The sequence below is a fragment of the Ursus americanus genome, chromosome X (genome assembly GCF_024610735.1).
Source record: "Ursus americanus isolate L20-20 chromosome X, mUrsAme1.1.p, whole genome shotgun sequence".
Lineage (NCBI taxonomy): Eukaryota > Metazoa > Chordata > Mammalia > Carnivora > Ursidae > Ursus > Ursus americanus.
The window spans coordinates 78,871,790-79,015,968 of NC_142164.1; the positions used below are offsets into that span (position 1 = coordinate 78,871,790).

Genomic DNA, 144,179 nt, shown 5'->3' on the forward strand with positions numbered 1-144,179 from the left:
CGAGCGTATCTGGGGGGTCCCATCTGACACAGCATACTGTCCCAAGTTCCTGACTGGGAGCCAGGATCCAGTGATGTCTAGAGATGTTCAGCATGCCAGGTTCCAGACCAGAGACAGACGCAGAGCCACCAGGAGGCAAGAAAACACGGGGAGAGAATGGGGGTAAAATGGAATGCTCAAAGAGAAAATCTGAATGGACCTATCACAAGTAAAGAAATTGAACTTGGGAATTAAGAACCTTCCCACAGAGGAAAGCCCTGGGCCAGCTAATGGACAAATAGCGGGCCTCATTCGTGAATCCTGTTAAACTGTAGGAAGAGATAATAGCCATCCTTCATAGACTCTTCCACAACAGACAGGAGGAGGGAACACTTCCTAACTCAGCCCGTGAGGACAATATTACCCTGCTACCGAAGCCACACAGGACAACACAAGAAATCTATAGACCAGTATCTATCACGACTATCCATACATAAATCCTCAACAAAACGGTGCACCAGATCCAGCAGCATTTACGAGGGAGTATGCAACTAACCAGGTGAGACTTATCCCCGGGTTGCAACATTGCTTTAGCATTCAAAATACAACTCAGGTAAGCACCGTCGTAATATAACGAGGACAGAAACCACGTAGTCGATCATCTTGATAGACAAAGAACAGACATTTGACAAAATCTAAGACCCATTCGTGATAAAAACCCTCAGCCGCCTAGGGCTCGAAGGGCACATCCTCATTCTGATAAAGGGCATCCGGAAGAAAAATGAGTCTCATGTCACCTCGTGTTGAGTAGTGAAAGAATGAATGCTTTCCTCTTGAGATCCGGACCAAGGCGAGGACGCCGGTCCCACCGTTCCCTTCCAACATTGACTGAAGGTTCCGGCCGGCGCAATCATGCAAGACAAAGACTGAGGACATGGAGAAACTGGAAACGAAACCTATGCCCAGGCAAAGACTTGTACTCAGACATTCACGGCAAAAAAGTGGAAACAGTCTAAAAGTCTGTCACCGGTAAGAGGATAATCCACCTGTGGCATACCCTTGCAGTAGAAGGCCACTGGTCTATGAAGATGGGTGACCTTCTGATGTCTGCAGCAACATGGATGAGCCTCCATTGTGTTATGCTGAGTGAAAAACACGGACTCACAAGTCAGCTTGAAGCATGAGTCAGTTTACAGGAAATGCCCAGAAAGGGCACACCTACAAGAGATAGAAATTACCTTAGATGTTGCCTCGGCCTGGAGGTAGGAGTGGACTTGAGTGCTGACGGGTACACAGGGTCCTTCCGGAGTGATGGAAATGTTGTACAACTGAATCGTGCTGATGGCTGCACAACTCCGGAAATGTACTACAAGTCACTGCATTGGACCCTTCAACTGGGTGAACTTTGTGGTATGTAAATTATAGCCTTTATATTTTTTTTAAGATTATATTATTTTGAGAGAGAGAGACAGACAGAAAATGGGCGGTGGGAGGGGCAGAGGGAGAAGCAGAACCCTCACTGAGCAGGGAGCCCGATGCGGGGCTCGATCCCAGGACCCGATCCCAGGACCCTGGGATCAAGACCTGAGCCGAAGGCAGATGCTTAACCGACTAACCACCCCGGCGCCCCAAATTATAGCCTTTGGAAAATGTAATGCAGATGTCTAAGTCCTGGAGGAAGAGGTATGCCATTGACTTTATAACACTAAGAACCTGCCCCATCTCTCTTTCCGTGTTCTCTGGGTCCTGCCTGCATGACCCATCATCACCTGCCTCCTCCACGTGAGCTAGCTGCTGCCGCCAGCCTGAGTCCCTATGCACAACAGAACGGAGTGCTGGTGCGTGCACACGTCTGTGCCTGTGTCTGTGTGTCTGCGTGTACTCGCGCGCGCGGGCAGCCACTGGGTGAACAGAGTGATTGGCTCAGAAATCCGTGGCTGGGGGCAGGCTCCCGTGGTCCATCCTGCGTCTGAAACCCACTTAGGACTTTTCCATTCTTGAGGAATCCCATGGAACCGGCTGCAGTTTCCTTGGTAAGCAGCCTCACCCTTAGCTTCACTCTGGCCACAGGAAGACATGTGTAGACTGGAGAGGGATGTTGTCCCCTCTCCAACACACAGGGCCCCCTGCCCCACTCAGCAAGCCAGTGGGGATATGCAGCAGAGGGGTAACCAGGACAATGGAAATCCCGCAGCCTTTTCATCCTTGAGGCCCTTCCCCCTCCCCTCCACCTGCCTGAGTGTCCCCTAGAGAAGGAGACATTGGTACATAAACACACTCCTGACTCCTTGAAGTTGTTCTAAATATGGCTGTAAAATAAATAGGTCCCAGAGAGCTACTGACTTATGAATACAGAACGCAAACTGATGGCTGCCAGATGGAACGGGTGGGTAGATGGGAAAGTTGAGTGAAAGGGAGGGGGAGATACAGGCTTCTGGTGAAGGAATGGAAGAGTCACCGGACCAAAGGCAGAGCATAGGGAATATCGTCAATGATATCGTAATAGCATTGTATGGTGACGGATGGTAGCTACGCTTGTGGGGAGCAGAGCATGACACTAGAGATGTTGAATCACTGTGACATACGCCTGCAACCAATGGAACACTGTGTGTCTACTCAAATTTAAAAAAAAAGGGGGGGGGCGCCTGGGTGGCTCAGTCGTTAAGCGTCTGCCTTCGGCTCAGGGCGTGATCCCGGCGTTGTGGGATCGAGCCCCACATCAGGCTCCTCTGCTGGGAGCCTGCTTCTTCCTCTCCCACTCCCCCTGCTTGTGTTCCCTCTCTCGCTGGCTGTCTCTCTCTCTGTCAAATAAATAAATAAAATCTTAAAAAAAAAAAAAAAAGCTCCTGCAAGAGAAGACACATAAGAATTTTTTTTTTTTTAAATTTCAGTATTAGTACACATGGCTCTAAAGTCCAAGATTCTCTTTAAACCAGGACAGGTGAAGCTCAGCGATGCTTCCCAACCTCAGCTTCACATTGAAACTTTCCTGGAGCAGCTTAAAAAGGACTCAACGCCTGAAGAAATCATCCAATTAATTTAAGAAATGGGCAGAAGACAGGAACAGACATTTCTCCAAAGAAGACATCCAGACAGTCAACAGACACATGAAAAGATGCTCGACATCACTCATCATGTGTGATGTTGGTAAATGCAAATCAGAGCCACAGTGAGATATCGCCTCCCACCTGTCAGAACGGCTAAAGTCAAAAACACTAGAAACAACAGGTGTTGGCGACGATGTAGAGAAAAAGGAACGCCCGTGCACCGTTGGTGGGAATGCAAAGTGGTGCAGCCACTGTCGGAAAAGAGTATGGGGTTTCCTTAAAAAGTTAAAAATGGAGCTGCCCTACAGTCCAGCAATCATACTACTGGGTATTTTATCAAAAATTCAAAAACACTGATTGGAGGGGTACCGGCCCCGCTATGTTTATAGCAGCATTGTTTACAATAAGCAAAGCATGGGAGCAGCCCAAGCGCCCGTGGATAGACGAAGGGATAAAGAAGATGTGGTATATATACACAATGGAGTATTATTCAGCCGTAACAAAGAATGAAATCTTCCCATTTGCAATAGCACAGGTAGAGCTAGAGAGGATTATTGCTAAGCCAAAGAAGTCAGAAGAAAGACAAGTACCATATGATTTCACTCGTGGAATTTAACAACCACAAACGAGCAAAGGAAAAAAAGAGACAGAGAAAAACCAAGAAACACACTCTTAGCTAAAGAGAACAAATTGATGGTAACTGGAGGGGAGGTGGGTGAGGGGGTCAGTGAGCTAGGTGATGGGGATGAATTAGTGCACTTGTCCTAGTGAGAACCGGGTGATGTATGGAATTGTTGAATCACTGCACTGTACACCTGAAACTAATGTAACACTGTGTTAACTATACTGGAAGTAAAATTTAAAAATTACTAGTAAAAAAAAGAGGGACAGATGCTGGTGCTCCCTCCCCAGGGAATCTGATGAAGTGAGTCTGGAATGTGGCCCCAGCGAGAGCATTATTTGGAAACCTCTGTGAAAACCTAGTTTGCCGCTGTGGAAAGAGAACCATCCTTAAGGTGAACACCTCAAGTCAGAAATTTGAGACTCCCTTACAAGGCAAGCAGGTCTTCATCATTACCTGCTGTGGCCGGCAGATGGTGTAGGCTGTGAGGAACGGACAAACACGTCAAAGTGAACGCGGGCTTTAAAACTGACATTGTACTTGCTGCTCTCAGTGTTCCCGAAAACCAGTTTGAAGTTAAAACCCCTGATTTGCTCATGAAACGTACGACTTTTTATTTCTTGTCAAGATCCCTTGCGCTTCGCTACTTTAAAATCGGAGAAGACGTTGTATAGATAACTTCATCAGACAGATCCCAAAAATTCTTTGAAAATGCGTTGACTGAGACTTGGATCCGTTGATGGAGATGCTCAGCTCTCAGGCTTATCGGCCACGTTTAGTGGGTTGTGTTTTTTAACTGTCTTCTATACTTTTGTTCTCAAACTCATTCCCGGGCTCAGATAAGAGCCCAAACAGGTCGAGGTATTTATGATGAAAAGTAAAATTGAGCAATCCCGTGTTTCATGCTCACCCAAAGACACGTGCCTTCCAGACTTTCTCTCTGAGAGATTACATCCGGGTATTCACTCTATATTCCAAATCCCGGGCTTACTGCTCCGCCCCATTCATGGAGCTTGCGCAGGGAGTTCTTACAGAAGGTGAGGATTTCAGTCTCCCCGGTTATGTCACAGGGCGTGGGTCTTCTCCTCGGGAATTGCTGTGGGGAACCCACCCCAGCCAGGAGCATTCTGAGGACGTGCTCAGAGTGTACCTGCGGAGACGGAGCCCTCACAGGCGACTTTACGAACACCTGTGGCAACGTGAGGATCATGGTTTAGCTTTTTCCTGAGCAGGTCCCAGAGAGTCTTGGGGTGATGGAGAGCACACCTAGCAACCTCCCCAGGACTCCGTCTTAAGGAACTGGGTGGATGGCAGTGTCCACCCGTGAGATGGGGAATGCAGGTCTGGGGTGATCTGCAGATTGGCGGGGCTTATGGGACCTCTGAGTGGAGACGCCCTATAGGTTCAGCCCGTGGGGATTTGGGGCCCAGCAGACATTTCTTTGGTAGACTTGTTGATGGCAAAACCACAGGCACACAAGGGGATACAGACGAAAACAAGTCAGCTGGGTAGAGCTCTGGGTGGCGACATAGTCACCCACGGATCGTGTATCGAATGAGAAGAGCACAGGGCAGAGGTTGGAACCCCGGGAGAAAAAAACAAAACAAGACTTGGGAGGGGATCAAATGAAATGGGCCAAGAAGGAGACTTAGAAGTAACGATCTGAGAGGCAGGAGGAAAGCCAGGGTGGGCTGCCGTCCCAGAAGCTGACGAACGAGAGCATTTTGAAAACAAGGAATGTTACTGTGGCCAACACAGCATTGGATACTTTGGTTTGGCAACATGGAGCTCTTTGGAGAATTTAGCAATGGGATGATCCACGGGTGGGGGACATCGAGGAGGAATCCGGAGGTAGCCAAGTAAGTCCACCCTTTGGTCGACACGATCAAGAAACCTGGCTTGACAGGAATCAAAGACACAAGGCTCTAGAAGCACTTTGGCTGTGTGATTTCAGAGGGTGTTATTTTCTGTCCCCAAAAGCAAGTCAGAAAAACAACTGGGTGCCGGTCCCTGAAACGCCTGTGGATGGCGGGGACTGTTGACTAGATGACAGGGTTGAGATCTGGGATGAGCCTCACAGGTGTTTCTTCAAGCGTGGGATCAGCGCAGCAGTGGGGTTGGAGAAAGTCTTCCATCACCTCTCCCGCCGCATTCTTGCCTCTGTGACCCCTGGAGATGCCGCTTCAGAGATTCATCATCTTCCAGGTAAAGGCCTCAGTGAGTGGTGTCCGGGGAGAGCCCCACACTGAATTGCCAAACTGGAGTGAAACACAGGGGGAGGGATTGGGAAGTTGTGGCAGAGGTGGCATCAGAGGACAGGAGTCCTGCTGCAGACGCTCAGAGCAGTGCTGCCGTTGAGGGCACTGGAGGTGAGGGGCTTGGGATTGGGGCGATGGCAGGCCTGGGGATGGGGGCATTTGGCCACGACATTCAGACCGAGTGTCTGCGACAAAGATGTTTCTCGGTTCTGGGCAACCTGGTCTGCCGCCGGGGCCTGGACAGACTTGAATGCTCGGTAAAACTAAGGCCTGATCATGAGATTGGCCTCAACATGTCCTCTCTGGCGGACAGGAGGCTGGGCTTTCGGGTCCTTCCAGTGAGGAGCAGAGAGGCTGGGCCATAGAGCCGCAGAACAGAATCGCCACGTGGTTCTGCCCCTGCAAAGCTGGGACCAGAGTGCAGTCCTCAGATCACCATGAAGGGGATGCGGGGTGCAGGTTGCAGCGGGTTGTTGGAAGTACACGGAGTGGCCCAGGTCTGGAGCGTGCTAACATCTTATACGAGGGCCACTGGTCAGGCCACCGTGCACTGACTCAGGCCAACGCTCTTAGGCGAAGGACGAAGGTCCCATCTGAAAGCCACGTAGGCCATTGCTTTGTGGCCATAGTGTTCGAGTTTTTGTGAAGGAAACCCCATCTTTCCAAAGCTCCTTATCCGTGCTGGATGAGGGAGTGAGGGATAGGTCCTTATGTGAGAGGAGGCCAGATGAGGGAGGAGGCCCGGTGAACCACAACTCTGAGACCAAACCCTTGCTCCAGGTTGACCCCTTCCTTCCCCAGAGTGACACGAGAGCATGGTGGCTTCTTCAGGACTAGACCCTGGTTTCCATTTGAGAGACTCTAGGGCCTCTGGGCATCACTGTCTCATTAAGATGAAGGGGGGGTAGAAAGCACGACTTCCTGAGCTCCAAGAATCAAGTGGGGCAATGGGTGTAAGCCAGGACGTTCTAAGGCCTCTAGCTTCCTGTAAAGGAAGCCTGCCAAACGCTGTTCCTGCTGCATGTCTGCGTTGTGGCCAGTGCCTAATGGGCTCTCACACGGAGAACACACTCAAGGGGCCGATGACAGCAACTGGAGACGTGAGACGTGTCCTTTACTGGGAGCTTGAGGGCTGGTCTCTGCAGACAAAAGCCCGGGTCCCTACTTGAGGCCCTGCTAGGTCTAGGCGACCCGGGGAGGATCTCACTCGAAGAGTGGATATTCTGAGCACCCAGCAGAGAGGGAAAAAGACCTTGGGGATCGTGCTGGCTCTGCCAGCAACTCCTGAGATCCTCACCTAGTCCTCCCCGCTCTCTGGAGGAAATTCACATGATTTACCTTCACAAGAATTAAGAAGGTTCCGAAATCCTCTCCTTCTTCTAACAAAAACCACTGGCTTCAGGCAGGCTCCTGCGGGTATCCTACTCTGGCTCTGGAAACATTTTCTGAAGGCCAGCTCCAGAACTCAGGCCCCGAAGTGAGTGTCTGTGTTGTTCAAGGAGATGTTGCCTGTGGAGGGCAGGGTGGCCATGAGGAGGCGCGGCTCACCTCGCTGACAACCCTTGTCAAGGACTCCACTCTGTGTGTCTGTGTGGGCCTCTCTTCTCTCCGTCCCCTGTTCAGGGCAGGGGGTGGGGGGGGGGCTCATTTGTGAACGGTAAAAGCTTCCTGAGTTAAAGGAGAGGACAAGACAAGGACCCCCGATCTCCTCAAACATGACTGCGTGGACAGACTGGGCAGAGGAAAAACCGGCGGGGATGCTGAGCTCAGATCACAGACTGACTCCTGTTCCTGTTCCTGTTCCACTCGGGCGCTTTGGTTCCTTAAGTCTCCTGAGTGAGGGCCCCCCATCTGGGCTGGAAGGCAAGGGGGGAAGGAAGCCATTCATTTGCACGAGTGTGGTAAGGGAGAATGGTCCAATGCAGTCGCTGAATGGTCCACACCTACAAATGCTCCGTCTCACATTTCCACCACCCCTCACCCGTTGCTCCTCCCCAGTATGAGGAAGGGGGTATGTGTGGCTTACAAGTCTGCGTGAGGATGTGGAAAGGGGGTTCTTTGACACACCTATGTGGCTCAGTGTCCTCGGTGGTCTCCGAGGGAAGGATGACTCTTGTCCCGCAGCTCCAGCTGCTGATGCCATGCCTGGAGGCGGGTGTCACTGGCACTTCTGTCTCCCTCCTCTTGGTCGGGCCGTGGTGTTTCCTGGCTGACTCAGGCTTACCTCACTTGGCTGCCATCGGCAAACACCTCTGCATCTGGGTCTCATCCTCCATCCCACCCCTGGGCAGGCCTGTCCCCTCCACAGGCACGGCTGCAGAGTCCTCTAAGCCTCTACCAGGCTAAAGCTTCCTTCATGAACCTCTGCTTATGAACCCAGCCACATTCTACGTCCCCCATAGGGGAATCCAGCTCCCTTCCCCCGCCCCTCCACCTAGAACACAGCAGGAGCTAAGATCAGCTCTGGAAAGCTATATATCTAAACCCCAGCTATCCCTCTACTCGAAGACAGCGCTTGGGTCACTGCGCAGAGTGTATCCGGTGAGTCCCAAGTGTGAATGAGGTGAAATCCTCCTGTACGTGGAGCTTCTCCCCACTTCTTGAACACCCGTCCCTTGTCTGAGCTGTTTTAGATCTGCCACCACATCCTCTGGGGGCCTTTGCCCCCTCTGTGACTGAAACAGATACTCTTTCTTTGGCTTGTCTTTCATATTGACCCGAATTCTCATATATGCAGGTCAAAGGGGGCATAATGTGAAATTGGTACGTTGTCAAAAACAATAGAAATTGAGCCCAAACTCAAATCTTCATAGAGAAATAGATGGAGAAATGAATGGTCAGAGCCCCAAAGGCGCCCCAGAGGTTCCCTAAGATGTGCACAGAGTGTGAGTGGTGTCAGGCAATATGGATATTAATAGAAGCCTTGACAAGAACAGTCACAGTGGAGGAGAGGGACAAAAGCTCTATCGAAGGGGGTGCAGGAGGTAATGGCCTCAGGAGAAGTTGAAGCAGTTTTGCTTTGAAAGGTCCAGATTAGGTGCCAGTGGCTGCAGGATGACTATGGGGGAAGGCAGTGGGGCTTTTCCCCTCCTTTATTGTGGAATGCTCCAACGTAGAGAGAGCAGGAGAGAGGAGACATCATTGCAGGAGCAAAGTCTCTGAGAAGGTGGGAGGCACGGGATCCTGAGCAGAGGTGAGGGGCTGGTCGCAGCATAGATAGAGCATGTATGCAGAGGGGCAGCGGAGAATGCCAGGTCAGGGTTTGGGAAGCTATGGGCAGTCCCACCTGATTGCTACTGTCCTCACCATGAATTAGTAGGCAGTTGCAACAGACTGGAAGAGAGCTGCTAGGGAGTAGTGTAGTGGTGTGGGAAGGATGAGTGGAAATGAAAGGCAATTCTCTCCTGGCCATGGAATTAACAAAAGAATTCAGTAAGGTGTTAAAATTTCGTCATCAGTGCTCTGGTGCTCCCCTACAAACAGGGAGTGTTTGTTATTGAGGGTGGACCTTGAGGCGGCCCTGGACTGGAGGCCCCCAAGAGGCTGTATGTATATTGTGGGTGTAGGGGCATTGGAGGGAGGGAGCTGGAGAACCAGGGCACGCGGTTCAGAGTGACGAGTGAGAGGAAAGCTGCACAGGACACCAGGGAGGGGAGCGGCGTTTCCTGATGCCCAGGGCACGTCCGTGGGCAGGGCGATACTCCGCTTGGGAGAAGGAGAACATTCCTGGGGCGGAGAGACCCCCGGGGCGGCCCGGTCATCTTCGTGAGCCTTGAGGTGGCCCTGGAGGCATCAGAGGAGTGAGAGCTGAGAGGGGGGAAAGCGACTGTATTCACAGGCTGGGGTAGGGAGGAGGGCAATAAACAGGGGACCCCTACAGGTGCCGCCCGTGGGGGTGTGGGAGCGCCAGGGAACCCGGTGACAGTACCCGGATATCACGGTCGGGGGAACTGGATAGGTCCGCAGAGCCCAAAGGACCCCGGGCCCAGAGCCTGGCACGACGTCGTTCAACTTCGGCGCGCATGCCCAGAACGCACCAATCGGATGGCGGAGCTGACGAGTCTCCCTCCCTGGTGCCGGGACTTCCGGGCGCGGGCTTCCGGCCGCTGTGGCGAAACTTCCGGGACGGGACGACGGAACGGTTTTTGTGCGGAGGAAGATTCCGCCGAGCGTCTCGGGCCGCTTTTTTGCTTTCTCTGCCCCTCGGCAGCATTCTACGTAGCTCCCACAGCCACGATCTGCAGGTCGCCTCTCAGGGGAGTGGTAGAAAAGATGATTTTCTTTCTCAATTTGTAGCGCTCAGTTTCTCTGGCCGCTAGGTGGCAGTGGTGCGCCGTGCAACCTTTCTCTCTTCTCCTCCCCCGCCCTTCGTGTTTGAAAAAAGGAGCAGCGGCTTCCCTGCCCCCCCCCCCCCCACTTGAATTGTCTTTCTGTGCTTGCGCGGGTGGGCCGCCTGGAGCTGGATCTGTCCGGTTCCCTGCGCCAGGGCTCCTGTGAAAATGCCCCTCCCACGGACAAAACCCCGCTGCTTGGCCCCTTGGCCTCTCGTCACTTGCTGCCTGGGTGCCTGAGCGACTCGTCTCTTCGCGCCTCTGAGTCGCCTGCTCAGTGGCTTTCTCTAACCCCCAGTCGTTACCAGGCACGGCGGGAACCTGTACTAGGGAGTGTGTAATTAAAGGGTAGAAAGATAGAGCTCGGGGTCAGGAAAGATTCTGGAGTTGGGGGGACGCTGGTGACGGTGGCACAAGGGCGCGAACTTACTGATACGGCTGTCTGTTCACTTAAATATGCTTAAAACACGGTAAATTTTATGTTCTAGATATTTTCCCACCACAAGAGTGAGAGAGAACCTCTTTCTGGTGAAGGTGAGATAGCGTAGCGTTTGTTCGAAATCAGTAGTTGCACAAATGGGTCGAAAAGAAACGCAGGTGTCGGATAAGCCTTGAAAGAACAGGTCAAAAGGTGTGTGTGGTCCCTCTGGCCTTCTTGATCTGGTTTCTGCCTGCAGCCCGTCCTCAGGCTCTCGGCCTCTGGGGCCCCCTGGGGTCCCTGACGCCGCAGGCACCGTGCTGCTCTGCGCTGGACGGAGCGCGTTGAGTGCACACGTGTGCACCTGCGTGTGCGTGCCCAGGACCCTTGGCACAAGCACGTCTATTGACAGTCACGTTCCCTGTCTGTGGGTGGCCTCCCACACAATACATCCTGTGTCTTAGTTTCCACTCGTTTGTCTTTGCGGGATTTTTCCTCTTGTGTCAGATGGATGAAGCTTTGGTTGCCTAGCAACCCGTTTTTGTGAGGGTTTTGTTTGTTTGTTTGTTTGTTTGTTTTGTTTTATTTCAACATCTGTCTCAGAAAGAGGGCGAGCTGGAGACGAGTGCTTTCTCATCAGTCCTGGACCTTCAGCTGGGCTGATGCGGAGCTGAGTGACCCAGTGAGGAGGAACAGAAGAACGTTGCCATGACAACAGACTCCCACACTCCCTTCCAGCACAGAGGCAGGCCCTTCTCCCTCCCTCTCCCCGCCTGCTGGAATCTCCCCTGAGACTGGGAATGTGCTTTGGCTAGCAGGGAAGGGATCCGTGTATGGTCCAGGATGCAGGGGGAGAGGGGTAATCTTGGGATGTCTCCAGAAGGGACCACGGTCCCAAAGAAAGCATTCTGTTACAACACTGAGGCCCCAGGAGACGATGAAGACTATGAAAGCATAGTGGCTCTAAATGTGGTTCTGGGATTTTCTCCAGCAGTCCACGGTGCTACACCATTTTCTGAAGCCGAGCTCCATGGCTCAGACCCTGGAAAACGGGGCCTGTGTTGTTAAAGGAGAATGGAGCCTGGCTTCGCTTGTGGAGGCGATGACAGACTGGAGACGACCTGCTCCCCTCAGTGACAGCTCTCCTGAGTGACCACGCCACTCTGTGTGTGTGTCTGTCTGTCTGGTCTGCTCTGCCTTCTGCGCTCCGTTGGTGGGGTCCACTTACTTACGGGACGTGAAACATGGCCCTAGTTCAAGGAGAGGACAAGGCAGAGATGCCCCAAGCTCCTCTAACGTGGACTGATTGCAGGGTGCACAGAGGAGGAGCTGCCGGGGGTGGTGAGGTGAGATCGCACATTCACTAGGGCTCCTCAGACCACAGGGCCACGTTGGTTAATTTCTTCTCTCTGGCTGATGTGATCTTTGTGGTTGTTCACTGTCTGGACCGCACAGAAAAGGAGCAAAACACCCAGCGAAATCACTTCTGATCTGGTCAGGGTGAGGGTGGTGGGATGCAATCACGTGAATGGTCTAGTTCAATATGTGCTCAGTGTCTCAGATTTCCACCCCACCTCCCTACTTCTTCTCAAGCTGGGGAGGGAGTATGTGTGGTTTATAGGTCTCCTGGGTGATGCTGCAAGGGGAGGGGGGGGGCTTCTAGGAAATTCTTAAGGTGCTCGCCACCGAATGCTCCCCGGTCTGTGACGGGAGGAAGACTCTCTCGTCCCCCAGGTGCAGCTGCTGAGGCTGACCCGCACCACCCATGCATGTGGCTGGTGGAACTTGCATTTTCCTCTCTCTCCTCTTGGTCGGGACCTGGTGCTGCCTGGCTGACCCAGCCTCGGCTCACCTTCGCTGCCATCTGTAGACCCCTCTGAATCTTGGTCTCAGCCTCCATCCCCACTCTGGGCAGGGCTGTCGCTCCACAGCCTCAGCTGCAGGGTCACCTAGTGCCTCGCCTGCTTAGGCTTCCTTCCTGAACCCCTGGCTGTGGACTCAGTCATTTTCCACATTCCCCCCTCAGGGAATGCAGCCTCTGGGGTCTGGCCTATGGCACAGCAGGAGCCAAGATCAGCTTAGGAAAGCTAAGTTCCTAAACCTCAGCCGTCCCTCCGCCCAAGGAGGCTGCGGGGTCATCCTGCAAAGTGAACTCCTCTGAGTCCCAAACACGAATGGGGGCAAAATCCTGTCCTCCACTTCTCTGGAGTAGCTCGCTTGTCCCCTCCCACAAAGGGGAGACTGAGCCCTGAGAGCCTTCCCTCCATCTGCCACCTCCTGTGTGTAGACACAGCCTCCTCTGAGGCTGGGGCAGAACATTCTTCTTTTGCTTGACCTTCATGCTGACAAGGCTCCACAGTTTGTCCAGACCCCAAAGGGAAAGCGTTAGGATTTGCTTTTGCTTTTCTTTTTTTCTTTTTTTTTTTTAAGGAATAAAGAGATTTGCTAACTGGTAAAATAGAAGGGAGTGCCCCACATGAATGCCTGTACCCTCATCAGCTGGGAAGACGTATAAAAGTCAACGCGGTGTTCAAAGACAGACACCATGTTTTAAAAGGGTCCTAGGAGATGCTGTGTCACCCATTTTAATGTCAGTGCCCAGAGAGCTTCACTCCTCAGTGCTCTGGTCCCACCAGTGCCTGGTAACCATCGAGGAGAGTTGGGCAGCAGAGATGAACTTACCCAGAGCTTGTGATGTCTTCCAGGAGTTACGGGGCAAGCCGGGGAGCATGTTCCTGTCTGACTAGTCCAGGAATGTCCTGGAGGGTCAGCAAACTTTTTTTCCAGTCTCCTGTTTACCGCATAATAAATTAAAAGAGCAGCACTTGAGGTAGGCTCAAGAGTTTCACCTTTAAAAAGAAATACTTTTCTGATTACGGGGTGGAGCCCAGTCGACATTACTGGAGAACACAGTGAAACCACAACTGTCTAATTCTAAAAATCCCTGGAATGACAATGTGTGCTTGACAGCTTCGCATTCTGGGAAAAAGGTCTTCAGTGGCCTTCCTCCTGAAGTTTGAATAAGGGTTCCTGGTTCAGTCCTAAACAAGGCATGTTTTGCCTAGGTATTTATCGGTGTGAGTCCCATCAAGACCCAGACAAGCGGGGGCGCTCTGGCCCTCAGCAGCTTTTCTCAGGCTCCTGAGTTCTCAGGCTGGCAGCTGCTCACAGGAGGAGCAAGATCTATCAAACCCTGGGTGGCTCAGTCGGTTAAGTGTCTGTCTTTGGCTCGGTCATGATCCCAGGGTCCTGGGATCCAGCCCCCATTGGGCTCCCTGCTAGGTGGGGAGTCTGCTCCTCCCTCTCCCTCTGCCCCTCCTCCCCCTGCTCCTGCTCTCCCCTGCTCTCAAATGAATATAGAATCTCTCTCACTGTGGGTATGTCATCTTAAGTAGCAGTGAACTAATGTAATCCCCTAGAAGGAAATCAAGGCAGGGCGAGGTATTATTCCTTGTGCCTTTAACACAGACCCCTCAAAACCTGCAGGAGCTAGGGGGGGGGGGGCGCACCTGTGTTCCTGTGGATGTAAAGGGAGATTCTCCACTAACCCTCCCCCACCCCGTACCACCCTTTCCATAACCTGCACAAAAAAAATAACAGGTCTCAGGTGGCCTTTTACTCAGCATCCAGCAACAAGAATGAGAGCCTCTCTTATTAGGTGTTTGCTACTCTTGTACAAGTTGGTCGTTTAGCACTTATCTGGGGAGCGAGAGAAGACCAACCAACTAATGAATAAGGAAGTCAGTGTGCTAAGCGTTAGGAAGAAAATGACCCAGGTCCTAGGCCAGGAACAATCTACTTACACAGAGCGGTCGGGCAGAGCCTGTCTGAGAAGGCAAAGATGGCGCAGAAACCCTGTGCTTGAGAAGGAACCAACCGTGTAAAGATCCGGGGCTGGACCCTCCCAGGGAAAGAGCCCCGTGATTACCAATGTCCTGACGAGGGAATAAGCTTGGCATGTTTGAGGAACAGAAGTTGGCCAGAGTTACTGTCGCGAAGGCAAGAGCTGATGGGATTGCGTGGCTATTAAAACAGTACAGTAGGTAAGCACAGAAGGGGATGGATACAGGATACAGCCAGAAGATCGGATCTGGATCGGATGGTGGAGACCAACAAGATGCAACACACGAAGAGGCGTGCTTGGGGCACGTGCAGTGTATGCTTCCTCCACGTCATCCGGCAAAGACACAGACAAATCTGGATCCCAGGGCGCAGGCTGATGCGTGAGGTAGGAATGTGGGAGGTCACATTGTGTACATGCTCTCTTTTCTCCTGGCAACAAGGACTAAACAACCCACAGAGACAGTGTAGCATGAGAAGGGCCCTGTTAAAACTAAAAGCCACTGGGAAGGGAGGAGTAAGCACTAAATATGGACAAGGAACAGAGTGGCCATTGGGGTTGGAGGAACAACGCCCGGGGAGAAAATTGTCAAATACGCAAAAATAAAAATTCAAAGGAAGGGTGGGGGAGGGACAGTGTAAAAAAACGAGGAAACTGGGAAATGTGCCAAAGGCATCTGAGAGGCCCAGTGAGTCAAGGAGAGGACACCACCACAGGGGTTGGCCATACGTGAAGGCCGTTGGTGCCCTTGAGAAAAATCAGTGTTTTTTTTCGGGGGGCAGGCTGATAGAAGCACGATTGAAGTGGGTAGCAAGAAAAAGGGTTACAGAACAAGGGGAGACTTGCTGTCGGGAGCATCAGGGAAATGTGGCAGTATCTCAGAAACATAGGGCATAAGGGATGACTTTAGGTTTTACTTCATCTCGTGTCGGGGCGAGAAATAGGAGCATGTTCGGAGTGAACAGAATGACGGAGAAATAAACGGACAGGTGACAACTCAGGAGCACTGCAAACACCTACTCCCCTGCCCCAAGAGATGGGCATGGGATCCAGGTGAAGGGCTGGGCCTCAAGTGGGTTCAGGTCCCTTCTTCCACAGAGGCAGCAGAGAATACAGGTGCAGAGCCAGTGCTGCTGGGAAGTGGTGAGAGGGTCTGTCTGATAGCTTCTCTGCTTTTTTCTTTGTTTTTTTTCCCTCTCTTAATGTATTGCCATTGAACATCTCGAGAAGCGTGGGTGCCGGAGCCCTGGAAGGCTACAGCAGGTAGAGCAGAGAGAGAAGACTACAGGTGTGGAGGGTGCAGTTCCGCCTTTATTGGGGTGTACCAGGAGAGTAGGGAGGAGGGTACAAGGAGCAAAAGACCTGTGTTTGAGGGAGAGTTCACAGCCTTCGATAAGGTCGGGGAAGGAGCGGCCTGCGTGGACCCTGAAGTGGCCGTGGGGTCCGTGGACTGCGGACTGCAGCCAAGAGGCTGCGGCCTATGGATGTAGAGGCATTAGAGGGAGGGAGCTGGAGAACCAGGGCATCGTGTACGTGTTTGGAGTGCAATGCTAGACAGGAGACCGGTGAGGGGCGCGGGGTTTCCTGATGCCCAGGGCAAGTCCATGGGCAGGGCGACGCTCAGCTTGGGGAGAAGGAGGTCATCCCTGACGACCCTGAGGCCCCGGGGCGGCCGGTCATCTTCCTGAGTCTTGAGGTGCCCGCGGAGGCATCAGAGGAGTGAGAGCTGAGAAGGGGAGAGGGAGTGTGCCGGGGGCCTGGCTTCTTCACAGCTTGTCGTGGACAAGAGGACAAGGACCGGGGATCGGTACAGTTGCCTGGCATAAGGTTGTGGGAATTGGGGATCTTGGGCGGACGGCACATGGAAATCAACAGTGTTGGCCCTTGGACCGGACCGGAAACCAACAGCGGGCTTGCGCCATGAGATTGGCCCCGACCTCACTCAACCCCGTGCGCAGGGGCGGGACTTCCTGCAGTGGCGGCTCTGTTTTCGGGCGCCGGGATTGGGAACGCTTCCGGGTTCGAGTGGTTTCGGTAGGGCCACTGTGATAGCTTTTCCTTCTTTCCCTGCTTCTCAGCATCGTTCCTGTTGGTTTCCTGAAGTACTGTAGTTATGGAGTTTTGCGAACAAATGACTGAAAGGTGCGATTTTTCTTTCGGGTTTGTTTTCTTCTGTTTCTCTGGCCTCTAGGTGGCAGTGTTCCTCCGTCCGCCTCTTTACGGTCCTCTTCCCCTCCTTTTTTGTTTGAAAAAAAATGTTGGTTTTTTTTTTTTTTTTTTTTTGGTCCAAAATAACTTTTACTGCGACTGTGCGGTGTAGGCTGCTAGAGCTAGATCTTCTCAGTTCAGTTTGGGCTTTTTTGAAAACACCCCGCCCGCGGAGAATATCGTTTTGGTAGTGCAGTTGGCTGCTTTCTCAGGGCAGGATGGTTGCTTCGCAGCTGTTCTGTGTCTCTGGTCTGGTGTTTTTCTTTCTGTCTCCAATTTGTTTGTGTTTTATGGGCATTTATTAATATATTCTTCAGTTATGCTAGTCACTCCGTTCCATTGAGAACGTTGGAGCACTTATAAAAAATAATCTATAGTGTGTTTCTATCACGCCGCGCTGACGATTAATATTTTAGAGAAATTCCTGAGGGTTTTTCATTAAAAAGGTGCATGTTAAATATATTAAGCTTCACTTTTGCATCATAATTTCAATCTCTTTTTCAAATTCATTTGCACATTTTTGATAATCGAAACTCCCACTTAGTGTGTGCTCAATAGTGTTAAACTGTAGAAATTGTATTTTTCTTGTCATTTTTCTTTATGTACATAAAATCAGTATTTTCCTAGCCTTGGATTATAGCAACAGTGGTCTACATGATTTTTTTCATTTGGCCTTCTGCTCTCATCTTTAGTATATGTAATCAACATTTCGATCAATTTTTTTTGTTTCTTTTCTTTTCTAATCACAATAAGAGCTGTTGCTTTGGAGCAAAGGAAAGCTTCTAAGCATGTAATGAAGAGACCAAAAATGGTATGTACATATTTTACTGTTGTACAAGAAGTTGTATGAACTTCATCTGCAAATCCTTAAAGGTCTCTTGAAGCTGTGGTTCCTATCCACGTCCCACTTTTATAGGGTTCTCAGGGTTATGAAGTGTTGCAGGTGGAACATACCCCAGAGAGGTCTTCTGGTGTCCAATTAAAACTTTCTCACCAGTACTTCCTTAGCAGGGGAGATACCATGATCTTGAAGGTTTTCCCCGGGGTGGGGGTGGGGGGGAGGGCTTAGTACCCATTGTAGTCTGGATGTGCTGACTCTTGTGATACCCACCCCTCCCCTCCATAAAATTCCCACCAATATTCTCTGAGAATGGTTTTCAAGGTTGTGTACTGTGATGAACCACCACCTGCAAGTTTTTCTTCCAACTCCATTTCAGAGACGGAGAGACTTGACAGCAGTCTTGCTGTCTCCATAGTCCATCAGATTGAAGGGGCACCCAGATTTCTTCCAATTACTTTTTTTTTAATTGTGGTCAAATATACATGACAAAATATTAGCATTTTAACCATTTTAAAGTATAGAGTTCATTGGTATTAAGTACATTCACATTATTGTACAACCATTACCACCATCCATCTCCAGATCTGTTTTGTTTTGTTTTGTTTTGTTTGGTAAGATTTTAAGTAATCTCGGGATGCCTGGGTGGCTCAGTCAGTTAAGTGGCTGCCTTCCGCTTAGGTCATGATCCCAGGGTTCTGGGTTTGAGTTCCGAGTTGGGCTCCTTGGTCAGAGGGGAGTCTGCTCTCTTTGCCTGCTGCTCCCCCTACTTGTTCTCTCTCTGACAAATAAATTAAAATAATAAAAAAAAAGATTTTAAGTAATCTCTACACCCAACATGGGGCTTGAACTCATAACCTGGAGATCAAGAGAGGCATGCTCCACCAACTGAGCCAGCCAGTGCCCCCCAGAACTCTTTTTATCTTGAAAAGCTGAAACTCTACCAGATAAACAGTAATTCCCCACTCCCCCCTCCCCCCCCCCCCCGGGGCCCTGACACCCACCATACTACTTTCTGTCTCTATTAACTGGAATACTCTAGGTATCTCATGTAAGTAGGACCACAGTGTATTTGTCCATTTGTGACTGGGTTTTTTCACTTAGCATGAGGTGTTTTGTTTTTTTAAGATTTTATTTATTTGTCAGAGAGAGAGAGCGCAAGCAGGGGGAGTAGTAGGCAGAGGGAGAAGCGGGCTCCCCACTGAGCAAGGAGCCCGAAGTGGGGCTACATCCCAGGACTCTGGGATCATGACCTGAGCCCAAGGCAGACGCTTAAGTGACTGAGCCATCCAGGTGTCCCAGCATGATAGTTTTAACATTAATCCATGTTGTAGCGTGTGCCAGAATTTCCTTTCTTTTTATGGCTAATATTTCATTGTCCATATATACCACAATTTGCTTATCCATTCATCCATCCATGGACACTTGGTTTGTTACAGTCTTCATCTAGCTATTGTCAATCATGCTGCCATGAATATAGGGGCACAGTATCTGTTCAAGTCCATGCTTTCAATTCTTCTGGATATGTACCCAGAAGTGGAATTGCTGGACCATATGGTAATTTGATATTTAATAATTTTTTGAGGAACCACCATACTCCCAATATCTTTTGTACAGAATCTCATGTTTGTGAGTGTGGTTGTCTGAAGTTTTCATAGAAATGATCTGGAGTAACCAGGCCATCTTTAATTTGATGAACCTGGATGACAGCAAACTTTCACATACTGGTCAGCCAAGTAATTTCCTTCTGTCTCATGGGCTTATTCCCTAGTATATGGGCTTCAACTATGATTATAGCCAATTCCTGGGGGAGGAGCAAGCTTCTACCAAACCTTGACCTTGCTCACCATGCTTAATGAGAGTACCAACAGCACAGAGGGAACTCCACTGTTTCCATAGCATATGCTAAAATCATAAAGCACACCAAAGGTACATGGATTGTCTATCTGTGCTGTATTTGTGGAGGGCCTTTTGTTTCCCGCCAGTGGTTTAAGTTGTGGTTTCTTAAGTGTGTGTCTGTAGTTTTCTTTTAAATCAGACTACCCACAAAATGCTGGGCTAATTGTCATAACTCATGGATGGCAAGGTCGCCAGCGTATTTTCTGCTTCTGAACAGCAGCTGATATTTCAGGCTTAAGGCCATTAACAAAAAAAGGGGGAGATCTCTGTGACGGTGTTAGCATTAATGCCCAACCTCCAGCATTCCTGAACGTGGTCTCTCATCAATCTCTAGAGTTGGAGATGGATTCATCCCACCCCTGTCAACAGTCTTGGATTGTTCCACAGGAAATGCGGGGGGGGGGGGGGAGCTTCAAGGATACCATTTAGAAGAAATGCTCATTTTTCTAGAGCTATAACATGTGCAGAGGGGGTGTTATTTCTGTCAGGGTTAGCTCAGTTCTCCTTTATGGTTACCCATATGGCCTTGTCAAAGTAGGCTCTGGCCCCTCCTGGTTCCACTAAACTCGTGCTGAGTCGGATCACAGAGTCATTTCAGTCAGCCTTTTAGTAAGTGGGAAATCTCAGATTGTGCCAAGTAGTTGGGAGTAAATCCTAACTCTCTGTAGTTACTGTCAGGTTTCATTTAATTTGCATATTCAAAGCGTATTAATGGGGAGTTTACTAGTCAGGGGACTGGAAGCACAAAGAGAGGCACGGATAAAAATAAGTAACAGGGCAGGTGAATCAGGAAGGACTTTTTCAGCTTTGTACCAATGGGTAAAGCGATGCGCGAAAGATCGTTGGAAATATCTACATAAAAATAAAATTAGCCATGCATCTGCAAACCACAAATAATTAAAATGAAAAATCCAAGAACAGTGTTTGTAATGTACGTGTCAAAATGTGGGCCAAGATCTTCACATGTAACTGTTAAAATCAACAAGGTAATTATTTTTAAAACACAAATAAATAAATACCAGTGAGAGGATGAAAAACCACGAATTCCCACAGAATGTTGGTGCGATACCGATGGGTATTGTATTTCTTGCAGTGTACACCGAGATTGTTAAAAATGTTCATGTCTTTTCATTTCAGTACATCTACTCTTGGAAAACTATTTTAAAAATCAGAGATGGTGAAAATATGCACATACAAAAATATTCTTCTCATTTTATGATGGTATAATCTTTGAGGAATGTATTGATGTGTTCATCCTATGCATTTACTTGACTGAATTTCCCCAGAAATTACTAGTGTGAGTTTTCCACTAGAAAGCAGAAATGGGTAGTTGAAGAATAGATATGTGCTGTAAGTAAATTTAAAGTACATTTTATCACACTCAGTCTTGTGGCTTGAAGATCTGTACCTACCACAGAAGTCAATTTTCAAGGGTCTCAGGGCTCCTCAAAGAGGGCCCCAACACTCAGGTCTGAGGTCTGCACACTGGTTTGCAGGATGTTTTCCTGCCCCTAATACAAAAATGAAATAGAAGACTCACTGGGGAAGAGGGTAAAACAGCCAGCAATACTTTTAAAAGGTGTAATAACATAGTTATTGCCCACAATAAAGTGCTAAATGGAAGAGAGGAAAAAAGCAATACAGGCAACTGTTCATATAGTACCGTCTCAGTATTACGAAAAAATAAATTATATTTACAAAAAAAGCATCAGAAAGACATACTTGTTCAATGATTCAACAAATATATATTGAGAATACACTGCTAAGCATCGTTTTGTAGATGTGCTGAAAATACAGTGGTTAGCAAAACAAAGCAAACTGAACATAACCCCTACCTTAGGAAGGTTCCATTATGATAATGGCCTTTGAGATGGGGGTCACAAGTTATTTCTGCATTCCATCTCAGATATTATTTTTTTCACTCTTTTAAATTGTGTATTGTTTTAGGAAGACAAATGAATAAGAAATTTAAATGTCTTTTTCAAATGACTTTTACGATGGGGGAAACAGGCCAAAAATCTGCTTAAAGTGAGATGTTCAAGTCATGATACAATACAAACATGTTTAAATGCACTTTTTTGAATGAAAACCCTCTAGGTAAACTTACCACAAAATACTATTAACGGTCATCGCGTGGGTGATGGGACTGTGGATACTATTAGCTTTATTACACTTTATCTGTCGTCCAAATTATCTCTACTGACGCTGGGCTACTTCTGATGAGGGAACAGAAGGCAAGCTGAGGACAAAGCAGAAACTGACACCCCGCACCCCCCCCCATGGGATGTATGTGACATTCCTTAGGCACTCCTGGCTGCCCTAAAGGAAATAGTTCACCTATAGAGACCACAATCCTGCAAGACTTGAGTCTCCCTCAGTTTACAAATGTTTTAGGGATCTACAAGAACAAAGCATTTCTATCAGTAACCTAGCTTCCAGAAGGGATGTAAATACAATTCAGTACCCTTACAATCTGCAGCCTCCAGGAAGTTCCCATCTTCATGTTAATGCCTTATAGAGGGAAAAACAAGCTTAACTTGACAATGGCAAGGCCTCCAGTATCCTGTGAGTCATCTTTGACAGATGAAAATCCTTTTGAAACCTCCCTGTTTCTTACCTACCCCAAACCCATAGTATATAATCAGCCTCCCCTCACAACCTGGGGCGGCAGCTCCTTCATGCCCATGGGCCCTGTCCCCTGCTTTAATAAACCACCATTTTGCACCAACAACATCTCAAGAATTCCTTCTTGGTCATTGGCTCTGGACCTCACCCCACTGAACCTCACCTATATTCCACAACCTCATCGCTTCTACGAGAGAATGTATTTTATCATGTGTAGAACCCAGGTCCACAAAATCCAGGATACGGTGAGGAAACACCACGAAAAGAAACTTCAAAAACCAAAATGCAAGCTGCTGGGAACCCTAGCAGCTCCTTAAAAAATCCAACTTTAAAGAAGAAAAGGTTGCTTCCTCAGTTTTTATTGCACAAAAGATTCCAGTGAAGAAGCGGATCCGGTTCCAACCAGCCTTTCCCGCCCTTGGAAAGTAAAAGGAAGCCACCTTACTCGCAAAACACTGGGACAGTTTTTTCAAGCTCGAAGGGCGGGGAGAAGGCGCTTAGAATGGCTTCACAGCTCCCCACTGCCACCTACAGGTCAGAGAAACTGGGCGCCACATATTGCGAAGGAAAATCCATCTTTCCGCTATTTCTCTACGAAGAGAACTAGAAATCGTGACTGAAAGACCTACGAGAAATGCCTGGGAGGGGCAAAAGACATAAGATAACCGCCGAAGTATCCCTGCGGAACAGTCCTCAGACTAAAAGCCTTCTGCTGTTCCCGCCCCAAAACTATGCCACAGTGGCAGGAAACGACCAAAGGGAAATCCTGTGAAACAGGCAGGATAAGTGTACGAGCCGCGCTCCTATTGGCGGGTTCTGAGCCTGCGCACGGGATTGAGTGAGGTCGGGGCCAATCTCATGGCGCAAGCCCGCTGTTGGTTTCCGGTCCGGTCCAAGGGCCAACACTGTTGATTTCCATGTGCCGTCCGCCCAAGATCCCCAATTCCCACAACCTTATGCCAGGCAACTGTACCGATCCCCGGTCCTTGTCCTCTTGTCCACGACAAGCTGTGAAGAAGCCAGGCCCCCGGCACACTCCCTCTCCCCTTCTCAGCTCTCACTCCTCTGATGCCTCCGCGGGCACCTCAAGACTCAGGAAGATGACCGGCCGCCCCGGGGCCTCAGGGTCGTCAGGGATGACCTCCTTCTCCCCAAGCTGAGCGTCGCCCTGCCCATGGACTTGCCCTGGGCATCAGGAAACCCCGCGCCCCTCACCGGTCTCCTGTCTAGCATTGCACTCCAAACACGTACACGATGCCCTGGTTCTCCAGCTCCCTCCCTCTAATGCCTCTACATCCATAGGCCGCAGCCTCTTGGCTGCAGTCCGCAGTCCACGGACCCCACGGCCACTTCAGGGTCCACGCAGGCCGCTCCTTCCCCGACCTTATCGAAGGCTGTGAACTCTCCCTCAAACACAGGTCTTTTGCTCCTTGTACCCTCCTCCCTACTCTCCTGGTACACCCCAATAAAGGCGGAACTGCACCCTCCACACCTGTAGTCTTCTCTCTCTGCTCTACCTGCTGTAGCCTTCCAGGGCTCCGGCACCCACGCTTCTCGAGATGTTCAATGGCAATACATTAAGAGAGGGAAAAAAAACAAAGAAAAAAGCAGAGAAGCTATCAGACAGACCCTCTCACCACTTCCCAGCAGCACTGGCTCTGCACCTGTATTCTCTGCTGCCTCTGTGGAAGAAGGGACCTGAACCCACTTGAGGCCCAGCCCTTCACCTGGATCCCATGCCCATCTCTTGGGGCAGGGGAGTAGGTGTTTGCAGTGCTCCTGAGTTGTCACCTGTCCGTTTATTTCTCCGTCATTCTGTTCACTCCGAACATGCTCCTATTTCTCGCCCCGACACGAGATGAAGTAAAACCTAAAGTCATCCCTTATGCCCTATGTTTCTGAGATACTGCCACATTTCCCTGATGCTCCCGACAGCAAGTCTCCCCTTGTTCTGTAACCCTTTTTCTTGCTACCCACTTCAATCGTGCTTCTATCAGCCTGCCCCCCGAAAAAAAACACTGATTTTTCTCAAGGGCACCAACGGCCTTCACGTATGGCCAACCCCTGTGGTGGTGTCCTCTCCTTGACTCACTGGGCCTCTCAGATGCCTTTGGCACATTTCCCAGTTTCCTCGTTTTTTACACTGTCCCTCCCCCACCCTTCCTTTGAATTTTTATTTTTGCGTATTTGACAATTTTCTCTCCGGGCGTTGTTCCTCCAACCCCAATGGCCACTCTGTTCCTTGTCCATATTTAGTGCTTACTCCTCCCTTCCCAGTGGCTTTTAGTTTTAACAGGGCCCTTCTCATGCTACACTGTCTCTGTGGGTTGTTTAGTCCTTGTTGCCAGGAGAAAAGAGAGCATGTACACAATGTGACCTCCCACATTCCTACCTCACGCATCAGCCTGCGCCCTGGGATCCAGATTTGTCTGTGTCTTTGCCGGATGACGTGGAGGAAGCATACACTGCACGTGCCCCAAGCACGCCTCTTCGTGTGTTGCATCTTGTTGGTCTCCACCATCCGATCCAGATCCGATCTTCTGGCTGTATCCTGTATCCATCCCCTTCTGTGCTTACCTACTGTACTGTTTTAATAGCCACGCAATCCCATCAGCTCTTGCCTTCGCGACAGTAACTCTGGCCAACTTCTGTTCCTCAAACATGCCAAGCTTATTCCCTCGTCAGGACATTGGTAATCACGGGGCTCTTTCCCTGGGAGGGTCCAGCCCCGGATCTTTACACGGTTGGTTCCTTCTCAAGCACAGGGTTTCTGCGCCATCTTTGCCTTCTCAGACAGGCTCTGCCCGACCGCTCTGTGTAAGTAGATTGTTCCTGGCCTAGGACCTGGGTCATTTTCTTCCTAACGCTTAGCACACTGACTTCCTTATTCATTAGTTGGTTGGTCTTCTCTCGCTCCCCAGATAAGTGCTAAACGACCAACTTGTACAAGAGTAGCAAACACCTAATAAGAGAGGCTCTCATTCTTGTTGCTGGATGCTGAGTAAAAGGCCACCTGAGACCTGTTATTTTTTTTGTGCAGGTTATGGAAAGGGTGGTACGGGGTGGGGGAGGGTTAGTGGAGAATCTCCCTTTACATCCACAGGAACACAGGTGCGCCCCCCCCCCCTAGCTCCTGCAGGTTTTGAGGGGTCTGTGTTAAAGGCACAAGGAATAATACCTCGCCCTGCCTTGATTTCCTTCTAGGGGATTACATTAGTTCACTGCTACTTAAGATGACATACCCACAGTGAGAGAGATTCTATATTCATTTGAGAGCAGGGGAGAGCAGGAGCAGGGGGAGGAGGGGCAGAGGGAGAGGGAGGAGCAGACTCCCCACCTAGCAGGGAGCCCAATGGGGGCTGGATCCCAGGACCCTGGGATCATGACCGAGCCAAAGACAGACACTTAACCGACTGAGCCACCCAGGGTTTGATAGATCTTGCTCCTCCTGTGAGCAGCTGCCAGCCTGAGAACTCAGGAGCCTGAGAAAAGCTGCTGAGGGCCAGAGCGCCCCCGCTTGTCTGGGTCTTGATGGGACTCACACCGATAAATACCTAGGCAAAACATGCCTTGTTTAGGACTGAACCAGGAACCCTTATTCAAACTTCAGGAGGAAGGCCACTGAAGACCTTTTTCCCAGAATGCGAAGCTGTCAAGCACACATTGTCATTCCAGGGATTTTTAGAATTAGACAGTTGTGGTTTCACTGTGTTCTCCAGTAATGTCGACTGGGCTCCACCCCGTAATCAGAAAAGTATTTCTTTTTAAAGGTGAAACTCTTGAGCCTACCTCAAGTGCTGCTCTTTTAATTTATTATGCGGTAAACAGGAGACTGGAAAAAAAGTTTGCTGACCCTCCAGGACATTCCTGGACTAGTCAGACAGGAACATGCTCCCCGGCTTGCCCCGTAACTCCTGGAAGACATCACAAGCTCTGGGTAAGTTCATCTCTGCTGCCCAACTCTCCTCGATGGTTACCAGGCACTGGTGGGACCAGAGCACTGAGGAGTGAAGCTCTCTGGGCACTGACATTAAAATGGGTGACACAGCATCTCCTAGGACCCTTTTAAAACATGGTGTCTGTCTTTGAACACCGCGTTGACTTTTATACGTCTTCCCAGCTGATGAGGGTACAGGCATTCATGTGGGGCACTCCCTTCTATTTTACCAGTTAGCAAATCTCTTTATTCCTTAAAAAAAAAAAAGAAAAAAAGAAAAGCAAAAGCAAATCCTAACGCTTTCCCTTTGGGGTCTGGACAAACTGTGGAGCCTTGTCAGCATGAAGGTCAAGCAAAAGAAGAATGTTCTGCCCCAGCCTCAGAGGAGGCTGTGTCTACACACAGGAGGTGGCAGATGGAGGGAAGGCTCTCAGGGCTCAGTCTCCCCTTTGTGGGAGGGGACAAGCGAGCTACTCCAGAGAAGTGGAGGACAGGATTTTGCCCCCATTCGTGTTTGGGACTCAGAGGAGTTCACTTTGCAGGATGACCCCGCAGCCTCCTTGGGCGGAGGGACGGCTGAGGTTTAGGAACTTAGCTTTCCTAAGCTGATCTTGGCTCCTGCTGTGCCATAGGCCAGACCCCAGAGGCTGCATTCCCTGAGGGGGGAATGTGGAAAATGACTGAGTCCACAGCCAGGGGTTCAGGAAGGAAGCCTAAGCAGGCGAGGCACTAGGTGACCCTGCAGCTGAGGCTGTGGAGCGACAGCCCTGCCCAGAGTGGGGATGGAGGCTGAGACCAAGATTCAGAGGGGTCTACAGATGGCAGCGAAGGTGAGCCGAGGCTGGGTCAGCCAGGCAGCACCAGGTCCCGACCAAGAGGAGAGAGAGGAAAATGCAAGTTCCACCAGCCACATGCATGGGTGGTGCGGGTCAGCCTCAGCAGCTGCACCTGGGGGACGAGAGAGTCTTCCTCCCGTCACAGACCGGGGAGCATTCGGTGGCGAGCACCTTAAGAATTTCCTAGAAGCCCCCCCCCTCCCCTTGCAGCATCACCCAGGAGACCTATAAACCACACATACTCCCTCCCCAGCTTGAGAAGAAGTAGGGAGGTGGGGTGGAAATCTGAGACACTGAGCACATATTGAACTAGACCATTCACGTGATTGCATCCCACCACCCTCACCCTGACCAGATCAGAAGTGATTTCGCTGGGTGTTTTGCTCCTTTTCTGTGCGGTCCAGACAGTGAACAACCACAAAGATCACATCAGCCAGAGAGAAGAAATTAACCAACGTGGCCCTGTGGTCTGAGGAGCCCTAGTGAATGTGCGATCTCACCTCACCACCCCCGGCAGCTCCTCCTCTGTGCACCCTGCAATCAGTCCACGTTAGAGGAGCTTGGGGCATCTCTGCCTTGTCCTCTCCTTGAACTAGGGCCATGTTTCACGTCCCGTAAGTAAGTGGACCCCACCAACGGAGCGCAGAAGGCAGAGCAGACCAGACAGACAGACACACACACAGAGTGGCGTGGTCACTCAGGAGAGCTGTCACTGAGGGGAGCAGGTCGTCTCCAGTCTGTCATCGCCTCCACAAGCGAAGCCAGGCTCCATTCTCCTTTAACAACACAGGCCCCGTTTTCCAGGGTCTGAGCCATGGAGCTCGGCTTCAGAAAATGGTGTAGCACCGTGGACTGCTGGAGAAAATCCCAGAACCACATTTAGAGCCACTATGCTTTCATAGTCTTCATCGTCTCCTGGGGCCTCAGTGTTGTAACAGAATGCTTTCTTTGGGACCGTGGTCCCTTCTGGAGACATCCCAAGATTACCCCTCTCCCCCTGCATCCTGGACCATACACGGATCCCTTCCCTGCTAGCCAAAGCACATTCCCAGTCTCAGGGGAGATTCCAGCAGGCGGGGAGAGGGAGGGAGAAGGGCCTGCCTCTGTGCTGGAAGGGAGTGTGGGAGTCTGTTGTCATGGCAACGTTCTTCTGTTCCTCCTCACTGGGTCACTCAGCTCCGCATCAGCCCAGCTGAAGGTCCAGGACTGATGAGAAAGCACTCGTCTCCAGCTCGCCCTCTTTCTGAGACAGATGTTGAAATAAAACAAAACAAACAAACAAACAAACAAACAAAACCCTCACAAAAACGGGTTGCTAGGCAACCAAAGCTTCATCCATCTGACACAAGAGGAAAAATCCCGCAAAGACAAACGAGTGGAAACTAAGACACAGGATGTATTGTGTGGGAGGCCACCCACAGACAGGGAACGTGACTGTCAATAGACGTGCTTGTGCCAAGGGTCCTGGGCACGCACACGCAGGTGCACACGTGTGCACTCAACGCGCTCCGTCCAGCGCAGAGCAGCACGGTGCCTGCGGCGTCAGGGACCCCAGGGGGCCCCAGAGGCCGAGAGCCTGAGGACGGGCTGCAGGCAGAAACCAGATCAAGAAGGCCAGAGGGACCACACACACCTTTTGACCTGTTCTTTCAAGGCTTATCCGACACCTGCGTTTCTTTTCGACCCATTTGTGCAACTACTGATTTCGAACAAACGCTACGCTATCTCACCTTCACCAGAAAGAGGTTCTCTCTCACTCTTGTGGTGGGAAAATATCTAGAACATAAAATTTACCGTGTTTTAAGCATATTTAAGTGAACAGACAGCCGTATCAGTAAGTTCGCGCCCTTGTGCCACCGTCACCAGCGTCCCCCCAACTCCAGAATCTTTCCTGACCCCGAGCTCTATCTTTCTACCCTTTAATTACACACTCCCTAGTACAGGTTCCCGCCGTGCCTGGTAACGACTGGGGGTTAGAGAAAGCCACTGAGCAGGCGACTCAGAGGCGCGAAGAGACGAGTCGCTCAGGCACCCAGGCAGCAAGTGACGAGAGGCCAAGGGGCCAAGCAGCGGGGTTTTGTCCGTGGGAGGGGCATTTTCACAGGAGCCCTGGCGCAGGGAACCGGACAGATCCAGCTCCAGGCGGCCCACCCGCGCAAGCACAGAAAGACAATTCAAGTGGGGGGGGGGGGGGGCAGGGAAGCCGCTGCTCCTTTTTTCAAACACGAAGGGCGGGGGAGGAGAAGAGAGAAAGGTTGCACGGCGCACCACTGCCACCTAGCGGCCAGAGAAACTGAGCGCTACAAATTGAGAAAGAAAATCATCTTTTCTACCACTCCCCTGAGAGGCGACCTGCAGATCGTGGCTGTGGGAGCTACGTAGAATGCTGCCGAGGGGCAGAGAAAGCAAAAAAGCGGCCCGAGACGCTCGGCGGAATCTTCCTCCGCACAAAAACCGTTCCGTCGTCCCGTCCCGGAAGTTTCGCCACAGCGGCCGGAAGCCCGCGCCCGGAAGTCCCGGCACCAGGGAGGGAGACTCGTCAGCTCCGCCATCCGATTGGTGCGTTCTGGGCATGCGCGCCGAAGTTGAACGACGTCGTGCCAGGCTCTGGGCCCGGGGTCCTTTGGGCTCTGCGGACCTATCCAGTTCCCCCGACCGTGATATCCGGGTACTGTCACCGGGTTCCCTGGCGCTCCCACACCCCCACGGGCGGCACCTGTAGGGGTCCCCTGTTTATTGCCCTCCTCCCTACCCCAGCCTGTGAATACAGTCGCTTTCCCCCCTCTCAGCTCTCACTCCTCTGATGCCTCCAGGGCCACCTCAAGGCTCAAGAAGATGACCGGGCCGCCCCGGGGGTCTCTCCGCCCCAGGAATGTTCTCCTTCTCCCAAGCGGAGTATCGCCCTGCCCACGGACGTGCCCTGGGCATCAGGAAACGCCGCTCCCCTCCCTGGTGTCCTGTGCAGCTTTCCTCTCACTCGTCACTCTGAACCGCGTGCCCTGGTTCTCCAGCTCCCTCCCTCCAATGCCCCTACACCCACAATATACATACAGCCTCTTGGGGGCCTCCAGTCCAGGGCCGCCTCAAGGTCCACCCTCAATAACAAACACTCCCTGTTTGTAGGGGAGCACCAGAGCACTGATGACGAAATTTTAACACCTTACTGAATTCTTTTGTTAATTCCATGGCCAGGAGAGAATTGCCTTTCATTTCCACTCATCCTTCCCACACCACTACACTACTCCCTAGCAGCTCTCTTCCAGTCTGTTGCAACTGCCTACTAATTCATGGTGAGGACAGTAGCAATCAGGTGGGACTGCCCATAGCTTCCCAAACCCTGACCTGGCATTCTCCGCTGCCCCTCTGCATACATGCTCTATCTATGCTGCGACCAGCCCCTCACCTCTGCTCAGGATCCCGTGCCTCCCACCTTCTCAGAGACTTTGCTCCTGCAATGATGTCTCCTCTCTCCTGCTCTCTCTACGTTGGAGCATTCCACAATAAAGGAGGGGAAAAGCCCCACTGCCTTCCCCCATAGTCATCCTGCAGCCACTGGCACCTAATCTGGACCTTTCAAAGCAAAACTGCTTCAACTTCTCCTGAGGCCATTACCTCCTGCACCCCCTTCGATAGAGCTTTTGTCCCTCTCCTCCACTGTGACTGTTCTTGTCAAGGCTTCTATTAATATCCATATTGCCTGACACCACTCACACTCTGTGCACATCTTAGGGAACCTCTGGGGCGCCTTTGGGGCTCTGACCATTCATTTCTCCATCTATTTCTCTATGAAGATTTGAGTTTGGGCTCAATTTCTATTGTTTTTGACAACGTACCAATTTCACATTATGCCCCCTTTGACCTGCATATATGAGAATTCGGGTCAATATGAAAGACAAGCCAAAGAAAGAGTATCTGTTTCAGTCACAGAGGGGGCAAAGGCCCCCAGAGGATGTGGTGGCAGATCTAAAACAGCTCAGACAAGGGACGGGTGTTCAAGAAGTGGGGAGAAGCTCCACGTACAGGAGGATTTCACCTCATTCACACTTGGGACTCACCGGATACACTCTGCGCAGTGACCCAAGCGCTGTCTTCGAGTAGAGGGATAGCTGGGGTTTAGATATATAGCTTTCCAGAGCTGATCTTAGCTCCTGCTGTGTTCTAGGTGGAGGGGCGGGGGAAGGGAGCTGGATTCCCCTATGGGGGACGTAGAATGTGGCTGGGTTCATAAGCAGAGGTTCATGAAGGAAGCTTTAGCCTGGTAGAGGCTTAGAGGACTCTGCAGCCGTGCCTGTGGAGGGGACAGGCCTGCCCAGGGGTGGGATGGAGGATGAGACCCAGATGCAGAGGTGTTTGCCGATGGCAGCCAAGTGAGGTAAGCCTGAGTCAGCCAGGAAACACCACGGCCCGACCAAGAGGAGGGAGACAGAAGTGCCAGTGACACCCGCCTCCAGGCATGGCATCAGCAGCTGGAGCTGCGGGACAAGAGTCATCCTTCCCTCGGAGACCACCGAGGACACTGAGCCACATAGGTGTGTCAAAGAACCCCCTTTCCACATCCTCACGCAGACTTGTAAGCCACACATACCCCCTTCCTCATACTGGGGAGGAGCAACGGGTGAGGGGTGGTGGAAATGTGAGACGGAGCATTTGTAGGTGTGGACCATTCAGCGACTGCATTGGACCATTCTCCCTTACCACACTCGTGCAAATGAATGGCTTCCTTCCCCCCTTGCCTTCCAGCCCAGATGGGGGGCCCTCACTCAGGAGACTTAAGGAACCAAAGCGCCCGAGTGGAACAGGAACAGGAACAGGAGTCAGTCTGTGATCTGAGCTCAGCATCCCCGCCGGTTTTTCCTCTGCCCAGTCTGTCCACGCAGTCATGTTTGAGGAGATCGGGGGTCCTTGTCTTGTCCTCTCCTTTAACTCAGGAAGCTTTTACCGTTCACAAATGAGCCCCCCCCCACCCCCTGCCCTGAACAGGGGACGGAGAGAAGAGAGGCCCACACAGACACACAGAGTGGAGTCCTTGACAAGGGTTGTCAGCGAGGTGAGCCGCGCCTCCTCATGGCCACCCTGCCCTCCACAGGCAACATCTCCTTGAACAACACAGACACTCACTTCGGGGCCTGAGTTCTGGAGCTGGCCTTCAGAAAATGTTTCCAGAGCCAGAGTAGGATACCCGCAGGAGCCTGCCTGAAGCCAGTGGTTTTTGTTAGAAGAAGGAGAGGATTTCGGAACCTTCTTAATTCTTGTGAAGGTAAATCATGTGAATTTCCTCCAGAGAGCGGGGAGGACTAGGTGAGGATCTCAGGAGTTGCTGGCAGAGCCAGCACGATCCCCAAGGTCTTTTTCCCTCTCTGCTGGGTGCTCAGAATATCCACTCTTCGAGTGAGATCCTCCCCGGGTCGCCTAGACCTAGCAGGGCCTCAAGTAGGGACCCGGGCTTTTGTCTGCAGAGACCAGCCCTCAAGCTCCCAGTAAAGGACACGTCTCACGTCTCCAGTTGCTGTCATCGGCCCCTTGAGTGTGTTCTCCGTGTGAGAGCCCATTAGGCACTGGCCACAACGCAGACATGCAGCAGGAACAGCGTTTGGCAGGCTTCCTTTACAGGAAGCTAGAGGCCTTAGAACGTCCTGGCTTACACCCATTGCCCCACTTGATTCTTGGAGCTCAGGAAGTCGTGCTTTCTACCCCCCCTTCATCTTAATGAGACAGTGATGCCCAGAGGCCCTAGAGTCTCTCAAATGGAAACCAGGGTCTAGTCCTGAAGAAGCCACCATGCTCTCGTGTCACTCTGGGGAAGGAAGGGGTCAACCTGGAGCAAGGGTTTGGTCTCAGAGTTGTGGTTCACCGGGCCTCCTCCCTCATCTGGCCTCCTCTCACATAAGGACCTATCCCTCACTCCCTCATCCAGCACGGATAAGGAGCTTTGGAAAGATGGGGTTTCCTTCACAAAAACTCGAACACTATGGCCACAAAGCAATGGCCTACGTGGCTTTCAGATGGGACCTTCGTCCTTCGCCTAAGAGCGTTGGCCTGAGTCAGTGCACGGTGGCCTGACCAGTGGCCCTCGTATAAGATGTTAGCACGCTCCAGACCTGGGCCACTCCGTGTACTTCCAACAACCCGCTGCAACCTGCACCCCGCATCCCCTTCATGGTGATCTGAGGACTGCACTCTGGTCCCAGCTTTGCAGGGGCAGAACCACGTGGCGATTCTGTTCTGCGGCTCTATGGCCCAGCCTCTCTGCTCCTCACTGGAAGGACCCGAAAGCCCAGCCTCCTGTCCGCCAGAGAGGACATGTTGAGGCCAATCTCATGATCAGGCCTTAGTTTTACCGAGCATTCAAGTCTGTCCAGGCCCCGGCGGCAGACCAGGTTGCCCAGAACCGAGAAACATCTTTGTCGCAGACACTCGGTCTGAATGTCGTGGCCAAATGCCCCCATCCCCAGGCCTGCCATCGCCCCAATCCCAAGCCCCTCACCTCCAGTGCCCTCAACGGCAGCACTGCTCTGAGCGTCTGCAGCAGGACTCCTGTCCTCTGATGCCACCTCTGCCACAACTTCCCAATCCCTCCCCCTGTGTTTCACTCCAGTTTGGCAATTCAGTGTGGGGCTCTCCCCGGACACCACTCACTGAGGCCTTTACCTGGAAGATGATGAATCTCTGAAGCGGCATCTCCAGGGGTCACAGAGGCAAGAATGCGGCGGGAGAGGTGATGGAAGACTTTCTCCAACCCCACTGCTGCGCTGATCCCACGCTTGAAGAAACACCTGTGAGGCTCATCCCAGATCTCAACCCTGTCATCTAGTCAACAGTCCCCGCCATCCACAGGCGTTTCAGGGACCGGCACCCAGTTGTTTTTCTGACTTGCTTTTGGGGACAGAAAATAACACCCTCTGAAATCACACAGCCAAAGTGCTTCTAGAGCCTTGTGTCTTTGATTCCTGTCAAGCCAGGTTTCTTGATCGTGTCGACCAAAGGGTGGACTTACTTGGCTACCTCCGGATTCCTCCTCGATGTCCCCCACCCGTGGATCATCCCATTGCTAAATTCTCCAAAGAGCTCCATGTTGCCAAACCAAAGTATCCAATGCTGTGTTGGCCACAGTAACATTCCTTGTTTTCAAAATGCTCTCGTTCGTCAGCTTCTGGGACGGCAGCCCACCCTGGCTTTCCTCCTGCCTCTCAGATCGTTACTTCTAAGTCTCCTTCTTGGCCCATTTCATTTGATCCCCTCCCAAGTCTTGTTTTGTTTTTTTCTCCCGGGGTTCCAACCTCTGCCCTGTGCTCTTCTCATTCGATACACGATCCGTGGGTGACTATGTCGCCACCCAGAGCTCTACCCAGCTGACTTGTTTTCGTCTGTATCCCCTTGTGTGCCTGTGGTTTTGCCATCAACAAGTCTACCAAAGAAATGTCTGCTGGGCCCCAAATCCCCACGGGCTGAACCTATAGGGCGTCTCCACTCAGAGGTCCCATAAGCCCCGCCAATCTGCAGATCACCCCAGACCTGCATTCCCCATCTCACGGGTGGACACTGCCATCCACCCAGTTCCTTAAGACGGAGTCCTGGGGAGGTTGCTAGGTGTGCTCTCCATCACCCCAAGACTCTCTGGGACCTGCTCAGGAAAAAGCTAAACCATGATCCTCACGTTGCCACAGGTGTTCGTAAAGTCGCCTGTGAGGGCTCCGTCTCCGCAGGTACACTCTGAGCACGTCCTCAGAATGCTCCTGGCTGGGGTGGGTTCCCCACAGCAATTCCCGAGGAGAAGACCCACGCCCTGTGACATAACCGGGGAGACTGAAATCCTCACCTTCTGTAAGAACTCCCTGCGCAAGCTCCATGAATGGGGCGGAGCAGTAAGCCCGGGATTTGGAATATAGAGTGAATACCCGGATGTAATCTCTCAGAGAGAAAGTCTGGAAGGCACGTGTCTTTGGGTGAGCATGAAACACGGGATTGCTCAATTTTACTTTTCATCATAAATACCTCGACCTGTTTGGGCTCTTATCTGAGCCCGGGAATGAGTTTGAGAACAAAAGTATAGAAGACAGTTAAAAAACACAACCCACTAAACGTGGCCGATAAGCCTGAGAGCTGAGCATCTCCATCAACGGATCCAAGTCTCAGCCAACGCATTTTCAAAGAATTTTTGGGATCTGTCTGATGAAGTTATCTATACAACGTCTTCTCCGATTTTAAAGTAGCGAAGCGCAAGGGATCTTGACAAGAAATAAAAAGTCGTACGTTTCATGAGCAAATCAGGGGTTTTAACTTCAAACTGGTTTTCGGGAACACTGAGAGCAGCAAGTACAATGTCAGTTTTAAAGCCCGCGTTCACTTTGACGTGTTTGTCCGTTCCTCACAGCCTACACCATCTGCCGGCCACAGCAGGTAATGATGAAGACCTGCTTGCCTTGTAAGGGAGTCTCAAATTTCTGACTTGAGGTGTTCACCTTAAGGATGGTTCTCTTTCCACAGCGGCAAACTAGGTTTTCACAGAGGTTTCCAAATAATGCTCTCGCTGGGGCCACATTCCAGACTCACTTCATCAGATTCCCTGGGGAGGGAGCACCAGCATCTGTCCCTCTTTTTTTTACTAGTAATTTTTAAATTTTACTTCCAGTATAGTTAACACAGTGTTACATTAGTTTCAGGTGTACAGTGCAGTGATTCAACAATTCCATACATCACCCGGTTCTCACTAGGACAAGTGCACTAATTCATCCCCATCACCTAGCTCACTGACCCCCTCACCCACCTCCCCTCCAGTTACCATCAATTTGTTCTCTTTAGCTAAGAGTGTGTTTCTTGGTTTTTCTCTGTCTCTTTTTTTCCTTTGCTCGTTTGTGGTTGTTAAATTCCACGAGTGAAATCATATGGTACTTGTCTTTCTTCTGACTTCTTTGGCTTAGCAATAATCCTCTCTAGCTCTACCTGTGCTATTGCAAATGGGAAGATTTCATTCTTTGTTACGGCTGAATAATACTCCATTGTGTATATATACCACATCTTCTTTATCCCTTCGTCTATCCACGGGCGCTTGGGCTGCTCCCATGCTTTGCTTATTGTAAACAATGCTGCTATAAACATAGCGGGGCCGGTACCCCTCCAATCAGTGTTTTTGAATTTTTGATAAAATACCCAGTAGTATGATTGCTGGACTGTAGGGCAGCTCCATTTTTAACTTTTTAAGGAAACCCCATACTCTTTTCCGACAGTGGCTGCACCACTTTGCATTCCCACCAACGGTGCACGGGCGTTCCTTTTTCTCTACATCGTCGCCAACACCTGTTGTTTCTAGTGTTTTTGACTTTAGCCGTTCTGACAGGTGGGAGGCGATATCTCACTGTGGCTCTGATTTGCATTTACCAACATCACACATGATGAGTGATGTCGAGCATCTTTTCATGTGTCTGTTGACTGTCTGGATGTCTTCTTTGGAGAAATGTCTGTTCCTGTCTTCTGCCCATTTCTTAAATTAATTGGATGATTTCTTCAGGCGTTGAGTCCTTTTTAAGCTGCTCCAGGAAAGTTTCAATGTGAAGCTGAGGTTGGGAAGCATCGCTGAGCTTCACCTGTCCTGGTTTAAAGAGAATCTTGGACTTTAGAGCCATGTGTACTAATACTGAAATTTAAAAAAAAAAAAATTCTTATGTGTCTTCTCTTGCAGGAGCTTTTTTTTTTTTTTTAAGATTTTATTTATTTATTTGACAGAGAGAGAGACAGCCAGCGAGAGAGGGAACACAAGCAGGGGGAGTGGGAGAGGAAGAAGCAGGCTCCCAGCAGAGGAGCCTGATGTGGGGCTCGATCCCACAACGCCGGGATCACGCCCTGAGCCGAAGGCAGACGCTTAACGACTGAGCCACCCAGGCGCCCCCCCCCCTTTTTTTTTTAAATTTGAGTAGACACACAGTGTTCCATTGGTTGCAGGCGTATGTCACAGTGATTCAACATCTCTAGTGTCATGCTCTGCTCCCCACAAGCGTAGCTACCATCCGTCACCATACAATGCTATTACGATATCATTGACGATATTCCCTATGCTCTGCCTTTGGTCCGGTGACTCTTCCATTCCTTCACCAGAAGCCTGTATCTCCCCCTCCCTTTCACTCAACTTTCCCATCTACCCACCCGTTCCATCTGGCAGCCATCAGTTTGCGTTCTGTATTCATAAGTCAGTAGCTCTCTGGGACCTATTTATTTTACAGCCATATTTAGAACAACTTCAAGGAGTCAGGAGTGTGTTTATGTACCAATGTCTCCTTCTCTAGGGGACACTCAGGCAGGTGGAGGGGAGGGGGAAGGGCCTCAAGGATGAAAAGGCTGCGGGATTTCCATTGTCCTGGTTACCCCTCTGCTGCATATCCCCACTGGCTTGCTGAGTGGGGCAGGGGGCCCTGTGTGTTGGAGAGGGGACAACATCCCTCTCCAGTCTACACATGTCTTCCTGTGGCCAGAGTGAAGCTAAGGGTGAGGCTGCTTACCAAGGAAACTGCAGCCGGTTCCATGGGATTCCTCAAGAATGGAAAAGTCCTAAGTGGGTTTCAGACGCAGGATGGACCACGGGAGCCTGCCCCCAGCCACGGATTTCTGAGCCAATCACTCTGTTCACCCAGTGGCTGCCCGCGCGCGCGAGTACACGCAGACACACAGACACAGGCACAGACGTGTGCACGCACCAGCACTCCGTTCTGTTGTGCATAGGGACTCAGGCTGGCGGCAGCAGCTAGCTCACGTGGAGGAGGCAGGTGATGATGGGTCATGCAGGCAGGACCCAGAGAACACGGAAAGAGAGATGGGGCAGGTTCTTAGTGTTATAAAGTCAATGGCATACCTCTTCCTCCAGGACTTAGACATCTGCATTACATTTTCCAAAGGCTATAATTTGGGGCGCCGGGGTGGTTAGTCGGTTAAGCATCTGCCTTCGGCTCAGGTCTTGATCCCAGGGTCCTGGGATCGGGTCCTGGGATCGAGCCCCGCATCGGGCTCCCTGCTCAGTGAGGGTTCTGCTTCTCCCTCTGCCCCTCCCACCGCCCATTTTCTGTCTGTCTCTCTCTCTCAAAATAATATAATCTTAAAAAAAATATAAAGGCTATAATTTACATACCACAAAGTTCACCCAGTTGAAGGGTCCAATGCAGTGACTTGTAGTACATTTCCGGAGTTGTGCAGCCATCAGCACGATTCAGTTGTACAACATTTCCATCACTCCGGAAGGACCCTGTGTACCCGTCAGCACTCAAGTCCACTCCTACCTCCAGGCCGAGGCAACATCTAAGGTAATTTCTATCTCTTGTAGGTGTGCCCTTTCTGGGCATTTCCTGTAAACTGACTCATGCTTCAAGCTGACTTGTGAGTCCGTGTTTTTCACTCAGCATAACACAATGGAGGCTCATCCATGTTGCTGCAGACATCAGAAGGTCACCCATCTTCATAGACCAGTGGCCTTCTACTGCAAGGGTATGCCACAGGTGGATTATCCTCTTACCGGTGACAGACTTTTAGACTGTTTCCACTTTTTTGCCGTGAATGTCTGAGTACAAGTCTTTGCCTGGGCATAGGTTTCGTTTCCAGTTTCTCCATGTCCTCAGTCTTTGTCTTGCATGATTGCGCCGGCCGGAACCTTCAGTCAATGTTGGAAGGGAACGGTGGGACCGGCGTCCTCGCCTTGGTCCGGATCTCAAGAGGAAAGCATTCATTCTTTCACTACTCAACACGAGGTGACATGAGACTCATTTTTCTTCCGGATGCCCTTTATCAGAATGAGGATGTGCCCTTCGAGCCCTAGGCGGCTGAGGGTTTTTATCACGAATGGGTCTTAGATTTTGTCAAATGTCTGTTCTTTGTCTATCAAGATGATCGACTACGTGGTTTCTGTCCTCGTTATATTACGACGGTGCTTACCTGAGTTGTATTTTGAATGCTAAAGCAATGTTGCAACCCGGGGATAAGTCTCACCTGGTTAGTTGCATACTCCCTCGTAAATGCTGCTGGATCTGGTGCACCGTTTTGTTGAGGATTTATGTATGGATAGTCGTGATAGATACTGGTCTATAGATTTCTTGTGTTGTCCTGTGTGGCTTCGGTAGCAGGGTAATATTGTCCTCACGGGCTGAGTTAGGAAGTGTTCCCTCCTCCTGTCTGTTGTGGAAGAGTCTATGAAGGATGGCTATTATCTCTTCCTACAGTTTAACAGGATTCACGAATGAGGCCCGCTATTTGTCCATTAGCTGGCCCAGGGCTTTCCTCTGTGGGAAGGTTCTTAATTCCCAAGTTCAATTTCTTTACTTGTGATAGGTCCATTCAGATTTTCTCTTTGAGCATTCCATTTTACCCCCATTCTCTCCCCGTGTTTTCTTGCCTCCTGGTGGCTCTGCGTCTGTCTCTGGTCTGGAACCTGGCATGCTGAACATCTCTAGACATCACTGGATCCTGGCTCCCAGTCAGGAACTTGGGACAGTATGCTGTGTCAGATGGGACCCCCCAGATACGCTCGTACACTCGATATGTAGGCAAGGGGACCATGCTCTGAGGTGGGGATGGGGTGGCACCAATGGGTCCCTCAGTTACACCCACCCACCCATTCTCCATGGGCCCCCGGGTAGGCCGTAAGTCTGTGTTTAGGAGCACCCTCAGCAAGCCCCAGGTCCACACTGCCCCACCCTGGTCCTTCCCACTCCTCTCGTCTCCTGGCCGGAGAACTGCACAGCAGATCCATGACGGCTCTCTGCCACGTGTCTGGGTGTCACAGCTCTCCTTGATTAAAGGCTCAAGTCCCAAGGGTCGGGACTGTCTCGCCATTACTCCAAACTGCCCCGCCCAGCAGCCAGCTTAGCACGGAGTGGGGAAGGCAAGGGGAGACAACGAAACCTTCACGAGTGGCTATACATTTGATGGTGGTTGGCGTGGCTACTGGGCTGAGGCCTCCTCTTTCCCGTCTCTGTGAACTCTGCCAGGTGGGGAAGGCTGGCCCTGCCCCAGTGCATTCTGGAGAGGATTCAAAGATGTAGCTTATAAGACTTGGTGCTTCCAGCTGGGAAACGTCCACCAAAGTCACCGGTTCTCCGCACTTCACCCGCAGCCTTTATGGAGGTTACAGTTGCTGAGCTGGTTAAGAGTGCCCACTCTGGAGGCGCCTGGGTGGCTCAGTCGCTAAGCGTCTGCCTTTGGTTCAGGTCATGATCCCAGGATCCTAGGATCGAGCCCCGTGTCGGGCTCCCGGCTCCGCGGGGAGCCTGCTTCTCCCTCTCCCGCTCCCCCCTGCTTGTGTTCCCTCTCTCACTGTCTCTCTGTCAAATAAATAAATAAAATCTTTAAAAACAAAAAACAGTGCCCGCTCTGAATACAGTCCGCCTAGGTTTGTGTGCCATTCCCCCATTCGGTGCCTGCGTGACACTGAGCAAGTCACCTAACCTCTCTGTGCTCTGCTTTCCCACCTACCAATTGAGATTGAGGTCTTGCTCCATGAGGGGTCTTTGGGAGAGGATTACATGAGCTGATACGTGGAAATACGTAGCGTAGTGTCTGATAACTAGTACACAATCAATAAAGTGAAATGCCATGTTATTCCTGCTAACCACACCCCAAATGACCAGTTAGAATTGAGGTCTCGGGAGTTTCAAGAAAAGAAAAGTCCTGCTTTAGGGCCCCTGGGCGACTCAGTCAGTTAAGCGTCTGCCTTTGGCTCAAGTCATGATCTTAGGGTCCTGGGATCGAGCGCCCGAGCGCCGCTTCGGGCTCCCTGCTCAGCAGGGAGTGGGCTTCTCTGTCTGTCTGTCTGTCTCTCTCTCTCTCTTCCCTGCCCCTCCCCCGCCCTCCCCTCCCCCACTCATGTTCTTTCTCTCTCAAGTTAATAAATAAATAATCTTAAAAAAAAAAAGAAAGAAAAGAAAAGTCCTGCTTTACTTACCTTCTCTCTTCAAGTGGGAGAAAAGCCAGGCAGGGTCAGGTGAGCACCTAAGCTCTCGGACGAGATCACAAGTTCGAACATAATAAGCACACCTGTGCTCAAGCCACTTCCCTCTGCAGGAGACTCCTAGATGTTGGCAGCAACACAGCTCTGGGGACTACCTAAAAATAGAGCCTGACAGAAAGCAGAATTTATTTTCAGTTCACAGGAATTGCATGGGCCCTTCCTGGGTACAGAGCGTTGGATCCTGTGTATGTGTGTGTGTGTGTGTGTGTGTGTGTGTGTGTGTGTGTGTGTGTGAGTGTGTGGCGGGGGGAGGGAGGTAGATGGATTCATTCATGCCTCCTGAAATGAAAAGGCACATGTCTAAATCCCAAAACGACTCTTCAGTAACTCAACGATGCTCTATTGTGCAGCAGCAGGCATGAAACTGCTGTTCCCTTGCGGCGACCCAGGGACACCAGGCAACGAACGAGGAAGGGCCCCTGAGCATCCTAAGGCCAGGGGAACCGACACCATCCCTCAGGAACTCCAGCCGTGGGCAGCAGACTCTGTTTCCAACTCTCTGTGGGCAGTAAGACTCTCTTCCCCTTGCTCCCGGATGATGTGAAGGCTGGTCCTGCTGCAGGGCCGCCAATGGTTGATGTGATGGTGTTCCCTGGTGCCCTCCCCGTCCCCTGCTCCGAATCCACACGGTTTAGAACTCCTCTTGATAAATCGTGATCTGCTGCTCTGGGATTTAAATGTCGTGATCTCAGATCTAACAAAGAACAAAGCATTAGGGATCAACAAACCAGAACTCAAAAGCTATTTTCCTTTCATACGTATATTTATTTGGTATGCATGATGAGGTAACCCATCAGAAATTCCGCCAAGGGGAATACTATCACTGTCACGAAGCAGGGAAACGTTAGCCTACATTTAGCTCAGCACATTCATAATGGCTTACACAGATAGCACAATGGTGAACCACTGCATTCCAGTTCCACGTCCCTCTCCGCACTCAGTTTAGCGTCCGATTCTTGGAAGTGGAGCTCAGTTGAGCGCAAGGGCATCCCAGCAGACCTAGTGCTGCTTCTGGGAGGCAGTCAGTGACACGGCACAAAAGCACACGGGCCATCACCAGGGCATTCATGCTACAGAGAAACCCTATATCTTATTGACAACAAGGCAGGGAGGAAAGACAGAGATCCGGGGTGGGAAAGTGACAGCATGCATCATGGGAGCCGTAATATAGAAGTTAAGGACCTCTGGTACGCACTGTCCCATAGAAAGCCCCACGGTGACCCAGAAATTCCAGGCGGGAAAAAGGAGGACCTTCCCGGGATTGGATCCATGCTCACACAGACAGAGCGTTCAGTCCTCACGCTGCTCCTGTTCCTTCTCTGACTTCTCTGATTGCTTACTGTTTGGTCCCAAAAGGAATCCATGCTCAGGATCTGGCCACGCCAGCCTCCACGTCTGAATCCGTTCCGATCTCTGTCACGTGAGGGCGAGAGCTTCAGTTTTCTTTCAACCACTGTTTCAGGAGCCTCTGAAACATTCTTTTGCTTTCCTGCTGCATCTCCAGTTGGAGCTTCTCCTCTCTCTCCTGCTGTTGGAGCACCCCTTCGGGCAGAAGGCCGGGCCGGTTGGTCCCCAGGCTGAGGGTCAAGCCACTGAGGCCCTGCACCAGCGTGTCCCAGGAGGAAGGATGCGGGGCCCCTTTCCTCTCTGCAGGCATCCCAGGGACATTGGGCCTATGGCTCTGGCAGTATCGACATTCACATCGGAATCTGTTCTGATCTCTATCCCCTGCTGAGGAAGAGATCCTGGCCTTCCTTTCGACGCGATAAGGTGCCACGTGATCGAGGTGTCGCCGCCTCGCGTGCCCCAGAAGTGTTCTCTTCCTCTGAGGGGACGCCGACCTTTCCCACCGCCTCTCTTGGAGGGTTTTCTCATCCCTGTACCGCTGCTGGAGCAGCCCCTCTGGCAGAGGGGCAGGGTATTTGGCACCCGGACTGGTTTTGAGGTCACCGAGGCCCATCATTAGCAGTTCTGAGAAGGAAGGAGGGGAGGCTGCTGTGACTTCCCGGGAAGTCTCTTCGGAGATCATTGGGGAAGATTCGGGAATCGACGTTGAGTTGCATTTCTGGAGTGGATCCATGGAGGCGTAGTCGGTGCTCACAGCTCCACCTGGCCCTTGGGTCTAGACAGGAAGGGGAAGATGAAGGTTCTCAAAGGGCTGGAAGGTAGCGAGGGACGGGCACGGCCAGAAGAACCCAGACTGCAACACGTGGTGACAGAAGAAGAAAGAAAACCCATTATTATTCCTCTGATGTAACCTTCCCGTGCCTCTGTCTCCTATCTGTGAAATGGGGACCATAACGAGCCCTAGTCGCTGGAACTGTTCCGCACTTTAAATGGGATCAACCATTTCCAAGGGCTCAGAATACTGATGGCATATAATCAGGGTCTCAGAAGGGAGATCCATTATCGCGTCCACATGACCCATCATGCAAAATGTTGCCCTGCAGTCAACCACGTTAAGTCCCTGCTGACATGTTATAACCGTTCTCGAACATCATTTCAAGAACAATCCACGTGTGACTAGCATGTGCTCTCCTCCTAGGTGTTCGTGTACTTTCAAAAAGCAGACGTTTGCTACAATCTAACCATTTCCACCATGGGGAGGGACACATTCTTTTCAATTCTCACAGGCTTTCATCTAGTTAAAAAGGATATTCAAGCCGATGGAAATTATTTCAGAAATCCCCTGTAAGAATAAATAAGAATTTACCGAAGCCTAAGAACAGAAATCAATGAAATTTCTAACAAGACACATTAAAGGAACTCAAATCAAAAGCTGCTTCTTTGAAATGATCAAGAAAATTGCTAAGCCTCTCACAGGACTGATGAAGGAAAAGAAGAAAAACAGAAGAACAAAGCAAGATACATCCTACTTCCTGCTTTCTAGCCATATGGCAAAGCCAGAAAATCACAACAGTGTGGTACTGGCATAAAAACTGACATACAGGGAGTTAAGATGGCGGAGGAGTAGGAGACACCGTTTTCAGCCGGTCCTCCGAGTCGAGTGGGATAGGTACCAGACCAGCCTAAACAACCACGGAACCAGCCTGAGACGCAGGAAGACGCATCTGGATCTCTACAAATGAACATCTCCAGCGCTGAGTATTGAGGTACGAAGCGGGGAGCCATGAAACTGTGCACAGATATAGGAAGATAAACGGAAGGGGGAGGGAGCCGCCGCGTTCGGGCGCCGGGAAGCGGTAGCCACTTGCACGGGGGAGCGGGCGGGGCTCGCGGACGGCACCCGCAAAACAGCAGACTGAGACCGTGAGCCGGGTGCGCGCGCCACCAGGCATCTCGCGGAACCCCGGAATCCTGGTGCGCTCACTGGATCCAGACTGAGACCGGGAGCTTCCGGAGCGCGCGCGCGGGGCGGCTGGCGGCATTAGAAAAACAAAGGACAGAGACGCGCCGGCCCTGGAAGTGAGGGCTGGGACGCCGGGTGTGGGGCGCACAACCCGGGATGCTGCAGGGTTGAGCAGCACCAACAGAGACAGAGTTAAAGTGGCCAGAACATTAGTAGAGAACGGGCCGCAATCCTTCTGTTCCGAGACAGAGGCTGAAATTCGGCTGCTGCTGCTCTGACTCTCAGAAGAGGCACAGCAAACCGCCAGGGAAAGCCGCCAGAGAACAAAAGCCTGGAAATACCGGCTCAGGGAGTGCCCATCCCCATCCCCCCTCGCAGGGGACGCGGAGACTCTACCCAAACAGGGCTGCCTGAGTATCGGCGCGGCAGGCCCCTCCCCCAGAAGGCAGGCTGAAAAATCAAGAAGCCCACAACCCGAGGCGCCGGGGTGGCGCAGTCATTGAGCGCCTGCCTTCGGCTTAGGGCGTGATCCCGGCGTTCCGGAAAGGAGTCCCTCATCGGGCTCCTCCGCTGGGAGCCTGCTTCTTCCTCTCCCACTCCCCTGCTTCTGTTCCCTCTCTCGCTGGTTGGCTGCCACATAAATAAATAAATAAAATCTTTAAAGAAGAAGCCCACATCCCTAAGATCCCTATAAAACAAGGGGCACGGCCTGGGACCCAGTCAATAATTTGGGCTCTGGAAACCCCACAACCTCTCTTCATCAGAATGACAAGAAGGAGAAGCCCCCCCCAGCAAAGAAAACACAGTGAGACTGTGGCCTCTGCCACAGAACTAATGGATATGGATGTAACCAAATTATCAGAAATGGAATTCAGAGTAACGATGGTCAAAATGATGAGTAGAATTGAAAAAAGTATAAACGAAAAGGTTACTGAGAATATAGAATCCCTAAGGACAGAAATGAGAGCGAATCTGACAGAAATTAAAAATTCTATGGGCCAAATGCAGGCAAAACTAGAGGCTCTGACAGCCAGGGTCGCAGAAGCAGAGGAAAGGGTTAGTGAATTGGAGGATGGGTTAATAGAGGAAAAAATGAAAATAGAAGATGGTCTTAAAAAAATCCACGCCCACGAATGTAGGTTACGGGAGATTACTGACTCAATGAAACGATCCAATGTTAGAATCATCGGCATCCCCGAGGGGGTGGAGAAAAACAGAGGTCTAGAAGAGATATTTGAACACATTGTAGCTGAAAACTTCCCTAATCTAGCAAGGGAAACAAACATTCGTGTCCAAGAAGCAGAGAGGACCCCTCCCAAGCTCAACCACGACAAACCTACGCCACGTCACATCATAGTGCAATTCGCAAATATTAGATGCAAGGATACAGTATTGAAAGCGGCCAGGGCAAAGAAATTTCTCACGTACCAAGGCAAAAGCATCAGAATTACGTCAGACCTGTCTACACAGACCTGGAATGAGAGAAAGGGTTGGGGGAGCATATTTAAAGCTCTTTCAGAGAAAAACATGCAGCCAAGGATCCTTTATCCAGCAAGGCTCTCATTCAGAATTGATGGAGAAATAAAGACATTTCAGAATCGCCAGTCACTAACCAATTTTGTAACCACGAAACCAGCCCTACAGGAGATATTACGGGGGGTTCTATAAAAGTAAAAAGGCCCCAAGAGTGATACAGAACAGAAAGTCACAGCCAATACAAACAAAGACTTTACTGGCAACATGGCAACATTAAAATCATATCTCTCAGTAATCAGTCTTAATGTAAATGGTTTGAACCATCCCATAAAGCGCCACAGGGTTGCAGATTGGATAAAAAGAAATGACCCATCCATTTGCTGTCTACAAGAGACTCATTTCAAACCCAAAGATGCATTCAGACTGAGAGTAAGGGGATGGAGTACCATCTTTCATGCAAATGGTCCTCAAAAGAAAGCTGGGGTAGCAATTCTCATATCAGATAAATTGGATTTTAAACTACAGACTATAGTTAGAGACGCAGAAGGGCACTATATTATTCTTAAGAGAAGTATTCAACAAGTGGATATGACAATTATAAATATATATGCCCCCAACAGGGGAGCAGCAAGATACACAAGCCAACTCTTACCCAGAATAAAGAGACATATAAATGAAAATACATTAATAGTAGGGGACCTCAACACTCCACTATCAGAAATAGACAGAACACCCTGGCAAAAACTAAGCAAAGAATCAAAGGCTTTGAATGCCATACTCGACGAGTTGGACCTCATAGATATATATAGAACACTACACCCCAGAACCAAAGAATACTCATTCTATTCTAATGCCCATGGAACATTCTCAAGAATAGACCATGTTCTGGGACACAAAACAGGTCTCAACCGATACCAAAAGATTGAAATTATCCCCTGCATATTCTCAGACCACAACGCTCTGAAATTGGAACTCAACCACAAGGAAAAATTTGGAAGAAACTCAAACACTTGGAGACTAAGAGCCATACTGCTCAGGAATGACTCGATAAACCAGGAAATCAAAAATCAAATTAAACAATTTATGGAGACCAATGAGAATGAAAATACAACAGTCCAAAACCTATGGGATACTGCAAAGGCAGTCCTAAGGGGGAAATACATAGCCATCCAAGCCTCACTCAAAAGAATAGAAAAATCTAAAATGCAGTTTTTATATTCTCACCTCAAGAAGCTGGAACAGCAACAGAGGGACAGGCCTAATCCACGCACGAGGAATCAGTTGACCAAAATTAGAGCTGAAATCAATCAAGCAGAAACCAGAAGTACAGTAGAGCAGATCAACAGGACTAGAAGCTGGTTCTTTGAGAGAATCAATAAAATTGACAGACCACTGGCAAGACTTATCCAAAAGAAAAGAGAAAGGACCCAGATTATTAAAATTATGAATGAAAAAGGAGAGGCCACGACGAGCACCATTGAAATTGGAAGGATTATTAGAAATTTTTATCAACAGCTATATGCCAATAAACTAAGCAATCTGGAAGAGATGGAATCCTTCCTGGAAACCTATAAACTACCAAGATTGAAACCGGAAGAAATTGATTCCTTAAACAGGCCAATTAATTATGAAGAAATTGAGTCAGTGATAAACAACCTTCCAAATAACAAAACTCCAGGCCCGGACGGTTTTCCTGGGGAATTCTACCAAACATTCAAAGAAGAAATAATACCTATTCTCCTAAAGCTATTTCAAAAAATAGAAACAGAAGGAAAGCTACCAAACTCATTCTATGAGGCCAATATTACCTTGATCCCCAAACCAGGCAAAGACCCCATCAAAAAGGAGAATTACAGACCGATTTCCCTAATGAATATGGACGCCAAAATCCTCAACAAGATACTTGCTAATAGAATCCAACAGTACATTAAAAGGATTATCCATCACGATCAAGTGGGATTCATACCTGGGATGCAAGCGTGGTTCAATATTCGCAAATCAATCAGCGTGATACATCATATCAACAAGAAAAGACTCAGGAACCATATGATCCTCTCAATCGATGCCGAAAAAGCATTTGACAAAATACAGCATCCTTTCCTGATTAAAACCCTTCAGAGTGTAGGAATAGAAGGTACATTTCTCAATCTCATAAAAGCCATCTATGAAAAGCCTACTGCAAATATTATTCTCAATGGGGAAAAGCTGGAAGCCTTTCCCTTAAGATCAGGAACTCGACAAGGATGCCCACTCTCGCCACTATTATTCAACATAGTACTAGAAGTCCTTGCAACAGCAATCAGACGACAAAAAGGGATCAAAGGTATTCAAATTGGCAAAGAAGAAGTCAAAATGTCTCTCTTTGCAGATGACATGATACTCTATATGGAAAACCCAAAAGAAGCCACTCCCAAACTATTAGAAGTTATAGAGCAATTCAGTAACGTGGCGGGATACAAAATCAATGCTCAGAAATCAGTTGCATTTCTATACACGAATAACGAGACCGAAGAAAGAGAAATTAGGGAATCCATCCCATTTACAATAGCACCAAAAACCATACGTTACCTTGGAATTAACTCAACCAGAGACGTAAAGGACCTATATTCTAGAAACTATAAATCACTCTTAAAAGACATTGAGGAAGACATAAAAAGATGGAAAGATATTCCATGCTCATGGATCGGAAGAATTAACATAGTTAAAATGTCCATGCTACCCAGAGCAATCTACACTTTCAATGCTATCCCGATCAAAATACCAAGGACATTTTTCAAAGAACTGGAACAAACAGTCCTTAAATTTGTATGGAAACAGAAAAGGCCCCGAATCTCCAAGGAACTGTTGAAAAGGAAAAACAAAGCTGGGGGCATCACAATGCCGGATTTCGAGCTGTACTACAAAGCTGTGATCACAAAGACAGCATGGTACTGGCACAAAAACAGACACATAGACCAATGGAACAGAATAGAGAGCCCAGAAATGGACCCTCGGCTCTTTGGGCAACTAATATTTGATAAAGCAGGAAAAAACATCCGGTGGGAAAAAGACAGTCTCTTCAATAAATGGTGCTGGGAAAATTGGACAGCTACATGCAAGAGAATGAAACTTGACCACTATCTCACACCATACACAAAAATAAACTCCAAATGGATGAAAGACCTCGATGTGAGACAGGAATCCATCAAAATTCTAGAGGAGAACATAGGCATCAACCTCTACGACATCGGCCAAAGCAACCTTTTTCATGACACATCCCCAAAGGCAAGAGAAACAAAAGATAAAATGAATTTATGGGACTTCATCAAGATTAAAAGTTTCTGCACAGCCAAGGAAACAGTCAGAAAAACTAAGAGGCAGCCCACGGAATGGGAGAAGATATTTGCAAATGACACTACAGATAAAGGACTGGTATCCAAGATCTACAAAGAACTTCTCAAACTCAATACACGAGAAACAAATAAACAAATCAAAAAATGGGCAGAAGATATGAACAGACACTTTTCCAATGAAGACATACAAATGGCTAACAGACACATGAAAAAATGTTCAAAATCATTAGCCATCAAGGAAATTCAAATCAAAACCACACTGAGATACCACCTTATGCCAGTTAGAATGGCAAAAATAGACAAGGCAAGAAACAACAATTGTTGGAGAGGATGTGGAGAAAGGGGATCCCTCCTACATTGTTGGTGGGAATGCAAGTTGGTACAGCCACTCTGGAAAACAGTGTGGAGGTCCCTAAAAAGTTAAAAATTGAGCTACCCTATGATCCAGCCATTGCACTACTGGGTATTTACCCCAAAGATACAGACGTAGTGAAGAGAAGGGCCATATGCACCCCAATGTTCATAGCAGCAATGTCCACAATAGCTAAATCGTGGAAGGAGCCGAGATGCCCTTCAACAGATGACTGGATTAAGAAGTTGTGGTCCATATATACAATGGAATATTACTCAGCTATCAGAAAGAACGAGTTCTCAACATTTGCTACAACATGGACAGCACTGGAGGAGATAATGCTAAGTGAAATAAGTCAAGCAGAGAAAGACAACTATCATATGATTTCTCTCATCTATGGAACATAAGAACTAGGATGATCAGTAGGGGAAGAAAGGGATAAAGAAAGGGGGAGGTAATCAGAAGGGGGAATGAAACATGAGAGACTATGGACTATGAGAAACAAACTGAGGACTTCAGAGGGGAGGGGGGTGGGGGAATGGGATAGACCGGTGATGGGTAGTAAGGAGGGCACGTATTGCATGGTGCACTGGGTGTTATACACAACTAATGAATCATCGAGCCTTACATCGGAAACCGGGGATGTACTGTATGGTGACTAACATAATATAATAAAAAATCATTAAAAAAAAAAAACTGACATACAGACCAATGGAACAGAATCGAGAGCCCAGAAATAACCCCACGCATATACGGTCATGACACAGGAGTCAAGAATACTCAACGGAGAAAAGACAGTCTCTTCAATAAATGGTGCTGGGAGAATGGAATCTTCACATGTCAAAGAAGAAGGCTGGATTCCTGACTTACACGCAGAAGAAATTTACATGAAATAGATTAAAGACATAAACGTAAGACGGAAACTATGAAACTCCTGGAAGAATACTATTCAACAAAAAAGCCCTTTGACATGGGTCTTGGCCATGAATTCTGGATATGATACCCAAAGCACAGACAACAAAGTAAAAAAAAAAAAACAAGCGGGGTTACATGTAAGTAAAAAGCTACACACCAAAGAAACCACCAGCAAGGTAAAAAGATATCTTACAGGATGGGAAGAAAATACTTGAAATCCATATATCTGTCAAGGCATTAGTTAATATCCACAATACAGAAAGAACTCATACAACTCCATAACAAAGAGGCTAATAATCCAATTTAAAAACAGGTAAAGGATGTGAATACATGTTTTTCTAAAGGAGACCTACAAATGGCCAACAGGGACATAAAGAGCTGCTCCAAACCACTAATCGTCAGAGAAATGCAAATCAAAACCACAATGAGGTCTCACCTCACACCTTTCAGAACGGCTAGCAACAAAAAGACAAGAGATAAAAATGCTGGCTCGGATGTGGAGCATAAAGAAATCAGGGGCTGCCTGGGTGGTGCACTCAGTTGAACACCAACCGGCTGACTTTTGGTTTCCGCTCAGGTTCTGATGTCGGGGTTGTGACATCGAGCCCTGCATCGGGCTCCATGCTCAGCGGTGAGTCTGCTTAAGTCTCCCTCTCCCTCTGCCCCCCACCCCAGTGCACTCTCTCTCAAATAAATAAATAAATAAATCTTAAAAAAGATGTTTTGCATTGTTGGCGGGATTGTAAATTGGCACAGCCAGTATGGAAAACAGTATGGAGATTCCTCAAAAAATCAAAAACAGAACTACCATATGCTGCAGACCTTCTACTCCGGAGAATGTACCTGAAGGAAATGAAATCACTATGTCAAAGACATACCTGCACCCCATGTCCACAGCAGCATTACTTACAATAGCCAAGACATGGACACAATCTAGGTGCTTTTGATGGATAAACAGATCAAGAAGACACACACACACACACACACACACACACACACACACACGCATGCACGCATGCACGCATGTGCACACACACACACACACACACACACGAATATTATTCAGGCACAAAAGAGGAGGAAATCCTGTCATTCGTGACAACACAGATGGACCCTGAGAGCATTATGCTAAGTGAAATAAGTCAGAGAGAGACAAATATGATATGATGTCACTCATATATGGAATTGAAGAAAACCTCCCAAGTTTATAGAAAAAGATATCAGATTTGTGGTTATCAGAGGTGGCAATTTGGGGAAGGAGAAAAAACCTGGAGGATGGTGGTCAAAAGGAACAAACTTCCAGTTCCAAGGTAAACAAGTACCGGGGGCATCATGCACGACATGATGGCTCTAGTTAACACTGCCGGGTGGTGTGAATGAGAGTTGTTGGGGAGTAAATCCTAAGAGTTCTCTTCACAAGGAAAACACTGTTTTCTTTTTCTTCTTTTTCTGTCTATATCAGATGGGGATGGTCAACTAAGCTTATTGCGGTAATCCTTCCATGATACATGTAAGTCAAAGTATTATGCTGTATCCCTTCTACGCTGCTCTGTGTCAACTGTATTTCAAGAAAACTGGAGAAAAAGAGAGAAAAGAGGGAGAGAAGAAATAAGTTACCAATAGCAGGAATGAAAGAGGACGTCTCGCTAGAAGCCCAGCAAATCTGAAAGAAACAGAAGGCAATATTACATTCAATTCTACATATACAAATGCAACAAATAGGAAATGGATGAATTACCCCAAACCCATAAGCTACCAAAACTTACCCAAGGAGAAATAACATGCATAGTTCAGTATCATTTACAGAAATTGAATCAGTGGTTTAAAACCCTTGACAACAATCCCAGATGGTATTGCCAGTGAATTCTACCAAATATTGACAGGAAACACAGACACACGCAGAAATCCTACACAATTGCCTCCAGAAAACTAAGTGGAGGAAACACTTGCAAGTGATTTATGAGGCTAGCATTTCACTGATACCAAGAAAAGAAAACTACTGACCAATATTCTTTCTTAGCGCAAGCACAAAATTCCTCAACAAAATACCAGCAGTGAACTTCAGCAATCTCTTCAGGGAAAATGCACCGTGATCAGGTGGGTTAGCCCAGGGAAGCAAGGGTGGTTCAATAACTGAAAGCCCACGAAGGCAATCCTCAGAGTTAGCATATAACTGATTAATCAGTGTCATCTACAGTTTAAGATGAAAGATTAAAAACAGGGGCGCCTGGGTGGCTCAGCCATTAAGCGTCTGCCTTCGGCTCAGGTCATGATCCGAGGGTCCTGGGATCGAGCCCCGCATCGGGCTCCCTGCTCGGTGGGAAGCCTGCTTCTCCCTCTCACACTCCCCTTGCTTGTGTTCCCTCTCTCGCTGTCTCTCTCTGTCAAATAAATAAATCAAATCTTAAAAAAAGATGAAAGATTACAAAGAAAACTGATAGACTCAATGCTATGCCTATCAAAATCCCAATGGCATTTCTCAGTAATAGAAAAACAATCCTAGAATGCATCTGGAACAACACAAGACCGAGCACAGCCAAGGCAACCCTGAGGAAGAACACAGTTGGAGGTACCAAAGCAGAAAGGGTAGGGGCAGAAAGACAGACACAGACCAATGGAACAGAATAGAACCCAGAATAAACCCAACGCATGTACAGTCAACTGATCTTGACGAGCACGCCAATAATACGCAACGGGGAAAGGACAGCCTCCGTCAAATGGCGCTGGGAAAACCGGATGCCCACGTGCAAAAGGATGACATTGGACCCTCTGTTACACCACACACGAAAATCAACCCAGAGGGGACTGAAGATGAAATAGAAGACCCAACGCTGTGAAACTCCTGAAAGAAAACATAGAGAAAAAGCTGCATGACATTGGTCTTGGCGATGATCTCGTGGAATCAACACCCATGGCACAGGCAAGAAAAGCAAAAACAGACAAGTGGGACTACATCAAACTTAAAAGCTTCCGCACAGCAGAGGAAACCACCAAGGCGAAAAGGCAATCTGCAAAATGGGCAAAAACATTTGCAAACCACGTATTTGATAAGGGGGTTGATTTTCACCATTTATAACAAACTTTCCTAACTCAAGAGCAAGAAAACAAACAAAGCGATGTAAGAATGAATGGGCAAAGGATCTGAATAGTCATTTCTCCAAAGAAGACCTACACATGGCCAAAAGGCATATGAAAAGCGGCTCCACATCACTACTCCTCAGGGAAAGGCAGGTCAACATCGCAATGAGATATCGGGCCACACGCGTGAGGATGGTTCTCGTCAAACCAGCTACCAAACACAACAGATCCCAAGTGTCGCTGGGCATGCAGAACACGGAAACCCTTGTGCCCTGTCAGTGGGAATGCAAACTGGCGCAGCCATAGCAGAAAGCAGTACGGAGGTTCCTCAAAAAGTTAAAACTAAAACTGCCACAGGTTCTTGCTCGTACCAGGGTGCCCCCCCTCCAAAACGACAAAAACGAAAAACCAAAACACCTACCGTATGATCCAGCAATCCCACTCCTGGGTGTATGTCCAAACGAACTGAAATCCGCACCTCAAAGAGATGTCCGCGCTCCTGTGTTTACTGCAGCTTTCGTCACAGGGGCCAGGGTAATGGAAACCACCCAACTGTCCATCAGCAGAGGAGTGGATAAAGGAAGCGTGGCACGTATACACAATGGGACATGATCAGCCGCACGAGAGAGAAGGAAATCTTACCATCTGCAGGCCAGCTGCTGTGGATTTAGGAAGCGGGACGGACGATGCTGCCTCTCACTCAGTGCCTTCCACGCGCCACGTAATGCCGGCTAGGTGTTTCACATCTATTCTCTCCTGCAGGTCTCCCAACAAACCTGGGGAGGCAGAGTGACTGCCCTTTTACCAGGACGAATTTGAGGCTGAAGGAGAGAGACTGACGTGGCAGGAATTCCAGTGCCCTGGAATCCAGTGTGAGTGGCAACCGAATTCTGGGGTGCAGGGAGGTGAGTCTGGAGATAAAGGCAGGCACCGGGACACAGAGAGCTTCCAATGCCATGTGGCAGTAACGGAGTGTCACATGCTCTGTTTCCTGCCGCCCCCCCCCCCCGACCCCAGCACCAGAAGCAGCCCCTAACTATCTGGGGACAGAACTGGAGTGAGCTGAACTCATGCACACTATGGAAGATGATGTGTATTTGTGTTCTCTCTGCTGGGAGACCCACAACGGAAAATCCAGCCTTCTGGCAAGGGGTCATCTGTGTGTGACACAAAGGATGACAAGAGAGTGGCAGAGAGAGTCTCTAGGGCTGAATGGACACGTCTGATGCCATCTTTATGTTCTTGGCTGTGGCTCACAGTGTGAAGCGTGACCTGCAACTTACCCCATAGCAGTCTCAGTGGTTGTCAAGACAGGGGACGTGCCAGGTACAATTCTGTGAGCCATCCTTGCATTACCTCACTACACACTCAGAAATGCAACCCTCTCTGTTTGGTATCGTTATTACGAAGAATAATAAACCCATTTCACAGGCGAGGAGAGTAATGCACAGAAGGCCAAGTAAATTTCTCCAGAGGACATGGCTACAAGTGGCAGAACTGCGTTGGAAGGAAGGGTGTCTAGGATCAGAGCTTGTGTCCTTACCCATTGTACGGCATGGCGCCCACAAAACAGAGAACCAGACCCCACGATGCTCGCCATATCAGGAAGGCAGCCTTGTGCTGTGAGTAAAGAGGAGACCCCTCCGCAAACAGGCCTAAGCACAAAGGCAATTCACAATCACACAAAACGGAATCAGAAGGAAGGGTGGGCACAGGCAGGGCACACTCCGGGAACCAGTGATGCCATCAAGGACGTAGGTTCTTTCCAGCTCTGATCTGGCCTTTCCTGGAACAGATGTTCCAGGACCAACACCCAGATACAGCAACGTCCAAGTGCACAAAGAGACTGTCTAGTCCTGTATCTCTGCTATGAACAAGGAAGAACCTCAGAAGCCTTCCAGCAAACAGTCTCTTCCTTTCCCACTGGCCAGCATGGGCTCACACCCCCATCCCGCAGTCAGTCAGGAGGGACTGGAAGGCGATGCCACATCTGTCCTGCACGAAAGGTTTGTGAACGTAAGGGCTGTGAGGAAGACCTTCGCCTCTTATTCATCTCTAGGGACTCAGGCAGCGTTTCTACCAGGAAGCCTCCTTTGCCCTCTTTCCTACATCCTGGATGGCGGACCTTCCTCTGAACTTCCACGACACCCCGCGTTTCCCCTATCCCAGCCCCAACCCCACCCGGCTGTCAGAGGCGGATTATTTGTTTCACTCACCAGCCCAGGAGCTGACAGAGTCAAGGGACTTTGTCTTGTGCACCCATCAGAGCCTCAACCCCAGTGGGCGTTCACAAATACCTACCGAATGGGATAAAGGAGAACGGGAGGCCCTTTCTAAACATCTCGTTTGGTGTATCAACCCTGCAGAATCCATATTTTCCACTGTCCCCAAGGAGAAAATGCCTGTGCGGAGAGGGTAAGTGACACCACAAGAGCTCACCTCCACTAAGAGAGACAGGACTCCAGCCCAGGCGCATCCTGACTCCAGCGGTATGCACCCTTGGTGGCGATGCCTCTCTGGATTACCCGTAAACCCCGAGGCTTGGCCTAGAAAGTAACCCCAAGGGAGTGACCTCAGGCTTCTTGAGGAGGTGACCTTTCAACAAAGATGTGAACATGAGGGGAGTCTGAGAGGCAGATATCTGGGGTCAGGACTTTCCCGACAAGAGGGAACGCTCGGGAAGAAGCGACTGAAGCAGAGGCTGCCGGACACAGTGCAGATCCTCTCGGGAGGCTGGAGCAACTGGGGGTGGGGCCGGGAGTGAGAGTCTCACAGAAAGCGGGGACAGCAGAGGGTGACGGGCCCTAGATCCTGCTGGGTGAGCAAGCTTCTGCTTAGTCAGCTGGACCACAAAGGACACCCACGGATCACAGACACTAAGTGACGGCCTGTATCAGGCTGTAAGGGAGGCAGACGAGGGACACGGAGAAGACCGTTCAGAGAAGAGGCAGATTTGGGCAAAGAGCTGGAAGGACAGTGAGGAGGCGCGCCTCCTTGTGAGGCTGACAGCACTCGCCTGGACCGACACAGCCTTCCCCTGGGTGCCCACGTCCCTGTCCCCACCGGCATTTGTGCTCTAGCCATAGTATCACACCCTTAATTAGCGGCCTGAATTCACTCAACAGTCCACCTGCTGGACAGATCATTGTGGGCACCTGCTATGTATGTGCACTGGTCACCTGGTACTTGACAAACATTCTCGGAGCTGACAGGTGCTCCAAAGATCTTGATCCGAGTCCCACTGTGAGACCAGAACTGTGGCTGATGGGGCAACACAGTGTCCCACACAATTAAAATATCTTTATAGCCTCGTGTTTTTTTTTTTTTTTTATGTATCTACAATTAGAGATGGTACGAAAGATGCAACCTTCCCCCTCCTCCCAAAGAGAATCTGAGTACAGAGATGGCCGGTTTCCTCCCCTTGTCACCCAGAAATAGCTGGTACAATAGCCACCCTTTATGATGAAGTCATAACATCACCTTGGGTCAGGGTCCTTCATTCATTGAAGAAACACGTTCTGAGCACCACCTAAATACCATGCATCAGTTTCCCGCACACGGTTTGGGGATGCAGGGATGATTTAGGCTGTATCTGCCAGCAGATGACCACCACATGTCGTGGGAGAAGCGTGTTGGCGGAATTTAAGTCACGGTACCTTAGGAACACAGAGGAGGGCAGCTTAACCCTACGTAAGTGTACTTAGGTACACTTCTGACCCACTTCTCAGGGGTGGGGAGGTTGCTGAGGTAGGCACTTGGAGCACCCACATTTTACAGACCTGCAAGCTGAAGAACCGAGAGATCCCCACAAGTAGAGCCAGATTTCGGTCCTTGGGCTACTGAGCTCCAAACCACCATTGCCGTTTGGCCAGCTCCACAACTGTGATGCAGCCACGGAAACCACTTCCTCTGCCTCTGCTTGCCTCTCAATTCACACCATCTGGTCAATAGAGTGAGACTGGTGGAGACCTCGTTTGGGGCGAGGGGTGGTTTGCAAAAGTCTCTCTACTATGACAAAGGACCTCCCCACAGGGGAACCCTGGAAGCTGAAGTCCTGCTTGGCCACTGGCTCTGAGGCAAGCCTTCCACGCCAAGGGACTCCCTGGTCTGTTGGGCTGTTGCTTCGGGGCCGCTCCTCAGAGGCCAGACACAGAGTCTTAGAACCTTTCGGGGTTGCTCCACCTGGCTGGGTACCTGCATTTCAAGGGGGGACACGGTGTTCCGACCATGATGACTATGCAATCGTGGAACAGTATCTGCATTTCGGCAACTGAAACCCAATCCTGAAACCCCATCCAGGTGTGTCATTGCGAGCGCAATGCCGGCTGCGGAGTCAGGCAAAATGGAGGTGTGATTCCCAGATCCACCCTCTCCTGCATCAGCCACCTAACTCCTTTCAGTTGGTTTCCCTGTGTACGGACGCTGGGCTTTGAGACTTACCTTGAGCCTTTGGGTAATCAAACTGTATATACCACGCACACCTTAGCTCCTCGAGAGCTAGGCTGCAGGAAGAGGCAATCACACCGTGCCCTGAGTTAGGGACACATCAGCAATGGAGGGACGTATGCCAGGTCCCCGGGAGTCTAGTCCCACCTTCTGTCCAGGGTTGGGGGTTGGGGTGGTGGTGGTTGGACTGGTGGTTCTTTTTTTTTTTTTTTTTTAAAGATTTTATTTATTTATTTGACAGAGAGAGAGACAGCCAGCGAGAGAGGGAACACGAGCAGGGGGAGTGGGAGAGGAAGAAGCAGGCTCCCAGTGGAGGAGCCCGATGCGGGGCTCGATCCCAGGACCCCGGGATCACGCCCTGAGCTGAAGGCAGATGCTTAACGACTGAGCCACCCAGGCGCCCCTGGACTGGTGGTTCTTTTTTCTTGTCCAAGGCACACACTTCATTTCACACCGAGGTGGGTTGTAGCGAATGAGGGTAATCCTCACAGTTGAGTCTAGTCTATGGAAGGGAGAACCAGCAGTGGGGTCACACTCTCCACTGGATGCTGGAGGAACCGACACAGTTTCCTCCAGGGCTTGCTGGCACCTGGTGGGGGCCCCTAGGGAGTCAGATTCCCTCGGAGAGTTCCCATAGGAGCAGGCAGCTGATCCTTGCCTCCCTGACAGCCACAGGGACTGATTAATCAAAGCCCTTGTAAAGGGAAGACCAGTTAGTATACTTTCTCTTGTCCTCACAGAAAACTCAGACTGCAACTTACTGTGAAAAATGAACTCATCAAAACAAAGTCCAAGGGAGGGGGCTGAAGGCCTGCTTATTTCCTGGGTCACAGGTGCCATGAAGTGACATATTTTTTCCATGTTTCTGCTTATCCCTCCTCACTGGAAGGTAGGACCCCTCCACATTAGGAAAATTTGTGCCACATTCCAAACTCCGAGTTCAAACGCATCCAAGGCTCCGTGTAAAATGAGGTGAGATCTTTGCCGAGTGTAATCCTATTCTAAGCAAGGAAGCCTTCTCCAGAAAAACTCTGCTGCCAGATTGCATTTCCAATTAGCTCACTGAGAACCAGAGTAAAACATCTGTCCATTTGGGGGAATTTATAATGCAATCTCCATCACTTCTTTTCAATACAAAGTTCTGTGAACAGTGCCTTTTCAACCAGGTACTCCTCAGGGTAAATGGAAATTGCTCTCTACTGAACCTGACAGCCGAACGTTAAGTAGGAATCAGGCGAATGAAGTGAATCCTCGATCTACACGGGATGGCATGCATGGGGCTGGGGAAATGAGAGGCAGGGAGAAGAGTGTCTGGGTCCACTGGCCATCTACTGAACAGAAGGAGGTGGAAAGGGGCTGGAATGTGGCGTGGGGGTGGAGCAGGAGGCGGTGTGCCGAAGATGAGGCATTTGAGGGGAGGCAAGGCCTGCTGTGCCTGCTCCAAGAGGCCGGACGTTACCGTAAGTGCAGCAGGAAGCCCCTGTAGAGTTTTGAGCAGGGCAGACAAGACCAGCTTCGGATTTAAGAAAGGTCCCTCAGGCAGTGGGATGAAAACATTCGTGGCCAAGGGTCAAGACTGGTGGTGATTATCAAGCAGAGATGAAGGTCATCTGGACTAGGCAACCAACCATAGTGATGGAAGAAGTGTCAAGATCTTATTTAGAAGGACGGAGGAGGCTGGATTAGCTGGCCTTGGTGACTGAAGGGGTGGTGAGAGAGGCAGCAAGGAAGGATGGCTTTAAGGATCGCTGGCCTAAGCAGCTGGGTAGAAGGCTGCTTTTCACTGAGTTAGGCAACAGCGGAGGAGATGCAGATGTATGGGGGGTGGGGGTGGGTGCGGTCAGTTTTGGACATGTTGTGTGTTCTCTGCCTGGGGCCCTCAACCACCTAGTACCTCAGTGACTTGGGGGAGCTGACCCAGCCTCTCTGTGCCTCGGATGCCTCATCAGGAATAGAAGGATATAAAAATTCGGAATATAGCTAATTTCTGTTTCATTTAGTCTAGCATAATGTTCTCCCTTTGCAGAGCACAGTGCTGTTTGACAGTCAGGTATTCCCTAGGTAAAATGGGAGTCTCTCTACTTATCCATATACTGGTCGGTTTTACTTAACTGCCTTGTGTGTTTTCAACATGCAGCACGCGTTGGCAGTGCTAAAAGAAAAAAAAAATGAACTCAAAGCAATGTGTTTAACACACGTGTGCCATAGGTTAGCCCATCAGCCTCTCTCTCAGAGACTCAGCCCCCCTTCAGGCCCTCCAGTCTTCCTCCTGTAGCCTCACTCCCTCAGGGATGGTTGGTGAGCCTTTGGGACCTACTCTCTCCAATACTTCTCTTCCCCGTAAAGTCATCTCCAGGGTCCCAGGGAGTGGCTAGCACTTGTTGAGTACAATGTGTCTGTGGGCCTGTCAGTTGTCTCAGGTGTGTGGTTTAGAGAGGACAGACCCAGATCTGGAAACCAACACTCTGTGCCTGCATAGCCGACAGGTGAAGAAGCCAGCCAGACCAAGATCTGAACAGGGCCCCACCACTTTTCCTTGTTTGACTTTGGGCAGGTTACTTAATCTCTCTGTGGTCAGTTTCCTCACCTGTCAGATGAGGACAATGATCGGTTCTGGGATAATGACTCATTTTTGCTTCCTTCCTTTAGATCAGGAAAATAGTACCTGTTAAAAACTTCAAGTATCGATTACTTCCAGGGCTAAAAAGAGAATCTCTGCTTATCTGGACATCTGCTTGGACAGGCACAAAAGAGGCCAAGCACATTTTTACCCTGTAGACAACGCTGAACTTCACCCGAGCCCTGAAAAAAGCCACAGGAGAGAAATCTCTAGAGGCTCTCGCGTTCCAGAAATGGATTACCATAAAGGACCACTCTTCCCATTGTAACTTAGACAAGGCCTGCAGTTCACTCTTTGTCATACCTCCCGTCAGTCTCTCGGGTGACTCTTGGGTTTACATGTGACAAGGCCAAACACACAGACCTTCTTCCTTCTTTGGCTGAAGGGCCAGACACAGTCCCTCCAGCTCCCTGCTGTCTCAGGAACAGCAAGTGCGATTAAAAGTCAGTCCTCCCGAAACTAGCTAGACGCAGAGAGAACCATTTCCTGTTCGACTGACAGACTAATCCTGAATGCAGAAACACCCGTACCTTAAACGTCCCCACTATAACGTGTCTACTCATCCCTATGAAGAAAGGGCAAAACACCCTGCCGAGACACACTGATCTTCAGATCCGGGGACTCTCCGGACTGCAAGAACTTGAATAGACAAGCTCTCTACTAGTTGTGCTTTTCCCTTTGCCAGCGTACATGCATAGCCTAAGCAAAAACCCCTAGTAAGAAAACAAAAATTAGTTAACAGGTACTCCTCACGCGTGCGCTCTACAGGGAACGTAACCAGGCTGTCACGCAGAAGCCCCACCCCACCCAGCTCGGCACCAGGTATGTCGTCTGTAACGTCACCCGCAGCGCCCGGAAACTCTCCCAGCGACCTCAGGAAGCATTCGTTCTGTGCAGTCACTCTGGTGCGCCGCCGTGGCGGGGTGGGGGTGGGGGCGGGCTCAACCCTCCCAACTCGCGGGGTGCTTACGTTTCGGGTTTCATGCACCCACGCCGCGGCCCACGGAGAGGAGCCCACTGTGCCCCGGGACATTCCCGTCTCCCTCCCGGCCCCGTACAGCCCGAGGAATGCTAAAAACCACACGGCTTCGGCACATGGTCCCATCCCTATGACGTCACGCGCAGTTCCGCAGCCCCGCCTTCCGTGGGGCGCGCGTGGCTGTTCTCTCTAGGAAGCCGGGAGGACGTCTCCTCTCGGTTGTCTTAACCCTTCTGTTTTCTGGAGGCGCGTTTCCACCGCCTAGGCTGAGGATGGGGCGGGGGGGGGGGGGCGCGGTAGGTGCGCTGGCGGCGGGCTGGCGGGAACCTGATCCCGGGAAAGAACGAGGGAAAGCGAGGGCCTGAGAGGGAGCGAGGGAGAATCTCCCTAAACAGGCCGTATGCGCATTAGTGTCGCAGGACTAGCGTTCTCCGTGAGCCATGAGCGAGCGGTGCTGTCTGAAAGAATAGCTGTTTTTCTCACAAGCCCTATCTCAGCCGTATCAGCAGTGCGATCTGAGAACCTGCGTATGGCGTATTTCTCCTTCTCTGGTTAGGGTTGCCATTTTTAGCGGAGACGAGAGGGAGACTTCTAACGGGCAGTGCTAGACCCTGGGACATCACTGGCTCCAGTGTTCCACGGGGTCAGAAAGAGTCAGTTTCTTTGGCATTGCCTCCTGTATTTGCTGAGAAATTCTGTCTGGGTGGTGAGAGAAAGAGAGGTCACGATGTGACACAGGAAAAGACATGCTTTTAATAGGCTCTGTGATTCCTACACTGCTTGCAATTATTTAGACCGTAGTAATCAGATTACAAGCTGCAGTGTATGAGATTTGGAGAAAGAAGGCATCTTTGGTTGTCCAGTCTGCTAGAATACAGCCGATCCTGACAGTAGACATATAGTGTGATCAGAAATTTGGTTTTATAATTAATCACAGGATTCCATTTACATTTCCAATACAATTTCCTTATGCTGACTACTACTGTGTGTGTGTGTGTGTGTGTGTGTGTGTGTGTGTGTGTGTTAGGGTGGTTTTGCTTGTTTTGTCAAAAACATAAAATGGAATGGCTTTTCTTGCCTGAGCCTCTCAAGGTACCAGCAACAGAGAAAGGATTAAAAAAAAAAAAGATTCCATATTTTGAGGAGATTTGCAACAACTCCCTATCAAAAGGGCAGGGTCTCTTACCTGGAACCTCTTGGGATTCAGTAAAATGTTTTGTGAATAGTTTGTTTTTTTTAGGGAAGCACTGGTCCTGGCGTTTTTAGTTGGATATTGACTACATTTCAGACTGTACTGGAGATTTGCATGAAATAGGTAAGTTTCAGCTCTGGATTGAGAGAACCCAACCCTAGGGAAGGGTCTGAGGGAAGCACACCACAGAGAGTCAATGGTGGAGACAAGGAAGCCAGGTTATTGGGAGCTGGAATGGATGAGTCCCAGTGGTCAACTCAGATCAAGCTCTGTCTTTCTGGACAGTTGTCAGACTGAACAATGGGTAGAGGTCACAAACACCTCATGTCTGAACTCGGTATGTGACAAAGTCTCTCAATGGGGATGTAAACAGCCACGTGGCTCAGAAGTTTCAATGCCTGCAACACAGCACCACAGACAGAGGAGGCCTCACCCTGGGCCTGGAATATCCCTCCAGCTCAGAAGCATCACAACCTGGACACAGACTCCCAAATACCTCACAGACCTCACACTCTGGCTCACAAGACCCAAACTATCCCAATAACACACTGAGGGAAGCCACCACATAGACTCAGTGGCCTAGACAAGGAAGCTGGGTGTTTGGGAGCTGGAGTGGATGAGCTCCAGACCCAGGAAAGGGCAGCTAGGAGACCTCAGTGCATTGGACATACAAGATCAAACAACCCACAGAACTCAACTCTTGGGAACCCAAGAATCTTATGAGGAAGGAGACACGAAACAGCCGAGAGCCAATAAATTCTAAAATACAGATCCACATGCATTTTAGGAACCTAACAACCTGCAACACAGAAACTTAATAGCTCGCAGGCCTCACACGCTGCACATAGATGCCACACAATCACAGAGCTCGCAACCCTGCATGCAGACACACAAACAGCACAGAGCACCTGCACTGTGAACACTCGGACACCTCCTGTCTTGTGACAAATCACCTTTGTGATCTTACAACCTACAGTAGGGGCCCCCAGGCGCTCAAATATGCCAACCTCGACAGAGACCCTCAGGAGAGCTCAAACCCCAATTCCTGAAATACATCATGGCAACAGCCCCAGACACCTTACATTCTGCACACTGCACCCAAAACAGGTCAGATACCTCACACACTGGGAGAGAGCCCTGAACAGCCCAGAGAACCCTCACTTGGGACACACAACACTCCACAGCTCAGTGATCGCACACGGCGGACACACCCTCACACAGCTCAGAGATCTCAAATCTTGGACAGACCCCAAACCAGCTCAGAGAAATGACATCTTGCCTTTGAACACAAAAAGTCACCCCATACAGGACACACGCCAATGAGAGCCACAATGAGGTCTCACCCAGCCCCATAAGTGACACACAGAGACTGAAAGACAGAATTACAGAGAGCCTTTCTGGAACCTCCTTTTCCAGGGGGAAGGATGACCCCCAGGTTTTGCCATCATTGGCTGTTTCTGGACAAAGACACAGCTGCACTAGGCCCAGGTCACACCCAGGAGGGCAGCACCCCCTGCGCCAGGCTTGACACACAGTAGAGCCCTCCGCCCATCAAAAGAGGGATACCCTCTAGGATGGAAGTGTTCATACCATCCTCAGGAGACTCACACTGTCCTTAAGACCCCTCAGCCCTGCTGAGGAGTGGAAGCTGTGGAAGGTGGAGCAGGAAAGTCCCACGCTGCTCATGGTAGATCCAGCCCCCCCCCAGCCTCGTGGGAGGCCTGGCCCACATCCCATTCACCCTAAACACAGTGCTTCCTTCAGCCTTCTCAGCCCCTAAACCTTGGAGGCACTGCAGCCACCTGGTTTTCCCAGTGTCTAGCTGAGCCCCGAACGGAAGGACACCTTCAGCCAGCAGATCCTTTGCAAGCCCCTGAACACGACGGGGGAAGGAGATGGTGAAGGGGTTCACACTGCCCTGCCAGGTAGACATGCCAGACCACGTACCTGACCCCCGAAGGGTGCCTCTGTTCCACCCACCCCTCCACCTTATCATCTCCCCATCCCCGGAGAGGAAACCTGTCCCCTCCTCTCAATGTCTAAGTCTGCTTTAAAGGGAAAGGTGGCATGGCATGAGGTTCTCCGGTTCCTGCCGGGCTTTGTGCACACTGTGAGGCACGTACGTCTCCCCCCTCCTCTCCCACCATGAGGCCAACACCAGAGCAGGGCTATTTGCTCATGGGCAATATCCACTGTAGGGCAGTGGGATTTGGGGACAGAGGCTGATGTGGGCCCGACTGGTGCACCGGGGACACACACACTGGCCCACCTCTGAGGCCATGGTGGATTGTCACTGCCCCAGGAACACAGGAGCCCAGTCTTGCACTTGCAGCCTTTCAGACCCAGGTGTGAATACAGTCAGGGCTAAATGACTGACTGGTGAGAAGTTCACTGACTTGAGAATCCACCTATGTCTTACTTACCTACCCTCACCCAAACATCTCCCGCCTAATGCTTAAAATCCCATCATTTAAGTAAGTGTTCACCTCTTTGGGCTGAGTAGGCCACCACCATCCGTTTCCCTGGAGAAACCTGGCCTGCAGTATGTCATGAGCCCCCTGAAAGATCTCCGCCCATCCAGGACCTACACATGGAGTCTGGTGGGCACCTACCGGAGAAAGATTTAGTGATTTGCTATTGGGCTCTGATATCCATATTGTGGGATCCACTACCCACTGTTAAAAACGTAAGGGGAAGACAGACTAGAGGACAGAATAAAAGCCAGTGATCCCACTGAGCTGGCGAGTATCTCCAGCCTCTTTTGCTGATGAGCAGCCTGAGGTTCCAGAGGAGGATTCCAAACCCTTCACTTCCACCTCCACTCTTCAAAGCCCCACCTCTGCACCTATAAACTCTCTGAGGACACCCCCACCTCCAGCCAATGGGTGTTCTCTCCCCTGGAAGATCCTGGTAGGTAATCCCATCTAGACCGATCAGATCCAGGGGTGTCCTTCATCTCTGCCCTGCTCACCCATCAGGGAACCAGTCACGTGCTTCCCTGCCATGTTCCCTGGTCCCCGCTTGATTACAATCTGTACAGCTGACGGGTTGGGGCCAGACGTGGGATGATGGTGACCTCAGGGGAGGCTCAGGTCCTTGCATGGTGGTGAGCTCCCCTGCACCCTGCACACCATGGTCTGTTTGGGAACACAAGGCTCCCTCACTCCAGCTGTGCGTCCCAGAGCGGACTGCTTCTTCCGAGCCTCTCAGTGGTACATCCTAGTACAGGAAGGTACCACCCACCGCTCCTCTACCAACTTTACACCCCACACTCGGTGATTTGCCCAGAGAGGGTCACATCACCCCCCCAGCTCCCCTCCTGCCCGGGGGAATACACCTAAATGGGTAGTGGATTGCTCCAGCTCAGTCTCGCTGCTCTTAAAAATCCCCCACAGGGATCATTGCAGCTGCAGACTCCAAGATCTTGGAGACAGCCTGGGAGAAAGAGCTCAGCCTCCGGTCAACAGCCCCTACTTCGTGAATGGGGTGCTGACGATGCCAGCAAAGGGGCGTTTGTTACCCCAGCCACACCGGGGGAAGCATGAATTGCTAAGAGAACTTTGCAGGGCTCTGTGGCGGCACCTACCGAAATTTGATTCTACCCTGTCCCCACCCACAGCACAATTTCAGCTTCATGAAAAGAGGCGCACACGTGGGTCTTCTGTGATGTCTCTCCAGCATGTAGAACAGTCTCCAGCATGTAGAACAGTATCAGGTACACAAGTAGGTACTTCAGAGATGTTCCTGTAGCCAAAGGAACCTGTGATCCAGCAATTTCCACCGCTCTACCAACTTGTCTTAAATATTTACACAGGCACAGAATTGTGTGTATAATGACAAGAGCAAATTTCTGGGGGAAAGAAACTCTAAATGGCCATTAGTAGTCGACCGCCTTTGGAAGCGGAAATGAGAGAGGAAGTGTTCCTATCAAACCATGGAGCACTCACTGGCCTTCAAACAGGAGAGGAGCAAATCTGTACTGGCCGGAGAGCTGTATGTTATTTTGTTTTTATTTTCTTTATATTTTTAAATGGGGAGTAGCATGTAAGAAGTACTCCTAAGTCAACCAGTGTCTGTACGTGTGTATGTATGTGCACGTGCAGTTTGTAAATATGGGTAACAGGGACAAGGAGGAAACACCTAATCTGGCTACAGTGGTCACCTCTGATGACCGAACTGATGAAGGCAAGATTTGGACAACTCATCATGTCTTCAGGTGTAGCCAACTCTATTTCTAAAACTGGCCAGAAACCTATCCAAAGATAGCTGCTTTCCTTTCAGGGTTTTTTTTTTTTTTTTCCATTTTGTTGAGCTGTCAGTCATGTACCATGAAATTCACCCTTTTTTAGTTATATATGCACAAGCTTGTGCAAACTGTCACCGATATCTAATTCCAGAACAAACCCCATATCACTAGCAGTCCCTCCCCAATCCCCTGTCCCAGGAACCCTGGATATTCACTACCCGGCCCCATGTCTCCACAGATTTGTCCACTCTGGATATTTCAACTGAACAGGATCATACATTATGTGGCCTTTGAGTCTGGCTTCTTTCACTCAGCATAATGTGTTCAGGATTCATCCATGTTGTAGCAAGTATCACGACTCCATTCTTTATTGGCTGAATATGATTCTACTCCATGTATATATCACCACATGTGATATATTCATGACATGGTTGGCATCTGGGTTGTTTGCACTCTTCGACTGTTGTGACTAATGTTGCTAGGAACATTTGTATACCAGTTTTTGTGTGAGCTTATGTCCTCACTTGTCCTCGATATACACCTAGGAGCGGCGTAACTGGGTCACACGGCAATTCTGTTTAACTTTTTAAGGAGCTGCCAAACTGTCTTCCACAGCAGATGTTCCATTTTGCATTCCCACCAGCAAGGTACGAGGATTTCAATTTTTGCACATCCTCCCCAACACTTCTTATTTTCATTTTTGAAAGTTCTGTCCATACTAGTGGGTGGGAAGTTGTAATTCATTGTGCTTTCAATTTTTATTTCCCTAACGACTAATATTTTTGAACACCTTTTCATGTCCTTATTGGATATTTGTATATCTTTTTTATAGAAATGTCTATTCAAATGCTTAGCCTGTCTTTAACTGGGTTGTCTTTTTACCGTTAATTTGTATGAACTCTTTTTACATTCTGCATACTGGACCCTTATCAATACATGAATCTTTTCTCCCATTCTTTCCATTTGTTTTTTTCACATTCTTATGGTGTCCTTTAAGACAAAATTTTTTTTCTAATTTTGATGAAGTCGTTTTTACCCATTTGGCATTTATTATCTGTGCTTTGGTCTCATAGCTAAGAATCCACCACCTAACCCAATGGCACAAAGATTTACTCCTATGCTCTCTTACAGAAGTTTTATAGTTTTTTTTTTTTTAAAGATTTTATTTATTTATTTATTTATTTATTTATTTATTTATTTATTTGACAGAGAGAGACGGCGAAGGAGGGAACACAAGCAAGGGGAGTGTGAGAGGGAGAAGCAGGCTTCCCGCCGAGCAGGGAGCCCGATGTGGGGCTCCATCCCAGGACCCTGGGATCATGACCTGAGCCGAAGGTAGACGCTTTACGGCTGAGCCACCCAGGCGCCCCTGAACTTTTGTAGTTTTAGCTCTTACATTTGAGTTTTGATCCCTTCTGACTTAATTTTTGTCTATGCTATCAAGTTTGGATTCAAATTCATTTCTTTAAATGTGAGTATCTAGTTGTCCCAGCAGCATCTGCTAACAAGCCTGTTCTTTTCCCATGTAATTGTCTTGGCACTGCTGCCAACAATTAGCATAGTTGGATGGGTTATTTCTGGACTCTCAATTCCATTCCGTTGATCTCTGTGGCCATCCTTATATCAGTACTACATCGCATTGATTACGGGAGCTTTGAAAGAATGTTTGAAATCGGAATGTGTGAGTCCTCCACCTTTGCTGTCTTCTGCGAGACTGTTTCAACCATTCTGGGTCCCTGCAAGTGCCACATGAATTTCAGGATCAGTCTCTCAATTTCTGAAACACTGCAGTTAGAATATCGATAGGGATTACACTGAATGCTTGGATCCGTTTGGGGAATGTTGCTAACTCGACGACATCAAGTGTCCCAACCCATGAACACAGGAGGTCTTTCCATTTATTTAAGTATGCTTTAATCTCTTTCAACTGTGTCTTGTAATTTTCAGTGTACAACTCTCACACCTGTTTGATTAAATTAATTCCTAAATATGTCATTCTTTTGACTCTATTGTAACTGAAATTGTTTGCTTGCTTACTTATTTGGATTATTCACTGCTAATGTACAGAAATAGAATTGATTTTTATGTATCAATCTAGTTTATGCTAGGGTTAAACTAATTGTAACAATAACAAACTGAAGTCCTACTCGACTAACGAAAAGACTGACTCAAACACCAACACTGACACCCTCTGATGGAAAGAGCAAAGAAGAGACACACATTACATACAAGGGAACAAACTGGATGGCAGGCTACTTATGCATCAGAATCCATGTGACCCAGAATTTTCAGATTCATGCAAATGCTTTTAAAAATGAAGGTGAAACAAAAACTTCAAAACAAACAAAAAGGCAGAGGAAATGCACAGCCGGCAGATCTGCCCTACAAAACATGTTAAAGGAAGTTCTTTGGGAAGAAGGCAAATGATATCCAGAGAAAATCAGGAGCTATACAAAGAACTGAATAGTGCTGAGCATGGTAAAGTTGCGGGTGAATATGAACTTTTTCTCTTACGCTTCATCTCCTTAAAGGAGAACTATTTAAAGTAACAGTAGTCACAATGTATTGTGGGGTTTAAGACACTGGTAGAAATAAAATGCAAGGCAGCCACAGCACCAAGGATGGGAGAAAGGAAGTGGAGGTATACAGTCATATGAGTCAGACAGTGTACACGAAGTGGCAGAATACCATTAGAAGGCATGCTGTGATAAGCAACAATACATACTGGAAACCCTAGAGCAAGCATCTGAAAAGAATGTTTAAAGGCATATAACTAGTAAGCCAACAGTGGAGATAAAATGGAATAACAGCGAATGTTCAACTGATTCAAAATTATGGAGGGAAAAGGAAAATCTGAATAAAAAACACATATAGAAATATACAGTCAGCCAGATGGTAGATTAACACGCAAACTGTTAACACACTAAATGTACCCTGCCTCCACAACAATTAAAAGACCTAATTTGTCACTTTAGATAAAAATAGCAAGACTTGACTATATACTGTCAAAAGAATCCCACTTTATTTTTATTTTTTTAAAGATTTTATTTATTTATTTATTTATTTATTTATTTAACAGAGAGAGAGAGAGAGAGAGAGAAAGAGACAGCCAGCGAGAGAGGGAACACAAGCATGGGGAGTGGGAGAGGAAGAAGCAGGCTTCCAGCAGAGGAGCCTGATGTGGGGCTCGATCCCAGAATGCCGGGACTACTATCAGTATGGCCAGAGGGGATATCAATACAGATCCTTCAGACACCAACTGGGTAAGAAATGGGAAAACTCCCTGAAAGACACTAGCTAGCAAACCTCCATCAAGAAGTTGTTAACAGGAATGGCCCTCTATCTGTCAAAGAGAATGAATTCAATAAATCAAACACAAAACAAAAACCATTCCCTCACAAAACACTCAAGGCTTAAGTGGCTTCACTGTTTAAATTCTATCAAATATACAGGGAAGAAATTTATGCCAGTTTTGTACAAAATCTTCCAGGTAACTGAAGAAGAGGTTACACTTCCTAAAGCATGTTACAGAGCCAGCAATATCCTGACATCAAAGTGAGACAAAACTTTTTAAGAAAATAAATTACAGACCGTGGAAAAAAAAATAAAGGGAAATATCTCTATAAAGTAGAGTCCAGAGAATAGAAGGGACAGCCATTACTGCTCAACATCAATTACAGGAAGAACTGTCCATTATAGACCCAACAGAAGAATCATCAACATGAAAGAACCTCAATTCCAGGCACCAACAGGAAAAGATGTACATGGCATGGCCTACAAGATACTGACTACCCTTGTGACTCAGCCAATGAGAAACTGTCATCACTCTGAACTCTCGCTTTTTCTCCAGTGGACTTTTGTTCAAAACAACCCCTTCGACTTCCTCCTTCTCCATAAAATAACGTTCCTCTCCTTGGTTTGTTGGACTTGCCTAGGATTTTGCCTTAGGTTGCTTGTTCCGATTTCTAATTCTCTGCTACTCCTGAATAAACCCATTTTTGCTGGTAAAATAACTGGCTGTTCTACTTTTAAGGCTAACAAGAGCAATATAACTCATGAACACAGATGCAGTAATCCAAAATAAAATATCAGCTGCTTGAAACCAGCAATACATACAAAAGATAAAATACCATAGTGAAATGGCATTTGCTCTACGGCTTCAAGACTGGTTGAGCGTTTGATAATCAATCACGCTAACTGACCATAACAACAGACTAAAGATGTATGAGCATCTCGACAGATGCATAAAAAGTATTGGATAAAATGTACTTGACAAAAACTCCTAGGAAATTAGGAATAGAGAGGGATTTCTATCTTAGTCTCTAAGGGCGGATCTAACAAAACTACCGTAGACTGGATGACTTACAAAAACCACAGAAATGTATTTCTTACACTTTTGGATGCCAGGAAGCCCAAGATCAAGGTGCTGGCAGATTTAGGATCAGGTGAGGACCTGCTTCCTGTCACACAGGCTGCTGACTTCTTGCCTTCACATGGCAGGAGGGCCGAGGGAGCTCTCAGGAGTCTCTTTTATAAGGGTGCTAATGCCATTCATGTGGGCTCCGTGCTCATGACCTGATCACCTCCCAAACGCCCCACCTCCAATTACCCTGATACTGGAGAAAGGCTTCACCATGGATGCTGGGGAGATGGCAATACTCACTCAGTCTATGGCAACATCCTTAATGGATAACTGGCATCTACGAAAAGATCTAAAGCTAATAGAATCATGAATCGTGAAGGTCTGAATGCTTCCCTTCTAAGACAGGGAACACAGCAAGTATGTGTCCTTTTGCCACTTCTAGTCAATAGTTTACTGCCTGTTCTAGCCAATAAAAAAATCGAAAAGAAAGAAAGAAAGAAAGAAAGAAAGAAAGAGAGAAAGAGAGAAAGAGAGAAGGAAGGAAGGAAGGAAGGAAGGAAGGAAGGAAGGAAGGAAGGAAAGAAAGAAAGAAAGAAAGAAAGAAAGAAAGAAAGAAAGAAAGAAAGAAAGAAAGAAAGAAAGAGTCATTATTCACAGGCAAAACCTGAATCCATAAAAAGAATCCACAGAAAAGTTACCTGAATTAAGAGGCCAGTTTAGCAAACTAACAAGACACAAAATCAGTATGCAAAAGTCAATTGTTTCTATGTACCAGCCATAAACTCTCAAAAATGGACATTGTAAAAAGCAACACTACATAGGATAACACACAAAACAGAAGAGAAGTGTGCCACCATCGTCCCCACTCCCCAACTACAGAGTTGTGGCTCAGAGGTTTGAAGCAGATAGCCCGTCTCAGAGGAATGAATTCTATTTGCAATGGAGTGTTTTTGAAGGTCAGGCCTAGGGGCACTTTCGAAACACTGGAGGCTGTGGTAAAAGGCAACCCAGAGGAGATTGGTGGAATTCTTGGACACAGAGGATCAACAACTGTAGGCTGGCTGGACTACCTGAGACAATCAGGGACAATAGATAGCTGGAAGGAACCTGCCTAGGGTCAGAAAAAAATCTCAAACATTAACTTTGACAGCTAGCCCTTCAAAGGATCAGGGATTTCACGGGTTTATATTATGAAGCAACATTGCCAGGGCACTGCTGAATACAGTAGAAGCAGCCCCCAGTTAGTGGGCCCAAACAGCTGGGTCTGGTCAGGGAAAGAGACAAAGAGGGCCCTGCCAAAAGCACTCATCCCAGGGTGACAGTGGGCATACCCGAGTCGGCTCTCCCTGAGGAGTAACAGCTGAAGCATAACACAGCTAGGATGGAGGGTGAGGCTAGGGGGAGAATAAGGTGTGAAAACAGACTCCACTAAAATAAACCAGCCAGACACCAAACAACTAAACAAGCAAATAGCAATAACAAACCTGGGAAGGGGTAGGATGGTCCAGTACCCAGAATTGCTATAATATTTTACATAGCGTAGCAACCGGACTATTGTAGGGAGGTCTGGTTTCCAGACCAAAACAAAAAAATAATAAAAACAAACAAAGAAAAAAAAACACCCAGGAAAGTATGAATAAGTGAGCAACAGAAACTGGCTGTGGTTGCAACCAGATGTCAGATTTGACAAGGAATTCAAAGCTGCTGTTATAAATAGGTCCAAAGAACAAAAGGAAACCACAATCAAAGAAGTAAAGGAAGGTATGATGAAAATGTCACATCAACTAGGGAATAACAATAAAGAGAGAACAGTTATCAAAAAGAACCAAATAGAAGTTCTGGAGTTGAAAAGTGCAATAACCGAAGTAAAAAATTCACTCAAGGAGGGATGCCTGGGTGGTGTCTGCCTTCGGCTCAGGTCATGATCCCAGGGTCCTGGGATCGAGTCCCACATCGGGCTCCTAACTCAGCGGGGAGCCTGCTTCTCCCTCTGCCTGCTTCTCCCTCTCCCCCTGCTTGTGCTCAGTCTGTCAAATAAATAAAATCTTAAAAAAAAAAAAAGTCACTCAGGAGATCAACAGTAGTTGAACTACCAGAGAAAGATTTAGCTATCTTGAAGACAGACAGAGGTTATGGAATCTGAAGAAAGAGAGGAAAACAAATGAGGAACATAAACTGAGCTGCAGAGAAATATGGGACACTCTTAACAACACTCACAGAGGCACATGAGAGTGCCAGAATACAGACAGAAAGGAACAGAAAAAATATTCAAAGCTATACTGCCTGAAAGAAACTAAAGGAACTCCAAGCAGGATAAACAAGAAGAGATTCAGACATAGCTTAGTAAAAATGCTGAAAGCCAAAGGCAAGGAGAATCTCTTGAAAACAAGAAGAGAGAATGACCCCCCTCTCTTAGAGGGGGGAAAGCCAATCAGATTAACAGCAGATTTCTAAGCAGAAACAATGGAGGCCAGAAGGAAGTGGGATAATCATTCAAAATGCTCAACGACCAAGAACCTCACATGCAGTAAATTCTTTTTAAGATGAAAGCAACATTACTGAATCTGTTCCTTAGTTCTAACCGTTGTTTTGGTTTGGTTTGGTTTTTGTAAGAGTCCTCAGGGTTTTCTGTGGATAACAGCATGTCGTCCGCTTCTGCGTTAAGATGGCGGAGGAGTAGGGGACCCCTTTTTCAGCTGGTCCCCTGAGTCGAGCTGGATAGGTACCAGACCATCCTGAACACCACTGAATCAGCCTGAGACGCAGGAAGATACATCTGGACCTCTACAAACGAACATCTCCAGCGCTGAGTATTAAGATAGGAAGTGGGAAGCAGTGAAGCCGCGCACAGATATCGGAAGATAAACGGAAGGGGGAGGGAGCCGCCGTGTTCGGGCGCTGGGAAGCAGTAGCCACCTGCAGTGGGGAGCGGGCGGACTCGTGGACTGTGAGAGAGCAGACTAAGACGTGAGCCGGGGAACGCACGCGACCAGTCTGAAAACCGGAGCTCCGGAGTGCACGTGAACCACACTGAAATGGAGCTTCGGAGCACGTGGGGGCGGCTGGCGGTGTTAGAAACACAAAGGACAGAGACTTGCCGGCCCTGGAAGCGAGGGCTGGGACGCTGGCTGTGGGGCGCACATCCCGGGACGCTGCAGGGTTGAGCAGCACCAACAGTAACGGAGTTAAAGTGGCCAGAAGACCCCAGTGGAGAGCGGTCTGCGATCCCTCTGCTCTGAGACAGAGGCTGGGATTCGGCTACTGCTGCTCTGACTCTCAGAAGAGGCACAGCAAAACGCCAGGGAAAGCTGCCAGAGAACAAAAGCCTGGAAATACCGGCTCACAGTGTGCCCGTCCCCATCCCCCCTCGCAGGGGACACGGAGACTCTACCCAAACAGGGTTGCCTGAGTATCGGTGCAGCAGGCCCCTCCCCCAGAAGGCAGGCTGAAAATTCAAGAAGCCCACATCCCTAAGGTCCCTATAAAACAAGTACACACTGCCTGGGTCCTGGTCAATAATTTGGGCTCTGGGCAACCCCACAACCTCTCTTCATCAGAATGACGAGAAGACATGCCCCCCAGCAAAGAAAAAACAATGAGTCTGTGGCCTCTGCCACAGAAGTAATGGATATGGATATAACCAAATTATCAGAAATGGAGTTCAGAGTAACAATGGTCAAGATGATGTGTAGACTTGAAAAAATATTAACGAGAATTTAGAATCTCTAGGGGCGGAAATGAGAGTGAATCTGGCAGAAAGTAAAAATACTGTGAATGAAATGCAGTCAAAACTAGATGCTCTGATGGCCAGGGTGAATGAGGCAGAAGACCAACTGGCGAACTGGAGGATGGGTTAGAAGAGAAAGCTAAAACAGAAACTTGGCTCAAAAAAAATCCAATCTCAAGAATGTAGGTTACGGGAGATTACTGACTCAAGAAACATTCCAATGTCAGAATCATTGGCATTCCCGAGGGGGTGGAGAAAAACAGAAGTCTAGAAGAGATATTTGAACAAATTGTAGCTGAAAACTTCCGTAATTTAGCAAAGGATACAAGCATTCATGTCCAAGAGGCAGAGAGGACCCCTCCGAAGCTCAACCATGACAAACCTACACCACGTCACGTCATAGTGCATTTCGCAAATATTAGATCCAAGGATACAGTACTGAAAGCGGCCAGGGCAAAGACATTTCTTGCGTACCAAGGCAAAGGTATCAGAATTACGTCAGACCTGTCTACACAGACCCAGAATGAGAGAAAGGGCTGGGGGGGGGCATTTTTAAAGCTCTTTCAGAGAAAAACATGCAGCCAAGGATCCCTTAGCCAGCAAGGCTGCAATTCAGAATTGATGGAGAGATAAAGACCTTCCAGAATCGCCGGTCACTGACCAATTTCATAATCACGAAACCAGCCCTACAGGAGATATTAAGGGGGATTCTACAAAAGTAAAAAGGCCCCAAGAGTGATACAGAAGAGAAAGTCACAATCTATAGAAACAAAGACTTTACAGGCAACATGGCATCATTAAAATCATATCTCTCAGTACTCAGTCTTAATGTAAATGGTTTGAACCATCCCATAAAACTCCACAGGGTTGCAGACTGGATAAAAAGACATGACCCATCCATTTGCTGTCTACAAGACTCATTTTGAACCTAAAGATACATCCAGACTGAAAGTAAAGGGATGGAATACCATTTTTCATGCCAATGGACCTCAAAAGAAAGCTGGGGTAGCAATTCTCATATCAGACAGATAGGATTTTAAACTAAAGAGTATAGTTAGAGATACAGAAGGGCACTATATTATTCTTAAAGGATGTATCCAACAAGAGGATATGACAATTATAAATATCTATGCCCCCAACAGGGGAGCAGCAAGATACACAAGCCAACTCTTAACCAGAATAAAGAGACATAGAGATAATAATACGTTAATAGTAGGGGACCTCAACACTCCACTACCAGCAATAGATAGATCACCTATGCAGAAAATCAACAAAGAAACAAGAGTCTTGAATGCCATTCTAGACGAGTTGGACCTCATAGATATATAAAGAACACTACACCCCAGGACAACACAATACTCATTCTATTCTAATGCCCATGGAACATTCTCAAGAATAGACCATGTTCTGGGACACAAAACAGGTCTCAACTGATACCAAAAGACTGAAATTATTCCCTGCATATTCTCAGACCACAATGCTTTGAAAATGGAACTCAACCACAAGGAGAAATTTGGAAGAAACTCAAACACTTGGAGACTAAGAACCATCCTGCTCAAGAATGATTCGATAAACCAGGAAATCAAAAATCAATTTAAACAATTTATGGAGACCAACGAGAATGAAAACACAACGGTCCAAAACCTATGGGACACTGCAAAGGCAGTCCTACGGGGAAAATACATACCCATCCAAGCCTCACTCAAAAGAATAGAAAAATCTAAAATGCAGTTTTTATATTCTCACCTCAGGAAGCTGGAACAGCAACAGAAGAACAGGCCTAATCCTTGCACGAGAAAGCAGTTGATAACGATTAGAGCAGAGATCAATGAATTAGAAACCAGGAGCATAGTAGAGCAGATCAATAGAACTAGAAGTTGGTTCTTTGAAAGAATTAATAAAATAGACAAACCACTGGCAAGACTTATCCAAAAGAATAGAGAAAGGACCCAAAGTAATAAAATTATGAATGAAAAGGGAGAGGTCACAACCAACACCAAGGAAATAAGAAGGAGTATTAGAAACTTTTATCAACAGCGTTATGCCAATAAATTAGGCATTCTGGAAGAGATGGAGGCCTTCCTGGAAACCTAAAAACTACCAAGACTGAAACAGGAAGAAATTGATTTTTCAAACAGACCAATTAATTATGAGGAGATTGAAACAGTGATTAAAAACCTTCCAAAAAACAAAATGCCAGGGTCTGATGGATTCCCCAGGGAATTCTACCAAACATTCAAAGAAGAAGTAATACCTATTCTCCTAAAGCTATTTCAAAAAATAGAAACAGAAGGAAAGCTACCAAACTCATTCTATGAGGCCAATATTACCTTGATCCCCAAACCAGGCAAAGACGCCACCAAAAAGGAGAATTACAGACTGATGTCCCTGATGAATATGGACGCCAAAATTCTCAACAAGATCCTAGCTAATAGGATCCAACAGTACATTAAAAGGAGTATCCATCATGACCAAGTGGGATTCATCCCTGGGATGCAAGGGTGGTTCGACATTCACAAATCTACCAGGGTCATAGATTATATCAACAAGAAAAAAGCCAAAAATCATATGATTCTCACAATAGATGCAGAAAAAGCATTTGACAAAATACAGCATCCTTTCCTGATTAAAACCCTTCTGAATGTAGGGATAGAGGGTACGTTCCTCAATCTCATAAAAGCCATCTATGAAAAGCCTACAGCAAATATCATTCTCAATGGGGAAAAGCTGGAAGCCTTTCCCATAAGATCAGGAACACTACAAGGATGCCCACTCTCGCCACTATTATTCAACATAGTACTAGAAGTCCTTGCAACAGCAATCAGACAAGAAAAAGGGAGAAAAGGTATCCAAATCGGCAAAGAAGAAGTCAAACTGTCTCTCTTCGCAGATGACATGATACTCTATATGGAAAACCCAAAAGAATCCACCCCCAAACTACTAGAAGTTGTAGAGCAATTCAGTAATGTGGCGGGATACAAAATCAATGCTCAGAAATCAGTTGCATTTCTATACACGAACAATCAGACTGAGGAAAGAGAAATTAGGGAATCCATCCCATTTACAATAGCACCAAAAATCATACGTTATCTTGGAATTAACTTAACCAGAGACGTAAAGGATCTATATTCTAGAAACTACAAATCACTCTTGAAACACATTGAAGAAGACACAAAAAGATGGAAAAGTATTCCATGCTCATGGATCGGAAGATAAACATAGTTAAAATGTCCATGCTACCCAGAGCAATCTATACTTCCAATGTTATCCCGATCAAAATACCAATGACATTTTTCAAAGAACTGGAACAAACAGCCCTTAAACTTGTGTGGAACCAGAAAAGGCCACGAATCACCAAGGAAGTGTTGAAAAGGAAAAACAAAGCTGGGGGCATCACAATGCCGGATTTCAAGTTGTACTACAAAGCTGTGATCACAAAGACAGCATGGTACTGGCACAAAAACAGACTCATAGACCAATGGAACAGAACAGAGAACCCAGAAATGGACCCTCGGCTCCTTGGGCAACTAATCTTTGATAAAGCAGGAAAAAACATCCGGTGGAAAAAAGACAGTCACTTCAATAAATGGTGCTGGGAAAATTGGACAGCTACATGCAAAAGAATGAAACTTGACCACTCTCTCACACCATACACAAAGATAAACTCCAAATGGATGAAAGACCTCGATATGAGGCAGGAATCCATCAAAATTCTAGAGGAGAGCACAGGCAGCAACCTCTACGACATCGGCCACAGCAACCTTTTTCATGACACATCTCCAAAGGCAAGAGAAACAAAAGATAAAATGAAGTTGTGGGACTTCATCAAGATCAAAAGCTTCTGCACAGCCAAGGAAACAGTCAAAAAAACTAAGAGGCAGCCCACGGAATGGGAGAATATATTTGCAAATGACACTAAAGACAAAAGACTGGTATCCGAGATCTACAAAGAACTTCTCAAACTCAATACACGAGAAACAAAGAAACAAATCATAAAATGGGCAGAAGATATGAAGACACTTTTCCAATGAAGACATAGAAATGGCTAACAGACATATGAAAAAATGTTACAAATCATTAGCCATCAGGGAAATTCAAATCAAAACCACCCTAAGATACCACCTCACGCCAGTTATAATGGCAAAAATTGACAAGGCAAGAAAGAACAATTGCTGGAGAGGATGGGGAGAAAGGGCATCCCTCCTACATTGTCGGTGGGAACGCAAGTTGGTACAGCCACTCTGCAAAACCGTGTGGAGGTCCCTAAAAAGTTAAAAATTGAGCTACCCTACGATCCAGCCATTGCACTACTGGGTATTTACCCCAAAGATACAGATGTAGTGAAGGGAAAGGCCATATGCACCCCAATGTTCATAGCAGCATTGTCCACAATAGCTAAATCGTGGAAGGAGCCGAGATGCCCTTCAAGAGATGACTGGATTAAGAAGATGTGGTCCATATATACAATGGAATATTACTCAGCTATCAAAAAGAACAATTTCTCAACATTTGCTGCTACATGGGCGGCACTGGAGGAGATAATGCTTAGTGAAATAAATCAAGCAGAGAAAGACAATTATCGTACGATTTCTCTCATCTATGGAACATAGGAACTAGGAAGATCGGTAGGAGAAGGGGATAAAGAAAGTGGGGGTAATCCGAAGGGGGAATGAAGCATGAGAGACTATGAACTCTGAGAGACAACCTGAGGGCTTCAGAGGGGAGGGGGGTGGGGGAATGGGATAGGCTGGTGATGGGTAGTAAGGAGGGCATGTATTGCATGGTGCACTGGGTGTTATACGCAACTAATGAATCATCGAACTTTACATCAAAAACCAGGGATGTACTTTATGGTGACTAAGATATAATAAAAAAATATTATTATAAAAAAAAAACCCGAGCATGTCGTGTGGACCTGGCGGGCATGATGGCTAAATAAATTAAACCAGACAGAGAAAGAGAAAGACTGCATGATCTCACTTATATATGCAATCTAAAATAGACTCTTCGAAGCAGAGCACAGAACAGTGGGGCCCCTGCGAGGGCTTGGGGCAGGGGTAAATGATGAAGCGATGGTTAAAGGTGGAAAGTTATAATTACACAAGATAAATACGTTCTGGAGATCTATTCTACAGCACAGTGCCTTTAGCTGTTGATACCGTGTTGTATACTTAAAATCGCTAAAAGATGATCTTATGTTAAGTGTTCTTACCACCAACGATAATAATATAACAGCCACACCAAGAAGAACAAAAGGGGTGGTAGGAAACTCTCGGAGGTGATGCCTACATCTACTGTCTTTGATGGCAGTGATGACCTACATCTGCATACACACTCTTCAAGTTGTACACATGAAATACACACAGCTCTACCTATCAATCACACCTCAATAAAATGCACCTCTTTGGTATCACTAATCACAGGTGTAATTTTTATGTTTCTGTGTATGATGGTTAGATGAACTATTCTCTTATTATTTGGCATAAATTCCACAAAAGCAGGGAAGTGTCTTCTTTTTTTATTGTATCCCCCAGGCACCCAACACAGTGCCTAGACAGTAGTTGGGAACTTGGTGAATCACACTGAAATGAACAGAGTCTCTCCCCTTGTGTATCTCTCTCTCTCTCTCTCTCTCTCTCTCTCTCACACACACACACACACACACACACACACACACACACACGGTTACCATCGTACTCTTGCCGATCAGTGAGCAGTCCCGGGGCAGACCCCCTTAGCTGGATTAGGAGGTGGAGGAGTACCAGCAGTTTTGCGAGACGGCGGCTCTGAGCTTCGGTAAGGTGAAGCAGCATTACTCTCATCAGGGCTAAGATGCTTTCTGAGTCTATGGTAAAGGCTGAGACCCTTGTGCCTTCACACATTCAGTGTCCCTTTGTTACTGCTGATGGTGGGTCCTCAGAATGCTCAGCACCAAGTGCACTGATTCCCTCCCAGACCTCGGGCCACGGTGCCCTCTCCCCACAATAATGGAGCACACTAGTTTCTTAGCAGAGAAGCCAAGGCCAGAAAATGGGATTTTCGATGTCTGTCCCCTCTTGATGTGTTTTCTCACCTTGGATTCACTTCCGTGTTTCTTCTCTGAGTCTCCCAACCCAACCCTGCTAATTACCAACCAATGACTACAACACCTGTGCCTGCGGCTCACTTGCGAGGCAGGGATCTATTGGAGGAGAGCTGGAGCTAACTACTGTACTGTGTATTTCCTTTCTCTTTTCTCTCCTGAATCTGTAAGCTTCCAGACGTCAAGAAAAGCACTCCAGCTGGCCCACAACAGGAGAACGCTTCAGGTAGGCTGCCACTCTCATCCACAGCACGGCGCAAAGCAGTGCTGCCTCCTAAGAACCACACGCTGCCCCGCTGCACCACAGGGGCCAAAAGAGAGCAAAAGCCTACGAAATCTTAACGCAGATACTCCTCTCAGTGGCACAACGGTCTCCTCTAGGGACATGCAAGTTGTTGTCTGGTTTGGTTTGGTTTTGGCCTGCAGCATCTGGGGCGATTTCATAGCCCTGGCAGACTTAGCTCACCTTCCATCCGAAGCGCTCTACTTCCCCCACTGCTCCCCTCTATGTACCACCTAGCTCCTCTCTGCTTTAAACGCCCTGACTGGTTTGTCACCTGGCGAGGATATCAAAGCCGGAGTCTTCACAGAAACGACTTAAAACTTGTAACAGGAACACTGGCTGTGCTATAACAATGAAGATATAACAGCAAATAAAACAGTGACTAAAACGTTATTTGCAAATTATCTAGAGTTTCACCCTTAGGGAAAATGACTTAGGTGGTGTACTCCCTTCCAGACTTCATTCTATGCATTTTTTAAATTATAAGACTGGAGTGGGGAGGTCATCTACACTCTTTTATCTGTTGTTTTGTTTCCGAACATTATACCATAAACTACTGTCCATCACGATAATGATGAGGATACTGACGCTGACGTCCACAAGTATAGACCTTGATAGGAAGCAGATACCCACTTAGTGATGTGCCTAGAGTGACCTGTCACCCCATACTGTTTCATGTACTGAGGAGACATCATGTTCAATCCATACCCAGATCCAGTGTAATCAGATGAAGCTGCTGCACACGTTCACCTGCCTTTTGAGCCAGAGGACATTGGACACTGAGGTGCGTTGCAGTTTAGGGCCAAACCCCACATCTCTTTATGTTTCTCTCTGACCTGGGTACAACCCCAACTCTGCCCTTGCTGGCTAGGTGGCTTTGGGTAAGTTACCTCCCCTCTTAACCTCTACATGTCTCAGTTTCCCGGTCTGTAAAAAGGGACGTTCACCTTAAAAATACCTCCCAGTGTTGCAGTTCCTACTCAATGACTTTTAAAGTTCTATCTGTAGGGAAAGAGCTAAAAACAATGCCAGGCCTATAGTAAGCCTCCTGACGTGTGACCTTCTATTCCTATGTCTCTTTACTTCTGCTTTCTGCTTCTGCCCCTCATCCCTCCCTCCTGCCCCTCCGCTGCCACGACTTCTCTCTTCCTGCCCCTTGTACACCTTCACCTCGCCCTCTCCCCTTCCCTTGCCACTGCCCCTTTCCTCAGACTCCCCCAAAACACTGTTTACCCTCTCCTCATGATGGAGCTCAGAAAATTTTAATACATCGGCCTTTTGTTAAATCAATAATGAACATTTGTGGAAGAGAAAAATCCATGCAATAAAACTGGCCATGTGAAAACTCCATGAGAAAGTCTTACCAATGACAATTTGACTAGTAACAGTTTCATATCTTTCCCAGATTCACATGTGACCATCTGATGCAGGAGAAGTGGATTCAATAGAACTAACAGCAAGAAAAGAAGCCACATGATGAGGTTCTCTGGCCTTTAAATTTCACTCTTTGACATGATTATGCAAATTCACAGACTAGTGTTCTATCCTTATCCAGTGATCACTTGCTTTTCCAACCATTGTACACGACGTATGAACAGGCCATTTGTTCCAATTTCCTACAGAAGTTGCCATTCAGACTTCATAACAACCCAAAGGGAGAGCTGAATACTCGTTATGCTAAGAAAAATACGCCCTCCCCTGTAACACCCTCCCCCAACCCCGACTCGATTCTGGAGTTCCTGAAGAGCTGACGTGATAGTGCCAAGTCCCTCCAGTGAGCCAAAGGTAGTCCTGACACCATCTGTCTGGAACGTGCTTCAGGGAAATGTGGGAACGACAACAGGAACAGCAGCTAGAACTGCCTGACAGCTCACCACATGCCAGGCACTGTCCTGACAGCTTTCCTTGCCTTAATGTAGTCAGTGCTCTAAACTGCCCCAAGAAGTAGCTACCTTTACCACTAACTAGTGTTTCCATGTTGCCACAGGAAACGAGACTCACAGGTGTTAAGGAACTTGCTCAGCGTCACCCAGCTGTAAGTGGTGGACGCACAGGTCTGAAGATGCTGTGGAAAACTCACCCTGCTCTGTATCTGTTCAATCAATGGTTCAAGATCCAATGGTCACTGCAAAAAATTTAGAATAACGGCTAACATATACCACAAACTCGTTTTATAGCATGGCAGTGCGCAGTAAACAGAAACGTGACTTCAACAGCAATCACGTAGACGGGAGCTCGACAGGACTGGATTCAGGAGAATTCTCAGAGCCTCCTTAGTACAGCAGACAGCGCGTCAGTCTCCTAGCTGAAGGTGTTGGGTTTGTGCATCAGAGAAGGCACCACACTGTGGTCGCTTCCGCACCCTCACAATGGAGAGAGAAGCCTGGCGGCAGGAAAAACACGACCATTCCCCTGCTCCAGTAGTTCCCAGACAAGTTGTCCACATGAGTCAGAACCTAGGAACTTTTAAAAAACGCACATGCTGCGATCCACACCCAGTGAATCTCATTTAGTGTGGCCACAACTGTGCCCTAGAATCTGTCATTTTTATCTCTGCCCAGGAAACACTCAAGAACTTTATTAACCCCCTTTGGGAGCAAGCCTGTCTCCAATGTACTGACTTTCTGGACAGACAGGCACAGGAGAAGTCCAGCTTGAAAGCATGCAGGAAGACAGGACATAATAAACATAGTGTGAGAGTCAAACCAGGGGCAGGGCAGAGAATTTTCCGAGAAGACACCATGACCACATTGGCCTTTCTCCCTGAAGGCTTCTGTCTGTCTATCTCAAAACCATTTTCTTCATGGCTGGTGTGGGGGGGGGTGGTGGTGACAGGAGATGACATTTAGATCCCACGATGGCATGGGTTTTCTCGGGGACCATGTGACCCATATGATGTGAGGTTATGTGATCTATTATCCCCACCTCCTCTCAGCCTTCGGTTCATTCTTGCACCCACAGTCCATTCCACGTCAGCCTGGAGCAACCAGAACTTGGGGATAATGTTTTCCCTTCACCTGCCAGAAACCTGCCCCTGACTTTAGAAGACCGTCTCCCTCTTCTCCTTTCAGCTGTCGTCTGTCTGTGATCTCATCTGCTGTCCCAAACAGGACAGTAGCCTCAAGCCCTAGCCCAGCCCCTCACTCTACGGTCCGCACCTGGAAAGGCTTCTCATCCATGAGGAGAACCCCAGGTCCAGGAGCTAAGAACCATGACTACTGCAAAACCTTCCTGGGCGCTGACAACCCGTGGCAGTGGTGACCCCTGGAACAAAGCTTTACCTCACACCCCAGCTGTCCCTGAAACATTTTCCCATCACAGTAAGCAGACAGAAGATGAAGGTGCCCGGAATCCTTTCTGGGTGGTAGTGTGCCCTACTCCATGCTGCCACGCTATTTCCTCTGACCAAATGCAGGCAATGACAACACTCCTATCCTTTGGTTGCGAATACGAGGCTTTGGGGGCTTCCTGCATAAGATCATCTTCTTGTGGTTTAAAACCACATAATACATAATATTTACACCAAAATACGGGCGCATTTTGAAAAGCTTAGAGGGCAATTTTGATTGTTGAAATGATGAAACGGAGGTACTGGCATTTAGGAAGGGAAAGTTGTAGGGATGCAAACCTTTTTTGCAGAGACTTCAATACACTGGATTTTCCATAAATGTAACTCTCCTGTAAATTGAGGGAAACTGGCATGTTGTTTTACCTGGAAAGGTACCAATTACCCTTGACCGTTTTGGAAAACACATGAGCGAAAGCCATTCCCTTCCTGGCTTTGAGTCTGCGACCACATGCCAGTATCACTTGATAGCTGCGGCTGTGCACGGAGGAAACGGGATGAGGGCAACCCAAGTGTACGCGCCAGATGGATCTTCTGCAGGATATGCTGGGAAAGGACGGAAAGAATTCACTGGGAGAGGTTCATCCTGTCATCTGCCAGGAGTGGCTGAACAAAACCAGCTTAACTTAACCACACCACTTTGTTTCCACGTCTGTCTCCCTCACCAGACTCTTACCTCCTTCTTGGAAGGTTGGAAACACACCCAGTTCATCTTGGTGTCCTCAGGGCAGAGGACCTGACACTTGACAGAAGGTCAGTCCACACTTGTGGAACGAAGGAAACTGGGAATGGCTGGACCCCATGTCATAATGACGAACCATCTGACAGAACCATGTCCAGGCTGAAGCATGTCAGGCTGCGGAGGGTGGGACACAAGTGCCACGGGTCTCCGTCTTAGGACCCATGAAGCAGGGTAACAGCAGCCTGTGGAACTCATCTCCATTACATCCCTCAGGGGTCCCAGACTTGACCAGTTAAAACAATTCTCACTACCCATAAAAGTCTAACGTAGAAAAAGAGATAACTTACTGCTTAAGTGTGTGTATGAACCTTGTTTTTAGCTGGCCTGAGGCACAAATTCAGGCACAGCACACTCTCTGGTCGGGAAGCAGAAGCTGACCTGAAAGTCTTCCAGGCTGAGGCAGTGTCAGGCTAGTGAGAGCACACACACAGCAAGTGTAATCGCAGAGGGCACACGTGACACTCCTGAAACAGAGTTTACAATTGTTAGGGAGCCCAGAGCTGGACATACACAAATCAGGCGATACAGCTCACCAGGGCTTCCACGTGGCCTCCCACCATGAGACCTTCCCCTCCAGGACTCCCCGTGCACTCGGAATATCCGTCTGAGCCCTTGGTTTCAGAGGGTTGCCTGGAGGCAGTCAGTTCCGAAAGTATGGTCTGTCCCCAACACCAGTTCGCCCTCTTTCTGAGGCAGGAGGTCATGTGGAAGTGCTGTGTGTGCAAAGCCCGAGAGCCGGGGCCATGCCTGCTGTCCCACAGTCAGCGCTCTGGCAGGTGTGGCTGGAGGCTCAGCAGCCAGTTTGCACCAAAGCACTCACAGCCACTTGGCAAGATCGCTCTGTGAGTATTTCTTTAAAAAAAAAAATAGCCCATTTCCAGGAACAGTCTGGACAAACAGAGGTCATTAATGTCTTTGCTTCCCCCCTCTGCCTCTCCCCAGGTGCCAGGTTTGTGTTTTCTCCACTGTTACAAAATCAGTGTGTATAATTCTGAAATGGAACCTTTACGTTTCTTTCTTTATCCTCCACTCTCCTCCAAACCCTTTGTATGGAGGGGCTGTTATCAAAAGGGACAAAAGCATTTTCATAGAAAATCCTACTACGTAACGACAAAGACTCGTGATCATTAAGAACTGTCAGGATGAAATCCTGAATTTTCAACATTTTCAAAATGGGTTTACATCATCTCCTGTCCCCTTTGTCTCTCTCATTCATGCGGCGACCAGGCTAGAATAGGTCGTTCCCTTGCTGGGCGCAGCTGCATTGAATAGCGGCCCTGCCTCACATCCTGAATCAATTTTCTCGATACATCCAGACGCCAACAGCCACAACGTTCGAAGCCATTTTGAAATCCTCCCTTTTCCCCCTCTCACTGAAAGTTTATCAAAACTGCTAGCAGTAAACTGATACTTACCAGGTGACCACACAGGGGCCAGGGGGCTTCTTGGTTGGAATGCTGGGAGGGGAAGCCACAGCAGCAGTAAGCCAGGTGAAGAAACACCCCCCCCCCCCCCCGTCTTTGCCTCTAGTTTATGGAAAGCTTTTTCCGGCTCAGGGAATGGATTAGATTTGTTTCCTCCCACTTGGGAGGAGACAGCAAGTTAAACTTTCAACATTTTTGGCTGACCCAAAGCTCACCTTTGGGAAGGTCTGTATCCTTTTCCCTGGCCCTGAGAAAATAAAGCCCCAAGTCGTAAGGTGGCTACACTTGCTCCCCTCCTATCACCCAGCATGGCTAAAGCAGCCAAGGCACGCGGTGAGCTAACGCTCCTGGAGGTGGATCTTTTCTTTTTACATTCTGTAAGTAACATTTCCCTCTCAAAACAGTTCAGCTGGTGTTTCATCCCATGGGTATATCCACAGTCACTGGGGCACAAAAGGTTCATCATCTCTACCGCATCACCCTTCCTACTCAACGAAATCTTTCACCATATTTTAGTGAGTCAGGGTGTTCTTGCTAGTGAGTCCCACGGCTACCACCGCTGTTTCCGACGTCCCAAGACCACCCTTGCTTTGGTGACTCCCCAGGAGGGCCCAAAGGACTCAGCATACAGTCATCCTCAGGGCTAAGATTTATTACAGCAAAAGGATACAAAGCAAAATTACCCAGGGAAAAAGGTCCCCTGGGTAACATCTGGAGGAAACCAGTGCAAGCTTCCAAGACTCCTTTCCCAGTAGAGTCATGCTCTTTGTGCCTCCCAGAACAAATCATGACAACTCACACGAAACGTTGTCTACCAGGGAAGCTCATGACTAACACCGTGTCTGAGGTTTGTTTGGGGGCTGGTCACATAGGCACTCTCTGCCTAGCACGTACCAAGATTTTAGAGTTCCAGAAGGAAAGCGGGTGTTTGGCACGAAACATACTGTTTGGACAGTTTAAGAAGAGTAAAGCATCCCGCTCGGGTAGGGAACGGTGGGAAGCCTTCTGAAATTCAAGTTCTCGGATGCAAGGTAAGGGCCAACGTGCTGATCTCTGCAAGGATAGTGGTCTCAGGCCTGCTATGTTAACTCTTCTCTGCACAACACCCAACAACAAAGCTTCAAGATACATAACCAAATCAGACAGAACGGAAGGATAAATGAACAAATCTACAAAGGATAGTTGTAGAGTTCAACACTCTCTCAGTAATCAGAAGGAACAGAAGAAAATTAGCAATATGTGGATGAACGGAACAACACTGTGAACTAGCTGGATGTAAGTGACAAGTACAGAACCCTTCCCATAGCAGCAGCAGGATATGCATTCTTTTCAAGGGCATATGCGAGTTTCACCAAGGTACCCTGCATCCTGGGTCATAAAACAAATACTGCAAGTTATAAAACAGTTGAAATCATACAGAGAACGTTGTCTGAGCAAAAGAGAAAAACTACCAATATGAAAGAAAAAGTGAAGAGGAACATCTCCAAACACAAGGAAATTACACCATACGCTTCTAGACAATCCACGGTGCAGAGGGCAAGTCTCAAGGGCAATTAGAAAATATTCTGGATACTAACCCTTTATCAGATGAACTGAATGGAAATGAAAATACAACATATCCAAATCTGCAGGATGCAGCTACAGCAGCGCCTGGTAGTAAATGTACAGCATCAAATGTTTGTACTAGAAAGAATCAAGGATCCAAATCAATAATGAAAGCCTCGCCCTTTAGAACTAGAAAAAGAAAATAAAAATAAACTCAAAGCAAGTAAATAAGGGAAACAGACATTAGAGCAGGTACCAGGAAAAGAACAGTCCATGAAACCAAAAGCTGGTTCTTTGAAAAGGTCAATAAAATTCATAAATTTCTTTTCTTTAATAATAATTTTGTATTATGTTATGTTAGTCACCATACAGTACATCCCAAGTTTTTGATGTAAAGTTCCATGATTCATTACTTGCGTATAACACCCAGTGCACCATGCAATACGTGCCCTCCTTGATACCCATCACCGGCCTATCCCAATCCCCCACCCCCTTGCCCTCTAAAGCCCTCAGTTTGTTTGCCAGAGTCCATAGTCTCTCATGGTTCATTCCCCCTTCTGTTTACCCCCGCTTCCTTCTTCCCTTTCTTCTCCTACCGATCTTCCTACCTCTTATGTTCCATAAATGAGTGAAACCATAAAATTCATAAATTTCTATCCAGACTGACACAGAAAGATAAGGAAAGATACAACTTAATGCTATGAGCAAAGAAACTGGTAACAGACGCCACAGAAATTGGAAGGATTCTAACAAATAACTCTATGTACCTACATTTGGCAACTTAGATGAAACAAACAATTGCTTGAAAGACACAAACTATTAAAACTCAACCAAAAACAAAAACAAAAACCACCCAGGTAATCTGAAAAACACACATATTATTTAAAAAATTTTATTTTTAAAAAATTTTCAGGAAAGAAATCTCCAGGCCCTGGGACGCCTAGGTCCCTCAGTGGGTTAAGCGTCTGCCTTCTGCTCAGGTCATGATCCCAGGATGCTGGGATCGAGTCCCGAGTCGGGCTCCTTGCTCAGCGGGGAGCCTGGTTCTCCTTCTGCCTGCCACTCTCCCTGCTTGTGGTCTCTCCGTCTCCCTCTCTCTCTCTCTGACAAATAAATAAATAAAATCTTAAAAAAAAAAAAAAAAAAGGAAAAGAAAAAGAAAGAAATCTCCAGGCCCTAACGGTTTCTCTGGAAAATCCTACCACACATTTAAGAAGAAATAACAGCAATTCTATACAATCCCTTCAAGGAAATAGAAGAGATGGAATATTTCTTGAATCATTTGATCAGATCAGCATTACCCTGATAACCGAAATCAGGCAAAGACAGTACTAGCAAATCAAATTCAATAATACATAAAAATAATAATACAGGGAGCCTGGGTGGCTCAGTTGGTTAAGCGACCGCCTTTGGCTCAGGTCACAATCCTGGAGTCCCAGGACAGAGTCCCGCATCAGGCTCCCTGCTCAGCAGGGAGTCTGCTTCTCCCTCTGACCCTAGCCCCTCTCATGCTCTCTCTCTCATTCTCTCACAAATAAATAAATAAAATCTTAAAAAAGAAAAGAATAATACAACATGACCCAGTGGGGTTTATCCTGGAAATGCAAAGGCAGTGCAGTATTCAAAAATCAATTAATAGGGGCACCTGGGTGGCTCAGTTGGTTAAGCGTCCCACTCTTGGTTTCGGCTCAGGTCATATTCTTAGGGTCCTGGGATCAAGCCTGGCCTTGGGCTCCATGCTCAGCAGGGAGACTGCTTGTCCCTCTCCCTCTGTTCCTCCCCCCCCACTCATGCTCACTCTCGCTCTCACTCTCTCTAAAAATAAGTAAATAAATCTTTTAAACATCAATTAATAGGGGCACCTGGGTGGCTCAGTCGTTAACCGCCTGCCTTCGACTCAGGTCATGATCCCAGCGTTCTGGGATCGAGCCCTGCATTGGGCTCCCTGCTCCGCGGGAAGCCTGCTTCTCCCTCTCCCACTCCCCCTGCTTGTGTTCCCTCTCTCGCTGCCTCTCTCTCTGTCAAATAAATAAATAAAATCTTTAAAAACATTTAAAAATCAATTAATAAATCAATTCTATTAGTGTATCAAAAAAAGAACCACATGATCGTATCAATTCATGCAGAGAAAGCATTTGACAAAATTCAACCGCCATTCATGATAAAACCATTCCACAAACCAGGAACAGAAGGGAGTTTTCTTAACCTGGATATGAAGCATCTTACAAAAATCCCTACACCTCCCATCCTATTTAATGGAGAAACACTACATCCTTTCTCCCTAAGACCAGAAATGAGGCTAGGATATTTACTCTCCCCTCTGTTATTCAATATTTGCTGGAAGTCCTAGCCATTCCAGAAAGGACAGAAAAAACAAAGATCAGGAAGGAGGAAATAAAGCTGTTCCAATTCACAGAAGATAGGATTATGTACATAGACAATCCCATGAAATTAAAAAAAAAAAAAACCTTCTAGAACTAACAAGTGTATTCAACGTTGTTGCAGCATACAAGCTCAACACAGAAGGTCAAGCAAGTTTCTACATGCTAGCTATGAACAATTACCTAACAAAACAAAAAGCAGAAGTCACTCACACATAGCATTCACAATAGCGTCCCCCCTCAAACCTAGTGAAACATACACAGGATCCGTATGCCCTAAAGTACAAAAAGCTGAGGAAGGAAGTATAAGAAGGCCTGAACAAATGGAGACACACACTGTGTTCATGGGTTGATAAGGTCAGTAAAATTTAGATGTCACTAGGTCCCAAAGGGATCCATCACTTTATGTTTTTAAAGAAGATTTTATTTATTTCTTTGACACAGAGACAGCCAGTGAGAGAGACAGCCAGTGAGAGAGAGACAAGCAGGGGGAGTGGGAGAGGAAGAAGCAGGCTCCCAGCAGAGGAGCCTGATGTGGGGCTCGATCCCAGAACGCTGGGATCACGCCCTGAGCCGAAGGAAGATGCTTAACGACTGAGCCACCCAGGTGCCCCGGGATCCATCACTTTAATGCAATGCCAATCAAAAATCCCAGTAGGACTTTTTGGAAATATATACTGATTACGAAGTTTAGGTGGAAAGGCAAAAGAACTAGAATCGTCAAATAATTTTGAAAAAGAACATTGGAGGAGTGACACCAATGTTATGATTTACTATGCAGCAACAGCCAAGATTTGGAAACAACCGTGTCCGTGGAGGGATCACTGGGTCATGAAAAATGTGCTAGAGATACACGATGGAATATTATTTGGCCATAAAAAAGAAGAAAATCCTGCCTTTTGCAACTACATGGATGGACCCTGAAGGCTTTATACTGAGATAAGTCAGACAGAGAAAGACAAATACTGTATGTTCTCACATATGTGGAAATTTAAAAAGCAAACTCATAGAAATAGAGATGAGAATGGTGTTTGCCAGAGGTTGGGGGGAACGCTGGTCCTGGGTACAAAATTCCAGCCCTAAGTTATGGGGATCTAATACATATATAGATAGTCTGGTGACGATCATTCACAATATTGTATTAGATATGGAAAGTTAAGAGAGTAGATCTTACATGTTATCACCACAAAACAACAGTCACTATGTGAAGAACAGACTGTTAACTAACTTTACATAGTAAATATGTCACAGTATATACATTATCACATCATCACCTCGTATACCTTAAGCTTACTCGTGTTATATATCGATAGTATCTCAATAAAGCTGAAAAAACAAAATTATCCCCAGTATGCTCCAGTGGGAGCCCTTTCAAGCGATTTTCTGTGTCCTGCTGACATCCGCCAATCCTTCCTTGAACTGTCCCTTATTACTGGTACCACAAGTTGAGCCAGGCTCATTTCTCCTTTTCCTCTGCCATCCCAACATACACACATACGTACGCCTGTATCTATCGATCTATGCATAATGCACACACACGTACCAAAAAGCAGGAGTTTACACGGAGACCTCCAATCCCAATGTAACACCTCAGAATTTGTTTTCTGTTCCCTTCTGTATTTGAAACTCCCTTTTCCAAAAGTGAGAGTCATGTCTCCCAGTATCCTTATACATTTACTGAGTGGATGAATCCCACTGTATAGAAGCCATCCCTCCTGCACAACAGTGGCCCACCCTCACATGCTCTGCTGAACCATTCCCTGACCTTGACGTCCATACACCACTCGAGTTAGAATCCTTGAGCCAGTTACCCTTCTCCCCCATCCAACCCCCAGGGACATCGTCCTCACCACCCTGGGCTCTGTCCCTAACGCAGCCTGCTCCTACGTATGGATGCCCTGCTCACTGTGCCTGGGCTCTGACTCCTCAAGCATGGGATGCCCCTACACACGGACACCTGCCTTGCTCTGTGGCACCGAATGGCTTTAGGGCTCAACTGCTCAGGCACAGAAGAGAAGGGGAAGAAAGGGGAGGGGAAGAGGTCAATCTACCTCAATACGATCAGTTAATTAAGGTGAATTGGGCCAAATCTGGGCAATATCATGAAGCCAGTGCCTTTTTTTCCTCACTGCTCTCCAGCTTTCTCTTCCTGCCTGTCTTCTCTACCCCTGTTCTTTCTCAGTCCTGACCTCCATCAAGTGTATAAAGGTAACGAGGGTCATGATTCCCGTATTATCATTGATATCAGCTGGCTGGCTGACAGCCAGCGTGGATGGCGTCCACCGTGCAGCTCTGACACTCAAGCCCTCTGTCTCTTGCGACGGAGCACAAGGTCTCCCCCTCTTTTAGCAATGTCAGGTGTAAGCAGGAGAGCAGACTCTGTGTACTTCTTGGAACCTTGGGTCCTTTGTCTGTAAAATGGGGATGAAGACCACTTCCCTCACAGGCTGTGGGAGAAACAGAGACACCAACACCAGACACCTTTCGATGAGCTCTGTGGGTCAAAGCCAGCGACGAGGACTTTGACCAGCATCACAGGACTCCTTGATATCCAGCAACACACCCAGGGGATTTTCCCTCAGCACTGCTGCACCTGCTGTACCTTCTGCCTGCAACACTCTAACAATGCAGGTAGGTCCACGGCCTGCTCCTTCACTTCCTCAGTCCTCTGCTCAGTCATTACCGTCTGAGGGAGTCCTTCCCTCATCGCCCTGAATAACAACATGCACCCCACATATTCTTTCCTCTAACCTTTTCTATGTAGCACTTGCCACCCTCTGATGGTCAATATATACTTACTGGCTAACTCTATGAAATGCGAGACTTTGTCAGTTTTGTCCTGTGTTGTATTCCCAACTCCTAGAAAAGTACTCAGGCACACAGCAGGTGATCAGAAAATTCTTGGGGGAAGGTGGTTGGGAGTCAGGACCTTTACACACACTTCTAAGTTGCACAGGTACCCTCCAAGACAGGCACTGGCCCCACTTTATTGATTATGATCCATAGTTAGGCTTCAGGAGACAGGTGACTTGCCCAATGACACAACCAGGATTTGGGGCTCTGGGCCTTGAAATCTTATCTGCCAGGTCCCCAAACCACTAAGGTAAAAGATTTTACTTCCAAGACAGACCCCAAACAGCTCAGATACCCAGAGACGACAAAAACAGATCACTGGACACAGCCTTAAAAAGATTCCGAAAATTTCCGCACAAAGAGCTCACACCTTTGTGCATCACAGCCTCCCCAAGGCAACAGAGATCATACACACTGAGACAATTCCCACACCCCAACAGACCAGCGTCTTCACTCTAGGACACAAATTAAATCTGCTCAGATACGTCACATCCTAGAGGGACTCCCAAACCATGCAGACACCTCCCAAGCTAATACAAAGACCTCCAAAACCAGAAAGACAGAAGTTTAAGTAACTCGGAAACACCACAGAACCCTCAGATAAAGCCCCCACACAAATCAGACAACCTACACCTTGGACACAAGCTCCCAAACCGCTCAGATCCTTTACACCTTAAGACAATGCCCCCCAGCCCAGGCAGCTCAGAGACATCACAGCTTGAAACCCAGATTCACAAACAGCTCGGAGACCTCACATCCTAGGGTGCAGACGCCAACACAGAGATCTCAAACCCAGGGACACCAATGCACAAAAACCTTAGAAAGTGCACCCCCAGGTATACAGGTACACACAGCCTGAAACACCTGATCCCATGGCGTACACAATCCGCTCAGACGGCATATCCCATTCACTCACAATCCCCCCAAAGGCTCAGAAAGATCAAATGTACCCAAACTGCATCCGTACTGACCTATCTATAGCGATACACATCCCCAAACTGCCTGACACACTTTACTTCCTAGGCAGGGTCGCCAACTAAGCCCACGGACCTCGCCCTGGACGTTAATTGACTGCATCTGTGGGACTGACGGCGCCGTGCCAGACGCGCCCCACTAGGCTTGTGTTAGGGCTGAACGAGACTGAAAGAGCTCACGTGAAGACGGCACAGTCACCGCGCGCGTCCAGCGCCAGACACCGGCTACCAGCCAGCTGTTGCGCCGAACCTCGCCACCGACTGGGGCAGCATCTTCAGCCCCTCGGGGCAGTCGGTCGGTGAGTAGTTCAACTCGGAGAGAAAAATTCTACCCTCTGAAAGGCCACCGCGCACACGCACGCACACACACACCCACGCACGCACTCACACACAAACACCACACACACCCCTCACTCCGAGCATCAGCTCTGCCATCGTCGTGCCCGTCCCAGCCCAACGACCAATGGGAACTGGGTAGGCGAAGACGGAGGCGGGGACTACGGGGGGTTTATCCGGAGGCACTGTGCGCCCCGGAAGGGTTTACTCCGGCCATCTCGCCGGAACCAGTCACCGCCTAGAAAGTCTCTGACCCCGCCCCCTACAGTGGAGAGCCAATCTGTCTCCCGGTTATTGCCCAGCTGGACCTGACCATGTAGAGACGGAGGGGTGGCATCGGCGAAGTGACTGAAGGCTGCGGCCTCAGACCGGGTGTCCACTCGGGCTCAAATGGGCCAGGAGAATGGAGTGGAGCGTGTGGGGAAGGCCCCGGCGGCGCCATTAGCGCCTCCGCTGGGATCCGTGGCCGACGCCACACGCGGTGTGTAAGCGGACCCACAGAGGTGTCACCTACACAATGGATTATTCCAAAATCGGACGCCCCCTTCTTGGTGGCACCTCCCGGCGTGGACGGTCCTCCTTCCTCGCCCCGGAGAGGTACGTCCGGAGACTCTTCCTGTTCCATCTCGAGCGCCCCTTGGTGGTGCGAACCTGGAATGGCTGGTCGATGCAGATGGCCATGGGCCATTCCAGGCTGGTTGCAAAGGGAGGGAGGACAAAGCCAGGATGCAAACCCCGCAGCTCGCTGCAGTCTTGGACTCGGGAACAAAGCTTCCTAAGCTGAAATTGACCTCCCTCCAGTAGCCACCATTGTACCAGGGAGCGTTACAAGCGTTTTTAATGTGCTGGGCGTTGTGCTGGCTTGTGGCTCCCTGGGCAATGCGGAATGGGTGTAGTGGGGGAACAGGGGCAGGAAAGACAGAGCACCGGACTGGTGTTAGAGGCCTGGTGCGGGGCAGGCCTTTGGTTGCCTCTCAGTAATAGGTCAGAGGGATAGCGGACTCTTGGGTTCTGTTAGGGAAGGGGCCATCTCCCAAGAGCCCCCGAGGACACCCCCGAGAAAGACCGCCGACTTGGTCACCATCCTGTCACCCTTGAACATGTTCCCTAGGAGAATCCTTTAGCCTGTGTAGGTATGCGTCTCATCACAGCCTTGCATTTATTTATTCATGCTCTCATCCATTCATTAATAGGGACACAGGGAAAAAAGAAAACCTTGCTCTCACGGAGCTTACGTTCTATTGGGATCATACAGCACAAAAACGTAAGGAAGTTGTCAGGTTGTGGCAATTGCTGCGATTAAAATTAAATTGGAGAAATGAAATAGAGGGGTCCATTTCTAGAAACAGGTCAAGCAAGGAAGGTCTTGAGCAGACACCTAGAGGAGATGAGTATCTGCAAGAAAAGTATCTCAGACAGAAGTCGGAGCCAGTGGAAAAGCGCGGGAGTGGAAATTTGTCCAGGGTGTATGAGGTTCAGTGAGGAGGCCGGTGTGGCTGGCTCAACATGGCTGAGGGAGAGAGGTAGGAGATGCGGTGGGAGGGGTCAGATCCTGTAGTGACTTCAGGGCCCTGGTGAGGACTTTGATTTACTCTGTTTGAGCCCTGAAGGTTTTGGTTTTGGGGTTTTTCTGTTTGTTGGTTTGGTTTGGGTTTTTTTGTTTTGTTTGTAGTAGAAAAGCCCCTAGGGTTCTTTCAGAGGCCAGAGGCCCAGGGCACCCAGTGTATGGGGAGCAGCTCCTTGCTTGCCCCAAGGGAGAACCTCCCTTCTACCCCTCTGTGGCTGAACACGCCTGCCTTGGAAAGTCCCATAGACCCATGAGCGACCCCCCACGGTTCCCCATGAACATCTATGTCAAAGGATGATAGCCTCAGGAGAGGCCAAGCAAGGGCCCTCTGGCATGAGTGAGGTCCCACACAGGTGGGTGGGCAACAGAGACAAAGTTACAGGCACAAAGAAGCCAGAGAAAGAAGAGCATTAGAGAGCCCAGGACAGAGAGACTCTCTGGCCACACACTGTCCCCACTGAATTAGTGCCCACCGGTGGGCCCCCAGGTCTGCTACGGGATGTCTCCCCAGAGCAAAAGATGTACCTGACATAATAATTCAGCTGCCTGTGGTCTTGGGCCTCAGTCACACTGCCTTGACCTACATCAGGACCCTCTGCCCCTCAGGACAAGGACACGTTTCAGTTATGGGGAGTCTTACGTGTACACATGATTCCTCCCACCCCCTCATGCCCTTGACTGGCCTCCTGCTGAACTCAGTGCCCAAAAATGCTGCAAGGAGGGAAGTGAAGGCAGGAATGTCTAGGTTTGCTTGAGGCTTTGTGCAAATTGATGCACCAAGGTGCTTTCCTCACCTCTCTACCTTCCACCACCACCTCCACATTTCGTACATCAAGAATTGAGCCGGGGAGCAGGGTGTGTGCACGAGAGACAGAGGGACAGACATCCTGAAAGTGAAAGTGAGTTGGTTACAGGGTCCTTGCGGCCCTGGGCAACTCTCGCCCTTCCCCCTTCCTGGTCACTCCCCACCAGGCCTTGCTGTGCTGAGTTCTGCCTGCCTCCTTCAAATAGCTTAAGTCACATCCATTTCCTCCCTCCTCAAGAGCTGACATTGCCCTTCCTCCGTGGGCCTCAGCCCCCTCACGTGCAAATGATGACCTTCTCCTTAGGGGTTGGAGAGATTAACTGAGTTAATACATGTACATAGGTTCGTGACAGGGGTTGGCCCATAGCAGGGATGGGGGTAATGTCAGCAGATATTCCTTTCATCTGCATCGTTACCGTGGGGTCCTAGGAGCTGCATGTGGCTGAGGAAAGGCCCTCCCTGAGGATGGGTACCCTAAGCTTTCATCCCTGTGGTAGCAGGGCAGGCATGGGAGACAGCACAGCAAATGTGAAATCCCAGGCCTAGTGCTAAGCCCTGTGAGAGCGAGGTCCATCCTGCCTTCCTCTCAACCACATTCTCAGATGCAGATACATGAACAGCTCAAAGACCCAACCGTCTGGACAAAGACACCCCCGCCCCACCAAATAGTTCAGAGACCTCATACCCTGGGGTGGAGACGCACAAACCGTTCAGAGAGCTCTCATCCTAGACACCAACCACAAACAGCTCAAGGATGTCACACCTGACAACATAGTCCCAACTGGCTGAGAGGTTTCCTAGTCCTAGTAACAGCTGCCCTTCCACTCAGAGGCCTCACACACCCACTCCCAGAGCCTACAGGCGGCACCTTGTGACACAGAGCCACAAATCTTCAGCTCAGGGCAGCTGTGTGGGCAGTGACAGTGAATCTCTGCTCCATCCACCCTGTGGGGGAGAGGCCTGGTGTCTTGCCGTCCTCGCTGTCTGCAGTCACCACCATGTCATCCGGAAGTCAGGTTCACCCCAGGGCTGGGGAGTTCTCTGGTACTGAAGGGTTCTGAGAGTGACCTCTCAGGGCTGGATCTTGGGGATGCCTGTTATCTGACCCACCCTAGTCACCTCTGGTCACAGTGACTTCTGCATCCTGCCCCTTGGGGTCTTAGGTTGAGTCCTAGATCCACAAAATGAGACCCATGGATCCTGTCATCTCTGCCATCTCTTAGCACCCACTGTAGGCTACAGCATCCTGGAGAATGGAGAGGCCTTTCCTTCTCACTGTCTCTGGCAACCCCCCCCCCCCCCGCCGAAATCCCTCTGAACAGCCCTGTCCTTTCCCCCAACCCCCTCTTCTGGTGGCAGGTGCTACACCCCTTCTGTCTGCAGACACCTCCGTGCTCTCCTTGCCAGCCACCAGGCATCCCCTTCCACCCCAGGAGCCTCTTTAGCTCCCTCCCCAGCCCTAGTCTCGGGGCCTCAGGTACACCCCGTCTCTCCCATTTTCGTCCTGTCAAGCAGCACCCCAGCTGTGCCTCAGAGCACTCACTCTGGACCTTTCCTGCTCCCTGCAAGTGCACAACATTGTTCAGGATAGAGCTCTTTCCTTCATCCCGCAGGGGTCTGTCATAACGTCCCTGTTAGGGAGGAACTGAAAATTCTCCAGGATGCGGGTGAATCTCCAGCTCCAGACTGGCAGTCCCTGGGCAATTCCCCAGGGCTGAGGGTAAAGGGCAGGTTTTCTGAGAGGAGGAGCTGCGGTGAGTGTCCCATCAGGAGGTGGGATGACACTGTGCAGGGCTGGGTCTGTGAGCACAGAGAAGGGCCCCTGGGAGGGACGGGGGCCGCTTGATCACATTAGTGTTCCCATGGCTGTCCTTATGGGCTTTAGCCTCTGGCCTGCCGTGCCCCAAGGCAGCTGGACAACCCGAGTCTGTTACCTGCTTTGTCTGGGCCTGAGTGGCCTCATTGGTGACCAGGTTTTCTTCTAAGGGGGCCTAGTGAGGATTCAGTGAGCTGGTACCTAAGAAGTTCTTAGGACACTGCAAAATAGTTCAGTGATCACCTAACACTCAGAGCCAGGTGCACAGGGTGCTAGTGGACCCCTAGTGTGATCTCACTACACCCTGCACTGGTGGGCAAGCGTCTTCAGCCCTGTTGACTGGACAGTGGACCACTCTGGAGACTGGCTTGTACTGGTCCTCCAGACCCGCACTACGAATGCCCGCCCTGGACCACAGCGCCTGACCATGTGAGCACAGGCACCGGGTTTGGGGCTCCTTCCCTCTGTGCACGGCAAGAGCCAGAGCTGGCAGTCTTCAGGTGGGCCACCCAGGGCCACCCTGGATTCCTGCCTGCCTCATCCCACCACCAGCCACCTTCCCTTTAGCTGCCTCCTGTGTCATTCAAATGTGTAGGAGGTGGCGTGGCCAAAGTGGGACTGGAGCGGCCCCGTGAGGATGTCCTCGAATGGGTGTCTGCCCGCAGCTGGGCTAGCAGTCTGGGGTGCAAGACAGCATCATCGTCACCTGTGTCAGAGGCTGGGACTAGTCACCCTGCGGTGGGCTGGACTTTATTGCCCCTCCATACACAGTAGTTGTAGTGGTTGTGGTCCATCTCTGTTCCCACAGTGCTAAGTCTTGCACCTCATTCCCAGGACACCCCCAGGAGCTGAGACCTCAGAGGGGCTCTTTCTCACTTAAGTCCTGTGGATCATTCTGGTGGTTCTAATGCTAATGTGAAACTTCAAGATCACCTGTTGGTCTTGTTCAAACATGACTGCTGGGCCCTACCCCTAGAATTGTGATTCGGTAGGTCAGGGGTGGGCCCAGGAATTTTCAGTTCTCACCAGGCTCAGCCTCCCTGCCACACAACTGAGTGGACTCTGATTCCCATCTCCCTCCACCTCATTACTAGTGGACCAGTCCTTTCCTGTCTCTCTCCCTCCTCACCCCATAGCACACCCAGATGAAGAGTCTTATCCCTGGACCCTGAAGATCTTGATGAGGTCAAATTTGTAAGTGTCTAGTACCCTGCATCAGAGCTCCTGTCCCACGAAAGATGTGAGGATGCTGGTGAACAAGCTTCTCTTCCTCTGGGCCACTGGTGGACGGTATCATGGCAGCATCTGTCGACGTGAAAAAACTTGCAGAGCTAGGCTGGTGAGGACAAGGACTTTTTTTGGTTCCATATCCTCAGTCTCTCTAGTGCCTACATAACGGGTGCTGATTGGATCAGCAATTGCCCTTAAAAGAATGTATAATCAACACCCACATGAACAGAGCTGTATATTCAACGAAGGTAGTAGAATTCAATCAGGAATAACCTCTAATTGTCCATTAATAGTCAGTGATCAGTGGATGGTAACTGAAAGATGAGGGGTTCAACCTTTACCATGGAGCCCCCACTGACTATCTAAGGGAATGAGGAGACTAGTCTATACTTATTACAAGGTTCTTCTTCAGGACATCCTGTTAATGGTGGGTGGGGGCAGAAAACAAATGTGAGGTGGTCATAGTAGGACCTGGGGTGTGTGTGTGTGTGTGTGTGTGTGTGTGTGTGTGTGTGTGGTGTGTGATGGCTTTAGTCAGTTTGGTCAGTTTAAGTATATTAACTCTTCCAGTTCATGAATTCAGGGTGAGAAGAAAGATCTTAAATAAACAATGTAACTTTACATCTGAAGGACTAGAAAAAGAAGAATCAACAAAGTCCCAAGTTAACTTAAGGCAAGAAATAAATGACATAAATGAGGAGAAATATACAGCATCAAGTCTTGATAGAAACCCTCAACAAGTGTGTATGGATGAAAAATTCCTCAACATCACAAAAGCCATATGGATAAGTCCCATAGCTATTATCATCCTCAATGAGGAAAAACTGAGAGCTTTTCCTCTACTGTCAGGAACAAGACAGGGATGTCCATTCTCACCATTACTATTTAATACAGTACTAGAAGTCTTAGCCTTAGCAATGAGAAAACAATAAGAAATAAAAGGCATCCAAATTGGCAAGGAAGAAGTTGAAATTCCACTATTTGTAGATGACATGATACTCTATGTAGAAAACCTGAGGGGTGCTTGGGTGGCTCAGTCCATTAAGTGTCTACGATCAGCTCAGGTCATGATACCAGTGTCCTGGGATCAAGCCCCACATCGGGCTCCTTGCTCAGCAGGGAGCCTGTTTCCCCCTCTGCCTCTGCCTGCCACTCCTCCTGCTTGTGCTCTCTCTCTGTCAAATGAATAAAGAAAATGTTAAAAAAAAGAAAACATGATAGACTCCATCAAAAAATTCCTAGAACTAGTAAATGAATTCACCAAAGTTGCAGGATATAAAATCAATGTATAGAATTCTCTTGCAATAGCTGGTGCAGTCACCCTGGAAAACAGTATGGAGTTTCCTCAAAAAGTTGAAAATAGAGCTACCCTACAACCCAACAACTGCACTACTAGGTATTTACCCCACAGATACCAATTTAGTGATCAGAAGGGGCACCTGTACCCCAATGTTCATAGCAGCAATGTCTACAATACCTAAACTATGGAAAGAGCCCAGATGTCCATCAACAGATGAATGGGTAAAGAAGATGTGGTGTGTGTGTGTGTATATATATATATATATATATATATATATATATATATATATACACCGTGGAATACTACTCAGCCATCAAAAAATGAAATCTTGCATTTGCAAAAATGTGGATGGAACTAGAGGGTATTATGCTAAGCAAAATAAGTCAATCAGAGAAAGACAGTTATCATATGATCTCACTCATACATGGAATTTAAGAAACAAAACAGTGGATCATAGGGGAAGAGGGGAAAAAATAAAATCAGAGAGGGAGACAAACCGTAAGAGACTCTTAATTGTAGGAAACCAACTGAGGGTTGCTGGAGTGGAAGGGGGTGAAGGGATGGGGTAACTGGGTGATGAACATTAAGAAGGGCATGTGATGTAATGAGCCCTGGGCACTGTATAAGACTGATGAAATCACTGACCTCTACCTCTGAAACTAATAATACACTGTATCTTAATTGAATGAATTAAAAAAAGAAAAAAAAAGAAATCTGTTGCATTTCTATATACTAATAATGAAGTAGCAGAAATCAAAGAATCGACCCATGTACAATCGTACCAAAAAAAAAAAAAAAAGATACCTAGGAATAAACCTAACCAAAGAGGTAAAAGATCTGTACTCTGAAAACTGCAGAGCGCTTATGAACGAAACTGGAGAGGACACAAAGAAATGGAAAAAATTCCATGCACATGGGCTGGAGAACACACCTTGTTAAAATGTCTGTACTACCCAAAGCAATCTACACACTTAATGCAATCCCTATCATAATACCACCAGCAATTTTCAGAGAGCTAATACAAACAATCCTAAAATTTGTATGTAACTACAAAAGACCCTGAAGAGCCAAAGTAATCCTGAAAAAGAGCAAAGCTGGAGGCATCATGATTCTGGACTTCAAGCTATATTTCAAAGCTGTAGTCATCAAGACAGTATGGTAGTGGCACAGAAACAGACCCATAGATCAGTGAAACAGAATAGAAAACCCAGAAATGGACCCACAGCTATATGGTCAACTAATCTTTAACAAAGCAGGAAAGAATATGCAATGGAAAGAAGACAGTCTCTTCAACAAATCATATTGGGAAAACTGGACCACTTTGTTACACCATACATAAGAATAAACTCAAAATGGATGAAAGAACTAAATGTGAGACAGGAATTCATCAAAATCCTTGAAGAGAACCCAGGCAGCAACCTCTTTGGCCTGGGCTGTAGCAACTTCTTACTAGACACTTCTCTGGAGGCAAGGGAAACAAAAGCAAAAATGAACTGGGAATTCGTCAAGATAAAAAGCTTCTGCACAACAAAGGAAACAATGAGCAAAACGAAAAGCCAGCCTACAGAATGGGAGAAGATATTTGCAAATGACATATCTGAGAAAGGGTTAGTACCCAAAATTTATAAAGAACTTATGAAACTCAACACCCAAAAAATAAATCAAAATGAATGAAATCTTGCCATTTGCAACAATGTGGATGGAGCTAGAGTGTATGATGTTAAGTGAAATAAGTCAGTTGGAAAAAGACAAACACCATATGATTTCACTCCTATGTGGAATTTAAGAAACAAAACAGATGAACATATGGGAAGGATGAAAAAAGAGGGAAACCATAAGAGACTCTTTACTGCTGCGAACAAAGAGGGTTGATGGAAGGAGGTGGGTGGGGGATGGGCCAAATGGGTGATGGGTATTAAGGAGGGTAGTTGTTATGATGAGCACTAGGTATTATATGTAAGTGATGAATCACTAAACTCTAATCCTAAAACCAATATTACACTATACCCTAACTAACTAGAATTTAAATAAACATTTGAAAAAAAAGCATACTCTGTCCACCTTTCACAGCAAAAATAAAAAATAAAAATAAAAATAAGAAAAAAATTAACCAAAGAGGCAAAAGACTTTACGCTGAAAATCGTAACACTGATTAAGGAAATTATAAAGACTAATGTGTTGACCTTGAGTAAGATACTATCTTCTTTTATTCTGTTATCTCCTTAATAGAATGGAGATAACTGGATATATTTTTTTAATGAAAAGGGGCTATTCTGATAACAGCTGACCCATGAACAACATGGGTTTGCACTATGTGGGTCCACTATAATTATATAGGAGATTTTTTAGAAAAGATTGACAGACTCCCCACTGAGCAGGCAGCCTGACGCTGGGCTCCATCCCAGGACCCTGGGATCATGACCTGAGCTGAAGGCAGACGTTTAACTGACTAAGGCACCCAGGCACCCTGATTTTTTTTTGATAGTACAGTAATGTAAATATATTTTTTCTTCCTTATGATTTCCTTAATAACATTTTGTTTTCTCTAGATTATTCTAAGAATACAGTATATAATACACAAGAATACAAAATATGTATTGACTGTTTATGTTACCAGTGAGGATTCTGGGCAGAAGTAGTCTATTAATAGCTTGATATTTGAAATAAAAAACAATCCAGATATAAACTTGTGAAATTAACTCGTATTTAGCAAGGTGGTTGGAAAGAATATCAATGTACGGTTATATTTGTGTTTACTAGTTCAATCAGAATATAAAATTTTAAAAAGTGATATAATTTTCAGTAGCGTCAACTATTTATAATAAGTTTAATAAAAGATTAACAAGATTTTTTGATGATAGTTTAAAACTTTATTAAGAGAATTTTATTGTCAAATATGTAACAAAGAACAGTTAGCATGGTTTCAGCTTGTCTTTGTTTAAATTTGTGATTGCCCTTCACCTGTAAGACAAAATAACAGTTGGGAACATTACTTAGTAGAATTTTATTTAGAGGACATTAATGTTATACAAAGGACATCACAATTTTTGTTTTATAAAAGAGACTTCCAAACATATTTTACTAATGTATTTTAAACACACCACTCTTTCTATTGGTATAAAGAAACAAAAAGGTTGTTCATGTTCAGAACATTTATATGAAATGAAGGCAAAAATTGTGTGTACTTTTACTAAAAATCCAAATAACACACAAATCAACCTTGAAATAAAATAAATTTATAAATCAGTATTATTTAAATAACTTGAAAAATATTCTGAATATAAGATATTAAAACAGTAATGTCACATTTGTTACTGCTTGAATAAATAGAAATTCCAGTACCACAATTGTTTTTTTCCTTATTATGCAGAAATGCAAAAATGTTTTTTTGGTTTACTTTAGTGCTAATGTAAATGGTTAAATAGGATAACTGTTTGTCCCCACTTCCACCTGTAGTCCTAGTGATGAATGTCTTTTTTTACACTTGACACTGTTGAGTTTGTATAATAAATTATATAGTCACACTAGTTTTGAGACATTGCCTTCATTTCTGATATGAAAATGTGAATCTCATACATACTGTGTCTTAGAGCATGGTGAAAAAAAAAGAAAGGAAGAAATGAATGGAGACGGAGGGAGAAGAAAAGGGGGGATAAAAAGATACCTATAAAAGTCAGACATTTGTTTCTAAAAGTAAGTACTTTTTAAAACTTTTATTAAGGAATAATTCACAAACATAATTGTATATATTTAAGTGTACAACATGATGATTTGTTCCACATTTACATTATGGGGTGACTACCAGATAAACATAAGTAATTAACACATCTATCGCCTCATGTAGTTAACTCTTTTTTTTTTTTTTTTGGTGAGAATGCTTAAGATGTATTCTCATCACCTTTCAAGTATACAATACCATCTTATGTACTAAAAGTACTTTTGAGGGACAACGCTGACAAATTTCATAAGTTTTCCTATGGTCTCTGTGATGTTTACATAATTAGGTGCTACTGGGATTTATTAAATAATATGTTTTTCTAGTATATCAACCATTTCATCCATATTTTTAAAAAATTTGTTATTATATTATGTTAGTCACCATACAGTACATCCCTGGTTTCCGATGTAAAGCTTGATGCTTCATTAGTTGCGTATAACACCCAGTGCACCATGCAACACGTGCCTTCCTCACTACCCATCACCGGTCCATCCCATTCCCCCACCCCCCTCCCCTCTGAAGCCCTCAGTTTGTTTCTCAGAGTCCATAGTCTCTCATGTTTCATTCCCCCTTCTGATTACCCCCCTTTCTTTATCCCTTTCTTCCCCTACCGATCTTCCTAGTTCTTACGTTCCATAGATGAGAGAAATCATATGATAGTTGTCTTTCTCTGCTTGACTTATTTCACTTAGCATTATCTCCTCCAGTGCTGTCCATGTTGCAGCAAATGTTGAGAACTTGTTCTTTCTGATAGCTGAGTAATATTCCATTGTATATATGGACCATAACTTCTTAATCCAGTCATCTGTTGAAGGGCATCTTGGTTCTTTCCAAGATTTGGCTATTGTGGACAATACTGCTATGAACATTGGGGTGCATATGGCCCTTCTCTTCACTACGTCCGTATCTTTGGGGTAAATACCCAGTAGTGCAATGGCTGGGTCACAGGGTAGCTCAATTTTTAACTTTTTAAGGGACCGCCACACTGTTTTCCAGAGTGGCTGTACCAACCTGCATTCCCACCAACAATGTAGGAGGGATCCCCTTTCTCCACATCCTCTCCAGCAACTGTTCTTTCTTGCCTTGTCAATTTTTGCCATTCTAACTGGTGTAAGGTGGTATCTTAGTGTGGTTTTGATTTGAATTTCCCTGATGGCTAATGATTTTGAACGTTTTTGCATGTGTCTGTTAGCCATTTGCATGTCATCATTGGAAAAGTGTCTGTTCATACCTTCTGCCCATTTTATGATTTGTTTATTTGTTTCTCGCATATTGAGTTTGAGAAGTTCTTTGTAGATCTTGGATACCAGTCTTTTATCTGTAGCATCATTTGCAAATATATTCTCCCATTCCGTGGGCTGCCTCTTAGTTTTTTTGACTGTTTCCTTGGCTGTGCAGAAGCTTTTTATCTTGATGAAATCCCACAAGTTCATTTTCTCTTTTGTTTCTTTTGCCTTTGGAGATGTGTCATGAAAAAGGTTGCTTTGGCCGATGTCGTAGAGGTTGCTGCCTATGTTCTCCTCTAGGATTTTGATGGATTCCTGTCTCACATCGAGGTCTTTCATCCATTTGGAGTTTATCTTTGTGTATGGTGTGAGAGAGTGGTCAAGTTTCATTCTTTTGCATGTAGCTGTCCAATTTTCCCAGCACCATTTATTGAAGAGACTGTCTTTTTTCCACTGGATGTTTTTTCCTGCTTTATCAAAGATTAGTTGCCCAAAGAGCCGAGGGTCCATTTCTGGCTTCTCTATTCTGTTCCATTGGTCTATGTGTCTGTTTTTGTGCCAGTACCATGCTGTCTTTGTGATCACAGCTTTTAGTACAGCTCGAAATCCGGCATTGTGATGCCCCCAGCTTTGTTTTTCCTTTTCAACAGTTCCTTGGAGATTCGGGGCCTTTTCTGGTTCCATACAAATTTAAGGACTATTTGTTCCAGTTCTTTGAAAAATGTCATTGGTATTTTGATCGGGATAGCATTGAAAGTGTAGACTGCTCTGGGTAGCATGGACATTTCAACTATGTTAATTCTTCCGATCCATGAGCATGGAATATTTTTCCATCTTTTTGTGTCTTCTTCAATGTGTTTCAAGAGTGATTTGTAGTTTCTAGAATATAGATCCTTTACGTCTCTGGTTAAGTTAATTCCAAGGTAACATATGGTTTTTGGTGCTATTGTAAATGGGATGGACTCCCTAATTTCTCTTTCTTCAGTCTCGTTATTCGTGTATAGAAATGCAACTGATTTCTGAGCATTGATTTTGTATCCCGCCACATTACTGATTTGCTCTATAACTTCTAATAGTTTGGGTGTGGATTCTTTTGGGTTTTCCATATAGAGTATCATGTCATCTGCAAAGAGAGACATTTTGACTTCTTCTTTGCCGATCTGGATACCTTTTATCCCTTTTTGTTGTCTGATTGCTGTTGCAAGGACTTCTAGTACTATGTTGAATAATAGTGGCTAGAGTGGGCATCCTTGTCGTGTTCCTGATCTTAAGGGAAAGGCTTCCAGCTTTTCCCCATTGAGAATAATATTTGCAGTAGGCTTTTCATAGATGGCTTTTATGAGATTGAGGAATGTACCCTCTATTCATACACTCTGAAGGGTTTTAATCAGGAAAGGATGCTGTATTTTGTCAAATGCTTTTTTGGCATCGATTGAGAGGATCATATGGTTCCTGAGTCTTTTCTTGTTGATATGATGTATCACGCTGATCGATTTGCAAATGTTGAACAACGCTTGCATCCCAGGTATGAATCCCACTTGGTCATGATGGATAATCCTTTTAATGTACTGTTGGATTCTATTAGCTAGGATCTTCTTGAGGATTTTGGCATCCATATTCATTAGGGAAATTGTCTGTAATTCTCTTTTTTGATGGGGTCTTTGCCTGGTTTGGGGATCAAGGTAATATTGGCCTCATAGAATGAGTTTGGTAGCTTTCCTTCTGTTTCTATTTTTTGAAATAGCTTTAGGAGAATAGGTATTATTTCTTCTTTGAATGTTTGGTAGAATTCCCCAGGAAAACCATCCAGGCCTAGAGTTTTGTTATTTGGAAGGTTGTTTATCACTGACTCAATCTCTTCATAATTAATTGGCCTGTTTAAAAAATCAATTTCTTCCTGTTTCAGTCTTGGTAGTTTATAGGTTTCCAGGAAGACCTCCATTTCTTCCAGATTGCTTAATTTATTGGCATATAGCTGTTGACAAAAGTTTCTAATAATCCTTCCAATTTCATTACTGTTGGTTGTGACCTCTCCCTTTTCATTCATAAGTATATTAATTTGGGTCCTTTCTCTATTCTTTTGGATAAGTCTTGCCAGTGGTCTGTCAATTTTATTGATTCTCTCAAAGAACCAGCTTCTAGTTCTGTTGATCTGCTCTACTGTGCTCCTGGTTTCTAATTCATTGATTTCTGCTCTAATCTTGGTCAGCTGCTTCCTCGTGCGTGGATTAGGCCTGTCCCTCTGTTGCTGCTCCAGCTTCTTGAGGTGAGAATATAAAAACTACATTTTAGATTTTTCTATTCTTTTGAGTGAGGCTTGGATGGCTATGTATTTCCCCCTTAGGACTGCCTTTGCAGTATCCCAAAGGTTTTGGACCATTGTGTTTTCATTCTTGTTGGTCTCCATAAATTGTTTAAATTGATTTTTGATTTCCTGGCTTATCGAGTCATTCCTGAGCAGGATGGTTCTTAGTCTCCAAGTGTTTGAGTTTCTTCCAAATTTTTCCTTGTGGTTGAGTTCCAATTTCAGAGCGTTGTGGTCTGAGAATATGCAGGGAATAATTTCAGTCTTTTGGTATCAGTTGAGACCTGTTTTGTGACCCAGAACATGGTCTATTCTTGAGAATGTTCCATGGGCATTAGAATAGAATGAGTATTCTTTGGTTCTGGGGTTAGTGTTCTCTATATATCTATGAGGTCCAACTCGTTGAGTGTGGCCTTCAAAGCTATTGTTTATTTGCTGATTTCTTGCTTAGGTGATCTGTCTATTGCTGATAGTGGAGTGTTGAGGTCTACTATTAGTGTATTTTTATCTATATGTCTCTTTATTTTGGTTAAGAGTTGGCTTGTGTATCTTGCTGCTCACCTGTCGGGGGCATAGATATTTATAATTGTGATATCCACTTGTTGGATACATCCTTTAAGAATAATATAGTGCCCTTCTGTGTCTCTAACTATAGTCTTTAGTTTAAAATCCAATCTGTCTGATATGAGAATTGCTACCCCTGCTTTCTTTTGAGGTCCATTGGCGTGAAAGGTGGTATTCCATCCCTTTTCTTTCAGTGTGAATGTATCTTTAGGTTCAAAATGAGTCTCTTGTAGACAGTAAATGGATGGGTCATGTCTTTTTATCCAATCTGCAACCCTGTGGTGTTTTATGGAGCAGTTAGGCCATTTACATTGAGACTGATTATTGAGTGATAATGTTTTAATGATGCCATGTTGCCAGTAAAGTCTTTGTTTCTGTAGATTGTGACTTTCTGTTCTGTATCACTCTTGGGGCCTTTTTACTTTTATAGAACCCCCCTTAATATCTCCGTAGGGCTGGTTTCGTGGTTATGAAATTGGTCAATGACTGGCGATTCTGGAAGGTCTTTATTTCTCCATCAATTCTGAATGACGGCCTTGCTGGATAAAGGATCCTTGGCTGCATGTTTTTCTCTGAAAGAGCTTTAAAAATGCCCCCCCCCCAACCCTTTCTCTCATTCCAGGTCTGTGTAGACAGGTCTGACATAATTCAGATACCTTTGCCTTGGTACGTGAGAAATTTCTTTGCCCTGTTCGTTTTCAATACTGTATCCTTGGATCTAATATTTGCGAAATGCACTATGATGTGACGTGGTGTAGGTTTGTCGTGGTTGAGCTTGGGAGGGGTCCTCTCTGCCTCTTGGACATGAATGTATGTTTCCTTTGCTAGATTAGGGAAGTTTTTGGCTACAATTTGTTCAAATATCTCTTCTAGACCTCTGTTTTTCTCCACCCCTTCTGGGATGCCAATGATTTTGACATTGGAGCGTTTCATTGAGTCAGTAATCTCCCGTAACCTACATTCCTGAGCGTGGATTTTTGAGTCCAGATTCTATTTTTGCTTTTTCTTCTATTAACCCATCCTCAAATTCGCTGATACGTTCTTTGCCTCATTCACCCTGGCCGTCAGAGCCTCTAGTTTTGACTGCATTTGGCTCATAGAATTTTTAATTTCTGCCAGATTCGTTCTCATTTCCGCCCTTAGAGATTCTATATTCTCATTAATATTTTCGTTAATACTTTTTTGAAGTCTACACATCATCTTGACCATTGTTACTCTGAATTCCATTTCTGATAATTTGGTTATATCCATATCCATTAGTTCTGTGGCAGAGGCCATAGACTCATTGTCTCTTCTTTGCTGGGGGGATTTCTCCTTCTTGTCATTCTGATGAGGATTGGTTGCGGGGTTGTCCAGAGCCCAAATTACTGACTGGGACCCAGGCCATGCGCCTTTGTTTTATAGAGATCTTAGGGATGTGGGCTTCTTTTTTTTTTTTTTTAAAGATTTTATTTATCTATGTGACAGAGAGACAGCCAGCGAGAGAGGGAACATAAGCAGGGGAGTGGGAGAGGAAGAAGCAGGCTCCCAGCGGAGGAGCCCGATGAGGGACTCAATTCCGGAACGCCGGGATCATGCCCTGAGCCGAAGACAGACACTTAAGGACTGCGCCACTCAGGCGCCCCGGGATGTGGGCTTCTTGATTTTTCAGCCTGCCTTCTGGGGGAGGGGCCTGCCGCGCCGATACCCAGGCAACCCTGTTTGGGTAGAGTCTCCGTGTCCCCTGTGAGGGGGGATGGGGATGGGCATACTGTGAGCCGGTATTTCCAGGCTTTTGTTCTCTGGCGGCTTTTCCTGGTGGTTTGCTGTGCCTCTTCTGAGAGTCAGAGCAGCAGTGGCCGAATCTCGGCCTCTGTCTCAGAACATAGGGATTGCGGACCATTCTCCACTGATGCTCTGGCCACTTTAACTCCGTTACTGTTGGTGCTGCTCAACCCTGCAGCGTCCGGGGATGTACGCCCCAAACCCTGTGTCCCAGCCCTCACTTCCAGGGCCTGCGCGTCTCTGTCCTTTGTTTCTAACACCGCCAGCCGCCAGCTGCCCCCACGCGCTCCCGGAGCTCCCAGTCTCAGTCTGGTTCCAGTGATTACACCAGATTTCCGTGAGAAGTCTGGTGGCGTGCCCTCCCGGCTCACGGTCTCAGTCTGCTCTCTCCTAGGTTCCAGTCCGCAAGTCCACCCACTCCCCCGTGTAGGTGGCTACCGCTTCCCAGCACCCGAACGCGGCGGCTCCCTCCCCCTTCCGTTTATCTTCCGATATCTGTGCGCGGTTTCACGGTTCCCCGCTTCGTACCTCAATACTCAGCGCTGAAGATGTTCATTTGTGGAGATCCAGATGTATCTTCCTGCATCTCAGGCTGATTCCGTGGATGTTCAGGCTGGTCTGGTACCTATCCAGCTCTAAGCTCGACTCAGGGGACCGGCTGAAAAAGGGGTCCCCTACGCCTCTGCCATCTTAACTCCTCCCCCTCCATTTCATCCATATTTTGAAAACAGTTCAAAAATGTATTCACTTTCAATTACATAAAATACTCAATGTCAATGTTTTGTTCATTTTCAATATTATGTACACCTGGGTGTATATATTTGGGCTTTTTCCATTTTCCTCAAGGTTATGTATACTAGTGGATACTCTTTGTAAGTATTTTTAAAGAGAGCAATCTTTTTGATTTATTAGTTGTATTTTCTTTTTACTAATGATTCATACCTCTTATTAAGTACCTTTTCTTTTTCCATTAGGATAATTCTGTTGCTCTTTTTTTCCTTACCTTTTATATTGGATGGTCATGCAATGTATTATCTATTTAAAAACATGCATTTGAAGGCTGTAATCCTCCTATGGGTACATTCTAGCCATGTAAAATAGGCTCCTGGAAGCAGTCTGAAAACTGTCTCTTAATGTAAATAGTCTAAAGGAATGTCTCAGCAATTCACAGCAAAAAAGCTTAAGTACACTAACACAAGGTAATTTATTCCCTAAACATCAAGCGCTTGCTTTAAACTCAGAAGCTCTTAAAATCAATGGTCAGCAATTTGGTAGATACATGTAAAACATAGTTAAGTTGGTTAGTCAGGAATTATTTGTATACGGGTCTTTGGACTCCAAATCTTATCAATTTATGTCTCAAGGGAAGAATTTATACTATGGCATGTTTGAGACGATTAGAGGTGATTATATCAGCATCCACAGCTCATGAGGACTGACAGTGGGGACAATGAGTATGCTTAGCATAGGTATCTTACAGCTGCCTTAAACATTAGTGACTACATGTACTCTCTCTACTTGATCAGACACAGAAACTACAAACTTGACTATCTCTTCCCATCTTATTATTCATTCATTTGAGCCTTCTTTGGGGATAGGATTTGAAATGCAATAGTTTTTTTGAATAGACAGAATAATCCAGAATTTGACAGAATGTAAGAATGGGTATCCAGGTCTCCATACACAAAAACATTAAGCAGAGTGTTTATTCATTATCTTAGTAGCAATGAAATCTCAGTTCAGATGATAAAATTTGACTCAAGATGTTATTTGTAACAAATAAGTCATGTAAAATAGAGCATTTTGTTATTCTTTGAACAGAACCACAGAATGCAACAATCAGCATTAAAAAGGATTGTTAATAGATCTGATGTGAATTTACTAATTATGTAAGATTAAGGGTGGATTTAGAATTAAGGGGTTCTCCAAGAATCACACAATTTATGTTAGAGCTGCTACTTTATACAAACTGATATTTATTCCAAATATATTCTGTATTTGTTAAAAGGCAGAAATTATTTTAAAAACTCTGAAAATTATTAGCTGTTAAAGTACTGGTACTCAAAAATAAGAAAATGTTTTCATTTAAAAAATATTTTATTTACTTTTAAAGAGAGAGTGCAAGCGTACTAGTGGAGGGTGGGGAGGGGGTGGGCAGAGGGAGACAGAGAATCCCAAGCTGACTCCACACTGAGCACAGAGCCTGACAACAGGGCTCATTATCATGATTGTGAGATCATAAACCAAGCCAAAATCAAGAGTCAGACACCTAACGGACTGAGCCATTCAGGCACCCCCATCTTCATCAACATGGCTTTGACCCAATTCCTTTCTATATCCGATCACCTATAAGTCAGGCAGTCAGGCATATAGGGTGTAAACTACCTATCAAAGTATCTTTATATGTGAATTCTGTAATTAAAGTAACAGTATATTACATTATATTATTAAAGATATAATATTCAAGAAACCAGAAAAGCACATACCTTACATTCTCAATGGATCACATACCTGCTTCTGGTATTTTAATGGGCTCTAGATTTGGTAAACTTGCCCCCTTCACATCAGGAGCATCTTCGCTTATATCCCCAGTCTTTGACTGAACCAGTTCCTGGAGATCAGCTTTCATTTCAGGTCCTTAGAAAAGAAAGGTTATCAATTTAAGAATTAAACATAAACTATAAATGAAGAAGTGATAATATTCATTCTTTCAGTTATATGAAATAAAAGCGTGTAGGCTAATGTGAAAAAAAAGTGAGGGAAAGATGGACTGCACCTCTTTGATTTTCTGTATTATGATACTTTATTTCAAATGACATTCTAGAGATAAACCACACTACATCTACATTTCCTTCATATTACCATAGTGTACTAAGAATAGAGAGCATCAGCTATCTAAGAAATCTGAAGTCTACACTATAGATAAGATTATAATTAAAATATAATAACCTGGGGAGCCTCAGGACTCAGTTGGTTAAGCCTCTGCCTTCCACTCATATCATGACCCCAGCGTCCTGGGATTGAGCCCCACTTTGTTTTTTTTTGTTTTTTTTTTTTTTATTTTATTTTATTTTATTTTATTTTTTTTATTTTTTTTATTTTTTATTTTTTTTAATTAATAATGATTTTTTATTATATTATGTTAGTCACCATACAGTACATCCCCGGTTTTCGATGTAAGTGAGCCCCACTTTGGTTTCCCTGCTCAGCAGGAAGATTACTTCTCCCCCTCTCTGTCCCTCCCCCCGCTGTGCACTCTCCCTCACTCTCTTAAAAATCATAAAAAAAATGTAATTTACTGAATGATTAGCTGATTGCATTTGTGGGCCCACGACAAATCCTATACTAGTGAGATACATCCCCTACTGGAACAACCTGAAAGTTTTTTGGACAAAATTAACTAGTTACATTTCAGTGCAAAGTCCCTCTATGGAACTTAGGATAAAGAAGTCAAGTATGGAACAAAGTTCCAAAAAAACCCAGCAAAACATTCGTGTCTAATAGTCCAACTTCTGTCTTACAGTGAGAATAAAGAAGTAGGGTGTAAAGAAATTAATGGACTTTGTTGTCAGTCATATTGTAGAAACCTCTTAACAGCAAATTCCTAAAATAATCCATGGCCTGATTGATGTCAACAATTCACTACAAGTACTTGATGAAAATACTATATTTGGAAGACATTCCTTTCTTGTTTTATGATCATTTTAAGATACTTTCAATTTTCCTAATCATGAAAGTATTTAAACACCTTTTAAAGCCGCTTAAAAATCATACTACTATAGTGACCCTAAGGCCACTTTCCTGAATTACCCAGCTCTTACGAAATGTACCATATCAAACGAATAATCTGACAGAGGCTCTCATTCATTGAGCTCTTTCCTGGAGTCTCTCTCCTGCTCCCCTGAACTGGATTGATTCCTGTACCAGTAGTAAGCTACTTTACAGTACGGACACCTCTGAGTAGTAAGCATTCTATACAAAACCATGCACTTGTTTGTACAACACAGACGGTAGGAAGAACACAAACCTCTTTAAAAATTCTTATTTTAGGTAATCTCTACACTCAGTATGGGCCTTGAACTGTCGACCCCGAGGTCAAGAGTCACACGCTCTAGGTTCCAGCCAGGTTCCCCATGAACACAAACCTTGTAACAAAAACTGAATTACCTCTCCATGTGTCAAGCGGTCTTTGGCAAGCCACAATCCCTGAGCCTTAGTTTTCTCATTTATAAAATGGGGCTCCCATCCCAATGCAACCCGGCTTTATTCCACATGTCATCGGATATGCTGACCTGGCACTCTGCCTATGCTGCTGAAAACTGCTTAAGCTTTGGATGAAATGAGTGAAAAGGCCACACAGAAATGTTCTAAGAAGAACAAATTAAACCAGTGAAACGATGTATAGTTTTGTAGTTAGTGAAACATTTTCCTCTAATTTAGGAAAGACTGCATTTTCAAGCACACCAATTCATTCTTGAGGAAGCAGGGGAGATTCATTACAGCAAAGGACTACATGAAGCTGCACACGACACTCTCTTCACATTTTCAGCCCATTTTCTGGAAATGACTGAGATTCTCTTCTCATGTGTTCTTTCCTCCTGTTCTGGTACGTCATAGCACATGATGCACACACACCCCCTGCCCCTGCAGACATTCTGCGTCCCTTTCCCTTCACCTTGAGCCACAGGTGCTCCTTCAACTTCCTTCCCTTGATCAGCTATAATGTCTTGACTTGCAGGCAGTGCCTCCTTCTGTTTCGGGTGCTCATCAATGGGCTGCTGCTCCTAGGGGTGTGTGTGTGTATGTGCACAAATAAAAACGTGTGTCGTGAATACATGCTAACAGAATAAATATACATTACACATTTTGCTATCAAATAATGAATAAGCATAAAGAGACTCCCACATCATAATTCTATGGACTTGTTCTGAAAAGTTACTCTCCCACGGAGCGGCTGCTCTAACAAGAGGTAGCCATGAGCACTTTGGAGTCTACTGTAAAGGATGCTGGGATAGGCATGCACATTTGGTCATTAATAACCGTGACAAAGAAGCCATAGGGTGTATTTCCACAGGCAACAGAAATATGGATTCCTTCTGGTTCAATGTTTCCTTCCCTCTACCAGCAGAGAAGCTTTTATCACTGCATCTGTATGTTTGCAGGTCCTCAAAATTTTCAGAGCAATAAATGTATGGCACTCAAAAACATCGGATCTGGAAGTACTCACGGCCGCATGCTGGTTAGACCCTGGGTCATCCTTTCTTTGACTGGACTTGGATCTTGATCTGACTCGGCCACTCATAGTTCACTCTGAAAGGAGAATATTGGTATTTGGAAAATGTACTCTAAAGGAGAGGTATACTACTTACAAGGCCAAAAGTTTTAATTTTTTGAAACTTGAAAATACTTTGAAAGCCAACCTAGTATCAGGTAGCGTACATGCTGCGGTCACACCAAATACACGGGCTGCAAGATCGTTTCGATCAGCCAGGCTGGTCGTGAAATCACCTCACGGACAGGCTAAAACAAGAGGCTTAGTCTCACAGCTAGATTGCCCAGTACAAAGGCATTTGAGAAAATAGTGCTGGACATTGAAACCTGAGTCAATGCTGCTTTGGTCACACTCCCATTTACTAGGCTCATTTTACCGCCTTAAATAACGTTTTGTTGGAACACAGAGAAGGAAAGAATCCTTCGCATACGGCCTGTGGCTGTCTTCGCACTACAATGGTTCCGATGTCTAGCCATGCAACAGACCCACGGACAGCCTCCTACCTTGATACTCTGCAAAGTGCACTACAAATCTTGGGGGACGCTGTTACAAGCCCCCGCATTCCCTGCTTCCTGACTTTTCCTATACCACCTGGTCTGCTCCCTGCCCAGGGTCCCACTGAGATTTCTGGCCTCTGTACTCTGCCGGCAGTTGCAGGTGCTTGCATCACCCAGATACCTCAACTAACCAGTGCACAACCCCACCCTGCCTGCCACCAGACCTGGCCTGGTCGTCATCTCCCCTTCTCGGCCCACCATCCTCATTTGCCCCGGCCCCACCATGAGGACGAGCGCAAAGGCAGCCTCAAAGCCTGTGAGGAGAAGGGCGCTAGCTTCTTGAAACTTCCACCTAGGGCGCCACAGATCTACTGTCCCCACCTGCACGACGCCCACTGGCTCCCTCCCCATCCTGCCTCACACTTAAATTCCTGAAAGGACTGATCCAGGGACCTACCAGTTGAATTCAGGCAGCGAGAAAGCTCAGGGCAGAGAGAACACAACCGCCTCAATCGATCTCAGCTCAGCTCACAGCACACAGGCGGCAATGCGCATGCCCAGCAACAGTTGCTCAGGGCATTGAGCATGCGCACTGTTCTCTCAGAGCAAAGAGGATGCGCACATAGTTGGACGCGTGCTGGGTGGGTTGAGGTTTTCCCGCCTGTGCTGCTGCAGAGACTCGCAACCTCGGGGTCTGCACAGGAGAAGAACAGAGGCTTCAACAGTTTGTTTTTCAAAACACCCAGTCTCTCATATGCATCCAGATACTTTGAGGACAGACAGCCTCACTTTACCCTTAGTGGACAAGGTGTCTCAAAAAAATAAGCACTGAGACAGAAATAGATGTGAAGCATTTTAATCCGAGTTTCATACGTGCTTTGATTTGTCATTTCCTCCTTTGCTTTGGATGTTGTGTTACACTTGAATGAATTGGCTCACCTGTGTATGATAAATACATTAACAGTCTGTTTTGTTTAGGTTTTTGTTTGTGCTACTGCAAGTTGAAATCTCTGCACTGGTAGCTGATTTCTCTCTATACAACTGTATTCATTCAGTCGGCATGTTTCAGAAATACGCACAGATACTGGTCCTGGGATTTAGGCTCAGTCCATGGTCACATGGCATGCAGAAGTAGTGTCTATGCTCCTCAAATTCTGTACTTCCCAAATAAGAGCCAGGCCACTTCCAAGCAAAGCTGTCTTTATCCCATAAGGGGAAAGCACTACCTGGACAGAGCCTTAAAAGAGTCTTGGAGGTGGCAGGACAGGAGAGATATTTCTTCGGATTTTGAAGTCTGGTATACAGTAGATGTTTCAGTGTTGCAGGAGGGTGTGATTAAGATTGGGTGACAATTGTGATAGCATGGTTTAGGTTTGGAGGACACAGCAAGGGAAGAATTTTTTTTCTAAAGATTTTCCCCACATCACTACCACTGTCTAATAAACATACCTCACATTCCCCAACAGGAAAACGTTTAGCTTACATGCCCTATCAGGAGGAGAGAAGAATTTCTCTTTGCCCAGCTACAGCCCATTCCCTTAAATCCACCACACTCAGCCAATGGGAAGCTGTAGAAACCCCTCCCAGCTTCAGCTTCTGAACAGTAAAAACAAGACTACTCCCATGTTCTCTGCTCTTACGTAGCGTGTCCTAGTTTCCTTGTCCAGAATTGCAAGGCCATCGCTTTTGCTGAATGATGACATTTTGCTGGTTAAAAAAAAAAAAAAAGTTCGTTCTTTTGTTTTTCTAAGGTCAACATACACTACCGGAAATTGATACTCTCAATCTCATTTCTACTCTTCCCAAAGGGACCTTTTACTTTGGTGACTGTACATTGGGACAAAGGAAATAATGAGAACTTTTAGGGACTATTAGACACTGGTTCCGAATTGCCATGGAATCCAGGAGACCCAAAGTGACTCTGTGGCCCTCCATTCTGAGCAGGGGCTTATTGAGGTCAGTGATCAATGGAGTTGTAGCTCAGTTCCATTAAACAGCAGGCCCATGGAGCTCCTGAACACGTCTTGGGTTTATTTTCCCAGTCTGGAATTCATCATCACAGTACGTATACCTGAGGATCCTAAGTTTGTCATTGATTTCCTGACCTGTAGAGTGATGGCTATTATGGTGGGAAAGGCTGAATGGAAGCCATTATATCTGCTTCTACCTAGGAATAGAGTAAATCTAAAGTAGTGTTTCATCCCAGCAGGGATTACAAAGATGAATGCCACCGTCAAGGACCTGGAAAATGCAGGTTTGGTGATTTTCACCATACCCCTGTACTGGTCGTCTATTTGGCCTCCACAGAAGAGAGATGGATCTTGAAGAATGACAGTGTATTATTGTGAGCTTAACCAGGATATGAATCCAATTTTAGCTGTTGTACCAGATGTGGTTTCATTGCTCGAGCAAATTCACGAATGCCCTGGTTCCTGGTATGGCAGCTATAGATCTGGAAAATGCCTCTGTCTCCACTTCTGTCCATAAGTACCACCAGAAGCAGTGGGCTCTCAGTTCCCAAGGCTCGCAATACACCCTCAACATCTGACCCCGTGGTATATCAGTGTCTGCCCCTGTGTGATCATTTAGTCTCTGGGATCTTGATTACCTTTCCCTTCCACAACGTAATATACCGGTCCATTAGGCTGATGACATTATAGTGACGGCCTAGTAAGTGACAGGTTGCAGTCACTCCAGAATTTGGTAAGCTCTTTGTGTGTCAGAGGCTATGTATTAAATCTGGCAAAACGTTAGGGGTTTTCTACTTCAGTGAACCTTTTGGTGTCCAATGCAATGTGCCATGTTCATGTGGTGATATCCCTTCCAAGGTGAAGAAGAAATTGTTACATTGAGTTCTCCTAAGGCGAGCAAGAGTGACAATACCTAGTGGGCCGCTTGGAAGTTTGTGGACATCCTATTCCCTATTTGGGTGTGTTACTCCTTCCCACTTACTGAGGGACCGAAAAGGCGGCTAGGTTTGGTTGGGCCCAGAATGAGAGAAGGTTCTGCAACTGACGCACGCTTCCATGCAATCTGCTCTGCCACCTGGGCCATATGATCCTGCAGATCCAATGGTATTTGAAGTGGCAGTGGCAGATAAGGATGTTGTTTGAAGCCGTTGGCAGGCAGGCTCCTCTGGGTCAATCACAGTGCAGGCCCTTAGACTTCTGGAGATAGGCCCTGCAGCATTCTCAGATACTTACTCTCCTTTTGAGAAGTTGCTTTGGGCTTGCTCCTGGGCCTTTATACAGACTGAAAACTTGACCTTAGGCTACGCAGCTCCCACGCAACCTAGGCTGTCCATCACGAAGTGGGTGTTATCTGGCTGACCGAGCTGTAAGGTTGGCTGTGCACAGCAGCATACCTTCATCAGATGGAAGTGGCGTATATGTGAGAGTCAGAGTGCAGTTTGGGTTGATGAAATGATTGGAGGGGGCTACCGGCCTTTGGAAACTGAGCATGGCAGGGATACAAAGCTTTCTTTGCAGAGATTCAAATAATCTGGATTCCTAGGGGTGTAACTTCCCTGTACCTTGAGGGAAGCTGGCATAGTCCCTTGTCTGGAAATGTACAAAGAAGCCTTGACCGTTTTGGAAGACACATCAGTGAAAGCAATTCTTTTTTGGCTTTGAGTCTGGTATGGCACACCAGTATCAGCTGACATTTGTAGCTGGGCACGGCTGGCAGAAACATAATGAGGGAACTAAAACCCGATAGATTTTCTTGAGGATATACTGTCAGTAGATGGGGAAAAACAAGTGTGAGATGTTCATAGTACCGTCTGTCCTCAGTGAGTTAGCAAAACCAGCCATGCTCACGGCCTTACTGCACTGAAGTTTTGTTTTCATGTTTATTTCCCTCACCAGACTCTTAACTCCTTCCTGGAAGGTTGGAAGCACGCAGCTCGTCCTGGTGTCCTCAGGACAGAGTAGAGGACCTGGCGCACGATAGGAGGCCAGTCCACATTTGTGGAATCAAAGTTAGCTCTAAAAAGTGAGATGACCAAGCCCTGGGTCATAATAGTGAGCCAAATGGTCGACAGTCTGCAGAGGGGGAGAGGGAAAGGCCACTGGTCGCTCTTTCTTAGAACCCATGCAACAGGGTGAGACCAGCCCACACTGTCGTATTGATCTCAGTGATGCCCTTTAAGAGTCCTGGAATGAGCCGGTATATCAGTCAGGATTCCCCAGAGAAGGGGCACCAAGAGGAGGTGTATATCGCTATGAATCTTTGCACACACACGTTCATATATAATCATATAACATATATAACACATATGCATGTATCTCTGTGTGTGTAAATACATACACTTAAAATTTAGATTTAAAAGAGAAATTTCAATTTTAGACTTCAGAATGGAATTTCATCTGAAAAGTAGTTTCATGTCAAAATCAGAATACAGTTTGAACAGTTATCCGTGTAGTGTGGCCTAGCCAAAAAGACACACAAAAGTAACCATCCCAGCCAGCTAAGCAAATCCCATTAATTGTGAAAGACTATCTTAGAAATGCAGGTACATTTGTGTGTAAGTTTCTGAATGAACGTTTTTTTTTTTTTTTTTTTTTTTTTAAGCTGACCCATCACCAACTCAGGCAGAGCATAGTCTGGTGAGGAAGTGGAAGCTGACATGAAAGGCTTCCAGGATGGGGCGGTGTTGGGCTAGTCGGGGCACTCACAGAGGCAGTGTAGTCCCACAGGAAGGACACAGGTGGTACTCCTGAAGCACTGTTTACAATTGATAGGGAGCCAAGAGCTGGACGTCCATGAATCAGGCAATTCAGGTTACCGGGGCCCTCATGAGGCCTCCAGCCATGGGACCTTCCCCTCTAGGACTCCCTGTGCAGTTGGAATATTCTTTTCAGCCCTTGGTTTCAGAGGGGCTGTGGGAAGCAGTCAGTTCCCAGCAGTTTGATCTGCCCGTGACACCAGTCCATCTACTCTGTGAGGGTGGAAGGCACGTGAAGGCGCTTTGTGTGCAAGTCTGGGAGCTGGGGCCACCCCTCTTGTCCCATAGTCAGAGCTCTGGCAGGTGTGGCTGCAGACTCAGCACTCTGTTTGCACTCAAAGTGCTCACAGCAGATCGGAAAGGCTGCACTGGGAGTATTTCTTCAGCAAGAGAGGTCTCCAAGAATCGTTTTGGAAAAACAGAGGTCATTAATGTCCTTGCTCTCTGCCTTTGCTTCTCCCCAGCTGCCATGTTTTATGCTTGCTTTATTGTTAGAAAATCATTGTGGCTTATCCTGACATCGATATTCGACATCTCTTTCATTATCTCCTAGGTTTTGAGGGAAACGGTTGTCTGAACGAGGGACAAAAGCATTTTTATAAAAATGTTTATAACTCAGCCAGAAAGACCCATCATGTTCAAGGATTGCTACGGATAAAAATCCTAAGTTGAAAACCAATTTGAATGAGTTACAGAACGTCATGTCCCTCTTGTCTCTAGCAATTATTTAGCGGTTAGGCTGTAAAAGATTAATCCACTGCTGGAGACAGCTGCACTGAGTGAACAAACTTCCTTCCTTTAGTGTGTGTGCAGCAAGGAAAAGGTGAGGGAAGTAGAGTCAGGCTAATCGGTCCATTGTTGAATCCTGCTATTGATCTGGAAAGTGGAAACCAAGTCAATAGCAGTAAGATATCCTGATCTGTCAGGAGTGGATGGAGGGTCACACACAGAGTGCCGCGTCCTCCCCCAACTTGTAGTTGTGGCAGGAACCAAAATAGGAATGCAACTAGCCCCTGCATCAGAAATATAGACCTAAAGTAAAGGTCGATTTTACATGGTCCCCTCAGAGAACCAGCCCCGTTCCTGGTGCAATGACTTGGACAGTTCAAGGAGCTTCCATGATGTTTCCCGAGTTCGTGGGCTCACAGATGGGTGTCTTAAATCTGCAACAGTCCCAGAGCCTCAGTCCTGTTCCCTCAGCCTGTGCCTGCTTTCGGTGCAGCACAGCTCCTGCTGAGGCTGAAAGAGCCCACAGCAGGCACATCAGGTGTCAACCCAGAGCCAGGTCAGGGAATTGGGATCTGTGAATACAGGGTTCCAAAGAAGCCAGAAGCTTTTCTTTGGTAGCAGCAGCAAGGCGAGAAAACTTCAAGCTAGAGAGTCCTGACTCAGGTCCAAGCAACAAGCAAGGCTATCCCGAGCCCCCTTTATCTTGTCAGTCATGATATCCAACTGACCCGCTCAAACACATGCACACCTGGCTGACAAATCATGACTTTGTATGCATGAGCTATCTGATCTTACAAGAGTTCATTAACAGCTGAAAACTACTTTTAAAACCCCCAATTTTATCTCCCTCTGTATATCGCCACCCTTTGATATTGTTTCCCATTTTACAGAGGTAACAATCTGAGGAAAACCACTGGTTATAGGGACATAATTTCTTCTTAATACTCACAGACTCGAAATTCCAATCTGCTCACCTGAGTCAAACACAAGTTAAAACACGATGTGCCTTTCGTATCTTTTTGTTTCTATTTTCCCTGATAGGGATGGTTCTTTCAGCATTTAAGATAGTGCAAGTATATATAACACTTTATATCAATTTTATCATACATCCAGGTGCAATAGAACCAACAAACGAAACAAAACCCTACTGTTAAATCTTACTTTTTTTTTTTTTTTTGGCCTCATTGGAACTATAAGATTTGGATTACAGATGGGAATGGAGATCCCGTAGAATGCTGGGAGGTAGCCTCAGGAGCAGCAACAAAGCTAAAGTCAAAGCTGGAAACATTTTCCCGGTTTCCTTCTGGGTTATCTAAAGGTTTACTTCAGCCCAGGGAATTGCCTTAATTTTCCCAGCGCCCCTGGAGGAGAGACAAACTAAAATTTTAACTTTTTTTTTTTTTCTTTTGCCCACCCAAAGGTTGCCGTTGTGAATGGGAAAGCCTTCTCTTCTGCCTGGAGGAGAGAAGAAAAACAAATTCATCACCTGGCTATGCCAGATTTAAACCATTTGTGACAGAAGCATTCGGCAAACCAGGAGGAGCAGGAGGAAGATTTCTTACCTTGATAAAGAGCAACTACAAAAACTCCTACAACTGGAAATCTTGCGGAAAAATAAGAATCAGACCGGCTAGAGACGAAGTGACACTCGGAGAATAGGAGAACTCGGAATTATTTTACACCAGCGGAGCCACATGAGCTCCTGCTCCAAATTCTGGGCCCAGGGCAAGGGGGTTACAGGGCTTTTAGAGGGGAGGGGCAGGGGGTCAGGTTCCAGGGGCTATGCTGGTTGCTGGCAGGTGGGTTTAAATTGGGGGAGTGGGACTGCTTTAGGCGGGAACAATATTGCGGGGTGCTTGTGTACAGAAGCAGGAATGGCTGGTTATCTCTTGTTCCTGGGGTGGGGGTGGGGTGGGGGTGTTGGCTCCTGGTCATCTTTTGTTCTATCTACTGGGGGCTGCCGGCCTGGGCCTGCTCTGGGTGAGCCTGGCCTGGGTGATTTTCCTCTTCATTCCCCCCTTTCGATGCCTTTTCTAACTTTAGAATGAGCGTCGATCATTTCCACTGGGCTTTTTGTTGGTCTAAAGATCTGTACTGAGTTACCAGTAGTTGCAATCTAATTGATTCCATTCGAGAGCTGATGAAACGGGTGATAAGATTAATAGTACATGGACCAAACAGGAGTGCCAATAGAATCGTGAGGAGAGGGCCAGCTAAGGGAAGGAGCCATGTGGCCCAGCCCCAGACATTATACCAACTGTCCCAAGAATTTGGTAGTTCTTGTCTCCGGCGAGCAATCCGATCTCGGAATCGTAGGCTCATGTCTCTGACTACCCCTGACTGCTTCGTGTAGAAACAACATTCCTCATTTAGGAAGAGACGGACTCCCCCCTTTTCAGCAGTGAGCAGGTCTAAGCCCCTCTGATTTTGTAGTACTATTGCTGCTAGGGAATCTATCTGATTTTGTATAGTCATTACAGACTTAGCCACCTGCTCCATATCTTCTGCAAGATTTTCTGACAGCTGCCTGTAGTAATAGGAGGACGAGGCGATTCCTCCTATGCCCGTGCCCACGCCCACATCTGTAGTTATGCCTGGTCCAACCACCAGTGGGATGACTTGGATGGCCCTCTTGGACCGTGTGTGTGCCAACAGAGGAATGGGAAGGGATTGATTATTGGGGACTATATCTACCTGGGGAGTAAGAGGCACCCACGTACATGTCCGGGCCCGTTAGCCGGCAAACATTGGTAAACACAGTTCCCACACATGAAAAGGGTGCCAGGTTCTGGAGTGCACCATGGTGTGGCAGACGTGCACCCATCAAGCGAAGGGCAATTGTGGGTTTGGAGACATTGGGTGGCAGATAGACTTCCTATTGAATGTGTTCCCCCAGGATTATGGACACAGTCAGGGGCCTGATGAGACAATAATACATTGGCTGACTTAGGATTGATCTCTGCCAGCTTGGGAGGGTCGACTGTGGGCCTGCTCAGGTTAAGGACACTCAGGGGGCTTGCTATAAGCTGAAGGGGCCCGGTCCGCAGACAGAGCCAGCAATCTGCGGCCAACTGAGGGTCGGTTGTGTTGAGTAGGTGGTGGACCTCCTTTCTCACATCACTTACTAGAGGGTCTTAGGTAGGGGCCCCTGATGAGGAGGGAGCCTCAGTAAGGGCCGATAAGGGTCAGGTTCCCAGCAGGTTGGACCGCTTAACTCGGGACATCTTGGATCCCTGTAGCCCCAAAATAGCGTAGGCTTAATACTTCCAGTCATGAGTTGCTTTCCTTTACTGTGGTCAACAGTGACCTCCCTCGGGTCATAACACTGTGTCGGCATGCTAGGGTAAACTGAGGTACAAGAGCAGGGAGACAGTGGGGTTGGTGTTGCCTGTCGTGGTTTGGGAATGGCTGTGGCTAGAGCCAGAGTGAGAGTTCGGGTATGGGCCTTCTGGACAGGAGCGGGGAGAGGCCGTGGAGGAGGTGGGGGATTCCCGGGGACTAGGGCCGCATAGCAGTTGTGGCATCGATCCATTGGGCGACCGGACATGTAGAACAGGACCTTGTGTTGACAGAGAGTCGGGTGAGCTCTAGCACATGTATCGAGGATATTTGACCAAGAGGGCTGGTGGTAATGTTGGCATGTACATGGCAGGTGGTTGGTCCCCCCTAACTTCTCTACAGCCTGCGGCTGATGGGGCTGGCCATCCTCAGTCATGTCGTCATCTAGGTAGCCCAAGCTTAGTCCTATAATTGACAGCCGCAGCGCTAGCGTCAGGAGATTTATTTGAATTGGGGGGGCTGGGGGGCATTGCAGTTCTAAGAAGCAGTAGATTCCACCGAATAAACTCACTACACTTATATAGACTATGGCTGGAGTGATTTTTCTGTGTCCAATTCCAGTCGCCTGGAGCTGACTCAGTTAGACCCACAGAGAACACAAGGGTTACAATATCACTAGTATTACTGGTACGGGATGGCACTGGGACTTCAGTGTCCAAATGTTCCCCGTTGAGTTCCTCAAGCTTCCACCGTGCGTTGACCAGTCAGCCTCCAGGTTTGTGACTGGAGCAAGGTCGTGGACTCCTCAAGGGGGGGATCCGCGGGTTTCCTCGGGGCGTTAAGCTTGGCCAGAGGCCCCCTTGGTGGCTGTGGGCTGCTGGGTCATCTTCCGGATCTTTAACTTGAGGGGGTCGGTCGGGTCCCAGATTGTCTGCCAATCGTCTGGGTCTGCAGGGGCCGCTGCCTTCTTTACTCGGGAATGATGGATCCACGGAGCGATACTTGCAACTTTAACAGCAGTGGGAGTTGCCAGTATTCCTAGATGGGGGCCCGTCCAAGTAGGGTGGAGCGGCTTCTTCTTCCAACCTTTTACCCATATCATGTCCTCCGGTTGGTGGGGATATGCCCAATTACCCAAGGGGATAGGGGTCCTTTCTACAACTTCTCGGGAGATGTGGCATAGGGTTTTTCCCAGGGCTTGGAGCTGTCGGGACATTCCTAAGTCTGCAATGTGTTTGAGGTCTCCTCCAAGCCTGCTTAGAATGGGGGGTGGCCTGCCATAGAGAATCTCAAAGGGGGAGTAACCGGAGGGTCTTGGAGTACAGCGTGCCCTGAGCAGGGCCAGCGGTAATGTTCCGACCCAGGGGGATTGAGTTTCCTGGCAGAGCTTGGCTAAAGTTGTTTTAAGGGTCCGGTTCATGCGCTCTACTTTCCCTGAGCTCCGGGGTCTATATGCTGTGTGGAGCTTCCGTTTTACTTTTAAACTTATGGCTAGGCCTTGGACTATTTCTGCCATGGATCTCGGTCCATTGCTGAGCTGATGGACAGGGGAAGCCCATACCTGCGAATGATGTCTCTCAAGAGGGCTTTTATGACTCCGTGTGCCTTCTCTGTGCGTGTGGGGTAAGCCTCAACCCACCCTGAGTAAGTGCAAACTAGGACCGAGAGGTATCAGTATCCTTGGCATGGCCTGACCTCTGTGAAGTCTATCTGCAGGTCCTCGAATGGCATGGAGCCCGTTGTTTGCATCCCGGGGCCTGGTCTGGTCCTTGATTTGCATTATTCCGTGCCATATACCGCACCTAGCGCTTGTTGGGGCGCACAGGGTGGGCAGTTTGAGGACGAAATGGTATCTGCCCGGCAGTTTCTCCAGGGCTGTTTTTCCAAAGTGAGTCAACTCGTGCTGTTGCTTTAGTAGGGCAGTTGCTACAGCACTTGGGACGAAAAGTCTCTGGTCAGGCAATTTCCACCAGCCCCCTTCTCCTTTTATTCCTCCCTCATTTTTTGCCCACAATTCTTCTTCCTTGGTGTAATCTGGGACGGGAGGCAAGTCTGGAGGTAACAGGAGTTTAGCGGCCCGTCCCGGTTCCCCGGGGGAGCTCTGTTTTTCTGCTGCCTCCCTTGCTGCCTGGTCAGCCACGCGGTTTCCCCTAATGACATGGACTGGGCCCCTCTGGTGGCCTCTACAGCGAATGACTGCTACCTGAGATGGTTCCCAGACTGTTTCCAGCAGTTGGAGGATTTCTTCCTTATTTTGTATATCCTCCCCCCGCCCCCGCTGTCCAGAGCCCTATCTCCTTGTAAATGGCCCCGTGTACATGTAGGGTGGCAAAGGCATACCTTGAATCGGTATAGACGTTTCCTCGTTTTCCTTTTGCATGTCTTAGCGCTTGGATTAATGCCCAGTGTTGGGTTCGCGGTGCAGACCCTCCTTGGGGTAAGGCTTCGGCCTGTATAATGTAATCGACAGGAGTTACTGCAAATCCGGCTTTCCGTTGTCCTTCTCGAATGAAGCTGCTTCTGTCCGTGAAGAGCTCAAGTCCAGGGTCTGAGAGGGGGACTTCCGTCAAGTCTGGTCTGCTGGAGCAAACCTCGTCTATCACTTCTTCACAGTCATGATCGGGAGGTCCTTCCTCTGCTGGCAGGAAGGTGGCAGCGTTTAGAGTCTGCAAGGTTTCAAGCCTGACTCAGGGGTTCTCACATAGCAGTCCTTGGTAAAGGGCCATTCTGGAGCTGGTCAGCCATTTGTGTCCCTGTCCATTCATTAGGGCCATGACTGCATGGGGAACTTTGGCGTTGATATCCTGTCCTAAGGTGAGTTTATCAGCTTCCCTAATCATGGCCCCTGTGGCACCTAGGGCCCGGAGACATGGTGGCCACCCTGACACCACCGGATCCGGGCGTTTTGACAGGTAAGCCACCGGCCGCTGCCAGGGACCCACTGTCTGGGTGAGGGCTCCCAGGGCTGTGTCGTTTCTTTCATGAACAAAGAGGTTGAATGGCCGTGTTACATCTGGCAGTCCCAACGCAGGGGCGCTGGCCAGCAGTTTCTTCATTTTCTGAAAGGCCTTTTCCTGATCCTGTCCCCAGTGTAGAGGGTCCTTGCCTGATCCTGCCGTGGCCTCATGTAGTGGCTTTGCCAGAGCTGAGAATCCAGGTATGCAGATGCGGCAGAAACCTGCTGCTCCCAGGAATTCTCGGACTTCCTTTTTGGTCTTAGGTTGTGGGATAGAACAGATTGTCTGCTTTCTCTCTGGGCCTAGGGCACGTCGCCCCTTGGAGATGACAAACCCGAGGTATCGGACCTCTGGCTGGCAGATTTGCGCTTTCTTCCAGGAAACCTTGTAGCCGGTTTCAGAGAGTCGGGTGTGTAATGCCCTCATCCCTTTCCAGCAATGCTCTCGGCTGGAGCCTGCCAAGAGTAGGTCGCCCACGTACTGGGGCAGGGTGCAGTGGGGATTTTCTGTTGGGAAGGTGGATAGGTCCACCGCCAGGGCTTCTCCAAATATTGTGGGTGAGTTCTTGAACCCCTGTGGCAGTCTGGTCCAAGTCATCTGTGTCCTTCTCCCAGTGTGGGGGTCCTCCCGTTCGAAGGCAAACATCGACTGGCTAGCCGGAGCCACGCGGAGGCAGAAGAAAGCATCCTTTAAGTCCAAACAGGTAAACCGGCTTGCTTGTGGGGGCAGGAGGCTTAGAAGAGTACAGGGGTTGGGGACCACTGGGTGTAGTATAACAATGGCACTGTTGACTGCCTGGAAGCCTTGGACAGGTCCATAGTCACTTCCTCCTGTTTTCTTGACTGGTAACAGTGGGGTGTCCCATGGCGATTGGCACTCTATCAGTATTCCTGCATCCTTTAGTCGTTGTAAGTGGGCCTGAATCCTCAGCAGTGCCTCCCGGGGCACTGGATATTGTCTGCGTCGGACCGGGAGGGCCCCTGGCTTAAGATCCACCACGATAGGCGCGTGGTTAAGTGCCAGGCCAGGGAGGTCAATTTTTGGCCCACACGTCACGGAACTCATCCAACAGACTGGTTGGTACTGTGGGGGCTCCTTTCTCTTGGCAGTAAACTCGGCATTCATTTTCTGCAGGTACAGTTACTGCCATGATGAGGGAATTTGGCCTTCCCAGGCTGAGGCTGGTAGGCCCTCCTTGGATAAAGGCCATCTGGGCCCCGAGCTTTGTCAGTAAGTCTCTGCTTAATGGGGGAACGGGGCATTCTGGTAGGTATAGGAATTCATGAGTTAGTGTATGGCGCCCCAGTTGGCATGCTCGGGGTCCACAGAACTGGCGGGTAGTTTGGGAACCAGTTGCCCTGACGATTGTGGCCTTACGCCCTGTGAGTGGGGCCACGGGTGTGGTAACCACTGAATGCTCAGTGCCTGTGTCCACCATGAACGTCAACGGTTGGCCCTCCGCCTTCATTTTGACCATGGGCTCCCGGGGACCTAATAAAAAGGAGCCTGGTCTCCCCTGGTCTGACTCAGCCCCAGCTAAACCGATAAGGTCTCGCATTTCGGGCTCAGGCTGCCACCTTGTTTTTCTGTTTTCTGAAGTAATTTTGTCAGGCCCTTGGGTTGGTTCCTTACAGTGGGGGCATTTGTTTTTCCAGTGGCCAGACCCCTACAATAGGCATATCAATCTCGTCAGAGTGGGGCCTTGCTATTGGGTCCCCCCTTTTTCAGTGGGGCCGACTGTCTAGTTGGGTCCGACCTTCCCCGGGCTGTGGCCAACAATGATGCCTTAGTATTCATCCTTTTGTCTGCTTCTCGTTTGGCCTCATGGTCTCGATTTGCAAAGGCCTTATTCGCCACTTCTATCAGCTGGGTAGCATTCATGCCGGCGAAGCCTTCATGCTTCTGGTGATTCTGGTGAATATCGGCATATGATAGAGTCACAAATGCTGAACTGACCATTCGCTGGTTCTCTGGGGCCTCTGCATCAAATTGGGTGTACACTCAGAAGGCCTCATATAGCCTCTCGTAGAGGTCAGTTGGTGATTCTTCTAATTTCTGGATAACTGCCGCAGTTTTAGACATGTTGGTTGGCTTCTTTGCCCCTCCTCTGAGTCCCTGCAGAAGAGCTGTACGGTATTAACTTTGGGCACCTAGTCCCTCAGCTGTACGGAAATCCCAGCTGGGTCGAGTGTCGGGTGCTGCCTCTAGGGCCCATGATTCTGCGTTTAGGGCTCCTGACGGGGGCTGGCCTTGGAGCCAACGATGTGCCTCGGTGAGGATCCGTCGGCGTTCTTCTGTGTTGAAGAGCGTCAGGAGAATCTGGCGGCAATCATCCCAAGTGGGTTGGTGGGTCTGGAACGGGGACTCCAGGAGGTCAGCCATGGCCTGAGGCTTCTCTGAGTATGGCGGTGTATGGTTTTTCCAGTTCAGAGGGTCGGTGGTACTAAAGGGCTGATAGATGAGAATGGAGTGCCCGGGCTGGATGGTGTTGTCAGAGTTTATCTGTTGTGGCCCTTGCATCTCATGGGGTGGCATCTGGAGAGCCGTGGCTAGAAGAACTGGAGCCTGAGACAAGCGTAGACATTGGCTCCTGGACTGGGGACTGGGGCTCCAGGATGGGGGCAAGCTCAGAGTTCCCCTTGGGCGTGGTGGTTGTTGAGAAGTCTGAGGTGGGCTCACCGAAGGCGGTGGGCTATCTGGAGGGTGGGGCATCAGTGGTGGTACATTCGGGGCATATGGCGGGGGCATGAACAGATTGTCCTCAGTCTCTGGGTCTCCCTGATAAACAGGCTTTGCTTTCTTATAGCCTTTGGGCTCTTTCACTTGGGTTACAAATATCCTACTCTGGCCCTTCCCATTAGCGCAGAATCGGACCCATGGGGGCAGAGTCTGGGCTATCTGAAGCCAAGAATCAATATATGGGAAATTGGTCAGGGTGTCCAAAAGTCCCGACCACAACTCTATAAATGGCCTGAACAGTGGGTAGGTCTAAGGTACCCTCTGAGGGCCTGACCACCCAAAGGTGGGCCATTCCAGTTCACATAGTGCACGTAATTATCTAGGACACATTTTGATCCCATAATCTCCTGAGAAATCCCTACTTAAAAATTTTGAGCATACACTCTAGGACTGTAGGTCTTGAAGAACTTCTGCCTATGATGAACAGAGGCTCTCTTGTCCACCCTATGTGATCCCTCCCTGGTTGATGGCGCAAAGACAAACCAAAGGATGGGTGCCCCTCCAAAGGAGAGACCAATCAGATGCCCACCTGTCCGCTCTCCCGGAGAAGACGTGGGTGCCTCTTAGCCATAGTGAGTCCGTATAAGCCCTGCAGTGGCATCCCGAAGGGCTCGCCTTAGACCCTATGAGGTCACCACGGAAACAGGTTGGGGCCCACTCAGACTCCGTGGTCTCAAGACCGTGGAGCCACAAACACAAACAGGCCGCTCATTCACTCACGCATTCACATCCAATTTATTACAGGACCTCCTCCCTGGGAGGCCTCCGACCTGTGGAATTCCTTTTGGAAATTCCTTCCTGGTCCCCCCTTTTGGGAGGCTCTTGTCCTGCGGGACCTCCCCCCGTGAGAGATCCCCAGCCTGTGGAACTCCTCACAGAGATTCCTGGACGGTGGCCGGGCTTCCCGTCTGCTCACTGGAACGGGTGCTGACCACAGATTCCCGCGATGCTTACCGAGCCCAGATGAGTTGCCAGGTGAGTTGGTCCACTTCTCCTCGGAGTCAGGCCAGGGCAAGACTGCCCAGAGGGTTGGAACTCTGGGGTGAAGGAGGACCCAGAATCCCGTCAGGTGGCATGCTGCCTCATTGTAGGTTTTTTTTTTTTTTTAATTTTATTCATTTATTTTACACAGAGAGAGAGAGGGACAGCTAGCAAGAGAAGGAACACAAGGAGAGGGAGTGGGAGAGGAAGAAGCAGGCTTCCAGCAGAGCAGGGAGCCCAATGCGGGTCTCGATTCCCGGACCCCGAGATCACGCCCTGAGCCACCCAGGCTCCCCAGGACCTTTTTCAACCACAAGAAACATTGAACTTTTGGTCTTAAAATTCTTGCCTTGTGGGGCACCTGGGTGGCTCAGATGGTAAAGCATCTGCCTTCGGCTCAGGTCATGATCTCCAGGTCCTAGGATCGAGCCCTGCGTTGGGCTCCCAGCTCAGTGGGGAGTCTGCTTCTCCCTCTCCGTCTGCCTCTCCCCCTGCTTGTGCTCTCTTGCTCTCAAATAAATAAGTAAAAATCTTTAGGAAGAACATTCTTCCCTTGTTGTGTCCTCCAAACCTAAACCATGCTATCATGATTGTCACCCAATCTTAATCACACCCTCCTGCAACACTGAACGATCTGCTGTATACCAGACTTCAAAATCTGACGAAATATCCCTCCTGCCCTGCCACCTCCAAGACTCTATTGAATAGGGGCTCTGTCCAGGTAGTGCTCTCCCTTTATGGGATAAAGACAGCTTTGCTTGGAAGTTGCCTGGCTTTTTTTGGGGGGAAGTGCAGAATTTGAGGAGTATAGACACTACTGCTGCATGCCATGTGACCATGGAATGAGCCTTAACCCCAAGACCAGTATCTGTGGGTATTTCTGAAACGATCATGGACTGAATGAACACAGTTGTATAGAGAGAAATGAGCTACCAGTGCAGAGATTTCAATGTGCAGTAGCACAAACAGAAATGTAAAGAAAACAGGTTGTTATTGTATTTATCATACAGAGGTGAGCCCATTCATTCAAGTGTGACACAACATCCAAAAGCAAAGGAGGAAATGGCAAATCAAAGCACGTATGAAACTCGGATTAAAATGCTTCACATCTATTTCTGTCTCGGCGCTTTTTTTTTTTTTTTTTTTTGAGACACCTTATGCACTAAGGGTAAAGTGGGGCTGTCTGTCCTCAAAGTATCTGGATGCATAGGAGAGACTGGTGTTTTGAAAAACAAACTGTTGAAGCCTCTGTTCTTCTCCTGGGCAGACCCCGTGGTTGCCATTCTCTGAAGCAGCACAGGCGGGAAAACCTCAACCCACCCTGCACGCGCCCAACTCTCTGCGCGTGCTCATTGCTGTGAGAGAACAGTGCGCATGCTCATTGCCCTGAGCGACTGTTGCTGGGCATGCGCATTGCCGCCCGTGTTCTGTGAGCGGAGCTGAGATCGATTGAGGCGGTCGTGTTCTCTCTGCCCTGAGCTTTCTCGCTACCTGAATTCAACTGGTAGGTCCCCAGATCAGTCCTTTCAGGAGACTGAGTGTGAGCTAGAATGGAGGCGGAGTCAGTGGGCGTCGGGCAGGTGGGGACAGTAGATCTCTGGCATCCTAGGTGGATGTTCGGAAGAGCTAGCGCCCTTCTCCTCACAGGCTTTGCGGCCGCCATTTTGCTCATCTTCGTGTTGGGGCCGGAGCAAGTGAGGATAGTGGGCTTGGAGGGGAGATGTCGACGGGGCGAGGCCTGGCCCCGGGGGTGGGGGTCCTGTTCCCTGCTTAGTTGAGCTATCTGAGTAATGGAAGCACCTGCAACTGCCGGCAGAACACAGAGGCCAGGAATCTCAGTGGGACCCTGGGCAGGGAGCAGACCAGGCGGTATGGGAAAGGCCAGGAAGTGGGGAATGCTGGGGGCTTGTAACTGGGTCTCCCGAGATTTGTAGTGCACTTTGCAGAGTATCAGGGTAGGAGGCGGCCCGTGGGTGTGTTGCGCCGCTAGACACCGGAACCCTCGTAGTGCGAACACAGCCACAGGCGGAATGCGAAAGATTGTTTCTTTCTCTGTGTTCCAACAAAACCTTATTTAAGGCGGTAAAATGAGTAAATGGGAAAGTGACCAAAGCAGCAGTGACTCAGGTTTCAATGTCCAGCACTATTTTCTCAAACGCCTTTGTACTGGGCAATCTAGCTGTGAGACTAAGCCTCGTGTTTTAGCCTGTCCGTAAGGTGATTTCACGGCCAGCCTGGCTGATGGAAACGATCTTGCATCCCGTGTATTTGGTATGATCGCAGCGTGTACGCTTTCCTCATACTAGATTGGCTTTCTTTTTTTTTTAATGATTAAATAAATTATTTATTCATGTGATATTTTGTGCACCATCATTACAGTCATAATTTTGAATATTATTTTGTAATATGAAAAATTGCTCACAATGTGTTATTAGATAATAATAGCTCCGGCCTTTAGCATTTTGCCAGAAAAGAAAGTCAATAAAATAAATCCCACAAATCTTAATATACCTTAAGTACAAAGATTCTGGGATGAAATAACTTTTTCAGAGTTACTTATGTACTGTGTCGTTTTGGAAAATGTTACTTAATCTTAGGAAGACTATTTTTTAATTCATAAAATGGGAATAATAGTCATAGTACTTACTCCACAGAGTAGTTTCAGCTGTGTTAACATACTAATATATGTAAAATGCTTAATTCATTGCCCGGCATATAATAAAAATTCAATAAATGTCATTACAAGTACACATAAATACCAACACACATATATGTACATAGGCAAACCTACTTTTATACACCTTCTCACATTTTCTGTCTTGGCAATCAGTTTTTCCTTACCCTACAGCTTTCTGCTATGGATGCTAAGCTATGAGAAGTGGGAAGGTATTATCTAGAGTTGCACTGTACAATACTGTAGTCCCTACCCATAGGTGAGTAGCCACTGAGTACTTGTGATATGGCTAGCCCAAACTGAGATAGATGTTCTGTAAGTGCAAAATCCAGACTGGATTTTGAAGATTGTGGAAAAAAACATTTTGAAGAGCATGGGAAAAAGAGTGTAAAGCATCTCAGAAATTTTTAATATTGTTTACATGCTGAAAAGATATTTCTGATATATTAAATCGTTAAGTATATTATTAAATAAACTCATTACACTCTTTTGGCAAAGGCAATTACACAAAACCTGTGACAACATCGATGGAATATTCTCCCCAAAATAATTGTTTCAAGCCATTCTTCTGCTTCCCAGTCTTGCACTTTCAGTTGTATACGCCTGACATTTCTGTTTGGATCCTACTGTCATCTTAAACTCACCGTGCCCTATCCCATATTTTCATTTTCTTCACAACTGTATTCTATTTCTGACTTTCCTATTTCTGTTCTATTCTTACTGCTCTCACGACCTCACCTCCACTTGCCTGAACCACGTCAATAGACTTTCATCTGGGAGATTTCTGTTACTTGACTCCTTTCAATACATTCTGCTTACCAAATCTAGATTCATCTTGCTAAAACATCACTTAAAAAAATTATATCCCTCCTTTAAAAAACCTTCAATGATAATCCACTTGCCTGTATGATAAGACCCTTATCATGTGGTTTGGTATCATTCTGGTCTTCTTTCTAATTTCTTGGTCCAGAAATTAGAAACTAGAAAATACTAGTTATTCTTTATCCTTCAAACACAATTTCTGGGGATTATAGAAATGTGGTCAGGTGCATTGTACACGGGAAAAGGAGTAGGTTTTGCAAGTTGGTGGGGTTGGGGGAAGAAGAGATTTCATTGGGGGCATATGGAAGTTGATAGGCCTTAGATAAATTAACATTTCCTTCTTGACTACCTTATAAGAAGAGGCTCTCATTCTAATGAGAATTGGAGTAGGTGGGAGATATAGAAAACGGAAAGAGGGGGTCATTCAACAATTTCTCAGACTATGAGCTTCTCATTGTACTACAAAAATGTGCTGACTGTAGAAAGCTGATGCTTCAGATTTGCAGTTATTTGGGCAATTACCCTGGGTTATTTTTCCAGGAAAGAAGGAGGTTTGGAGGTCTACCTTCAAAGTGCACATCTCTGTAAGTTTATTAAGATGAACAGAACTTCCTACAGCCCCAGATGTATTAATATTTCCCAGCGCTTGAACTTGTAGAATTCTTTATGATTTCCAAATAGCATTCATGATGATTAGTTCATGGAATTGTCTCAAGACCATGAGACAAAACAATGGAAGTTAATATCAAAATATAGGTTTGTGTTCTTGAGAAAGTCAGCTAAATTCTGTATACAGGTTTTCTCCAAAATGGCAATAATGCTGTCTGCCATGTGTCAATCTCATGGTCTTGAGACAATTCCATGAACTAGGTTGGCTTTCAAAGTATTTTCAAGGTAAAAAAAAAATGAAACCTTTTTGGCCTTGGAAGAGGTATACCTCTCCTTTAGAGTACGTTTTCCAAATACCAATATTCTCCTTTCAGGGTGAACTATGAGTGGCCGAGTCAGATCAAGATCCAAGTCCAGTCAAAGAAAGGATGATCGAGGGTCTAACCAGCATGTGGCCGTGAGTACTTCCAGATCCGATGTTTTTGAGTGCCATACATTTATTGCTCTGAAAATTTTGAGGAGCTGCAAACATACAGATGCAGTGATAAAAGCTTCTCTGCTGCTAGAGGGAAGGAAACATTGAACCAGAAGGAATCCATGTTTCTGTTGCCTGTGGAAATACACCCTATGGCTTCTTTGTCACGGTTATTAACGACCAAATGTGCATGCCCATCCCAGCATCCTTTACAGTAGACTCCAAAGTGCTTGTGGCTACTTCTTGTTAGAGTAGCCGCTCTGTGGGAGAGTAACTTTTCAGAACAAGTCCATAGAATCATGACGTGGGAGTCTCTTTGTGCTTATTCATTATTTGATAGCAAAATGTGTAATGTATATTTATTCTGTTAGCATGTATTAACGAAACACGTTTTTATCTGTGCACATACACACACACCCCTAGGAGCAGCAGCCCAGTGATGAGCACCCAAAACAGAAGGAGGTACCACCTGCGAGTCAGGACATTATACCTGATCAAGGGAAGGAAGTTGAAGGAGCACCTGTGGCTCAAGGTGAAGGGAAAGGGTCGCAGAATGTCTGCGGGGGCAGGGGGTGTGTGTGCATCATGTGTTATGACGTCCCAGAACAGGAGTAAAGCATCGAACTCTACATCAAAAACCAGGGATGTACTGTATGGTGACTAACATAATATAATAAAAAATATTATTATAAAAAAATAAATGTATTACCTGTGATACCATGGAAATAAGAAGAATTGGAACAATAGAAAATAAGTCTCTAAAACATAAGATATTAAAATAAAAACAGTGGAAAGTCTGATAAAAAAAAAAAAAGAACAGGAAAGAACACATGAGAAGAGAATCTCAGTCATTTCCGGAAAATGGGCTGAAAATGTGAAGAGAGTGTCGTGTGCAGCTTCATGTAGTCCTTTGCTGTAATGAATCTCCCCTGCTTCCTCAAGAATGAATTGGTGTGCTTGAAAATGCAGTCTTTCCTAAATTAGAGGAAAATGTTTCACTAACTACAAAACTATACATCGTTTCACTGGTTTAATTTGTTCTTCTTAGAACATTTCTGTGTGGCCTTTTCACTCATTTCATCCAAAGCTTAAGCAGTTTTCAGCAGCATAGGCAGAGTGCCAGGTCAGCATATCCGATGACATGTGGAATAAAGCCGGGTTGCATTGGGATGGAAGCCCCATTTTATAAATGAGAAAACTAAGGCTCAGGGATTGTGGCTTGCCAAAGACCGCTTGACACATGGAGAGGTAATTCAGTTTTTGTTACAAGGTTTGTGTTCATGGGGAACCTGGCTGGAACCTAGAGCGTGTGACTCTTGACCTCGGGGTCGACAGTTCAAGGCCCATACTGAGTGTAGAGATTACCTAAAATAAGAATTTTTAAAGAGGTTTGTGTTCTTCCTACCATCTGTGTTGTGGTACAAACAAGTGCATGGTTTTGTATAGAATGCTTACTACTCAGAGGTGTCCGTACTGTAAAGTAGCTTACTACTGGTACAGGAATCAATCTAGTTCAGAGGAGCAGGAGAGAGACTCCAGGAAAGAGCTCAATGAATGAGCGCCACTGTCTGATTATTCGTATGATACGGTACGTTTCGTAAGAGCTGGGTAATTCAGGAAAGTGGCCTTAGGGTCACTATATTAGTATGATTTTTAAGTGGCTTTAAAAGGTATTGAAATACCTTTATGAGTAGGAAAATCAAAAGTATCTTAAATGATCATGAAATAAGAAAGGAGTGTCTTCCAAATATAGCCTTTTCACCAAGTACTTGTGGTGAATTATTGACACCATTCAGGCCATGGGTTATGTTAGAAATTTGCAGTTAAGAGGGTTCCACAAGGGGCGCCTGAGTGGTTCAGTGGGTAAATAGTCTGCCTTCAGCTCAGGTCAATGATCCTAGGGGTCCTGGGATTGAGTCCCACATTGGGCTCCCTCCCCAATGGGGAGCCTACTTCTCCCTCTCCTCCTTGCTTGTGCTCTCTCTCACTATCTTTATCTCTCTCTCAAATAAATAAATAAGTAAAATCTTTAAAAAAAAGGGCTCCACGAACCTCTTCCTGACAACAAAGTCCATTAATTTCTTTCCACTCTACCTCCTGTATTCTCACTGTAAGACAGTAGTTGGACTGTTAATCACTAATGTTTTGCTGTTGATTTTGGACCTTTGTTCTGTGCATGACTCCTTTATCCTAAGTTCCCTACAGGGACTTTGCACTTAAATCAAACTAGTAAGATTTGACAAAATAACTTGCAGGTTGCCCTAATACGGAATGGGTGTCACTAGTGTAGGATTTGTGACAGGCCCACACGCACACTCAGCTAATCCTTCAGAAAACTACATTCTACTTTTAAATAAACTCTTACGCATGGTATAGACTTGATTTCGTAGTTAGCTGATGCTCTCTTTTCTTAGAACACTATGGTAATATAAAGGAAATGAAGTGCAGTGGGCTTTATCTTTAGAAAATCACTTAAAATAAAACATATCATACTACAGGGAAACAAGGATGGGCAATGCATGTTTCCATCACATCTTTTTTTTTATCACACTAGCCTATAGGCTCTTATTTATTTGTATTTCATATTCACTGCTTAAATTTTGATTACGTTTGTGTTTCAAGGACCGGACCTGGAGGCTGATCTCCAGGAGCTGCCTCAGGCAAAGGCTGGGGATATAACTGAAGATGACCCTGAGGTCAAGGGGACAAGCCTGCCCTTCTTAGAGCCCATTAAAATGCCGGAAGCAGGTATGTTATCCATTCACAGTGCAAAGTATGAGGGTCTTTTCCTGAATATTCTATCTTTATTTAAATAGATATAACTTTCAGGATACATTCAAAACAGAGTTTACCTATGAAGACACTGTCCCCAGTATTTCAAACCCGAACATCCTGACGGCCTGACTTACACACTAGTGGACATAGAAACAAACTGGGTCAAAGCCTTATTGAATCATAAAATATGAAAACAGTTCCTTTTTTTGAGTATAAATAATCTGGCAGAGACCTGATAATATTGAGATACTTTTGTAGGTTCTGCTTTTATCAAACACAATATTCATCTGGATTAAATATTATGCTGAGGCACTGAAGTAGGTTCTACTACCAGCTCTAACATAACTTGTGTGATTCTCGGAGAATCCCTTAACGTTGGACCCATGTTTACTCATATATATATGGAATTCAATTCAGATATATTACACTCATTTATAATGCTGACTTGTGTATTCTGTGGTTCTGTTGGCTGCCATATGTAGAATACAAAGATGTTCCATTTCGCATGATTTTTTTTATCAGACAACGTCTTTGGTCAAATTTTAACATGTGAATTGAGATTTGACTGCCGCTGAAAACAACAAAACACAATGGTTGCTCCATGGGCTTCCCTGTGGAGACTAGGATACCTATTCCTGCTGCTGTTGGTTTTTTTCCCAAATGTTTATTTAAATTCTAGTTAGTTAACATGTAGTGTAATATTGATGTCTGGAGTAGAATTCAGTGATTCATCAGTTACATCTAACACCCAGTTAGATCACAACAAGTGCCTCCTTAATACCCAGCACCCATTTAGCCCATTCCCGACCCATCTTCCTCCATCAACACTCAGGTTGTTCTCTGTAGTTAAGAGACTCATGGTTTGTTTCCCTCTTTTTTTTTTCCATCCCGTATGTTCATATGTTTTGTTTCTTAAATTCCACATATGAATGAAATCATGCTATGTGTTTTTCTCTGACTGGTTATTTCGTTAGCAAAATACACTCTAGGTCCATCCACATCGTTGAAAATGGCAAGATTGCACCATTTTGATGGCTGAGTCATATTCCACCATATACCACCTCTTCTTTACCCATTCATCAGTTGATGGACGTTTGGGCTCTTTCCATAGTTTGGCTATTGTTGATAATGCTGGTATAAACATTGGGGTGCTTGTAGCCCTTTGACTCTGTAGTTTTCTGTCCCTTGGGTAAAAACCTCCTCTTGTAACTGCTGGGTCACAAGGTGGTTAGTTCTCTTTTTAACTGTTTTAGGATCCTCCATACGGTTTTCCACAGGGACTGTACCAGTTTGCATTCCCACCAAGAGTGTAAGAGGGTTCCCCTTTCTCCACATCCTCGCCTACATCTCTTGTTTCCTGGGTTGTTAGTTTTACCCATTCTGACAGGTGTGAAGTACGTGACCATATAATCTATTCGACAAACTGGAACACCGTTAGGGCACACACCGGCACGGCAAATGGTTACCCTACTTGATCAACGGCATAAGGGATCAACTAGCTGACAAAAACAGTTTTCCGCTTAAGCGCAACAAAGAATAAATTACATGTGGTACTTAGTAGTTTCTCTGCTAACATCACTTAAACAGTAACCAGCTTGGCATTATTACTTCGGCATCATATATTCAGAATATTATTTCAAGTTCAAGAAGCCTTTAAAGGATACTTACACCTAAATTTGTTTTTCAGTTCTTTGCGTGTTGTATGTAGTTTTTGTAAAACTACGTTCGGTTTTTGCTTTCCATTTGAAACTACCTTTAATAGGCTCCTTTAGTTTTGTGTGTTGCGAACCTCAACTGTCTTCGTGTTTTGTTGTACCAGTGGAAAGTGTGGTGTGTTCAAAACATACTGGTAAAATATATGCTTGGAATTCTGTCTTATACAATGAAAAGTATAGTGTCCTTCCTGTACCATTAGTTTACTCGAAATACAATTCTGCTGAGTAATGTTTCCCACTGTTACGTCCTTATCTTACAGGTGAAGGACAGCCCCAGATTTAAACAAGGACAAGCTGAAGCATGCAGACTACTCTTATGTGCGGTACTTCACTGTTGAAATTCTCTCAATAAAGTTTTACAGACTTCCTCCAAAGAATCTTTTGAAATCTTGTGTTAAACTTATTCTAAGTAGGGGGTGCCTGGGTGGCTCAGTCACTTAAGCAGCTGACTCTTGGTCTCAGCTCAGGTCATAATGCCTTGGTCATGGGGTGGACCCCGAGTTGGGCTCTGTGCTCCATGGGGAGTCAGCTTGAAAGATTCTGTCCCTCTGCCTCTGTTCCCTCCCTCCCTCCTTCCCTCCCTCTCTCTCTCTCAAATGTATAAATACATCTTTAAAGAAAAACTTCTTCTCAGTAGTAGTGAAGAGGAAAATTGACCAGAGCATGCCCAGGCCAGGAAGCCCCAGAAGATGGAAAGTTATTAACAATAAGCTAGAGATACTTCAGACCCTTCTGCTTTTGTAAACAGGCTTAAGGCCACAGACACCCTGCACTATTGTTCCAGCCTGCAGTAGCCCCCACTCCCCCAGTTTAAACCCACCTACCAGCAATCAGCTTAGTCCTTGGAACCTGACTGCCTGCAATCCCCTGTAAAAGCACTGTAACCCCGTTGCCCAGGGCCCAGAATTTCGAGCTCGAGCTCATCTGGGACTGCCGGCGTAAAATAAATCTGTGTTCTCCTACTTCTCCGAGTGCTACTTGGTCTCTCACTGCTCTGATTCTTATTTTACTGCAACATTTCTGGAGGCCCTGCGAGATTCCAACTGTTCTGGCCCCTTGAGCCACCAGCTGGTGGCTTGACTGCACCGGAGTAGGGAGGAACTTGGGATCGAACCAAGGCAGCATGCCCCCCAACAGTATTCTGGGTCCTCCTTCACCCTGGATATCCAACCTTCCAGGCAGTCTTGCCCTGGCTGGCTCCAAGGAGAAGTGGACCAACTCTCCTGGGAACTCATCTGGACTCGGTAAGCATCCCGGAATTTGTAGTCAGGACCTGCTCCAGTGATTAGAAAGGAAGCATGGCCACCTTTCAGTAATATCCCTAAGGAATTCCACAGGTTGGGGACATCCAAGGGGGGTGGTCACACAGGATAGGAACCTCTGGAAAGGGGGGACAGTAAAGAAGATCTGAAAGGAATTCCACAGGTCAGAGCTCTCAAATTCTCTACTTCCCAAATAAGAGCCAGGCCACTTCCAAGCAAAGCTGTCTTTATCCCATAAAGGAAGAGCATTACCTGGACAAAGCCTTAATAGAGTCTTGCAGGTGGCAGGGCAGGAGAGCTATTTCTTCAGATTTTGAAGTCTGGTATACAGCAGATCATTCAATGTTGCAGGAGGGTGTGATTAAGATTGGGTGAGAATCGTGATAGCATGGTTTAGGTTTTGAGGACACAACAAGGGAAGAATGTTTTTCCTAAAGATTTTTATTTGAGAGCGAGAGAGCACAAGCAGGGGGAGCGGCAGAGCGAGAAGGAGAAGCAGACTCCCCACTACTGGGAGCCCAACATGGGGCTCGATCCCAGGAACTGGACATGATGACCTGAGCCAAAGGCAGACGCTTAACCATCTGAGCCACCCAGGTTCCCCACAAGGCAAGAATTTTAAGACCAACAGTTCAAAGTTTCTTGTGGTTGAAAAATGTCCTGGGGCGCCTAGGTGGCTCAGCTGTTAAGCATCTGCCTTCGGCTCAGGGCCTGATCCCAAGGTCCTGGGATCGAGTCCCGCATCGGGCTCCCTGCTCTGCTGGGGGAGCCTGTTTCTTCCTCTCCCACTCCCCCTGCTTGTGTTCCCTCTCTCGCTGGCTGTCTCACTCTCTCTGTCAAATAAATAAATAAAATCTTTTTAAAAAAAGAAAAATGTCTTTTCACACTTTTCATTGATGAGTTAATGGGTTTTTGAGGTAGTTCCTAGAATGAAGAAGAAAGTTATTTGTGACTCTTCTGTTCTTAGGCAAGGCCTTGCTGGATTAGTAAGTTGATGTAGAGAGCAAAATGGAGCCTCTCATGTCAAACAGGAGCCTGTGTCAAGCAATGACCAAAGTAGGGAAAGGTCCCGCTGCTAGGACGTATCACCGGGACGAACATCAGCCGACACCCCAGAAATGATAACAAGCAGAACCAGAGGAGTTCTGCAGGGGCAGACCTTTGAATCCTGACTAAATTCCTTTAAAGAGGGGAAGGATTTTGTAGCAAACTGCGAGACTCTTTAGACATGACCCCTCTATGTCTGACCACTCAGGGAAGGCACCTGCCTCCGATAGCTGTGCCCGATTGCTCTCTGAACAGAACTGAGGTCCTTCACTGCTTGAACAGAATCAGCAGCAATGGCCAGAGATGACGCGGACCAGAACGGACCGGACCGGACCAGACAGGATTGAGGCTTGTTTCATCTGCATGCCCACAGACTGACTTCCCCTTTGGTTCATTACCTTCCTACACCCTTGTGTTATCTTGTTGCTTGTGTGGTTTGTCTCATGTCCTACTCTGTGTGCTGTTTGAGAAGCCAAGTGTAATCACATGGTGAATTGTCATGG

General features: G+C 47.2%; 3 protein-coding genes across 25 annotated transcripts; 1 reads left to right on the plus strand and 2 right to left on the minus strand.

The window, feature by feature from the left end:
- Positions 1-41,562: 41,562 nt before the first annotated feature.
- LOC123779640 (protein FAM156A/FAM156B-like) lies at positions 41,563-94,902 on the minus strand. 23 transcript variants are annotated; one of them, XM_045777963.2, is made up of 6 exons: positions 55,723-69,950; positions 54,827-54,903; positions 53,926-54,059; positions 53,705-53,835; positions 51,823-51,868; positions 41,563-42,942 (listed from the first exon to the last, which is right to left on the minus strand). In XM_045777963.2, the coding sequence occupies exons 3-6, from the start codon at positions 53,926-53,928 to the stop codon at positions 42,256-42,258; spliced, it is 867 nt and encodes a 288-aa protein (XP_045633919.1). In that variant the 5' UTR covers positions 53,929-54,059; positions 54,827-54,903; positions 55,723-69,950; the 3' UTR covers positions 41,563-42,255. The 23 variants fall into 23 exon arrangements, with proteins under 23 accessions (XP_045633919.1, XP_087715954.1, XP_045633916.1 ...); XM_087859828.1 differs by lacking the exons at positions 54,827-54,903; positions 55,723-69,950 and adding an exon at positions 94,667-94,902; XM_045777960.2 differs by having other exon boundaries at positions 53,926-56,939; positions 57,063-69,950.
- A 9,576-nt stretch (positions 94,903-104,478) lies between these two features.
- On the minus strand, positions 104,479-116,419 carry LOC123790024 (P antigen family member 3-like). The gene is made up of 4 exons (XM_087859462.1): positions 116,345-116,419; positions 115,793-115,901; positions 113,629-113,754; positions 104,479-104,501 (listed from the first exon to the last, which is right to left on the minus strand). The coding sequence occupies exons 1-4, from the start codon at positions 116,417-116,419 to the stop codon at positions 104,479-104,481; spliced, it is 333 nt and encodes a 110-aa protein (XP_087715588.1).
- Positions 116,420-133,701: 17,282 nt separating this feature from the next.
- Positions 133,702-141,761, plus strand: LOC123802280 (P antigen family member 3-like). The gene is made up of 5 exons (XM_087859490.1): positions 133,702-133,801; positions 136,777-136,859; positions 137,301-137,409; positions 139,500-139,625; positions 141,628-141,761. Exons 2-5 carry the CDS (start codon positions 136,785-136,787, stop codon positions 141,648-141,650), a joined length of 333 nt encoding a protein of 110 aa, XP_087715616.1. The 5' UTR covers positions 133,702-133,801; positions 136,777-136,784; the 3' UTR covers positions 141,651-141,761.
- The last annotated feature ends 2,418 nt before the right edge of the window (positions 141,762-144,179 follow it).

Coding starts and splice junctions, on each gene's coding strand:
- LOC123779640 (XM_087859828.1), bottom strand. Junction 51,869..53,704: donor TGGGATTGCTGGATCATACG/GTAGGTGTTTTG, acceptor TGTTTCTTTCAG/ATTTGCTGGGCTTCTAGCGA. Junction 42,943..51,822: donor CTCTTTCATTCCTGCTATTG/GTAACTTATTTC, acceptor CTTCCTGTCTAG/ACCCAAGGGCCAGGTGGAGC.
- LOC123790024 (XM_087859462.1), bottom strand. CDS start 116,419: ATGAGTGGCCGAGTCAGATCAAGATCCAAGTCCAGTCAAAGAAAGGAT. Junction 115,902..116,344: donor GGTCTAACCAGCATGCGGCC/GTGAGTACTTCC, acceptor ACACACCCCTAG/GAGCAGCAGCCCATTGATGA. Junction 104,502..113,628: donor CATTAAAATACCAGAAGCAG/GTATGTGATCCA, acceptor TTTGTCTTACAG/GTGAAGGGCAATCACAAATT.
- LOC123802280 (XM_087859490.1), top strand. CDS start 136,785: ATGAGTGGCCGAGTCAGATCAAGATCCAAGTCCAGTCAAAGAAAGGAT. Junction 136,860..137,300: donor GGTCTAACCAGCATGTGGCC/GTGAGTACTTCC, acceptor ACACACCCCTAG/GAGCAGCAGCCCAGTGATGA. Junction 137,410..139,499: donor AGGAGCACCTGTGGCTCAAG/GTGAAGGGAAAG, acceptor TTGTGTTTCAAG/GACCGGACCTGGAGGCTGAT.